The 144179-nt window shown below is 40.2% G+C and overlaps 2 protein-coding genes across 2 annotated transcripts in view; both read right to left on the bottom strand.

The window, feature by feature from the left end:
• ARHGAP15 (Rho GTPase activating protein 15) overlaps positions 1-2999 on the bottom strand; it is a 469173-nt gene extending 466174 nt beyond the window's left edge. The window contains exon 1 of the mRNA XM_030580810.1: positions 2979-2999. The gene's annotated coding sequence lies outside the window, so the exon portion shown is untranslated. The remainder of the gene's footprint in view (positions 1-2978) is intronic.
• A 19838-nt stretch (positions 3000-22837) lies between these two features.
• Positions 22838-105225, bottom strand: KYNU (kynureninase). The gene is given in 15 exon segments (XM_030580628.1): positions 22838-23179; positions 26417-26647; positions 30319-30404; positions 31987-32039; positions 59622-59695; positions 60051-60149; positions 67530-67676; positions 69086-69160; positions 70358-70429; positions 72578-72639; positions 80328-80410; positions 91953-92002; positions 92004-92074; positions 97802-97991; positions 105150-105225. Coding segments are annotated over 15 exon segments (1455 nt in total). The 5' UTR covers positions 105168-105225; the 3' UTR covers positions 22838-23035.
• Between the last annotated feature and the right edge of the window lie 38954 nt (positions 105226-144179).

The raw sequence follows: 144179 nt of genomic DNA on the forward strand, positions 1-144179 counted from the left end.
GAGATGTTCCTGTAGTGGTGGTTTGTGGGGAACCCGGGCCTGCCCTCAACTCAGGGTTCCAGCTCAGGGACCCTAATGGTAGCAACTGTTGGCAGCCGACCTTTCACTGCCAGAATTACTACATTTCCCTGGGCCACTTCCCTACAGCTGTCCTGCTTCTCCCTTCTTCACCCTTACCGATGGTTTGAGGGTGTCTTCATTAAATAACCCTTCAGCCATACTTCCTCTCCTCTGGCTCCCTGGCTCTCCTCTGCCTGACTGAAGTGAGCTCTTTTTATAGTATCAGCAGGGCCTTAATTAGAGTCAGGTGGTCACATTAGCTTAATGGCCTCACTTGACTCTTTGCAGATTAATTAGAGTCAGCTGTTCTTATTAGCCTGGAGCAGTCTCTGCTCTGGTCAGTCAGGGAACAGAAAACTGTTAACACAGTGACCAGTATATCTGCCTCCTACTATTCTGCTGTACCCAACTGGCCTTGGTCTATCACAGTATATACACAACAATTTATTGCTAGCCATAGCATGCTGTCCATGTAAAAAGCTACATTTCCACTGAACAACGCATACTACTTGTGACAGATATGGCAATTTCCTCCACTATCTTTGGGTGATTGTATTGAATTAAGTTCAAATGGCTTTAAAATACACTGTATTATAAATGCAAAATTTATGTATTATGGTGGGATTGTATGCAATTTCTCTAGTGGGGAGATGTGGCCAGTGGGAAGTGTTGTGAGCTTCAAAGGACTATTTTAAACAACATTCCAAATAAGAAGGAACTTTTGGGACAACTCAAGTTAAGTAGGAAATAGCGGGGAGGTGGTGAATGCAAGTTCCCACCTCTGAATTCAACCTTCTGAAGCTGTGCCCTGAGAAGAGAACCATTTTCTGATTGACTAACTATTAAAAAAGTCTCTGAAGATCAAGGACATAAGCTGCATAAAGAAAAAGCTAACCTATGCATGAGGGTGCATGTTCTAAGTTAACAGCTGTTAGGAACTTGTAATCACAGAAAAAATTGTGTTCACCTACTACGGTCCTTGTTGGTACTGTGAGGAGGAGGAGGGGGAATCTTTGGTAGGCTTAGCATGTATATAGGTTCTTTTATGCTTTTAATGTTTTCTCTGTAATGCTTTCATCAGAAGAATAAATGTGCTTGCTTAGAAAGATCTGTGTGGTAACTTATAACTGTGGGCAATTATGACATTTATAGCCTCTGAGGATAAAGCAAAGCTCAGATAGAGACAGGCTTAGGTAGTCTGACTTGCTGGGGAACTCTCACTATAGGCAGGGAGGGAACTGTGCAGCCTAGAATAATCCTGGTCAGGAAGGAGAAAGAGGTGGGCCTCTGCACAAGAGAGGAGCCAGGAGCCTAGAGTGGGTGCCTTTGCTGGACAAAGGAAGGGGAATACAGGTGCAGTTGCCCTGAACTGTGGCATGACTCACAATAGGAAATCATAGTATTCTTAAAATTACATGTGAAGTCCCATTTATATCATACCTTTAGCTTAAAGTGCAAAAAGGTGTGATAAGTGTTTAAAAATAATCTTAATTCTTTAGAAGTTATGTATGGCATAAAATGCCTCTTCTCAACAACAGTTCAATGTGTAGTATAATGAAGACCTAAATTTTGGAGTCACTTACGGTCATAAACATACACTGGACGAGGTGACACTCCTAAGATACCTTGGGCAAAATTAGAGCATCTCTTAGTGCTGATTTCAGTATCAGACAAAAGCTTTGGCTACAACTGTACCTTGAAAAGTGGTCTAGACATTTAGAGTGGAGTTATATGAAAACTTTGTATCTTACTGGATAAGACTCTTTTGTTGGCTCAGTTATACAAGGAAGAGTAAAGAATAAACTTCAACTCTTCCTCCAGTGTATACTTCTCAATCCCAACCTATTTACAAGGTATATTATACTATTCTTACACTCCATATTTCCCCAGCCAAAATAAATCTGATTTTTAAACTTTTTATATACATATATTAGAAATGAGAAAGTCAGTGTTGATGAAATTTGCATAGGCATCAAATAAAATGTTATATTAATCCCAGTTTTTTTGTATTTTGGATTATGTACCTCTTACTTTGGGCTACTGTCAGATATTTAAAGGCCAGTGTCACATCTTTGTGAATTAGGAGACAAAAACACACCAAACATTTTTAAACTTAAACTGTACTAAAAACAAAACCAAACAAAAAGGAAAAACAAATATATGTTGATGCATTATTTAAAGACTATTTGACTTGGTTTATCAGCATGCAAACTTGAAATACACTGCAAACTTTTCTGTGATGTTAGATCTTTTTGTACTAAAAGTGCTAGTGAAGGAGGGGTACAGGAGTGTCCAAAAAATAGGTAACTTCACATCACAGAGTAAAGGACTTTAAAACAAAAAAACAGATTGTTTCACCATACTTTTATATATGCCTCCATAATGAAAGTTGCAGCCAGGTTCAATTAAAAGCCTTCTTCAAAGCACATCTCTCTTCTTACCAGCATTAGCTGGGATGAATTGTGACCAGCTACTCTCCATACAAGTGATCATTGCAGCTAGGTGTTGAGAAAGCTGGGATATATTGCCATTTATATTTGGCATAAAGACAGTATAGAAATTATAGTGCTTCTGGCACTTCAGTCCATGATGTTTCCACCACTATCTCAATGGCTTCATATGGATGCTGAATAACATGAGGGAGAGGGCTGAGCCTTGTAGGACTCCAATGATAAGGACCAGTTGCCACTTGGTTCTTTTTGAGAAGAAAGAGATGATATGTTTCAGGATATTCTTGTTTATTCCTGCAGCCTCTTGAAGGACAGGAATATTAAGTGATGAAAGTATCAAATGCTATAGACAGGCCCAACAAGTATAGATACACTGTGCTGCAAGGCACATAAAGAGTTAATGTAGTTCATACCACACCTGGCTGCAATGCCATCTATTTGTGTCACTATTATTTGAAAAGTATTTACCTATGTTGTAGTCTCTCGGTAGTCCTTGTTCCTGCCCACACCACAACACATGGCATCTGAACTGGTTGGATGCCACCTCCAGAAAAAAGACAAAGAAACAAAAGGGAAAGGAAGAAAGAGTATGTGAAATTTCTCTCTGGAGACAGGGTGGTTTTCTTTCTTCACTTCCAAAAACTGGAGCAGCTCCCAGAAGAGGCTGTGCTGCTCCAGCTGAGCTGAGAAGAGGAGGAGGAGGAGGACAGGTCATCTTGCTAAAGATTGTAATTATACTAAATTACTGGATTCAGCACCAAGTTTGTGAAAAAAAGTAGTTCAGGGTCCTTGAAGCATGTAGTTGGATTAGAAGATGATCCAGGATGTCCATCCCCATTATCTTCTGTGATTTTTTTACTTGATCAGAAAATAAAAGGATATGTCTATACTTTCTTCTTCCCTGGAGAACTACCTTTAGAAATATTACCCTTTATTTGGAGGGTCCATATGAAATAGTTTCATGATTGCTAAGTGGAAACGATTAACACTTCAAATTAAAAATAATATTATCCAAGCTGTTCCCTTGCTGCTGTGTCCCCAAGATTTTTAGTTCCCTCTGCAGTGTGGAAAAAGGCCCCCATAGTGAGAGAAACTAAGATATTGAGACACCAACAAGCAGTTGATAGAATTCAGGGGAGACCTGTTCCCTCCTCGCAAAATGTAGTGAACCTAAGAAAGGAAACTAAAGCCAATATACTAATCTCTGCTAGTCTGAGCTAAAGGGTCTTTTACTTTAGCAAAACAAATATTTGTGCATTACCCCAGCAAAAATGTGGGCACCACTGAGATTAGGGCCTCATTGTGCTAGAGGCTATACATATAATAAGAGATACCATCCCTGCCTCAAAGAGTTACAGTCTAAATAGACAAGACAAAAGAAGGGTTATTATCCCCAGTTTACAAAAGGGGAGGAAGAGATTTAGTGGTTCGTGCAAGATCATACAGAGACCTTGTGGAACTGAGCCAGGATCACCTAACCACAAGAGAAAAGACCTTCTTTCCTCTCAAATTCTAGCCTCACCAGTATTGTACCCTTTGTACACATATAAGTTTGTAAAAACTTCTCCTAGTATATGGTTGTTTTTGCAGCAGACCATAGTGTCACACCTCTAACTACCATGAGCCAGATCCTCGGCTAGAGTAAATGGGCATAGTTCCATTGACTTTAATTCAAAGGCCTGCTAGCACAACTACAAGCCACCCAGTCCCCCAACCAATAGTCCTCCATGCCATCCTACTCTTCACCCTCAGTATGTGCCCTCTCAGAATTCTTCCTTGCTATATTTGCTCTATTTCCTACATCCCCATATCCATGTCAATCTGCATTTATAAATATTTATAAATAATTTTTGAACTTGCCCTGTGTAGCCGTGAAAACAATTCTGCACAAATATTCAGCCAGCCACTTTAAATTAAACTGTTGTTGTAAAGAGCATTTTTCCACTATGGTCAAACATACTGGGAATCATACTCCTTTCAGACATGTCCAACCCCCAACAGGGCAAACTACAGATAACGTAGGTTTTTATTTTTCCCTGGTTGAAGCAATCTGAACAGCTCCTACCTTACAGTGTTTAAGCATGACAGTCCACTAGTTTCTCATCTTCTCCTTGTTTCCTGACCCAGCGGCCTGGCCAAGAAAACATTACTTCTTCCTTTTCCCCATCAGGGCTCCTCCTTCAGCATTCCCCTTGTTTCTTCCTTTATAATCTTTTTTTAATGAGCCCCTAGTTAACCCTTTCCTTGTCAAATTTAGAGTGAAGTATCACAAACCACCACCATGCTGCTGGCATATTCCGAACCTAAAGATGGTGTAAATGGTCATGGGAGGATTACCCCAGTATAAGGGTTTCTTTTAATGTTAAAGAGCCAGGATAGCAGCTCTTAAACCTTCTCTGCTACCAGTATAGGGGGCAGGATAGGGAATATGGCCAGGACTATATACCATGCTGATTTCCTAGAGGCTGTTGCTATAAATTAAAGCATCCTCATTCCCCTGTGCTGTGTGCCCCTCATCCAAAGCGTGGATCTGGGCCCATGTCTAACTTTTAGCAAACTTTCCAGACAAACTATAGTGGGTCACAGGTGGCAAGCACATTTTCAGGGAGAGAAGAGAGAGAAGATGAAAGGTACAGTGCAGAACATGCTGTCTCATGGTTTGGAACTGCAGTCACCATGCTTCAGATCCCCTGTCAATGCCCACAGCCAGGAGTGTTAACATAATGGTCTTTCTCTAGAAATGAAATGTATTAAGCCCTCACAAAATAAATAGGTAACTCCTTTGGCCCTTCCAGATTCAAATCCTTCCTCCCTCATGGTCTCTACACATTTCAGGTCTAGAGGCACCATTTCTATTGGCTTTTCAGATCCCTCAGAGCAAAGGAGCTCTCTGTCAGTCCCACTATGGACCCCAGGACTCTTTGGAGAGAGCTATCCCAAGATTTCTTCCTAGAACTTCAACTCAAAATCCTTCTTTCCTTGGGAAAGGGTCTCCACAACTCATTTTCTTGGGGCTGTGCATGAATTCGGGCAGGCTTCCCCAGCGTACTATCATTTTTATTCTTCCAAAGAAGAACCTCCCTGCAGGTCACCCCCAACTCTAGACATTCCTTCCCTATATCTAGACTGAGCTAAGAGCACCCCTTTATAACTTTAGCCAGAAGTCACATAACTCAGGCACCTGGCCCCCCTTTCCCAATTTGGTCAGGTGATCTTCCTCAGAACTACATGTTCTTAAAGGGGCCATGACTTAGAAGATGGTCTCCACTACCCTTAAAGGAGACAGGCCATCTTTTTTTTTTTTTTTTTTTTTTTTAATAGAGCACTTTGAGTTTGGGAGAAAACTGGGCTTTTAAGTCCCAGCTCTTCAAGGTACTTCAGCAAGTGTATAACCTTATGCACGTGAATATTCATGTTGTTATGCACATGCAGAAGCACCTTGCAATGGTGCTTGTGCGTATGCCAGAAGGCAATGGACAGAATGGAAAGTAATCCTTAAAACCACGCAGTGGCTACTAATGCTCCATAATGTTATGGCTCACTCACTACAAAACAGTACCTCCTATCAGATCTAGCATGTGTGTAAGCCGGTCGTGTCGGGGCTTGTCCCTCTCAGGCGTGGCGGGGAGCCAGGGCGCCTCCTAGCACGCTGCAGTCCGGGTAGGCTTAGCCCCTCCGCAGGTGTTGAGGGGGTACAGGGTCTGCAAACAAGGTAGAGCCCCGGCCCTTTAGCCAGGGTCGGGGCTCTCAAAGTAAATAAGCCCCAGCCCTTGGACAGGGTGGGGCAGTAACAGTTCAGGCTCAGGCCTCTAACAGGGGCTGAGCAAACACAGTATCAGCCCAGGACCTTGGCAGGGCGGGGCAGTAGCAGTTCAAGCTCAGACCTCTAGCAGGGGCTGAGCAAACACAGTATCAGCCTGGGCCCTTGGCTCAGGCGGGGCACCAAACACAAGTCTAGTTAGCTCTGGCCCTCTGGATCAGGACAGAGCAGTGGCAATAGGCGGGAAGAGGGGGAGTCTGCCACCCGGTTATGGGATCCTGGCCGCAACACACTGACATTGGTTCGGGCTCTTCAGGAGCCAAACTAGGGTCGGCTACCCCCAGGCCACTTCCAACCTCCCCCTCTCTGGGTACCTGGTCCTTGCCAACGTCGTCTGGGGGGTCCCAGACCATGGGCTCCTCCGGGTACTGGTTGTGGGGAAGCTCAGGCCACTCCTCGGGGCATCGGGTACACAGCAGGTCAGGCCGACGTTCCTCCGGGTACCGGATCTGAGGCAAGTCCAGCCACCGCTCCTCTGGGTAGTGGGCGCGGGGCAGGTCCGGCCAGTGCTCCTCTGGGTAGTGGGCACGAGGCAGGCTGGGCCTGGCGGGAGCCCGGGCACCAGTGTCTGTCCTCTCCGACAGCCTGCGCCCAACTGAGCTCTGGGGCCGGGCTTTTATACTTCCTGTCCTGCCCCTTGACTTCCGGGGGGCGGGGACAGGCAGTACTGGCTCCGCCCACTGAGGCACCTGCTCTGGCTCGTCCCTCTCAGGCGTGGCGGGGAGCCAGGGCGCCTCCTTACAATATGTATTACATGCTTACTGAAATTTTAAATATGGTATTAAGTTTTTTATATTATATGAATAGTTTAAAAATAGTCAGTGATTTTGTGAGATCAGCTTGATAATAGATCCCTTTATCCTTCCATTCTAAAGATTTTTTTCCCTCTTCTTAATATTCAGGGCAGGGTGCACATAAATCCCCCCTGAATTACTGGGAAAATAAGCCCCTAAATTAATGACTGTTGAACCTCTTCCAATATAAGCATTTGAAAGAAAGATACTTAAGGGAAAAAGAAAATGACTTTTTTCCTGATCTTTTGAAGATTGAATGATTTCCCCCCATTCTACAGAAACAGATTCCAGACTAATTTTTCCTACTAGAGGCTTTAAAGTATAAAACTCATCAAACATCTTGTCCTCTGAGACAATGTCATCTAAGTTCAAAGGATGTATAGTCCTGCACAACTGATGTTACTTCAGAGCTAATGCCGTAGCTTTCATTGAATGTTTGATTTGATGAAATTAAACCAGTTTTTACACATTCTCTAAATATGAAAAAAAAATAGAAGACACAGCTAAATCTCATAGATCTCTGGAAAACATTATATATATAATAAGAATATTCAGCCAAGGGTAAAACATTCTTTTCAATCCATTTATGCCTATCTTTTTTTCAGGATAGATTTATAAGATACTGTTTTTTGCAGTTGCTTTTTAAAGATTCTTATGACTGAAAACAAAAGTCATGCACATTATTCATTTTAATGAATGTTTTTCCACAATAAAATACCAAAAAGAAAATCTCTGCATTAGAATCAGGTTCTGGTATAGTGATGGGTAAACATTAAGGAGTTTGGAGATTTTGTTTGGTCTGGGTTGCTAAAACAAAAGTCATTCGGAAAACCTCAACATAACAGACTCCATTGTCTGAATTTTAGTAATACTGACTGAAGTTAGGCATTTCTCGAAATATTTCCAGACTTTTGAGAATATTTTAGTTTTCTGTCTCAGCTGAAACAAGAAAGTGTAAAAATAGGTGTTATAGATCCATACTTCCTTTATAATTCATTGCTTCTAGCCATGGGCTAGGTGAAATGAGGGACTAACTCCACCTCCACCTTGAGGTGGAATAATAATCCTCGATTAATTGGTTTAAGTTGTAAATTTGAATAAAGAGGTATTTCTTTTTTCCCAGCCTCACCCATTCTCAGTAATTTTTTTCAACCTTCTTGTAGCATGTGATGCTTCAAATTGATAGGACACTATAGCAACAGGAGAAAATTAGATGCTGTAGGAGATTTGAAAGTCTGTCAACTCTGAACCAGCTACTTATGACTTCACCCTATAATATTTGTGTTTAATGATGGAGTGTGAGATTTTCAAAGGTACCTAAGCGCACAAATCCCAAAGATTTTCAGTGGAACTTGCACTCCTAAATCACTTAGGCCCAGATTTCAATGGAAGTTAGCTTTGAGTATCTGGGCTCACTCAATGATCATATTTATACAGTGACTTTCATCTAGAAGATTATGATCACACATACAGGAGGTAACACCATAAATAGTTCTAAATAGTTTCCTTCATCCTTCTAACTCCAAGATGGGTAATCCACTGATTTGGTCTCTTGTCTGCTCACTGGACTCCAAACCATCACCTGCAGCAGTCCTGCAGTGCATGCTTCTTTCCTTAGTCTCACCAAGCCTGAGTCCTAAACTCAGCTGCCTGTCCCCAATCAATAACTCTTGACTGATTCTTTAGAAACTTCCTTGAAGTGGCTCTTCTTGGTCCTTTTCTTATTGGCTCCAGCATTCAAGGTAAGAGACATCCAAGGCTCAGATTGAGCCAATACACATGGCATAGCATGCCAGGACCTCTTTTATGCTGTCCTTGTTCTCCAGAATTAACTCTTTCACTTTTTAAAAAAAGTATCTAGCCCATATAGTTCCGGAGATAAACTCAGGTCACATTTGAGGCTAAGGAATGCAGTGATGTTTGCCTGTGCCTGAGAAGCTCAGAGAATAGTCCTAAGAAGTGAGATCTACTCCATGGTGGTAACTCAAAAGCCCAGCAATACTACTTTCAGTAGCAACATTGTTAACTCACTGCTCATCAAGGCATGTAAGAAAGAAGAGGATCATGTTATGCAGATCTGCACAGCATGCCACAAGATACAGCTTCTTTTTGGCAGCACCAGTGAGTAGGCTTGGGAGAAACCACTACTTCCTCTTTACCTGATCAAGAAGGAACCAAGTCCATGGAGCCACACACAAGGACATTTGATTTTCTCATGGGCAAGGCAAGCTCAAAAAGTCCATCAGGACATATTTGCCTCGCTGGGAAGAAGACACCTGAGGAGCCCAGCACACCTCACAGATGTTTTTGTATTCCAATGAGGGGGAGACGAGCCCAATAATCCTGGAGAGCATGCCTAGCCTTATTTTTAATAAATCTGTGTATGACATCTCCTTTGTGAGGAGCTTATTTTGTGGATGGTGCTTAGAGTACCACTACTCTTCTGTGCTCCAGTCAGACCCTTGGAGTCATCATGCCTTGCCTTTCCTAGGCTGGGTCCTTAAAACCTCTCTCCCTCTCTGTGTGCCAGAGATCTTTCTGCTCACAGAAGATAGCTTCTACATTTCCCAATTCTCACATCAGCCTCACCAGTCCAACCCCAATGCTGCAGCAGCTCAGCCCAGGAAAGAGAGTAGTAACCCTCACAGAGTCAATGTCGATAACACTGGTCTACAATTTTTGAGAAGTCGTCTGCTTCAGAGATAAAATGTGATATTTATTATGTATTTTGATATGCTGAATTCAAATATGACAATTAAAACAACTGATTGGCTACTGTTTCTAAGATATTTAAGTTTTTACATTTTATGTCTATGTATATCGTGTAGATAGTATAGTTTTAATAATAAATTGTAAACCTAGATAAAACTAGACAGCTGCAGCGGAACAGCAGCCAGCAAACAGTGCTGTAAACAGGGGAGTTTCAGAGGGAGTTTACAGGGGGAGGTTGCAGGGGAGACTAAGAGACCTAGACAGAGGAACTGACAGGCTAGTAAAGGGAGTGGGTGGTGGTCTGTCAGTGTTTTGGTGCTTGTTGGGGGTTGTGTTGTGCTGTGTTTCCTGGATTATGAGGTTTTAGATGGAAAGGCTATGACTGATACAGAGGTAGCAGTGAAAGATGCAATGAGGATGACTGGATGTGGAAGGTGCGGCATGTACATGATCCTGGAGGGGGTACCTGAAAAGAGTTTTGTCTGCATGAAGTGCCGCCTGATAGAGCTGATGGAAGAAAAGATCCGAGGACTGGAGATGCAGGTCGAAACTCTGGTTGAGTTTAGAAGGGGGTTCGAGCAGATGATGGAGCACAGAGTCGAGGAGGCTGAAGGGATAAGCTCAGACTTGCAGATGGAAGCAGGACCAAAGAATTCTGAGGAGAGACTGCTGAGTGACGAAAGTGGACGGTGGAAGCATGTGACTAAGAGAACCAGGCAGAGGAAAAGACGGGCCAGTGAAGGGGAAATAGAACTCAGGAACAGGTTTGCAGAGTTGGAAAACGAGGAAGGGGCACAGCAGGTGGTTGCTGAAGGAGAGAGGGCAAGGAAAAACAGAAGAGCTGATAGTCCTACAAGAGGAGGGGAGGAGTCAATGGAGGCAACACCAAATATAAGCCCCAGGAGGACTGTAAGAGTGAATAGGAATCAAGAGGACTTGCAGCCAGTGGGTGCAGGGGATAGACCGGAGAATTACACTGTCACCAGGAGAAGGCAGGTCTACGTGATTGGAGACTCCTTACTGAGAAGAATAGACAGGCCTGTAACTAGAGATGATCAGGAGAACAGAAGGGTGTGCTGTCTGCCAGGTGCTAAGATACAGGATGTGGACCTGAGGCTGAAAAGGATCCTAGCAGGAGCGGGAAAGAATCCGTTGATTGTCCTTCATGTGGGAATGAATGATACGGCTAGATTCTCGCTGGAATGTATCAAAGGAGACTATGCCAGACTGGGGAAGACGCTTAAGGAAATCGAGGCTCAGGTGATCTTCAGTGGGATTCTGCGGGTTCCTAGAGAAGGGCAACAAAGGTGTGACAAGATTATGGCGATCAACAGATGGCTCAGGCAGTGGTGCTATAAGGAGGGCTTTGGGATGTATGGCCATTGGGAAGCATTTATGGACAGAAGACTGTTCTCTCGGGATGGACTTCACCTGAGTAAGGAGGGAAATAGACTTCTAGGATGGAGGCTTGCCCAACCGATTAAGAGAGCTTTAAACTAGGAATTTGGGGGAAGATGGTTGGGAGACGTCCAGGTGATCTCCACGCTGGAATTTAACCTTGAGAGGGAAGAAAACAAAGTAAGAGGGGATACAGCTGGGGACAGAAGAATTGACATAAGGAGGAAGGGTAGTGTAGATATCAGACTAACAGGTGATGCTGGTGGTAGAATGTCTGTGCCTAATAGGGTAAAGAATGTCAGTGAAGCCAAAACGGCAAAAATTAAGATGTCTGTACACTAATGTGAGGAGCCTAGGTAACAAAATGGAGGAACTACAGCTACTGGTGCAGGAAATAAAACCAAATATTATAGGGATAACAGAAACATGGTGGAATAGTAATCATGACTGGAGTACGGGTATTGAAGGCTACGTGCAGTTTAGGAAAGACAGAAATAAAGGCAAAGGTGATGGAGTAGCATTGTACATCAATGAGGAGGTTAACTGTAAAGAAATAAAAAGTGATGGAATGGACAAGACAGAGTCTGTCTGGGCAAAAATCACACTGGGAAAGAAAGCTACTAGAGCCTCCCTTGAGATAGTGTTTGGGGTGTGCTACAGACTGCCGGGATCTGATTTGGATATGGATAGAGACCTCTTCAGTGTTTTTAATGAAGTAAACACTAATGGGAAATGTGTGATCACGGGAGACTTTAACTTCCTAGGTATAGACTGGAGGACAAGTGCTAGCAAGAATAGTAGGGCTCAGATTTTTCTGGATGTGATAGCAGATGGATTTCTTCACCAAGTAGTTGAAGAACCAACAAGAGAGGATGCCATTTTAGATTTGGTTTTGGTGAGTAGTGAGGACCTCATAGAAGAAATGGTTGTAGGGGACAACCTTGGTTCGAGTGATCATGAGCTAATTCAGTTCAAACTAGATGGAAGGATAAACAAAAATAGATCTGGGACTAGGGTTTTTGACTTCTCAAGGGCTAACTTTAAAGAATTAAGGAAATTAGTTAAGGGAAGTGGATTGGACTGAAGAACTTGTGGATCTAAATGCGGAGGAGGCCTGGAATTACTTTAAGTCGCAGTTGCAGAAACTATCGGAAGCCTGCATCCCAAGAAAGGGGAAAAAAAACCATAGGTAGGAGTTGTAGACCAAGCTGGATGAGCAAACATCTCAGAGAGATGATTAAGAAAAAGCAAAAAGCCTACAAGTAGTGGAAGAAGGGTGGGATTAGCAAGGAAAGCTATCTTAGTGAGGTCAGAACATGTAGGGATAATGTGAGAAAGGCTAAAAGCCAAGTAGAGTTGGACCTTGCAAAGGGAATTAAACCAATAGTAAAAGGTTCTATAGCCATATAAATAAGAAGAAAACAAAGAAAGAAGTGGGACTGCTAAACACTGAGGATGGAATAGAGGTTAAGGATAACCTAGGCATGGCCCAATATCTAAATAAGTACTTTGCCTCAGTCTTTAATAAGGCTAATGAGGAGCTTAGGGATAATGGAAGGATGACAAACGGGAATGAGGATATAGAGGGGGATATTACCACATCTGAGGTAGAAGCCAAACTTGAACAGCTTAATGGGACAAAATTGGAGGGCCCAGATAATCTTCATCCAAGAATATTAAAGGAACTGGCGCATGAAATTGCAAGCCCATTAGCAAGAATTTTTAATGAATCGGTAAATTCAGGGGTTGTACCGTACGACTGGAGAATTGCTAACATAGTTCGTATCTTTAAGAAAGGGAAAAAAAGTGATCTGAGTAACTATAGGCCTGTTAGTTTGACATCTGTAGTATGTAAGGACTTGGAAAAAATTTTGAAGGAGAAAGTAGTTAAGGACATGGAGGTCAATTGGGACAAGTTGCAACATGGTTTTACTAAAGGTAGATCGTGCCAAACCAACCTGATCTCCTTCTTTGAGAAGGTGACAGATTATTTAGACAAAGGAAATGCAGTAGATCTAATTTACCTCGATTTCAGTAAGGCATTTGACACTGTTCCACCTGGGGAACTATTAGTTATGTTGGAAAAGATGGGGATCAATATGAAAATTGAAAGGTGGATAAGGAACTGGTTAAAGGGGAGACTCCAATGGGTCATACTGAAGGGTGAACTGTCAGGCTGGAAGGAGGTTACTAGTGGAGTTCCTCAAGGATCAGTTTTGGGACCAATCTTATTGAACCTTTTTATTACTGACCTTGGCACAAAAAGCGGGAATGTGCTAATAAAGTTTGCGGATGACACAAAACTGGGGGGTATTGCTAACACAGAGAAGGACTGGGATATCATACTGGAAGATCTGGATGACCTTGTAAACTGGAGTAATAGTAATAGGATGAAATTTAATAGTGAAAAGTGCAAGGTCATGCACTTAGGGATTAATAATAAGAATTTTAGATATACATTGGGGACACATCAGTTGGAAGCAACAGAGGAGGAGAAGGACCTTGGAGTATTGGTTGATCACAGGATGACTATAAGCCGCCAATGTGATATGGCCGTTAAAAAAGCTAATGCAGTTTTAGGATGCATCAGGCGAGATATTTCCAGCAAAGATAAGGAGGTGTTAGTACCGTTATATAAGGCACTGGTGAGACCTCATCTGGAATACTGTGTGCAGTTCTGGTCTCCCATGTTTAAGAAGGATGAATTCAAACTGGAACAGTTTCAGAGACGGGCTACTAGGATGATCCGAGGAATGGAAAACCTGCCTTATGAAAGAAGACTCAAAGAGCTTGGCTTGTTTAGCCTAGCCAAAAGAAGGCTGAGGGGGGATATGCTTGCTCTTTATAAATATATCAGAGGGATTAATATTAGAGAGGGAGAGGAATTATTTAAGCTTAGTACCAATGTAGACACAAGAACAAATGGGTATAAACTGGACACTAGGAAGTTTAGACTTGAAATTAGATGAAAGTTTCTAACCATTAGAGGAGTGAAGTTCTGGAACAGCTTTCCAAGGGGAGTAGTGGGGGCAAAAGACATATCTGGCTTTAAGACTAAGCTTGATAAGTTTATGGAAGGGATGGTATGATGGGATAGCTTAATTTTGGCAATTGATCTTTGATTATCAGCAGATAAGTATGCCCAGTGGTCTGTGATGGGATGTTAGATGGGATGGGATCTGAGTTACTGCAGAGAATTCTTTCCTGAGTGCTGGCTGGTGGGTCTTGCCCACATGCCCACGGTTTAGCTGATCGCCATATTTGGGGTCGGGAAGGAATTTTCCTCTGGGGCAGATTGGCAGGAGCCCTGGAGGTTTTTCGCCTTCCTCTGCAGCGTGGGGCATGGGTCACTTGCTGGTGGATTCTCTGCAGCTTGAGGTCTTCAAACCACAATTTGAAGACTTCAGTAACTTGGACATAGGTTAGGGGGTTGTTATAGAAGTGGATGGGTAGGGTTCTGTGGCCTGCTTTGTGCAGGAGGTCAGATTAGATGATCATATTGGTCCCTTCTGACCCTAAAGTCTATGAGTCTATGAATCTTTTCATGTGTTTATGGTTGCTTTACATGATAATGTTTCACCTGTCCTGTTTATGTAACACTTTAAAAATCAGCAAAAGGGTTATATAAATAAAATTTATTATGAAACAAAAGGCAAAAACTATTATGTACATAGTTTAGTCCTATTCAGTGTCTACTCGGCGCTTCTTGGCTTGTCTCTTGTATTCATTAAATGGAGCATCTCTTGTCACTGTCCAGCAATAGTCTGCAAGCATTGATGGGCTCCATTTGCCCTGATAGCCTGCCAGGAGATTCCACTGCTGTAGTCTGGAGCCCAACAGCTCTGTCTTACTCTTGGGTAGTTCCAAATCCCTGACAAGGTCATTTAGTTCACCTTGTGTTATGAGGTGTGGTTCAGAGGAGGAGGATGGGAGAAAATGTGGGTCCTGTGACATTGATGGTTCAGGACCAGAAGTTTCATCCTCTTCCTCTTCCTCGTCTGACTCAAGTGAGAATGATTCTGGTGCATCAGGAACCGGCAATCCTTCTCCGTTGGGTACTGGGCGTATAGCTGATGGAATCTTTGGATAATGCACAGTCCGCTTTTTCTTCTTTGACACACCTTTCCCTACTAGAGGCACCATGCAGAAGTAACAATTGCTGGTATGATCTGTCGGCTCTCTCCAAATCATTGGCACTGCAAAAGGCATAGATTTCCTTTTCCTGTTCAACCACTGGCGAAGATTTGTTGCACAAGTCTTGCAGCATATGTGCGGGGCCCCCCTCTTGTCCTGATCTCCAATTTTGCAGCCAAAATAAAGGTGATAGGCTTTCTTAACCATAGTGGTTATATTGCGCTTTTGTGATGCAAAAGTCTCTTCACCACAAACATAGCAGTTCACACAAGTACGAGGCATCTCTGCTCACTTTGGCTAAACAGAAATGTGTCCTTTTGCAAAATCAAACACTGACAAATAAGAGAGAGCAGGACACTGGATGATTTCTAGAGCTGTTATAGGGCAATTTGTTCAGCAGAGTGATGTAAGCTTCGTTATGATTGCATCATCCATGACTTCTAGGAATAACATGACGCAATTCATATCATGTATGACGCAATACCAGCTTCAGATTGCATCATTCATTGTTTTGCCTAAAAAGCAAGTACTGTCCAAACCCAGTCATAGATTTATTCATAGATCCAGTCAAAGATGTATTTTAGTCATTTCTGGTTTAAATTGAGATCCCTTCCCTTTATAACTCACTTATCCTCCGCCATTCCCAAGTCAAGGGTCGTATATACTGACCCAATAGCATATCTTGAAAACTAGAGCCACTCAACAATTTTAAGCATCATTTTCGTTCTCAGTGACCCAAAATTAGTAAAGTTGGACAACATTTATTTCAGAAGCATTTTGGCTGTAGAGCAGTGTAATACTTAGCATGTGTGATGGGTGGCCCTTCACAAACAACTAACTTCTCTCAAGAGACCTGCATTCTGCTTTCTGGGCAGGAAGTATCATTATAGGAAAGTCTAGCAGCATCTCCAGAGAAGTGCTGACATTTCCAAGTCCCCTAGTTGCAAGGGGACTTTGAACTGCTCGAGTAGCCTAAAAATAGACCAGCATTACTGTTGGCATCTGTGACTCCATTTTAAGGCATTTGATTTATTATGTGGAAGATAAAGTAAAATACTACACGGGCATCCTAACAGGTGCATTATCAATTTTTTAGCTGAATGACACTTCCATTCTTATCTTTCTACTTCCTATCTGAGAAACTGTTTGTTTGCAGTAATACTTTGCACTTCCCACAGTGGATTCCATTAAAAATAACTAGACAAGCAAACATTTACTGACCCACAATATTTGACTGTACCACAGTATTCTCTTTACTTAGAAGGTAAATATATCACAGAAATTTTACCTATCAAGGGTGGGGCTTGTTACATTATTTTTTAAAATGGTGTCTCATTAATAGGACCTTTCATGAACATATCCCAGAGTATTTTGCAAACATTAATTGCCAATAAGCCTCAGGATACACATGTACTGCTGTAAGGTGAACCTAGGAGTCCCATCCCATCCTCCCGCTGGAAGCACTAGACAACACTCTCTCCACTGTAAGGGATGTTCTCAGTTCTGTTGGTGCTCCATGTAAGTTTGAAGTCCATACAAGATGTTGCAAATGGTATATGTCTGGGCTTCCTAGATTGGGCCAGGATGAAGGCCCACTAGAGAGTCATTACTGTCAAATTTTGGTGGAATAACCAGCTGGTTTTCTCTGTGTGCTCTTTTTATTTAAGATGTATGTTAACTAGGACATTACTGGGACAGTTTCCACATCTCTTTGTATTTATACTTGGCAATGATATTTTACTTTTATTTATTTTATTTCTGAAGAAGGGTTGTCAGTGTTCCTTGTCCCCACATATATTTTGGAATCCTGTATAAATCTTATCTATATCTTCAAGTCACTTTGAGTAATGATTTGCTATGCCTCTTCTGCACTGATGCTGGCTCATTGCAGAAGGAAGTTTGCTGGATATATGATTTGGTCATATTTTAACATTATGACAAAGTATTGAAAATCTTTCTGTAAAATGCAAGTAAGAGATAAATAATACTCTGATTAAGTTCCCTCAGTGAGCGGCTATAACTTGACTGCGGGGTACAGTGCATATAATGTAATAACTTTTTGGATACATATTTTGAATGCAGGATTTGTTCCTTATTTTCTAAAGCAGTTTCATATTGTTTGATTAATTACTGAACATGGAGATAAAGGGAACTTTGAAATTCATACCTTGGAGTATTAACATGTACTCAGGACTAGATGTAAATGTCAGAGAGAAAAAAGATCTAATGAGCTCTTTATTGGCAAAATACAGTATTACAGCTGCATTGAATTCTAAATGGTTTGTAGCTAGCATGTGACTTCAAATCAAAATAACCATAGAGAAGCTTACTTACTACATGAACTTTCATTCAATGTTGATAACCTCTCCTTTTGGGCACTGTAGAAGACATTTGGTGTGCTAGAAGTTGTAGCAGCTAGTCATTTCACTGAGGTTTAGTAGATTTTAGTAAGGTTAGCAAATTGGCCAGGAAAGAAGCAGTGTAGCCATACAAGTACTTTTCTTGCTGGAAAATTACACCACCATAAGTTTTCATTTTCCCTTATGTCTTCCCTGCTATAATAATGGCTTCAGGATTTAAATCCTTTGCTGTTATTGTGACTTCAAAGCCATAAAACTGCAATTGAATGAAGCAGTTCATCTGTCATTATTCAAATATGAAGCAATTATGATGAAATAAAGATAGAATTCCACTGAGAAATACCTCCAATCAATTTTCACTTATATTTAACTAGAAACATAAAATGATACTTACACAAGTAAGTTAGGTAATAAAAACTAGGAACATAAAAATATGAATTGCTGACTTATAACTTATTCATTTCTGAATGTTAGAAGCCCTGTAAATATATTTCACAAATATTAACAAAAGTCTATGCTTAGCATGGAAAATTATTCCTCGGCTGCTTGGAAAAAGTGACCAACTTCTGTGGGTACTAAGGCCAGACCCACAAAGGGACTTTGGCATTGCAATGCTCAGCACTGACCTTTAGGCACCTAGAAAGTCCCTGTACAATGTATGGGGAGAATTAGGCACCTTGGAACGTGATGCACAGAAGTCAGCACTCCAAGCAGGGAGCCACCACAGTTAGCCAATAGGAGACACTGATGAGAAGGGTGTATCCTAAGCCTCCCCGCTCTTAGGGAGTTTGGCACCTACTTCTGCTTGCAACCCACAACTGGGTGCCCCTCTCTCAGAATCAGGCAGCTTAGGGGCCTAAGTAATTTCTTGCAATAATGCCACGTAACCTAGTAGGGGAGGAGGGGAAGAGAAGTATCTTATAACCTTGAGCTCAGTTTTTATGGTACTCACCTGGAATGTGGAAGATCCCAGGTTAAGTCCCCCACTTTGCCTGATGAGAAAAAGGGATTTGAACGGGGAGCTGCTATCCCTCAGGTGAGTGCCATAGCTACTGGACAGTAGAAACGTTCTCACTCTTTATCTGGCCCAATTAATATTTAATTAAAATGGAACTCCAATAGGAGAGATTGAGAGTTCCTCACATCAGAATATCCCATGGACCAATGGTATTTGGTACAGGCACTGATTTGCACCTCTGATTTTCCCAAGGCAGCTAGAGACAGCTATGAAGCCAGGTTTCAGAGGGACCTGAAGCTGCTGTGGAAGAACAGGGCCTCCAGTGACTACTTCGTTGTTCATGCATGTCTTGGGAGATGAACAACTTCAGGGGACTGAACTCCCTGTTTGTTCTGGAAGGATAACTCTGCCTTCGGTCATCCCCTATCCTTCCAATTACAGTATCTGCACAAAATTCTGCCAAGTAGAACCTGTGCAGTTTCTACTTCCCCAGGGTTTTTCAGCAGTTGTGCATTATCTGAGCCCAAGTAATTAAGGAAATCTACACAAGAGTAAATTGTCCTGTTCAGAGAAGGATGACACACACAACTGACAGACTCCCCTTCTCTTTGATATGAGATTCCCAAATATTGTCACAAATCTCTGTCAGTCCCATGGCATTTTTTTCAACACTACCAGAGTATTTTTAACCTCCTGCATCTTTAGATCCTTACATCTTGTAGTTTAATTTGAAAATGTAATTTCTTCCAACCATCCTAAAATTAAATCTGATCACAATTAAAATCCAGTGGTACTGAATACTGAATTTAAAATCCTAGACATAATTAGCTAGAAGCATTTGGGGGTGTATACAACTAATTACTTTAGCACATAATTATTTCTGATTTTACTTTGACAATCATAACTAAAATCATTTGAAAATGTAGTTTATAACCTTCATTTCTTATACAACAGTTTTTCCACTAGATCTTTTCATTGAATAGTGTGTAAAATACTGACACCTAATGTTAACTTTCAGTATTATTCATTTAATATAACTTTTGTATTGAGTTTGTGGAAAATATTTAAAATTAATTGCTGAACTATAATTTTACTTTGGTAAAATCTTTATAGCCTCTAACATTTTAGACATAAGATGTTTGGAAACATTATGGATAAGCAGACACTGAATATATGTGAGAGAATAGGGGTTGTATCCTCAGGATTCACTAGTGGAAGTAAGAGTATAAGTCAGAAAAGCTGAAGCATCACGTGATATTTGCTGTACCAAACTTCACTCAAATAGAATATACATCTATGTACATAGAATTAGCTAGTTAATGTTTACCCAGATGTTTTTAAGTGCCACAGAAGGGCAAAGTATGTAACATTCATTAACAAATTGTTTTCAGGTCATCGGTTGAGCTCTACAGGGAACAGGAAGAAATTTTCCTTCCTCTCCCTGCATGTAGTCCATGATCCAACAAAATATTTAGGTACATGATTGTTTTTAATCACATAACGAGTCCTATTCAAGTCAATGTGTTAAAAGCGATGCAAATTCTGAAGTACTTTACTAGACTGAGACCACAAACTTGTATCTCCCACTAAACCAAAGGGACCAGTACCTGCTAGTGACTGGTCTTCTAATAGTTATTTAGGACCAGATTGCAACACTCCTACTTATCCCAAGTAGTCTACTTGTTGAGTAGTCCTGCTAAAAATCAGTTGGACAACTTGCTGAATAAGGTTTTGTTCAGCATGAGTGGTGGTGTCAGAATCTGGCCTTTTATTAGTAAGCTTACTAAACATTATGTGGAGGACAAATTGTGGTTACTTCACAGTATTATCAGCAGTGTGGTTGCTTCACAGGTGCTAGCAGAATTTCTCTTATGTTCTATGCCCTATATCACATTCAGTAATTCTTTTCATTCACTACACTATATCTGCAAAGGTACTTTTCTAACTTCATCACATTATATGCACTCAATCTTCTCTCACCTACAGAATGTCATGATTTTATAGTGAAAATACCTGTCCTTTAATCAAAAATGAAAACAAAGCTGTAACCACTGATGCACAGATACCTGAGCTGCAATTCAGTAAAGCTTCTTTACTTAAAAAGAAAGTGTTTTAATGTCTTTATAACTGCTATATCATCATGCTTCCCAGACCATTAAAAATCTTCTATTCCTTATATTGGTATTATATATATTGGTGGTCTTATTTTTGGCAGGCAGTGATAATATCAATAAATGATTTATTTTGTAGGTTTTTTTTGGATGAACTGACCAGAGCTACTGAGCATTACATTCCCTGAAACTGGAGTAACATTAGTCACTGATACCACTACAACTGGTGATTTAACCATCATGTTGCTCTACTCTTGGATGGTTTCAGAGCATGATGCCATAAGGGCAATTGCTGTTCTATTCCCCATAAATCCTGGGGGAAACATAAGAGGCACAGGACCAGAGCTTCAGTTTTTGATCCAGACCTAATACATAAGGCTTTTGGGTATCCCCCTGCCATGCCCCCTTAATATAGGAACATGCCCCACTGGTCTTGTTCACTGATGTATAGAGGTGCATCAGAATAGGTGGGGATGTGGAGGGCATGCCTAGTGCTTTGGGAATCCTACTTTATGGAATGTTTTTTACAATCCAAAGCAGTTTAGTCAAAAGGCCTCCCCCACTCCTCTTTTGGCTTAAAATTCCAATAAAAAGAAGCTCTGAAGTTGCACTAGAAGCTATTTTCAGGAAGTATTGACCAGCATGTGAGATGTGATATTGCCTGCCCTGTTTGGCATACCCTTGAATTACAGATAATCACATATACCAGGGGTCAGCAACCTCTGACATGCAGCTTGCCAGTGTAAGTATCCTGGCAGGCCAGTTTACCTGCTGTGTCAGCAGGTTTGGCCGATCACGGCCCCCACTTGCCACGGTTCGGCACTCCAGGCCAATAGGGGCTGTGGGAAGTGGCGCAAGCCGAGGGATGTGCTGGCCACGGCTTCCCGCCACCCGGCCCACCAGGGGTGCTTACCCTGGCAAGCCGCGTGCCAAAGGTTGCTGACTCCTGACATATACAAAGTTCTTGTCACATGAGAAAATTTTCCCATTAAACTTAAATCAGTTTTTAAACTGATTTGATTGAACTGGGGCAAATCCCTCTGTGGGTGCTCATATTTGAGTTTAACAGTAGGTTACCTTCTTTTTGTCAGACAGTGTGGTGTGACAAGCCATACCTAGTGGTTTGAGCACCGGGCGGTAGATGGATTGCAGGACCAAAGTCAGAAATCAGAGCAGAGGGTCAGAGCCAGGTTACCTGGAATTAGACAATATGGGGCTGGGTCCGGGTCCGGGTCCGGGTCCAGGTCCAGGGATCAGAACAAGCAAGCATAGCAGCTGTCACAGGTAAATACTTTGAATCACCACCAAATTGCTGCTGCTGGGTTTAAGAATGGTCTGCTGACTTTTCCCACCAATCAGGCAGTGTAGCTAATCATGCAGCCTACTATCCAGGCCAGCTGTGCTTGTTAGGTTGCCTGGTTCTGCTGCAGGTCCTGATTCCTGACATCTTTAACTTAAGCCATTTCCTAACTGACTTCAGCTAATCTAGTTAATAAGCCTTGTTTAAACCAAAGTAAGTGTTTAAAATCACAGTTATATAAACCAGTAACTTTCTCATGTAGACAAGCCCTGTCTACATGGGTGCAAATATATTACTGTCTTTGAAGGTCTCTCCCTTCATGCTGCTAAAGTGGTGTAAAGTGGCTGTATTATAATGAGAATTCACCACTTTGGCCTTTTGAGTGAAACAAAAGCTCAAACTGTTTGTACCATTTGAGATTTCTCAAGCATCAACTAATGACTTTACCAAAACAAGCAGATTTTATTTTTAAAATGTACTTATGATTTATTTAAACAGAACTGATGCCAATTAAAACTGCAAAATAGGTTGCAAACTTTTGGTACATTACTGAAGTAATAAGCCTAATATTTCCATTCTTTGTTATGCATCCTACTGTTATAGTATAATGATATTTTATTTTTTTTTATTTATTGAAGTCTTCACTTGTTCCTCTTCTCAAGCTAATGGAATGAAGCTATAAAATGTTTTAGAAAAGCCCCATTAAAATGTATGGATCATAAGAACTTGTGGAGTCAAAGTCAAGAGGAAATATTAGCTTTAATAAAAAGTACAGTCTGATATAAATAACTATTCAATCACCCCCACTCCCTTTTTTTGTTGTTGTTGCAAATTGCAGTGAATATAGCCTAGTCTACGAGAAGGACAGAATTGCTCAGAAGAATAAATGCATCTTAGTCAGAAATAGATTAAAAGATACAGCTGAGCCATCAATAAGATCAGGATGTTGCAGCATTGTTTGCTGTTTGTTTTGCAGATGTAATTGCAGATCCCAGGATTTCAATAAATCTGTGTACATCATGGAAAGAATTGTAGAGAGGAACTGGGGCAACACGAAGAGCATTTGGTTCTCGCATGTCACACTGCAAAACAGAAAAGGAATGTTTAATAAATTAATGTCACTTCAAATGTATTTTGAACAAAAAGCTCACCTCTTCCTTGCCTTCATGCAATAACACTAACTGAAAACCAGCCCACTCTCTCTCCCTAAAGTCTAGCTACTGCAGGTTGCAGGAAGATAGATCATTTTGTTTGCCAGAAGCTGGGAATGAGTGACAGGGGATGGATCATGTGATGATTACCTGTTCTGTTAATTCCCTCTGAGGCACCTGGCACTGGCCACTGTCGGAAGACAGGATACTGGGCCAGATGGACCTTTGCTCTGACCCAGTAGGGCCATTCTTATGTTCTTATGTACATCTTTAAGGTTGAGACAATAAAGATACAATGAATAATGGCATATTAGAAGAACCTAGCTATGGGAGCAAGATTCTGGTTCATGCTGCTACCTCCTTTACACCTCTCTGGTGAAGTAAAGCGCCTCCAGGGAACATCCCCAATGCAGAAACAACATAGGCATCCCTACACACCCTCTCCCTTCTGTGCAGCCCCTGCAATAGCGGGTGTTATGGGGAGTGTCCAGAGCACTCTGAACTCTGGCTATTTTGTGCTGCAGAGCTGATTTATGCCAGGATCTACACTGGCCCCTGAAGCAGTCCAGAATTAGGGAAGCACTCATCTGGCAAAAAGCCATCTTTGCCCCTCACCCATGGGCTACACTTTCTGTGCTGTGAATTCTGAGAGGCACAGTACTGAATATGGCCCAGATTCTTGATAAAAAGTATGCACAAAGTACAATAGTACATTTTATAATGAAGGTACAAAAATGCCACAAGACTTGCTGTGATTTTGACCTTAAATATTTTGCTGAATAGGATAATCTCCTAAAAATGAAATATTACTGTGTCCCATTGACAAGGCAACAACATTATGCCCTATGCCCTCTTAAAAGCAGTAGTTCCTGGAATTCCTTGGCAGCACCAGAACACATAAGTGTATTCTGCCTACAAGTATTGCCCTTTGGAAATTCAAGTTACCAGCAGAAATAGATCTACTATATCATTTGTATGGCATTAGACTATCATCCCGCCAGCACTTCTAACCTCCAAATACAACACATAATACCTTACATTCAGGCTCTGATACCTTCACGTTTTTTTACCTGTACTCATTGGTTACCAGCATGACTGGCTTTCAGTTGCCTTGCTATCTGAACTCTAGAATATTTCTCTAAGGAGATGACTGTTTTTTATCTCTCTTATCGTATGAATTGCTAACAACAAGGTTCTGGCTTTTTGCAAATCATTAAAGGAACTGGCTTTATCTGAGGGCTCCTTACTGAGTATTATACATTTTATAGTGTTTTTGTAGTCAAGTTGGTCCCAGAGAGAGAGAGACAAGGTAGATGAAGTAATATCTTTTATTGAATCAACTTCCGTTGGTAGAAGGGGAAAGCTTTTGAGCTTCACAGAGCGCTTCTTCAGATCTAGAGAAAATAACTTTTAGGTTACTAATAAGTGTCAGTTAGAGGAAGATGATCTTGTGGTTTAAGATATCAGGTTTGGGTTCAAATTTCTGACTCAGCCACAGGCTTATTGAGTGACTTTGGGAAGTGACTTCACCTCAATGTCTCAGGCTTCCCATCTGTAAAATGTTTCTGTTTCTTTCTATTTAGATTACAAGCTCATTGGGGCAGGGATGGTCTACTATGTACATAGGCAGCACCTTCCACAGTGCAGTCTTGATTAGATCTGTGTGAATTATTAATTTTTCAGATTCAGTTCTAGAGAAAAAAAAAAGAACCCCCCCCCAAAAAAAACCTGTTTCAGGGTCAACCCAAACACATTTCAAAAAATATTTCAATGAATTGAAAAATTAGAAAAAAATGGTTTCCATTTTAGGAAACTTGAACTGTTTGATAATATAAGCAAAGGAAATGAAGGGCGAGATTCACAGGGAGACGTAGGTGCCATTCACAAAACAAAGAAGGTGTAGTGATGCTCTCCTTATACTCACTACTTAGGGCACTAATTTGAGAGAGAGACAGGTTTAAATCTTAGCTCTAGGTCAGGGACTTGAAGCCAGGCTTCCTATAGACCAGATGAGGGCCCTAACTACCATGCTACTGGCTATTTTAGGGAGGGCCTCTCTCAATCATTCCTGCTGAAGCTATTCCATTTTGTATAAATAATTAAAGCTGTTCATGGGCACATGACTAGTATCCAGGTGTCCCCCTCTACTCAATGAGCACCCAAGCTATAGTGTCATTTTCCCTTACTGGCACTACTTCTTCCTCCTCTTTCAGTTTTGTGAACGGTGCCTACTACCCCTTGTGAATCTAGCTCCCCAAAAAATCAAAATATTTTGGAAATATCATAATTAACCACTTGGATATTTCTATTTCTTCAACTGAAACAATTTGCCAAAATTAGCACAAATTCATGAAATATTTCAATTGACCTGAATCTGCATTTTTCAGCACCCCCACCCCCCAAAAAAGGATTTCAGCCACAAAATGTCTCCCAGCATTAATGCTATTCTCAGTTAATGATAATAAATCAGAGTCGTATAGAACATAGAGAAAAAGAATGATGGTCTGGACAGCCTACAGTCTAGCAGATGAGCTATAAAATGTGGGTAATAACATCCACTTATAACATTTCTTTCAGAGCTAAAGATGAATTATGAAAATATTTTATTATTCCATTTATTCAGTACATAAAAATCCAAAGGCTTTTCTGAATTAGCCACACCTCTTCAATCAACAGAATTAGTCTGGAATCTCAGGATGTCCTTCTTGTTGAGATTCCTGGCACTTTCCAGATGAGTTGGAAATAGCCTTCCTTTATAGTATGTTAACACTGGAACGTTTCATCTTGAGTGGGAGAAAACAGAGCAGTGGTGTATAAAACCACAGACTGTTTGTTTATGGTGTTTGTGGGGGGTGAGGAAGAGGGGAAATGTGAAGTGAGGGGGAAGTTATCCAAACATTTCTAAACCTGCAAAAAGAGTTTGTTCAAGTTTAGGGTGAAAAAAATCATATTGTTGTAATCTGAATATTGATAAAGCTTCTCTTTTATTATAAATAAGAAATTTATCCTCTGTAGGCCTGATCCAAAGCCTATTGAAATTAACCAGGGTCTTTCTCAGGTCTTATATGAAATTATACAGGAATAATAACAAAAAAGATTAACTCAGTGCAGTAAAGTCATAAAACAACACATGGGAAAATCAGCAGCAGGGAAGACTGATTTACTCACAGCTACTCCTCTTTTTTCCAGTTCTTTAAATACAGATTTGATTGGAACAGAAAAAACTAGTGTGAGCTGGCATCCTCTTTCCTCAGTCTTAGGTGGTGTGATTATTTTTACAAAGGGTTTCTCTGGATTTGCTTTATCCTCACTGTAGTAATGCTTTATCAGATACTCCAAGTAACCTGTTAGCAGAATGGATTTCCTTCTTAGTGCTTTCATTGTAGTTTGACCAAAGACCTAAGAAGAAGTAAATAATTAGAAAGATAATCCATTGCTGCAGCTGAAAACAGAAACAATAAAACAGAAACCTTCCAAAGAGGGATGAGGCCATTTTTGTCCTTTTCAATAATTTTATTTATTTCATGAGCCACACTATTCTGAGGCCTGGATTCTTCTATCTTTAATAATTAAGTATTAGCTTTCTCTGTAAGTAGTGCCACTAGAACCAAGTAGTAACATGCTACCCAGTGTAAATGAGGGTAGCAGAACTGAGCCTTAGAAGGCCATACAAGACTATGGACTTTAAGGGCCAGATGTAAAGGGTCTCCTTATCTGCTGCTGCAATAGTTCTGATCATATTTACCTATGCACATGGGAATCTGAACACAAAAATCAAGTGGCTAGTAGGGCAGGTATCTGGTTTGTGAATAAATATTGTCCATAAAGGATCCGTAGTGCCACTAGAATAAAAAATATGGGTGCTGGACCAGGACTAAGAATGAAAACAGCAGTTTCAAAAATCATGGGTCAGGCCCTGGAACATCTTGATATCGGCTTAAAAACCGTGAGGTTTTTTTTTTTTAAATAATACATTTAGAGTCCATTTTACTTGCCTTCTGGTCTTTGGAGCCTTTAGGATTCATGTTTTTAAGCTTTTCCCCACAACCAGGATGTTTGAAAAAAACCTGTTTCTTTCTTCTTTTCTATCTTTTAAAAAAAGGCTCTTAAAACACCATTTCCTGGAGTCATGTAAGACAAACTCCACATTCCACAAGACTCATGATATAATTCTAATAGATGGTGACACTACTTAACCCTGTTGCCACACTGAGGGAGACAAACAGTATTGCCAAAATCTGTGAGGAATAAAGAGGAAACATGTCACTCTCACTCTCCCCACTGGCAGGGCATATGGGACGGCTAAGTTAAGGAGGACAATTGAAAATATGATCTTAAGACCAAGTTTAAAAACAAAACAAAACACAATATTTTGTTTGTGCATGTTGCAGGGGCAAATGGCAGAATGAACTTCCAAGTACGGATTGTCTGAAAATCAGATAGTTAAATCTAAGGCCAGATTCTAGACCCTACATTTTAATTTATTTCATTGCAGCTGATTGTGGCCTCTAATGATCGCAGACTTAAAAATGAAACCCTGAGGGAGAAATTTCAGAAATGTATTTAAAATCATACTACATTATTATATGAAAATAAAGTGATTACAGGAAGAGATAGCTGAGAGATCCCACTTAATTTACAGCATGCTGTCTGGAGAGTCTGAATAACCACAGGCCATTGACTCCAATACTATCGTGGAGTAACCTGATCTAAAATACAGCTGAAATGACACATCTCCTGTATGCAGTGGTGTGCAAGATGCAGCTGGTCAGGCAGAGGCCTTGCAGGGAAATGCTGCTGCAGTGGAGGTAGATATAGAATGTGGAAGGGGAAGGAATGGATCAGCACCTCTATGGATGGAAAACCTGTAACTAGAACTGCTCCTATGCAGGAGGTATACAAAAGACTTTGCTGGAGCTACTGGGTTTTCAGGATGAGCAGGATTCTTCATCCCTCTCTTAGGTTTCTAGTAGAAAGCCTGGTTACTTAGGTTTTGTTCAAGGAATATTTACCATCTGAGTGGACTTTTTCAAAAAGTTTTTTTTTTAAATGTGGTCATGGAGATCTTCCCACCACACGCACTTTAATCCACAAAAGGGAACAACTAGTGCCATAACAGTCACTTTAAGCATTATTGAGGCTTCAGCACTTGCAGTTTTCATTGTTTTCATTGGAAACACTGCCTTCTGCTTAATGTGTCCCAGTGCAGGATGGCATACAATTTCACAAGCCATCTCTTGCCAGACATGGAAACTATTCTGTTTCCCACTGTCCTAGAGCAATTAGCACTGGGAAATCCTGTCTGTGCCAAAATGGTAATGCAGGCATGAAAAGGGGAGTCAGTGGAATACGATCAGCTATCGCTCTTTGAGACTCCCTGAGGTGGGCTAAATTACATTCACCCACACAAACTGGAGCAGTGACAATCTGGGTCATAGCAGAGCTGCTTTTAGCTTATCTCTAAGGTCACTTAAAGTTTAAAAATATATTGAATGTTTAAGGACTAACAAAATAAATTGTCAAACAGAACAAGAAGTATTTCTGTGACCTTTTGCAGTCCTTCAGTTTAGTATGTAATGCTGGAGAGAAAAGATAGCCTCAGTTGGCAATTTTCTGACTTTAATGTTTTGTTTTGTACATGTCTAAGATACTTTTGTTTTTCATAACAAACAGATGAAAATATAGTGTGAGGAGGCTGGTTTTTTGTTCCAGAATTGGCTTCACCAGTACAACTAGTGCTAATAAAATGATTTTGGAAAATATTTTCAAAAATTATACCCCGTTCAGACTGGACACAGAACATTGCTAACTAAGATTGTTTTAAGTCCGTGTTCTGAAGTTTGAGAGTATTGCAGCATAGAGAAAGCTATACATAACTGCACCTTTCATCCACAAATCATCCCTGAATGATTGAGAATCATTTGTACAGGGATAAATTCACCCATCAGAGAAATGCAGCTGTGTTTGGAGATGAAATGTGGCAATATGCGACTGCACACAGGACATCTAAAGAGGTTCTGAATGTTTTCCTAAATGGGCTGTATTGTGTTCTCAGTGTCTGATCATGGGACCTTCTGTGCATGGATTACTCCCATTCTACCATCACGGAAAAAAATTCCCTTCCCTTGGCTATCAGAGGGGGCACTCTCCTGGTTCAGGAATTAATACAGGAGGATATAGTATGGAGTGTGTGGGCCAGGGAGACGCAAATCATCCTTCCACTGCTCTTATGTACTTCCTAAGTAAACTAACAGCTCCAGGCAGTAATTCTTTTCCACTCGCAAACCCTGTAGTGGTAATCCCTCTTTGAGGATGCTGCCAGGAAATAAAGGAGATGGATTTCCAGAGCCAGTTCAACCACCCGAGATTCATGACACTGGGTGGCCAGGTCCTGTTTCTTTCATATTGAACAAACCTCACCCTCCTGACAAACGAATTAAGAAGAAACTCTGTGCAGAGTTTCCTGCAGCTTTCACAGGTAAACTGCAGTGAGGCACAATCTGCCCATCAGTTACACCAATGTGAATCTGGAGGAACTCCACTGAACACAGCAAAGTAAGGTGAAGTCAGAAGGAGACAGTCTGGAGCTAGGGATGAGTAACTGAGAGCAGAATTTGGCTCTGCACATTAAGGACATTGAAACATTTGAAGTAAAATGTCAAACCAGGCAAGTCCAATGAAGCCTGAAATCAAATAAAATCTTGTATGATTCTGGGTTTTAAGTCCCACCAACAAATTCTCCTAAGATTCATTTTATTCTTTTGGCAAAGGCAGATAAAATGATTCTGTTAAAAATCTCACCTGGAAAAGGTCAGTTTTGCCACAATGATTTTGTACCCATCTGGTTTTATATTCATTGTGAGTTCTTGTATTCAGATCAACCCAAAATGTAAAACAAGTGTGGGGTTGCCAATAGAAAGGTTTGTGAAAAGTCAACCATATCTCTCATAAACACATGTAGTGCTGGTCTAAATTTTACATTTTTAAAGAAAGACAATATTGATGAAAAATCTAAGATTCCATTCTTCAATTTGTAGATTCTTAAAATTCATAGGAATATAACTACCTACCTCTAAACTAGCATGCAGTGCACAGACCAATAAAATTGGAGGATTTGATAAACGAAATCCATTGATTCCAGGACTTAGTTGCAATTCTGGAAAATGAATAACTTCTGTTAGTTTTATTTTTTTATTTGTTTTATTCATTAGGCCAAATCTTGACTTTTCATTCAATTGAACTTTCATTAAGGTCAGTGGGACCTTAGGATTTGGTTCATTATCAGGGAATATGTTTACTCCACTTGAAGCTACTATTCTTCACATTGGAGGTACTCAAATTTTACCAACTGAAGGTTACATCAGCAGCTTTCCAGGAGCCAGAGGACTGCAATTAATTTTCATATAATTGAATATATTAAAATTGCCTTTAGGCCTGATTCCCTTCTCACACTGGTGTAAACTACAAGCATCTCAGCTGAAGTCAGTGTAGTATAAAAGGAGTACAAAACCACAATAATTGAGAGGAGACTCAAGCTTTTTATCCTGAATATGAATAAGTGGCTTGTGGAGACTGCAGATTGCAGTGGTCCATCTTGAGCTAAACAAAGTCCACTTGGATCAAATGGAATATCACATACAAGGGAGATATAGTGTCCATAAACCCTTTTAGGCCACTACAGAACTTGGGGGAGCAATTGACTTCCAGGCCAGATTTCGGTTACCACTGCTTTAGGAAAATTTCATGTGATCTCTCTTATCTTTGCAGTGCAAGCACCAGAGCTCTTTCAATGGAAGGGAGCACTTCTCACTCACTGTGAGAACTTAATAAACTCATATAATTTTTGCCTATCTTCCTCCTGTGAACTGCCCCTACAAAAGCACTTCAAGACCAGCCTTTTGTGAGTAGGAACCCAAAGGAGAGGGAATGGAGAGTGTCTGAGGTGACAGATTTCATTTTTTATGCTTTAGAAGATGACATGTCTGATAATGGCTCTCCAGCAAGACTAGCCCAGTCCCTCTCTAGACTTTTGGCCAGAATCCTTGCAGTATCTCAAAGAGAGGACTGAGGCCAGCAGTGTTGATCCAAAGCCACACTGGAAAGGACTCACATGGTAAAGGCACAAAGCAAGTTTTTAACCCTCCTGCAGGCTGAGGTCTCCTCTAAAATAGGGTTGGAGGAAAGACTGACCTCCAGATGTATTAGTTACTCCTGTGTGTCCATACACAAGGCTAGAACACAGACATTTCACTTCTTTTGTAATAGATCAATGTTTTATTTTATACCTCATTAAGTTCTAGCTTTGAGTAAATGGCTCTTTTCACTTAGGGCCAGATTCTGCCTCCTTTATTCATGTTTCCCATTCATTCCAATGGAACAACTCCCACCATAAAGTACTACTTAATATGAAGAAGGAAATCTAGTAAGGTAAGTCAGTTGCTTTTGAAAATTTTACCCATAGTCCAAGTTTGAATTTTTGAAAGGCCTTTTTAGTGTGTTTGTTTGATCAAACCATCCTGAAGCAAACAACTAGATTGATATGTCAGTGGATCAAATTCATTACATATGTTATTTCATTGCCTTCAGTGAAGCTGCACAACATCAGGGATGAATTTGGCCTTAATAGGTTTAACAACAGTGAGCAAATATAAAGTCTTATCATTTCTATTCAAAATAATAGTGAACAGCAATGCATGCAAGTTCTAAATCATGTGACATATTTAAAGAAGTATACATACTGTTTTCCATGAGAAATCTAGTTTTGAATTCATGACCCCACCAGCCTATTAGCCTAAAACATAACACGAAAAAAAAACTGAAAAAACAACAAAATCATGCACTGATATATTTGAAATCTGACATGAGAGTTACTAAATAGTTTCTGATACACTAATCAAATAGTATCCTAAATACAGTAAGTTATGGGGTTAGCTGACATTAACAACTTATTTATGTGACTTGGCAATTTCTGTTTAATACTGAAAGATGATATTTATTATAGTTTTTAACCAATCAATCTGTTGGGACTCTATTAATGTTCATTTTGTCTAAATTCATCTTACAAACTGAAAAATAAAGCAGAAATATTTCCAGTGTTATGTTCCTAATGGCTAAAAGGACAAACACCAAAGGACATTATAAATCTGACGTAAATCCACAAAAGCAAAGATATGAACAGCAAACAAAAGATAGACAAAGAGGCCTCTGAGTAAAGGTTGCAGTTGTTTCTCGTTCCATTGCCATATTGTGCTGATGTGAATCCCAACTTGGCAATAAGATTTTAGATTATGAAACTGGGTTTATTACTCAATAATATGACCCATTTTTAATGAAATTTAGTCCCATTTAATTCATAACTATATTTTTGAGACAATATTCTGAAGACATTTCAGGGTGGGTTTTTTTTTTCTAAAATAGAAATATTGCAGAAATTTAAATAAAATATGAAAACATAAAATTTGAAGTTTTTCATCAAATATTTTGCACTGACGGAGTATTTACTATGAACCAGCTCATGGCCCAGTTCATGTGGTCATACAAGGATATGAGGGGAGTCAGACAATCCCACCTCACCTCGTGTGTGGTCTCTGTAGACCTGGGGTCTCAGCACAAAGGGTTAAACTGGTGCTGAGTATCCAATACACATCTCTAAGCAACTAGGTGGCTTTGTTTTCTGTGGCTCCATCTTCACCATGCCAGCCAGCACAGTTGAGCTATCATTGTGTTGAAGGCTAGAGTGCGTGTGTAATTTGCTGATATCAAGAGCTAGTAGCAAATTACTTTCCCCTGGAGCAAACAAGGAGGGAAGGAACTGTGCTTCTCTGCACTACTCCTGGAAAGGCCTAGCCACATGTTGCCAATTAAAAAGGCCAAACTGTAAAAGTCCAAGACAGATGGGACTAGATTGGTGAGTCACACTGTATGTAAAGAATTGTTATACAATCTATGTACAGTGCCAAGTAAAATTCTTACTTGTTATTTCTGGATAATATGGGTTTATATTTCTCCCCTATGAATAGATCCATCATTGTCATCTCATTGTATTATATAAAGCAGACATGTGAAATAATATATAGCTAAAGAATAGTCTTACTATTCAAAGTCACATGGAAATCAACAATGAAATCATCCATTCATTTCAATAAATTTTTTGTCAAAAATAATATATTTCAAATAAAACATAATAAAAGCTATTGCCCAAAAAACTCAGATGCTGATGCTTTAAATAATAAAAAATGCATCAACTGTTTTATAGTATTTTACAGTATCTTTCCTCTATAATAGTTTACCATAAAACACAATATTACACAATGATATTATAACAAAATCCCATTGAAATTAATGGTGCAAGTATTCCATTCATTCCAATAGGCTTAACATAGCAAAAAAACAAACATGAAGTATACTACGTAGAATAATAGTGTATAGTAAGGTTAAAAAAATAATAAAGAGCAATTTACTTGTTGAGCCACGCCATGCACTCATTCCTCAGGCAACAGAACCTTAGACACAACAGGAGTACAGTCCAAGTAAAGAATGATGAAGGACTACATTCCTGGACTTCAGGTTTTAGTTCAGGTGAGATTCCAAAAGCTTGGTGTTGTACCTAAACTTATTGACTGTGTGCAACTAGTCTAGAACAGGACCTCTCCTGTGGTTTGTCATGTCTAGAACTTGGAAACTGAAATTTTAGAAATTGACTAAAGTTTGGTGATAGAAATGGATGAAATTTAAAGGTGATGTAATTTTTTTAAAAATCGTTTTGCCTATCCCTACCATTACTAAAACACTGACAAGCTACATTTCTTTTTGCTGTTCTAGAACTCCATGGGCATCATACATGATGGGTGTTTAGATGCAATTCTGGTTATATACCATCATCAATCCAATTTTTCCTATGGATGTCATTTGTTTCATTTGTATCAACAGGATTCAAAGAGGTTTTATATCTATAAACACACACAATCTTTAAAAATTAGTAATTTACAGTTAATAATTTTCTGTGAAAAAAATTGAAATCAGGATTGCCACTGGTATACCACATTTCAACGTGTTATGATGTGAAATAGCGAGGTTTTAAATCCTAAATATAAGGGTTTATAAATGCATAGTAAAAATAATAGGCAGTAAAATTGCACAGTAAGATGAGGTAGTAAAATTTCTTACTAAAGAGTAGCTACTCTGCATGCAAAGTGGATATTCTGAAAGGCATTAGTTATTTCAAACATTCTTGTTTTCAAAATACCAAGGCACCAGCTTATAACTTTCTATTTCAAATCTGAGCCATGATTTTGGCAAAATCTTTTAATATCAAAATGCGTGAAATGACAAAAAACTTGGGTTTTTTATGTTCCTGTACTTAAAGTAATTTGTCCCCAGCCAAGTTGGGGAATTAAATTGTGTCAGGAGAACTAGCTGTTGTAAACCAGGCATGACTTTTTACAAACCGTGATAAAAAAAGCTTTTGACATTAGAGGAGAGACTTGTTCTGGAAACATGCTTTAATAATTTCATTTGGGAACTGACTCTTACTGGATATTTGCCCATATGGTTATTTACACATATAGGTACAACCAGGCTGGAGATTTGTCACATTTTATTAGAACACAATTTGAAATGGCCGTTCCAGCTTTGTATGTGTATTTGTGTTTCTGATATGTGTTGGATTATTAGCGTTCTGACATCCCACAAACAGCTAGAGAACATACAGCTTCTCAAGATTGCCCTGTCAATATGCTTCGGCACTGAGAACCTCTCAGGGTGAGAAGGTATTTCAGTCCATGGATCAAATGGACATAGAGACGAACAGCTGAGCTTGTCAAGAAGCAGTGCTAATTAGGATGGTGTTTTTTGTGAGAAGTACATGTGATCACATAACCGTACTTAGAGCTAAATTTTTTTTTAAGTAAAAATAATTCCATTAAAAAAGGAAAGCACTTTCGCACATTTTGTCTCTAAAATAAAGCAGGAATCCTAATGTTCCTACAAGAAAGAATATTTTGGGGTATTTTTACTGTCTTCTGAGCTATACACATCACTACTTCTTAAATGTTTAATCCGCTGGGTTAATGCACATTGTTACTTGCCCAAGTTCATGACACAAATAAGGCATGTAATTAAAGATCATTAAACATATTTCATTGGTCTTGTTTTACCCGAAAACGTTCTTCCATTTTAGAAATCAAGAGGCATAGACAGGCAGATTTATGGAGGGGAAAAATTATGCCAGATAGGCGCATCAGCCTCTCATTTGTTCCTATTTCTTTTAAGCACATTTACACCAGGGAACAATCCCTTCAGTAAGTATTTTTATTTAGCTCAGTTTTTTCTCACATCTGTGTGTGTTAGACAGAAGCGCTGGGCATTCATAACTTGAGTCTTTTCGTTTGTAGTTGCATTAATGATGCAAGAGTGTGGGATATAATGATCACTGTGTATATGCAGTGAAGACATCAAAGAAGATCCAGTTAAAAAACATAGAAGAAATTAAAAAAAATTCCTTTGACCTTTGCTTCTAAGTAACAGATGATTATGCAACTCATTTATAATTTACAATCTGAAGAAACATGTGGTTCATTTGCCTTCTTTTTTTGGGGGGGGAACCCTCTCAAAACTGTTGAGTAGCGATACAGAAAACAAGCAAACACTGTTAACACAACCAGATTTTCATAATCCAGGACAAAGCCTTCTATGAACCATTCTGTCATCATATTTTGTGAGAAATCATTTTAAATGTCCATGGGAAAGTATGCTAAAAGATATAACAGGAAAATAACAGTGTAGAATTTATGACACTAAATATTAAACTCTCAAACTTCACTATGTATGGAGTATAATGGTCTTCTTTTACAAGTCAGATCACATCCTTGCCCAGAAATGTCTTATGTCTTACTCAGATGATATAGAAATACTATATTATTGGATTATATAGTGTATCTATGCTTGGCTTTTTAATCCTAATATCTGAATGGATTAAGAAAATGAAAAAAAAGGAGGTAGGCAAACCAAATAAGGAGAAAAAGACAAAAGATTTGTCCCTCCCCCTCTACCCTGCCAAACCTTTGCCCATTCTTAAAAGTAAACTTAAGATTTTAAGAATTGAAAACATTGGAACCTGTCTTTCAACATACTGTCTTCTACTAACCAGAAGGGAACACAATCAGTAATGCCGGAAATCTCATGAGAAAGTCTAGTCTATAGAGCTGATCCAGACGTTTCAGGATTCAAAATTCTGATGAAAAAATATGAAATTTTCACAAAAAATATTCCTGTCAATTTTGACAAGCTCAATTGTTCTCATGAGATTTTCAGCCCACTTTTGCTGACCCAAGAGATGTGCGCAGTTTGGAAATGCATCTGAATTTTTAGATTCTTATCTGAAGAAAACAAGAACTCTGAACCTCTTGTGATGCTCCCATCATTAGAAAAAAATCCTTATTTTCTCATATGATTAACAATTGCTAAGAGGAGAGTTACTTACCTGTGACTGGAGGTTCTTCAAGATGCGTGGTCCCTATCTGTATTCCACTGTAAGCGGTTATGCATTCACATCATGCACCTGGAGTCAGAGAATTTGAAAGTAGTGTCCGTTGGTTGGTGAATGTGCCCTAGCTCACCTTGTGTCTCAAACAAAATTGATAAATGATGGCATGGACTGATCACTTCTTCAGTTCCTTTTCCACCACAAACCAGCTAAGATCCAAAGTGGGGGGGAAGGTGTGTAATGGAATAAAGATAGAGACCACATGTCTTGAAGAGTCTCCAGTTACAGTAAGTAACCTTCTCTTCTTCTTCGAGTGATGGTCCCTATTGTATTCAACTGTGGGTGATTGACAAGAAGTACCCAAGTAGGGGGAGGGTGTATGGAGGAAGACAGTAGTATTGATCAGAGAACAGCCATCCCACAGGTGACATCAGCAACTAAGTCCTGTACCAGGGCATAATCCTTACAAATGTGTGGCTGGAGCTCCACGTGGCTGCTTTACAACTATCCTAGGAGGGTACACCCTGAAGAAACACTATGGTAATTGCTTGAGCTCTAGTGGAGTGAGCTCATACCCTGTAGGGGGAGGGACATTCGATTGCTGAGAGAGTAGAATGCAACCAGATATCCATTTGGAAATTCTCTGGGTAGAGATGGTATGCCTTCTGACTCTCCCCACTATAGCAACAGTCTCAAGGACTTCCTGATTGGTTTTGTTCTCTGTGGGTAAAAGGCTAAGGCTTGTTGACCATTGCACAAACATGCGGTTTCAGGAAGAATACAGGTAAGTGAATGGATTGGTTAAGGTAAAATTCCAAAATCGCTTTAGGATAAATTTGGGGTGTAGGTGTGAAGAAACTTTATCTTTGTGGAACACAGCATATGGTGGGTCAGTCATCATTGTTACAAGTTCACTGACCCTCCTCACCAATGTGATGGCTACAAGAAAGGTGACTTTCATGGAGAGGAGCCTTTAGCAAGTAGCTAAACACTCGAAAAGGCGGGCATTGTTAATACTGAAAGAACAAGATATAAGTTCCATTGGGCCACAGTCTTTTGAGGAAGTGGAAAAGTTCTTATCAGGTCTTTCCAGAAATGATTGGTTAGTGGGTGTATGGAAATAGTGTAGCTTCAGCTGGTGGATGGAATGCACTGATTGCCGCTAAGTGGATTTGCAAAGAGCTGAGGGAGAGACTCAGTGTCTCCAAATATAGAATATAGTCTAAGGGTACGTCTACACTATGGGATTACTCTGATTTTACATAAACCAGTTTTGTAAAACAGATTGTATAAAGTCAAGTGCATGCGACCACACTAAGCACATTAATTCAGTAGTGTGCGTCCATGGTCCGAGGCTAGCGTCAATATCCGGAGCTGTGGGTAGCTATTCCATAGCTATCCCATAGTTCCTGCAGTCTCCCCTGCCCCTGGGAATTCTGTGTTGAGATCCCAGTGCCTGATGGGGCAAAAATAATTGTCGCGGGTGGTTCTGGGTAAATGTTGTCAGTCATTCCTCCCTTTGGGAAAGCAACGGCAGACAATCATTTTGCGCCCTTTTTCCCTGGATTGCCCTGGCAGACGCCATAGCATGGCAACCATGGAGCCCGTTCAGCTTTTTTTTTACTGTCACCGTATGTCTACCTGATGCCTCTGACAGAGGCGATACTGCAGCGCTACACAGCAGCATTCACTTGCTTTTGCATGATAGCAGAGACGGTTATCAGTCGTTCTGTACCATCTGCTGCCATTGTAAATTGGCAATGGGAGGACGGTTATCTGTCGTTCTGTACTGTCTGCTGCTATCATGGGTGCCCCTGGCTGAGGTCGGTCGGGGGCGCAAAGGCAAAAATGAGAATGACTCCCCAAGTCAATCCCTCCTTTATGGTATCTAAAAATAGAGTCAGTCCTGCCTAGAATATGGGGCAAGTGTACTAGAGAACCAGTGTATCAGAGAGCACAGCTGCTCCATGTCAGATCCCACAGAAATGACAAGCTGCATGTCATTCACGGGGGTTGCCCCTGCAACAACCCCACCCGTTGCTTCCCTCCTCCCCAACCTTCCTGGGCTACCATGGCAGTGTCCCCCTCATTTGTGTCATGAAGTTATAAAGAATGCAGGAATAAGAAACAGTGACTTGTTAGTGAGATAAAATGAGGGGGAGGCAGCCTCCCGCTGCTATGACAGTCCAGGCAGAACATTAAGCGGTGCGGGGGAGAGAAGCCCAGCATTTCGCTGCTATGATAGTTCAGGCAGTACAGAATCTTTTCTTTACACAGGAAAGGGGGGCGTTGATGGAGCTTAGCCCCCAGTTGCTATGATGAGGACGGTTACCAGCCATTCTGTACCATTTACTGGGAATGACTGGGAATCATTCCTATTTTTACCCAGGTGCCCCTAGCCAGCCTCACCTGAGGCCAGCCAGGAGCACTCACAGGCTGATGACAAGGACGTCTAGCAGTCCTACTGCACCATCTGCCATTGGAGAGGGGAGAGGAGCGGATACTGCTTTTCACTGCTGCAGCATCACTTCTACCAGCAGCATTCAGTAGACATAGGGTGACATTGAAAGAAGTCAAGAAACGATTTCTTTCCCTTTTCTTTCACGTGGGGGGAAGGGAGTAAATTGTCAAGCTATACCCTGAACCATGCTGGACAATGTGTTTGAACCTACAGGCATTGGGAGCTCAGCCAAGAATATAAATATTTTTCTGAGACTGCTGGAGTTCTCAGTACCCCTCCCTCCCTCCATGACTGTCCATTTGATTCTTTGGCTTTCCGCTATGCTTGTCACGCAGCACTTTGTAGCCTGGAGATTTTTTTCAAACGCTTTGGCATTTCGTCTTCTGTAACAGAGCTCTGATAGAACAGATTTGTCTCCCCATACAGCGATCAGATCCAGTATCTCCCGTACGGTCCATGCTGGAGCTCTTTTTGGATTTGGGACTGCATCGCCACCCCTGCTGATCAGAGCTCCATGCTGGCCAAACAGGAAATGAAATTCAAAAGTTCACGGGGCTTTTCCTGTTTACCTAGCCACTGCATCCGAGTTCAGATTGCTGTCCAGAGTGGTCACAGTGGTGCACTGTGAGATACCGCCCGGAGGCCAATACCGTCAATCTGTGGCCACACTAACCCTAATCCGATATGGTAATATCGATTTTAGCGCTACTCCTCTCATTGCGGAGGAGTACAGAAACCGATTTAAAGAGCCCTTTATATTGATATAAAGGGCCTCGTAGTGTGGACGGGTACAGCATTAAATAGGTTTAACACTGCTAAAATCAGTTTAAACGCGTAGTGTAGACCAGGCCTAAGAGAATAGAATATACATCTCTTCTGGTAGAATGGTTTTATCCAGGGGAGGTCCTTGATGGTATTCTAGACCTCCCTGGGGAACCCTGAGGCATGAAGCCAGGACTCTCTTTGCATAACAATGGCAATAGCCATGGGCTATAAAGGTAGTATCAGCCACATTGTCTACAGATTGGAGGGCAGTTCTGGCTATTAACTAACTTTCTTCTATCAGAGTTTGGAAACTAGTATGATCCTGCTGTGGGAGGCCATTGGCAAATTCCTCAAATTAAGTATAGTTTAGGAAATAATATTTAGCCAATAGCACTTGATAATTGGCTATTGTGAACTTAAGACTGGAGGACGAGAAAACCTTCCTCCCCGGTAGATCTAAATGTTTACCCTTCTTGTTTGTGGAAGTAGATCTGGGATGTTATTGCCTGGACCTTTCCAAAGTGACCTGAGCCACCAACAAGTTGGGAGCTGGGTGAGAGAAAAAGAATTCTGAACCTTAAGCCAGAATATACATCTTTCTGTCCCTTTGGGGTAGAAGCATAGGTGGTGGGGGTATGCCACACTCTACTAGCCAGCTCCAGTATGGCATCATTGATGGGGAGGGCAATTCTCGTAGATCCAGAGGTATGGAAGATGTCCAAGAGCCTATGTTGGGAGTCCTGAATCTTCTCTAGTAGAATCTGAAGTTCCCTGCTGACTCTGCAGAGCAGGCCTTCGAGCTGCCTGAAGTCATCTGAAGGTAAAAGGGATGTCAAAGTCACCTCTTCATCCAGTGATGGTGATGGTAGTCTTGCCAGTTCTGATGGAACCAGAGCATAGTACTCCTCCTCCCCTATGGGATCCAGGGGAAAATCTGATGGTTCCCTCAGAGAGAAGAAAGGTGATGTCTCCATGGCAGATCGGATAGATTATGAAGAGGGGTACTCATCCCAGGGTCACCAGTATGACCAGTAGAGAGGTTGATGGGTGGTCACACTGGTCCCCATGGCTGAGTCAGGCGAGGCGGTGGTTGGTCCCAGGCCCATGTGGATCTTCTGGGGAATGGGTAAGGACAGTATGGGAGAAGTGGTTCATCTCAGGGTTCTGACTCTGTCACGGAGAAAAAGGCTGACTTGGGTTAAAGTGGTGGCCCTGCTTGTGCTGTTGGAGAGGTGTAAGTTGTCTATGGGGGGAGGCAATTGGCTCTGTTCTGAAGGCAGGTCTCTTAGAGAAGATATAAGCTTCCTGGAAATGGAAGGTCCCAATTGAAAAGTGTCCTGTGGTGTGGCTATGGATTTGGATCTCCCATGGACTCTTTCTGTCCATGGCAGTTGGTGCCAGCAATGATGATGGTATCTGGCAGCTGTTGGTCTTTGCCATGGATGGAGGGTTCCAGGTCTTGTGAAGAGTTGGGAACAGTTGTACCAATGGAGAATGGGGGGAACCCAATGTTTCTGGGCTTCCTTGTTGTGCTATTGGGTTTTAGGACATACTATGTCCCCATGGGCCGAACTGGTGGATTTGCTTGCAGGCATGTCTGATTTCTTTGAACTGGATTTAGAAAAAGGCTTAGTCCCATGCTTATGTGACTGCTTCCTAACTTCCTGACTATGTCCTGCCATGGGGTCCGTGGGGATGGATTATCTGGCACAGAGTCAAACTTTGCAGTGGGAGGTGCACTCCTTGTTGATTGAGGCTGATGTACAGGGGCAGGTCCTTGGCCTGGATCTGACTGTCTCATTGCATCTCCATGAGATACTTTCACAGACAAAGTGGGGGTATTGCTGGTGAAGGACTGGAAAATACTGCACTGAGTTGTGATGTGAGCTTCTCCCAGTGTTGAGGCAGTGTTGATGGTTGTCACTGAGTGAGAAGGATCACAGGCAGGAAGTACAGAGTTTAAAGCCCAGATTCCTGGGCATAGTCCAGGACTCAAACAGGGTACAGGGCAAAGAGGGGGCCTGTAGCCTAATTTAACTCTAAAGGATACTAAAAGCTACTAGATCTATAAATGTTTTTAAGAACTATTAAAATTTTGAACTATTTACAACTGAATAAATATTGTTTTTCATAATGGCATCAGAGCTGAGGACACAAAAGATTCCGACCGGACCATGTGGCAATGAGAAGGAACTAAAGAGGCAGTTGTCCATCACTCCCTTTATCACGTAGGTTGGAGCATGAGGCGAGCCAGAGTGCATGCACTGACCAACAGCCACAACTTTCAAATTCTACCATGCCAGGTGCATGGATAACTCCCACAGTGGAATACAACAGGGATCATCACCCGAAGAAGGACATGTACGGTATGTGGGAAGGAAACTGAAACACATGGATGCCCAGTTAGGACTCCTAGCATACATTTTCCATTATTTTAAGCTGACTTGCTATGTGATTTATGGCCTGATTTTCAAAGGCAGACATGCTCAGTTGAACAGATAGTCTCATATACCTAATTACAGGCAGCAAAAGAACCAATTATCCTCTCAAACCATGTAAAGCCAGTGAAAGTGAGGGGAAGATCAGGCCCAAACACTTGATATTTGTGCATGTGGTCAGTTAGGAGCTTCCCACAAGTTTTGCAAACTGATTTGGTTTTCATAGTCACAGACTCAACAGACTGAAAAGCTTGAGTTCCAAAAACTCAGTTTCGTCTCAAAATAATTGTCACTGTCAACCCATAGAAACAGCGTTGCTTCTATAGGTTCATTCTAGCACTTCACAAAAATGTCAAGAATTTTAGTGAAACTGTTAATTTTATTTACCGATTTTTTGTGTTTTATGGTTCAGAGGTTGGGAGCCCATGCATGGGACTTGGGACAACTAGATTCCGTTCCCTTCTCTGTCACAGGCTTCCTGTGTAGCCTTGGGCAAGTCATTTAGGCTTGGATGCAAAGAGTAGACATCAAGTACATGTTTCAGGCCACTTAAGTCCCTGTTTCAGCACTGCTGCAATGCTGCAGAAACTTTCGCAAAACTCTCTAGGCACCTAAATTCACTCAGTGACTAAGTTTTTGAAGTAAAGATCTCTAGGCATCTAAGTTTCTGCTCTGGGTATGCACACTGCTGCCTCTCGCCAGGCATTATCTACTGCTGAAGCCACAGTAAATTCACAACCAGGGGAAGAAGGCCTTTAGCCATCTGAGGTACATGCAGGGCCCAATCAGGAAGGCACCTTCTAAGCATGCCTGCTGGATCAAGCCCTGCATGTGAGATCACACAAAACAGATTCCCTGCAGCTATGTTTAGAACTCTATTTGTTTCTATCTGTCCAGCAATTCACTTATTGTAACAAGACATATCGTCTACCCCACCTTGTGACACGGAGACAGAAAGAGTTACACAACTAGCAGGATAATTGACCCAGAATCAACCTTTAGTGACATATTACTAGAGAATGGTTGTGGTTTTTGTGTTTTTACATATATATTGTTAAAGGTTGACAATGTAACTAAATGGTTCTTATATATCGCTATATTCTGTTAATTCAGAGGTCAAAAGAAGATGTCAACAGATGAACTATGAATGTAGTAATATCATCATTCTTATTTCTCTTTGAAGTTTATAGTAAACTACCTGGGAATGTCTGAAGATGGGTAATTACCTTATGCTAATCAGTGTAGCTAATCACCGGTGATGCTTAGGAAATAGGAGATCTACTTCAAAGCTAGGATAATTGCCTATTGTTCACCCAAGGACTGCATGCTGTCAAGAAGCTATGGATGGCCTATAAAGCTCTATGAAAACACTTGGGTCCTGATCCTTGCATCTTAGATCTGCTTAAGCTTCATCAGAGGAATTTTGAGTGGCAAAATAGACGGCTCCAGTTCCATTCTGGATCATACTGATATTGGACATTGGACTATAACCTAATGAACTGATTCTGGAAAGGAATCTTTGTAACTCTAAAGCTCACCATCTCAACTATGAAACAGACCTAAGAACTCTATTCATAACTGTATGTATGATAATCTTTTAACGAATACTCATTCTCTTTTCTTTTTAAACAAATTTTAGTTTAGTTAATAAGAATTGGTTGTAAATGTGTATTTGGGTAAGATTTTAAATATTCATTAATCTGGTGGGTAATGTGCCCAATCCTTTGGGATTGGCAGAATTTTTACATGATAAACAAGATTTTCAGTAATCCTCATCATATTTGATGTGGTTGTCTGGGTGAGAGCTCAAGGCTGGGTTGCTTTAAGGGACCTGTGTTTTGGCTTTTGGGTAACCAGTAAGGTATTGTAGAAACTGTTTTGTTGCTGGCTTAGTGAATCTAAGTATTAGAATACCCCACCCAGTTTTGGGGATTGTCTGCCCTAGTCTTTGCAGTTTGCCCTGATTGAGCAGATCCCACATTTCCCCTCCCCCCCGGTCCCAGTCACACATGTGTCAAATTCATCCATTTCATAGTTCTCCTGTACACTGGATCAGTGCTTAATTATAAGTAGGATGTTTGTGGAGCCTGAAAGCTTTGGAACCACAGGTAATTATTAGTCTTCTATTTCAGTAGTTTTGATCTTTCATATAATCCTGGTATACTTTCTTTTCCCTTTTCCAACTTGCTGCAAATATTTTGTAATTATTAAGTGTATGTGATCCTTAATATTGCTGTACATTATTAATGGATTGCTCTCGTATAACTCAATAAAAATCAAAACCTGCTTATGAAAAGTGTTATTATGAAATAGTGACTTTTCATATTTATATCTCTGAAGCTTTACTTTGTCAAAAGACCAAAACAATAAGATTTATACTATAGGCTAAAAGTGTGACATTCTCTTTTGTTGAATTGTTTGCATTTTCAGCAACATCTGAAATTAGTTAATTTTCTTTTATGTTCTTCATTGTTGGTATGTTCCTATTTTAAAATGTCCAAACTGACTTTCACCCAGATGCAAATTTTAATGGCACAAATCTAAATCTCATAAAAACAGTTTTATGATCCAAGTACTGACACAACCTTAGCTATGCTGCCTTGGTTGATGATATTATAAAATGACCTAGATTTAAGTAATCATCTTCCTTTCTCCAAAAGTAATTGACCAGTTCAGGTTTTACTTGTGTCACAGGTGGAAATTTGAATGTATCATGTTACAAGTAGGGAATAAGACAACTTCACTCCACAGGTGAAAAGCCTAGGTGTTTGGGTCAATCAAGTGTTCGTTGATTTACAGCTGATAAGTAATTTGCAGATAAAGAGTGCATATTTCCTCCTCTTGGATTGATTTTTTTCCTTGTTAGACTTTTAGACTCAGTACAACTGGGAATATTTCAATCTCAGAACATGTCCATCCATATTATCCCTCCAGGTCAAAACAAACGGAGATTGAGTTCACTTTTATAACAGGAAACAAGTTTCTGTGATCAGAGTATGTGAAAGAGAAATGACCATTATGTTGGGAATCCAATCAGAGCTTGGTAATTTCACCCAGAACAGTTTGGGAAACCTCTAAGGCATTCACAATGAGGGAGGATAATTTCATTCAGTGGCCAGACCAAAAAAAAGGTATGATCAAATTGCAAAAAGAGCTGGCGCCTAAATTAAATCCTAAGAAAATATCTTACAGAAAACAACCCCTCCAAGGCTAATGAAGTTGAATTAAAAACTGTTAAATCAGCTCATGAGCAACTATTATCAGAGAGTGCTCATATATCACTTCTACTACCCAAATACAAGATATATGAAAAGGTGGAATACAGCCAGCAGCATGTTAGCACATTTACTAAAAGGAAATCAAATCTTCTGCCTACTAGAAATTAAAAATCAAACAGGGAGCCAATTTACTCATAATAGAGATACTAATAAAGTTCTCAGTGTTTTCTATAAAATCCTGGATAATGCTATATTTTGTAAAGAAATATGGTAAATCTTTCTAGGGTGTTTCAACAAGATTAAATTAATATGAAGCAACAATACTGCCTAAAGATATTTCTGAACTGTGACTTCTGACTTAAAGGAGATTCAAATGGTTTTGAATATTATGATATATTTAGTGAACCATTTCCACACTCCTTAATCCTTTGAATGGATCTTTGAGGGAACAGTATCTAGATGAAATTCTAAATAATTCATATGTCTGACTGAACTATAAAATAAAAATTTAAAGATCCAGGGAGTTATGCTTCCACTAAGTCTTGATTGTTTCTGAAAACAGAAATCACAATATTAATGCAAGCCCTCAATGAGATTGCAACCTTTATTAGACAGAATTTATGAATTATGACCAGATTGGATTTGTCTGCAACAGGAATCAATCCACATTATGGGGGTTTTAGGTCACTAGCTGGAGCTAGTCATATATTGCAAAAGAGGTGTTTAAAAGGTAGTGGGGTTGGATAGGTGTCACAGAGCCTAAATTTATGTTGCAGAGTTTTTATTACCGGTGATGATGCATGAAAAGGAAAGAACACAGGACAGGAACTTAGAAATCATCTTTTTACTTGGAAACTGATCAATACAGAAATCATTGTCATTTTAAAATCCTTCCTCTTATTAGAGTTGAACTTTCATTTTGTGTTATTGTGACTTAAGATACAGAGGTGTTTGTTGTTGTTCTTAAATATGGCCCATAAATGCTCTTATTTTTATTACGGATGAGTAGTCCAAGGAGACTAGAAGTCCCAGCATGCAGTGCCCAACTTTGATTCATGAGACCCAACACAAGTACTTAGAACAAGATAAACTGATCTAATGTGGGTTCCTACGGTTAGGGCCTGACATTTGCAGTAAGTGTAATGACTTAAACATGAGAATGAGTGAGTGTGTTCATGTAAACACAGTAGTGTATTCCTCTATGTGATAGTCTTTGCTCAGGAGTTGCTCGGTAGAGGAGTGTCGCTTAGTGGTCAGGGCTTAGGCCTATGACATGCAGGGGATTGCTGGTAAGGGAGCCAGGCCCTCCCACTCCACTGGGATCTGACCCAAGGCCTGTGTAGAGCTGTCAGTGATCTGACAGCCTGAAGATGCTTAAGGCTACCCCCCTGCAATTGTCCCCAAGTCACCATTTGGGTTTAGAAGGCATGAAGGGTCTCCGCTCACCACAAAGCACCTTCTGGTGGCTGTGTATAGCATGGTAGCTCTTTTCCTCAATCAAGTGGTAAACTGCCTCCTTCTGTGGTATGGCCCGCCATCCTGGGCAAGCTCAGTCCTAGGGCTTTCTCCTGCTGGGGCAGTCCAGACTCCATATAAGAGGGAGAGGACAATGCTTCCCTCTCAGGCTGTCTCTGTAGCAGGTTCTCCCTTCCGTCAGGGAGGGACCTTTGGGAAGTTGTCATGGGGAGAGATTCTGCCTTTCCTTCAGCTCTCCTCTACTGGAGCTGCAGGTCTGTTCTTTTCCCTGGTCTCCCACCACATGAGCTGCTCCCCTGCCTCTTCACCCTTCTCCAGTTGGAGCATTTCCTACAGGTGTAGTGGGGCTGGCTGATCCCAGAGCAATTCCTTAACCCCTTGTTGTCCCAGTGTGGAGTTTGTATTAGCCCATAACACTCTAGTTTTAGAAGTACTGTTACATCCTCTTTGTCCTACAGGATTTGAATAATGTCTCTCGTTTGTGTGTGATATGGAGGAATAGCGTTTTTATTTCAAGTGGATTAAGGCCACTGAATACAAATATTATTTGTAATGTAGTAGTGGCACCAAAAGCCCCAGTCAACATTAAGACTCCATTGCACTGGGCACAGTAAAAAACACTTAAACCTGTATTTTTAATTATACGAAGCAGCAAGCAGTCTTAAAGATCCTAACAAAAGCAACTTTGAAGAAAGGACTCAGAGTTTCGATGAAACTGAACATAAGTGGATGCTTTATGCTGGTAAATTTGCTTTGGGTATTTGTGATGGGTATGGCCAATATGAATTGTATGTGCTATATAAAAAAAGTGATGAGTATGAATTACTACTGAAGGATGAGTTGTACTCTATGATAAATTCCCTTTGTTCTATTCCAGCAACATAGAGGATTTATAGCTTCCTGGAACAGACTTTGTATTACTGCCTTCCTGTCCTTTTTGAATTTCCATTCCACAGCACATTCTGAAATGTTACGGGTGCTAATGAGAGTTGGGTGATTATACGTAAATAGATAATGCACCAGTATTAAATGGCACTCCAGAATATACAACATAGTTCCTGGAGTTTGTAAGACCAATTAAAGCTTCTGCTTGTACACTGCAACTGGCTTCCTTCCTACATCTCTTTATATCAGCCCTATACACAAAGAAAAGTTGGTGCTGGGATCCAGAAAATCCTCAGCCACTGGAAGAGCTCATCTGGAACTGTTCCTACTGGTGTAAATCGAACAGTTCCAAGGCTACTGTAATATAGACAAGAGGCCAAATCACCACTAAGGTTGCGGTGAGAAACAGAAAGCTGGCATATAATAACACCTGCACCCCTCCCCTCTTCCATAGGTCAGGTGAACTGAAATGAAGTGTGTGTATCATCTGTCAATTCAGTCAGGATTAGAGCTGTACAAAGAAAAGTAATTCATTTGGAACAACCTCCCAACATTTCAGAATGTGCTGTGAAATTGACTTCAAAAAGGAATGCAACTGTCGATCCTGGGAGCCCTGGGTTCCCTGGCTCAGAGGCAGGTCATCTGGTGGCCTGCTCTGAAAGCAACAGACCCTGAATGTCCTAGGAGCCTAGGCTGCCTAGGAGCCACAAGCCTGGGAGCCAGCACACCCAGGGCTTCCAGACTTCCAGCTACCTGTTATCATACCTGATGGGCAACTGGGAGGCTGCAAGCCTAGTGGAGCCAGTATCCTATGGGCTTGGGAGTCACGGCGTCCAGGTTCCTGGATCCCCATCAGATTGCCCGACAAGCTGCAGAGGAGCTGGAGTCTGGGAGCTCAGAAGTCAGGGCTTTCAGGCTCTTGGCTTCCTGTCAGCTGCAGGTGGGCTACTAAGCAGCTAGGCAGGTGAGCTGGGAGGAAACCATGCAGCCCATCATTCGAAATGCAACAGTCTCCATGAAACATCTTGATTTTGATGAATTAGCATTGGATAAGAGAGAACTTGTAGAGGATAAGACTCTAAATAAGATGCTCTCACTTACAACACAAGGTTTGGCCTTTTGAAAGGAATAAAGTTGTCAGAGGACAGCATGTTAAAAAAAATCATTAATAAAATCCAAAAAATGATATGGTACATGAGATGACTCCAGCCACACATGGGTAAGCAATACATTTTATCCTTATTTTATAGATAGGAAATCTAAGGCTCAGAGAAGTTGGGTGATTTCTTTAAGAGGCTCACTGGATAAGTGATTTCAGCATGGGACAGAAGGCAAAAGTCCTGGGCTCTAATCCTGATACTGATTTACTTTGTGATCCTCAGCAAGTCAACTTTCCTATTTTTTCCTTTGTAAAATGTAGGTAATAATATATATGGCCTAGATAATAATTGTAAAGTTCTGTATGAAGGTGCAAAGAAACGTCAAGGCTAGCTAGTGGAAGAGGTGGGAACAGAACTCAGGACCATGCTTTTCAAAATTGACACATACATTGGCAGATTTACATGAAATAGGATTATCAAGTTTTCATAGGTGTGATGGGGCCCCTGCCCCACACTGGGCTCTAAGAGATTAATGGAACCCTATAGAGGCTGCACAGGAGGCAGCCAATTAGAGAAGGAGTGAAGGAAGCAGCCAGTCAAGGCCAAGCAGGCCCATATAAAAAAGGAGCTGCAGAACAGAGGAGGGCAGTTCTCTGCCCAGAGTCCAGGGAGGAAGAATTGTGTCCCTGGAGGGCTGAGAGAACTGCCAGCACCCTGGACGGAGCAGTGCCGCTATAAGGGACTGGGGGAGTAAGAGACAGCTCCTGGATGTCCGCTAGGCTTTGCAGGCTGAGGCCCTGAGGCAAAGGCAAAGAGGATGTTGGGGCCATGAGGAAGTGGACAGATGATTTGCTGCAGTTGTCACTAAAGAAAGTGGCTGAACAGTGGACTGCAGGTCCTCTGGATAGGGGAGCACAGTGTGTGTCATGGCCAGAGGTCTGTGTCGCTGAAGAGGATGCCGCGATCCTTGGAAAGACATGGATCCTAGAGCAGGAGTGATGGCAGTTAGCCACCACCAGAGGAGGGTGCCCTGGCAAATGGAGATAATCCCCAGGACAGCCAGCAGAAGGTGCCAGAGTGATGAGTGAACCCAGCTACCATAGGTTCAACTGAAAACTTTCAGCTCCCCAAAAGCTTGTGGAAAACATAATTTTGGGAAATGTGATTGGATGCAATGAAATGGTGAAAAATTGTCTAGGAATGAACTGTTGGGTGACGTGGAAGGAATAAAGGGAATGTGAGTGGCATATTACCATGCACACACACAAATCAATTTCACCTAGCTCTAATGGATAACACTATTGTGACATATTTATGGCTATGTAGGACTAAAAATATACACAGCCTTTTATAAATAGAAAGATATATTCCTTGTCCCAAGGATATTAAAGTCTAACTAAGTCATAGAAATATATGGCTGGATGGGATCTTGAGACATCATCTCATCTAGCTTCTGTGCTGAAGCAGGACTAAATATACCTAGACCATCCCTGATAAGTGTTTGTGTATGCTGTTCTTAAAAACCTCCAATGATGGGGATTTCACAACATCCCTTGGAAATCTATTCCAGTGCTTAACTATCTTCATATCCCTGGACCTGAACAACAACTGATCACTGTCCCCGTTATAACATTCCTTAATGTATTTGAAGACTGTTATCAGGATCTCCCTAGGACTTCTTTTCTCAAGACTAAACATGCCAAGGTTGGTTGGGGCGGGGGTTGTTGTTTTTTTGGGTTTTTTTAAATCTTTCCTCATAGGTCAGCTTTTCTAGACCTTTTTTCAATTTACTTGCTCTCCTCTGGACTCTCTCCAATTACTCCACATCCTTCCTATGAAAGGGGGTGTCCCAAACCAGACACTTTACTCCAGCTAAGGCCTCACCAGTGCCAAGTAGAGCAGGACAATTAGCTCTTGTGTCTTATACATATGACACTCCTGTTGATATACCCCAGAATCTTATTAGGTTTTCTTGCAATTACATCACATGGGTGACTTATATTCAATTTGTGATCCACTATAACTCCTAGACTCTTTTTCAGAAGCACTACTGCCTAGCCAGTTACTCCCCATTCTATAGTTATGCATTTGATTCTTCATTCATAAATGTAGTACTTTGTGCTTTTCTATATTTAATTTCATCTTGTTGATTTCAGACCAGTTCTGCAACTTGTCAAGGTCCTTTTGAATTCTAATCCTGTTCTCTGAAGTGCTTGCAACCTCTCCCAGCTTGGTGTCATCTGCAAGTTTTATAAGCACACTTTCCACAACATTATCTAAGTTATTAATGAAAATATTGAATACCAGACTCAGGACCAACCTATGTGGGATGCCACAAAGGGTGTTGTGAAGGCCAATACTATAACGTAGTTCCAAAAGGAGCTAGATAGATTCATGGAAGATAGCTCCATCAATGGCTATTAGCCAGGATGGGCAGTAATGGTGTCCCTAGCTTCTGTTTGACAGAAGCTGGATTTGGGTGACAGGGCATGGATCACTTGATGATAACCTGTCTGCTCATTTCCTTTGGGGCACCTGCCATTGGCCACTGTCAGAGCACAGGAGACTGGGCTCGATGGACCTTTGGTCTGACCCAGTATGGCCATTCTTATGTTATATGTCTCACCAATATGACATCAAACCATTGATAACTACTTTTGAGTATGGTCTTTCAACCAGTTTTGAACCCACGTTACAGTAATTTCATCTAGACCCACATTTTTCTAGTTTGCTTTTGAGAATGTCATGTGTAATTGTGCCAAAAACCTCAATAAAATCAAGATATGTCATGTCTACACCATCCCCGCATCAACAAGACCAGTAATTCTGATGAAGACAGAAATAATCGGAGGCCCAAAGCTGAAAAGATGAGAATGGGAATAGATGGAATGCATATTAACCAGCCTCTCCTTTGTAACCTAAAACTCCTTCCAAAGCTAAATAATGCTCTTGGATATTTGCCATTCACATGGCGAATCCAAGACCATACCCCTGCATCCCCATCATGGGTCTAGATTGGCCTAATAAATCACTTGTCCCAAGACAATGCAATTAAACCTAATTAGCCAGTGTTTTTATTCCTAAACTGTCTCTTCCCATGGGAGATTTTAGCTTTTGGTTTTTAAATTAGCCTAAGGAGCTAAATTGCTCTCACTGACTTGGCAGGGAAACAGTTTACTTCTGTCATAGTCTAGGATAGTTTATGCACTCAGGAGACACTTCTTGCATTTCATGAACAGCTTACAGCTATATTACCCAACAATTTGCGTCCACTGGTACTAATAACAGATCTTTCTACAAACTGCACCCAGTAGATTTTTTTTTTATCAGTGACCACTAACTTTTGACCTTGATTCACTGAGCACAGCTTCTTGGAAGTCTCCTACAGTGCTCCTTCACGTTCTTCCTTTGGCCTGGTTGTTGTTTATTGGCTTGATTTTCAGAAGGGCTGAGATCAAGAGGCATGAAGGTCAATGAAAATCAAGACATGTGTCTATTGTCCGTATAAACACCTTCACAAAAGCAGCCATAGTTTTTTCCAGCATAGACTAAGCAACATTACTGACCTATTTGAGAACCATGTTTTCTTCCTTAGAATAACTCTATTCCCAAAGATGGGCAGATGTATCTTTACAGCAGCTTCAGCCATTTTGAGCACAGCACTGAGGGCTCTAATCCCAAAATATGGTGATCTGGCATTTCCTCAGGAATAAGATAATGGTAATAAGAAACCCAACAAACTAGACTAAAATGTCATAGAAGCCAAGAACACTTACCAGCTGGAAGGGATGGAAATGCAACAATCAGATGCAAAGCAGACCGCTTATAGGCTTGATTTTCAGAATGCTGAGCATCTGCATGCTGTCAATGGAATTGTGGGTACTCAGGACCTCTGAATCATCAGGCAGCTTAGATGGTATTTGCTTGTCCTTAATCAGCTTAAAGACCCAGTTATCAGGAAGGCATACTGGGATAAGGTTTTTGCAAGAGGACAAACCCAGGCCCTTGAGTTTTTGCTAGGGACCATGCAGTCAAAAAGAAAGGCAATCCTCCAGAAAAGGTTGAATTCTCACCTTTCTAACCACCAAAAAACAAACAGCCAAGATCTTGTTTGAAGATCCTAAGCTTTTCAAGGTGAGAGACTGGTGTGTATGAAATAGCAATGGCCTTCTTGTTTTTCCTTTGATATTTTGTTTCTATAATAAAAATGAGATTTTTTTTATATCAGCTGTTTCCTGTGTGTACTACATTCCTCCAGCACATCATACAAACTATATATTTTTAAACTCAACTTTAGCACAGACTAGCAGCAGGTAAAGGCTTGATAAATCCTTTTGTTTTAAACACTAGACGGTGTATAATATTCCTTTATTCTTCTGCCAAGGCTTATCTACTATTCTCCTGGCTGCTTTGCATACATTTATTTTCTTTTCATCTTATTAAATGGTGCTGTACTTATTATAAGGATTCAGCTAGGAACTTTTTTTCTTTTTCCTCTAATCCAGGACTCAGTCAGTTTGTTTTTCACAGTAGTTGTGCCAGTATAAAACAGGATTAAAGAAACTGCTCAATTATAACTACAAATACTATAATATAAATACTCTTTTTTCCAGAGTGCCTTCCATTCCAATCACTTTGCAGATATTATTTTTTTCCTTATAACAATCCTGTCAGTAAGTTTTGTTGTTCTCATTTTCATAAATTGGGAAACTGAGGCACATACATAACATAAGTTAAGGAGGAGAAATTCACAAATAAGCTAGACATCTGTCATTTGTACCTTTGAACATCCCTCCCTGAGTGATCCACCTGAGGCTACATAGCAACTGTGTAGTATAGCCAGGAATATAACAAAAATTCCTCCTTCATAGCCTTAAACTTACAGAATTAGACCCTCTTTCTTCACCAGAAAAAAAGAAACACTGAATATTTGTTTCAGTACCAAACTTAGGGAATCAAATGCTAATCATACAGGTTCAGTCCTGACACCCAGTCCTTGCTCTAACTGAGACCACGCCTCTTTATTATAAAATGTCAAAGTATGCCTATGTGGGAAAACCATCTTAGTCTAAGCTGATTCAATCTGTTTACATTCTAAAAGGTGGAACAGATACTGAAAGGCTAAATTCAGCCCTGGTGTTAAAAGTGATCTCAACTCTTGTCAAAGCCAACAAACTAGCGACCATTGACATCAAAAGTCAATTTCCACAAAGGAAGAAAGGAAGATAAGCTAGAAAAATGCCATCTAACATTTCAGGTAAAGATGCTTAATTATGCTGAACAGGAACACCCTGACTTCTTGGCTCTAGAGTCAGTCTGTGTCTTATGCTCTCCTGTTGGAGATGTTCTGATCTGGCCCATCAAGTATTTAATTAATTATACAGAGAGGGAGAGATACTGACTGTAGATCCCAGTGGTTAGAGTACTCATATGGGAAATTTAGTGACTGTTTAACTATATATGCAAAGTGGAACAGTTCCAAAAGGGGAGATTGAAAGAGACCTATCCCAGAATAGCCAGTAACCTGATGGTCAGGGCACCCAGCTGGGATGTGGAAGATCTTCAGTCCACTTCCTGGTCTACAGTAGGCAGAGAGGGACTTGGATGTGGGTCTCCCATCTCCCAGGATAGTGGCCTGATCATCAGGCTATTAGCTATTCCTGTATGGGTTGGTCTGTCTCTCCTTTTTAACAAAACTTTGAAAAATCAGTTTCACCTGATGTGGAAGAGAAAAAAATGTTGAAATTTCAAAAAGTTTGTGGGATGACAAAACCATTTCTCATCCTGTGCCCTGGGTTTCCTTGGCCTCTAATTTATACTTGCTAATTACAGGCAAGAGGTCCTTTGGCATACACCTCGGATCTTCATCTTTGAAAGATGGCCAGAATGTACATTTTACATTATAAGGCAATAAAATATTTTGATAAATATAATTGCCTAGTCAATAGCTTGAATATGAAGGATGAGAAAAGTTAAAGAAATCAATATGGTTAGTTAAAGTGGTTTACATAATATTGGCCATGGGTTAAAAACAACCTGTCAAATCATTTAAATGACACAGATAAACTGGATTGGAATTTAATTACCTACTTCAGGGGTGGCTGAAAGATAAATAAATGAAAAGATATTCGGGGCTTGTGTGTTTGAATGAACTTGTTTGGCCACTGGGTGTCATCCTTGATTCAAATGACGATTAAAGACTTTTTAGATACAGCATAAAATCTGCAACTTCAATAGCAGTTAAATTCCACTCTATTTGATTGTATAGCATACAGCAAATTGTTCTGCATTTAAATCAGCTATAAAGTTGAACACTTTGACATAGACAAATTCTCTTTTGTCTCACTGCTTTATTTGGAAAGCTGAAATGGCTGGGTGATGTAGGAGGGGGAAAAGAATGTAACTAGGACATATAAACAACAAACAATTTGATCTTCAAGTCTCAGTATACACCTTGGCTATTAAGGTCCCAACAAAAAATTACATCTGAAGGCTAAGGATCATATTCTATTCTTAATTTTTTCACTATCCTGTTGTTCTACATTTCTAAAATTTGTCTGGATTTAGGCCTCTGATCCTTAATTCTGATTCTAGCCTGTTATAGAGATAAAGATAGGGCCTCGCCTCCAAGTCCAGATCAAGATCTTGATCTGAACTTCAAAGTTCTGTGGTGCTTAGACCCAGAGTTTGGCTTCAGCGCCATCTCCAATGTATATAGCAGAAATCTCTTAACTGCATCACAGGTTGGAAAGGTCTGTAACACATAGATATATTTGTACTTTAAAATGTTCATTTACCTCCGCATAGTACAGGACTTAATGACTACATATGGGGAAACTGGTTCAGTAACAAATTCTAATCTTAGCCCATTCTACAAAGTCAAGCTGGTGCATTTACCAAAGTTTTAAAAGCTGAGGAAAAGGATCCAATCCCCTAAGTGTCTTTTTCATACACACCCCGAAATGTAAATCACAACTCCCACTTTGTCTCTAGAAGGCTCATCACAAAGTCCCTTTCCTCTCTTGTGTTCCCAACATCTCGCCCCGATCAGGGCCGGCTCCAACTTTTTTGCCGCCCCAAGTGGCGAAGCGGGGAGGGGGAGGAGGAGATAAAGCCGTGATTGGCGGCACTTCAGCAGCAGCTGTATTGTGCCGCTTCATTCTTCAGCAGCAATTCAGCGGTGGATCCTTCACTTCGAGAGGGACTCAGGGACCTGCCGCTGAATTGCCACGGAAGACCCAGATGGGCTGCCCCTTTCCATTGGCCGCCCCAAGCACCTGCTTCCTTTGCTGGTGCCAGGAGCCAGCCCTGCCCCCAGTGAGATCCTGACCCCTTTCTTCTCTCACCCACCTTAAACAGGCTTGCAGATCCTTGTAGGATCCAGCAGGCCTGGCCACATTAGCTCCAGAGTGCATTGTGTGTATCTGACTGGGCAGAGCCTAAGAGTGCTCTTGAACACAACAGCAATAAGAGATGGCTATTCTGTATGTTTTGTTGGGAAAACTCCACAAGGACCATAAAAAGGTGACCAGGCCTAGAGCGATGGAAAAGTGCAGAGATGGGCTAGATAGTTTGTATGTCTTTTTTTAGACCTGAAAGCCTACTAGGAGGTTAAGGAGCAGGGAACAGAAGGTGCATCTTTTGGAGCAGATGATTTAATCTTTTGAGTGAAGGAGAAGGAACTTATACAGAGAGGACAAAGAGCAAGTAGTTCAAGGAAAATAGTAATGAGGAAGAAAGAAAGATTGGAGACCAAAAATGGGGGAGAAGTACTTGGTGGAACAGTTCAGAAGAGCATCCAGTCTTGTTGGTGTTTGCCTCAAGCAAATAAAACCTGTGATGATCAGCTTATAAATGGCTGTACGCCCTACAGTGAGTTCTGTTGTAAGGCGTTGCGATGATTCCAAGAACCAAGCAGCATTATTGTGTTATCTATTAGAAGTCTAGACAATCTAGGAGCTGCACATAATGTAATGCAACTGGTTACAATAATATTATTTCTCTTTGAAACTAGATTTATTTAGTTTTCCTTGTCTCAGCTAAAATAAAAAAGTACCAGCAATTTCTCCAGGTGTTACATCAGAAAAGAAGTGTTTACACTTGTTGATGTATTTAAAAAAATCACAATCTGACTATTTTTAAAATATACGACAGCATCTATGTAACATTTTTAACAAGTACTTCTTTGTATGCAGCCAAACTCTGTTCAGAGACTATAGCTTTATATGAATTATAAAGTCTTTGAGAAAACAGATTTTCATGTAATGCTTCCTAGCTATAAAAGTAGATATTATAATAAAAACATGCCACTATTAGAGAACTATTAGTCAGAGCTAAAACAGTCTTTGATTTTGTTCACCAACCACAGACTAAGTTGCGTTTTTTGTTTTGTTTTTCTGTTTGGGTTTCTTTCTTTTTTTTTTTTTTTTAAGTCTAACTTTAAAAGGGAGACTGAAAAGGGTGAGATCTTTTATTGGACCAACTTCTGTTGGGGGAAAGGACAAGCTTTTGAGCTTAGACAAAGCTCTTCTTCAGGTCCAAGAAAGGTATTCAGTGTTTAAATTTTAAAAGAAAATGTGATGTATTCTCTTTACATTAAACTGTCTTTTAGACACAATTAGGGTTACTTATTTTTAATGTTATAACCGTTTCCTCTTATTAGATTTATTGGACTCTGATTTCAGGTTTACATGCAGAGGACCTATTTAGGATGTGTACATGTATGTATTAATGGAGTTTAAAACTATTATAATTTACTACAATTCTCAGTCACCAGTTTAGCATAAAATGAGGTTAATTAACTGTTGCCTGAACTTGTATTAGCCAGTATTGAGAGTATAGCTGAAAAGAGAAATTGCCAGTTAAAAAAAACCTTCAGTCAACAAAAACTAGAAATCACAATCCATTTTAGGGCAAGCGTGAGCACTTACTTTCTGTAATGTAATCTGAAATATCCCTGCATATACACTTTTAATTTCAACACCCTTTATACACTACTATTTATAATTTAGGGTAAAACAGAAGAGTTAAGCAATTCCATATGAGAGATGCAAGAAAACAAATCCACATGGATTTTTCTTGGTTTCGCGTTATGGGTTGGATGTTTGTTTTTAAACAGGCTTCTGATCCTGCAATGAACTCTAAGCAGATAGAACCCCACACTTCACTGATTTCAGTGGGGCTCCATACAGACATCAGGAGCTGTACATGTGGAGCTCATTGTAGCATTGTGACCTAAGCCCATGACCTTGGTAAACCACTTGCTGACCCAGATAACCCTTCTTCACATGAATAATCTCATTCAAGTTTGCAGAGTTATACCCATGCTGGTCCCAGGATATTAGACAGATGGTGGGTTAGGTCATATCTTTTATTGGACCAATTTCTGTTGGTGAAAGAGACAAGCTTTTGAGCTTACACAGAGCTGCAGAAGAGCTCTGGGTAAGATTGAAAGCTTGTCTCTTTCACTAAGAGACATGGATCCAATAACAGTTACTACCTCAGCCACCCAGTCTCTCTAATCCCATTCATGTCAGTGGGATTACTTCTGAAAGTACATATTGGCTTGACTAGGCATTTAAACCCAGCCTATGTTGGCTTAAAAACTCTAAGGTTTGAAACTTGGATGCTACTTGGTTGATTTGCCCGCATAAAACTGATTCATTCTAACCACAAACTGAAAGCAAAAGTCAAGGGGTGAAAACCAAATGGATTGAAATACAAAAAAAAAAAAAATCTCATGAACCTTTGTGAAGCAAAACTGCCAAGATGTACACAGCTCTATTCCTATCCCCTCTGAGGGGGAAAAAAAAGCAACTTTTAGTTTTTTTTTTTTCAGATGTGGTCACATTCATCCATTTTCTTTTTTGGGAAGGAGAAAAGGCAAAATTATTAGATGTTGCATACTGTTCTAGCTTCAACTATAAGTACCTACTTATACAAGACAAGGTCCAAAATAGGAACTGTACAATTGAATTCCCTCAAGTTTGGGAATGAGGATTGTTGATAAATATCCCTAATTCTGACCCCTCCCTAAGTGCTCTCTGTTTCAAATGAATCTTAAGAGAACAGCTCCTTTAACCAGGAGACACCAGTCCAAAATAGGGTGAACAGCCAGCAAATGTGAAAAATCGGGAGAGAGGTGGGGGGTAATAGGTGCCTATATAAGAAAGTCTCAAATATTGGGACTCTCTCTATAAAATCAGGACATCTGGTCACCCTAGTCCAAAACTGTGGGAATTCTCACAAGAATAAACTATACTTGTGATTTCCTACCCTCAAGATATTGAGCTCAGAAGACTTTCAGTATTTGAGGCCAAAATCTCAGAAGAGAATCTTATGAAGTTCTAATATTGTTGAACGAGAACTCCAGCCCTCGCTGGACCTGGAAGCTGACCCTCTAAAACCTTATCCTCAGTCAGACAGTGGAATAAATCAGCAGTGTCACAAAGGCAATAGTGTATTTTGACAGAGAAAGAGAGAAGTGTTTTCCCATTTAAACTGTACAACACCCCTGTAGGCTTTCTTCGACATGTAGAAATACTTACGCTGGTTTTATAGTCTGGGAATGTTTCTCATGAATGTAGGCACCAGCCAGGCCCCCAGCTCCAGAATTTAAATACTGTAAAGAATATATTAATACGTATACATTTTGCTCTCACTATTTCTCACATGCAGCATTCCCTCATCCTCCCTCCATAAAGCCAGGATGATTATACAATTTCAATAAGGCTTTTAGCTGAAGCTCTTTGGCCTCATCTATTGTATTAAAGTGGTGAGCTTGTTGAAAATATATATTGTTAAATATTTAATTTCATCAGATTTGTCTTAAAAACCACCATACCCAAGATATGTGCATTTACACCTTAGACAAAGCTTCTGTTTGAGTTTTGGTCCAAGGGGCCTGACTGTCTTTTCCCATTGTTCACTGATACATAATTATTAAAAACATTCTCAAATGCTAGAGCAACTCTCACCTTGTAGGAACACCAACAGGCAAAATCTACGCCCCAGTCATGTAAATGCAGTTCTATATTACCAGCAGCATGAGCCAGGTCAAAGCCAACATAGCAACCCTAAAGGAAAGAGAGGACTTTAATAGACTCCCTAAAAGGATAATCACCATAAAAGTGACTCTGCAAAAAGATAAATTTATAGTTGTGCACATCTGCTCCCCATATCATAGCATCATCAACTCATATCTGTTTGTTTTGGTGATAGACACAAGTTGTGTACAATATGTGTGTGTGTGTATCCATCCTCAAATGAATAATTTTATGGGCTTCTATTCAAGGATGCAATTTTAGACCCACAAATTTGATCTACTGTAACACTGTGATGGTACGTGAAAAAATATTAATAACAAATAAAAAATTTTATTTAAGAGACATGTTTTGACAAGCTGCAGCGACAAGGATACATTTTTTATACACACAGTAAGGGTCTGATTTTCAGAGCTGCTAAATGTTTGAAGCTCCCATTGCCTTTGCAATTTTGGGAACTTAGCATTTATAGAAATCTATCCCTTAGAATTTTGTAACAGGTGACGCAGCATCATATACAGTACCACGCATTTTAAATTTTATTGTACTTGTCCTTACAATATACTAACACACCCACTCCTCCCTCTACTTCCTGTAAAGGTTCTAGAATGGCCATATCTAGGGAACTGAAAGTTTGGAATAAGGAAGGAGCCTGAAACAAAACGTTGTTTTATACACAAAACCACCACTAGATGGCAGCGTTTTTAAATTAAAAGAGTTATCTAAAACTTGTACTATCATGCTACCCAATTAAAGTGAAGAAAAAGTAATAGCATATTTTGTGCATGGACTACAAGTTAATACTATTTTACATTTTCCTCTAAAGACACAGACTTTTTACAAGTGGCATGGTAGGAATGAGAGAGAGAGCATGGACTTTAATACATCTAAGCCTGTAATAAAACAAAGGATTTTTTAAAACTCTCTTTTCCTGTCTCTTGTACAAAAGGCATCTCAGCTAAATTATTAAAAGAATACTTTCGTGAACTTAATCCCTTCTTAAAAAACTGTTTAGCTAACTGAATGAAACAGCATATACAAAAGTGTGACACGCTAATTCTAATGAAGCTGCTAATGGATTTGTGTAGCTGTAAAATTCTCTCAAAATGATGGGATGAACTGCCAGCACCTCATCACTTACTCAATATAAATATTAATGATGGGGGAACTGAAATAGGGACAGAGTTCAGGTTTGGTTTGATAAGCATTCTAGCCTTCACACAGCAAGAACTTGTCTACACAGGAACATTCAGGATATTTAAGATGAGTCAACTACAGAAGTGAAGTTAATGTGCATTAAACACCTCCATGAATGCTCTCATTCTGAAGTTATGCAGCCTTCACTTTTACTTCTAAATGAGAGTCCACAGAGGGTTTATTGCACATTAACTTTGCAGCTTTTGTTGATTCATTTTAAATTTTCTGAGTGTAGACATGCCCTGAACTATAGCTCATCTGAAGATCTTTCACTAGATTCTCATTGGTTCCAGTCAAAATCAGGATTATTGGGCATAGCCATGCCCAAAGAACATGCCAGCTTTCTACAAAAGCAACTTTAAAAGCAAAAAGAAGAGAACAAAGAAAGCCTGTAGTTTAAAATGTCCGCCATATCTTTGTTGTTGTAGATGTGTTGGTCCCAGGATATTCAAGATACAAGGTGAGTGAAGTAATATCTTTTATTGGACCAACTTCTTTTGATGAAAGAGACAAGCTTTTGAATTACATAGAGCTCTTCTTTAGGTACTTCATATTGTAAAGAATAAGTTCAGTGAGGTAGCACACGACTCCTTACAAGGATGGATCGTCTTGTGGTTAAGGCACCAGAGTGGTACCTTGAAGATCTGAATTCAGTGACAACGGATTTCCTGTATGACCTTGGGCAAGTTTCATTTCCCTTTACCTCAAGCTGCCATTTCTGAACTGAGGATGATCATGCTTCCCTACTTGATGTGTGGCACAGTTATGTGAACAGTAAGACTCTCTCTATAGCAATTTTAAATGGCAATTAAATCAAACTGAAAGAGCTCTCACTGCACCAACTGTGCAGGGAGGGGAGCTGTGTGGAAATGTTGCTTACAGAGACCATGTGGAGCTCTCCATCTGCTTTTGGCAGAGAAGAGGGATATGTGGTCCCCACTGCATCCTCATCTTTATTTCAACTTCTGAAAGGCATTGTTGGAAAGTGTCTGGGTAGTTGCTGGTAACTGGCAGGTAGCAGCTCAGCATGGTCAATGATATTTGGAGAGAAAGAATTGACAGCTTCACTCAAGCACAGCTGGGATAGTTTAGAAAGGAAGTCAGGAAGAGAAATGAAGATGAAGCATTTTAAAGCATTTCCTACTGGGACTAGAGAGATTAAAAATAGTGTACACGGTGTACACAGAGGGCTAGAGGCACAGTATTTTTATTACATAATTTATTATACAAAAGTGAACTTGGAAGTTAAAGTTTCCTAGAAGTTGCCCATTTCTTAAGTGGTTCAGGAAATTAGAGAGTTAGCCCCTAAAAGCAAAGATGAAAAAAAGGAAAGTAATGCTATACCTGCCACTGCCTACACCCTGCTGAGGAGACCTTGGCACAATATGTAGTCATTTTCATTTATCCGAGAGACCGAAGATGGAAAAATAGCTTGAGGTGATTTTTCAAGCTTAATTTAGTTCATTTAATATTTAATGTCTTAATGAAGCTGTCTGTGTTCAGAGTTTTCACTCTGGGAGGAATCTTAGTTTAAGCAGAGAATTTAGAAAATTAATTTCAAAAAATTCAAAAGGAAATCAGTAATTTAATTCATAAATAATTGACCTCAGTGTTCTTAAAACACTTTTTCAGACCTTTCTGAACTTGCATCTGAAATCTCTGTTTAAGCAGTTTTAGGGCAATCATTGTGGTGTACCATTTAAACTCCATCTTTAAAAGATTTTTAAAGACTTTCTGTGAAGAACATTTCCCTCTGCTACATTATTTGACAACAATACTTAGTGGGTTGTTTTACAAATTATATTTATTTCCTTTCTCTCTTATCACACTTTAAATTTTCATTCTACATTTCCTTCCCTCTTTTCTCTTCTGTTCTCCCTACTTTACTTTCTGTTCATGAGATGTGCTGGTGTATTAGTCATCAGGGCAGTGAGTCTTGCATTCTGATCTGAACAAGAGATGATTACAGCTCATTCCAGTCTATTTTGGCATCCCAAAGATTACAACTTCCTTTTGTAAAGTTTTGCAACTGGCCCTTAAGAGTTTAATTCTAGCCACTAACAGTTTCATCATCTCCAAAAGGGGCAGAAAGATGTGGGTAAGAAGTTGAATGGGTAGCCATGGAAAGTACAGAGCATTAGTGTGATGTGATACTGCAAGTCTTCCTTGCCTAAATGTCACTAACTGCTGAAATGGAGGGCTGATGATGCCTTCAGGGGATGGGGATAGGGATGAGGATGAGGTCAGCTCAGGATAGTTTTTCTAGTTATCACTGTCAGTTACATCAAGAGCTTATATGATAAAGCAATATTGGCAAATTAATCATGTATTTTAACCATCTTATATAAGAAAAATGGATTGTTGCTTTTTATAAAAAGAATAAAAATACCTAATTTAGCTCTTCAGTTAATCTCGCCCTCTTTTGTATACACTTCTTCCTACCCCTGCTGATCAAATGTGCATGCCATCTTCTCCTCTTCCCTGCCACTTAGGCCTTGTCTACACAAGGTTTAAGAGCAGTACATTTCAGATTAATTTACACTGATTTCTAATTGAATTCAACTAAACCAAAATAGGGCTGATTTAAATCAAAATAAGAGTGTTCACACAGGGATTTGCACTAGTTAAACTAAATTGGTTTAAAGTCACACCCTTAGGTAAAATGGTGCAACTTTCCTGAGTAGACAAGGTCTTGGTTCCCTTTTCTCCTGGAAATTTTTCTCTCCTTTGTGGCTCTGGTCTAGGGGGATAGCTCATGTACCCTTCTCTCATGTAACAGTGGCCCCTAATATACACAGCTAGTCTGAATCCCCTCGGTTTCCAGTTGCTTTTAAAGGTTTCTCAAATCTTCTTTGTAAGGAGAAGCCTGGAAACTTGTGGAAGCAGCTTCAAACCAGTTCTGTCAATACCCATGTCACCTATGAACTCTCCACAGACCACACACTAGAAATTGCTGAAGTAAATGTCTTCAATATTTCGGGTGCCTGAGAATAGAAGAGTTTGTTGACTTTGTTGACTGAAGTAGAAGAGTTTGTTGACTTTGTATAAATGTATAGTATTTAGACATTGCAGAAGGCAGTACCTAAAAGGGTCTTTGAATGACTAAAATTTCTTGTCATGCTTTTAAGGTCTCCCTGACCAGCAACACATGAATAGTGCTTGGAACTGCACCTTTGTGTTGCATGAGTTTTCAGTAAATTTAGGATCCTGAATCCACCCTCCCCAGGTCCTGAACATTACTGCATCAAAGGGGTTAAAGCGCTTGACTTTCAATGGAAGTTGGCTCCTCAAGGGAAGGAGGTGCTCAACTGATACATGTCTCATTCCACCTTTATTTGGAATCATCAAAGCTTTGTAGATTTGAAGACAGAAGAGACTGTATTTGGCTTCCAATTCTTGATGCTAATGGGATGGATGATTGCAGGAAATTCACTGTCCTCTAAAGTATTTCTATCGCATAGATGTAATAAAACGTGTGACTTAGATATACATACACATAAATCCACCAATAAGCTGTAATGGGGACATTGTGGTCTGTACACCTTACTGTACACACACCTCTAGCTCCTAAAGTAATATACTAACATATAATATACTACTTAAATTGCCTTTCCTCAAAGAATATCAGGATTTTCTGAAAAACCAAGGGTGAAATTCTGACCTTATGAAGGGACAGGATTTCGTCCTAACGCTTATAAATACCCCAATGAGCTAGGTACATTTGTCATAACTGTTCTACTCAGATCTGAACCTTAGAGTTCAGAACATGAGAAGTTAGCATGAAACCTCTCAACTTAATTACCAGCTCGGATCTGATATCGCTGCCACCAGCCAGCATTCCAGTGTCTGGCTCACTCTGGTCTCCCCAAACCCTTCCCTGGGGAACCCCCAAGACTCAGATGCCCTGAGTCTCACCACAAAGGGAAATAACCCACTTCCCTTCTCCCTCTTTACCTCCTCCCAGATTTCCCCGCCCTGGGTACTTTCGGAGATTCCCTGCTTCAAGTCCTTGAAACACAAGTACCAAGAGATCAATTTCTCTCTCCCCTCACCCAGAGGGTATGCAAAGTCAGGCTTAGTAAATCTAACACAAAGAGATTTTCCCCCTCCCTTCGTTTCTTAGCCTTAACCAGTGAAAAACACTTAAACAGGTCTTAAAAAGAAAGCTTTATATAAAAAAAAATATATATAAATATATATATATATAATGGTCTCTGTATCAAGGTGACAATATACAGGGTCAATTGCTTAAAAGAAAAAATGAATAAACAGCCTTATTCAAAAAGAATACAATTTAACACATTCCAGCAATTACACACATGTAAATACAAAAAAACAATATAAACCTACTGTCTTACTATCCTTGTACTTACAACTTGGAAACAGAAGATTAGAAAGCCTGGAGATAGAAAGATCATTCTCAGAGCCGAGAGGGTCATCGAACCAAGACAAAGAACAAAGAACTCACATCCAAAACTTACCTCCACCCAGATTTGAAAAAGTTTTGTTTCCTGATTGGTCCTCTGGTCAGGTGTTTGGTTCCCTGTGTTAACCCTTTACCGGTAAAAGAATATTAACCCTTAGCTATCTGTTTATGACAACATTGCTGTTCCATTAAGAGATGGGCAACATGGACATGACTTGCCAAGGTCATAGAGCACCCATAATGCTCTCAAGAACTTTTCTCATTCTGATTTGAGGACTATAGTTTTTCCTGTGTCTAAGACCCATTACAGGCAGAGTCACCTTCATCTTGCTTTGCCTATTCTACAGAGTTTACTTTTTCTCTAGTCACCACCAGTAGTTGCCTCAGATAACACTGAGATACCAATCCCAGAAAAGCTTAAACATAGTACAGAATGTATGACTAATTTTCCTAATATTGAAAACATACAACATGCGTACCTAAACACATAGGGCCTGATGCGCTTAACTCCAGCTTTCCAGTGAGTGAATGCTTTCATTGCCCCCAGTATAACCTTCTTTTATGAATTGATACAGTACACTAGCATTTGTCTACATCCTCTTTCTATCAGACTATCCTTCCCTTTAATCAAAAGATAGTGTTTTGAAGCTTGATTCATTAGAGTTAGCAAGGGACTAGGTGATCCTCAAGGAAGATGGTTTAAAAACATAATTACTAGATCTATGTGGCTCTAAAATGTGCAGACCTAAATTCACCCAAGCCAGTGCAATGCCAGCTTTAAGCCTGGCAAGGGGCAGATGCAGTTACCATTGCCTGTCCTCCCTTGCAGTTTCTGGCACAAGGGAAAGCAGCTTTATGTTGCATTTAGAAAAATTAGATTGAGCACCCACTGAACAATGTTTGCATCCCATGGTCTCTTTAGCTAATTTGTGGAGCTGCATTTGTGCCCAAGGGGCTCAGCAGAGGAGAAACAGAATGTATAACAACAAATGGAAGCCCTGATATGATCAGGACTGAAGCCTCAAAAGGGTTAACTGTTCAGATACAGCTACACTGCAGGTTTGTAGGAATCCAGTAACATACAGTATTTTAATTCCTTGAGTATCTTAGGTCAGATAAGATATATCCAATAAAAAATGTGCCTCCTGATAAGTCTGCTGATGTCTTGTGAATAAGAAAACTTAATTAAGACTCTACCTTCCCCTGCATTCTGGAGGCAATCAAGACAGTTAAAAGAATTCACAGTAAGTCTCTAGTGCACTGGCTGCAAGTTTCCAAGTCTGAATCATTGTATTGAAAACCAGTCATTTCATGAAGGTGATATACTCAGTATCCTGCCTGTCTCCTGTTAACTAATCAGCTGAGTCAGAAGCTGTCAGCTCCACAAGGAACTCACCTTGCCCGACTGACTGGAGGCAAAATGCTGTGATAGCAGTTGCCAGTGAGTGGGTGAAAAGAAAGAGAACATAGCTAAATTCTGTTTAAATATAGCAGTCTAATGCACAGTTTTGTAGGTTTTGAAGAGCTTGGGATGATCATTTCCTTCCCCATTTAGAACTCTTAAGAGCCCTGCAGAATTTAATAAAGAATAATAGCCTTTATGTAGATTTTTTTAACTCACCCAATAAGATTTCTAGGGGAAATGCAAGAATATGATTATGCGTTTCTATAAATCTTCAGAGTGATTTAAATAGACCCCCTATATGTCACATACCTGTCCAGTTCATTGGGTGGGGGAGGGTGGATTATTTTAAACCGATTTTAGAGAAGTAGTCCTGAAACAATTCTACCTTTTCTTGGCCAGCCTTTGTTATTCTGGGGATGTCAAACAGCTGTCCTGTGTAGTACTGCACTCCGCTCAGCAAAATTACAGCAACAGAGTCCCCTTCCTTCTCAATTATGTCAAGGATATCTTCAATTCTCAAGGTCTCCTCCCCCTAAAATAAAGTTAAAGCAGATGTTTTACATCTACCCTGGCAGTAATGAAACTGTCATTTCTTATTTCGCAATCTATATTTTACTATGTGCTGTGCTGCGTGCATTGGGAGATCAAAAGCGTATCCTAGCACAGCAATGATCTACAAATACAGGAAATAGCCTTTGAGTAGGTTACTTCAAAAAATTAAAAATTAGCAACTTATTTTCTAAGTGGTAGATTCCTAAAAACATTTGTTTTGCTTTCCAACGTGCTTCACTCCTCTCAATATTTCAGACAGTTTTAATTTACAATATAAAAAGATCTTGGTGCAAACAGAATACATCATGATTTTTATATGGCATTTAAAAATAGTGACACCCAAAAGTCTTAAAAGCTGCCTATCAGGTCTCACCCTTATTTTTCAGTACACTTCGTTTCCCACAGGAAGCTATTCTAAATCTGCCATATTTATATTTAAAAAAATGGTACATCTGACATAATCAGAAGTACCAAAAAAATCCCAAATCTGAAGTCATTAAATATAAAGAAATTTCAACAGAAAAATCTAATTTTTATCCTATGTAGTAAGATTTTCCATCTCCTTCCCCCCACATTTCTTCCCACAAAGTAGCACATAAAAAACCCACTGTCTAGGGATCACCTTGGCAGTGAAAACTCAGAATGAAATTAAATTTGCTACTGCAAAGAGCTTGGGTAAAATTTGCTAAATTGGAAGTAACTGCTATTATCTTAACAATCTTTGAACACCTATCAAGGATTCAGGAGTAGGCTCTCTCTCCTCATGAGATTACTCAGATTTTAGAATCCAATGTTCAACATCCATATTATAGTTAGGTGGCAAAGTTCTTAATGCTGAGAAGAGATGGTAATGCAATCTCTCTAAATAATCTGAATTAAATATTTCTTGAAAAAGACTCTTTCCTTAGGTTGTGATAATAAAGATACAGTATGTTGTCTTTATGGCAATTTTTTAAGACAGAAAACTATAGGGAAGCTACATGCTGATGCTTCTGAATTTTGCATTCTTTTAGGAACCTATTATGTTATGGCAATCAGAAAATGTACTATAAAATAACTGTTTTGAAAGATTATTTTCTTCCTAAGAGATAAATCCAGCAATTTAAGTCAGACAACACAGATAATATTGATACTTAAAGTCAGAAATGTATGGAAATCAACAGAATAGACAATTAGTGGCCATTGATAAGTTTATCTGAAAATTCTAGGCACATGAATAGAAATAGAAGAGATGCATGTACATAACAAATGACAACAGATGCTAAAGAATTTGGGGGACAACACCTCCATTCTTGTACTAACTACACATGTATAGCCAATGCTAACTAAGCATATATAGCCAGTTTTAACAAGAATAGAAGAGTTCTGACATTTATATCTCTCACAAACCTTGCGTGGCTGTATCATGAGCATGCATTTCTCCACATCAAGTCCGTGAAGCTGAAGCTGAGACTCAACAGCATACTGAAAAAGAATTAACGTAGCACAATTTAGCAAAACAGAGATTTTAAAAGAAATGGCTGAGATTTTTAGATCAAATCTACACACATCTTTCATTAAATTAGTGGATGAAATCCTGGCCCCATTAAATTCAATGGGCCAAAATTCCTATTGACTTCAGTGAGCCAAGGCTCTTTGGAGTAGGGACTGTCTTTTGTTCTGTGCCTGAACAGCATTTAACCCACACAATCGGGTCGTAGTCCATGACTTGGGCTCATAGGCACAACTATTAATAATCCCACCAAATGTCTATATCTCCAAGACAGCTTTGAATACCTCAGCCAATGGTTTTATCACTAAAGATACTGTATTGATAATATTTGGGGGGGTAATGTCAAATATAGTCAAACAGAAATACTGTGATATTGACAGTTAATCGTAGTACAGTGGTCTGAGGTGAGGGCAGTTGTAAAGCTTATTATTGGGGTGTCAAAGGAACATAAATAGAGGGCACAGAGTGTGCACAAATGAAGTTATAGTGAACAAAGGCAAATGTAACTGTTGAGTTTTGTAGCCTAGAATAAAGGCAATCTGAACTTCATGCATCCGTGTAGCTATCTTTGTTACAAATAATCCTATGAGTGATATTTGGAGTAATTTTAATGTGCCTTAAAGATAAAATTTCTTATCAATTTCCAAGAGTTTACTGAATTGATGAGTAAGTAGCACTGGGCCACAAACTCAAAGAGTAATTTGCTGTAAACTGTGACACATAAACTATTGTTTCCTATTTCATAGCACACAAATTATGTTTGAATTAGTAATTTAAAATGCTAAAAAACAAGTATTTCCATCTCTGTCTGGGGAAATACAAGTGTTAATGTTGTGAGTTTTCTATTGATTTGGTTTCCATAAAGTAAAACAACAACATGAATTAATAAAACAGCTACAACTTCAGTTGATTTAGGCCAGCAGTTTGTTCAATGTCTTTAAAAAGACTAATAAATCAATGTACCCATTCAATCTTTTCATCTTGTAGCATTTTTATTTGAGCAAAAGGAATAAAACTACAATCTGTAAAACATGCTGAGCTCAAAAGCATCTGATAGTTTTTATTTTTATTGTAATGGTACTTGGATAAGATTAGCTAATAAATATTCAAATCAGGCTACTGATACTCTTTCCAAAATATGATTAATAATAGAAATATGAATTTCTTACATGGTCGGAGGGAAAGGCTTTGGCTTCTAGAAGAATTTTATAACGACTTGGAGTAGGGCTAAAAAAAGATAACTGTTAAAAAAAATGATATGTTGAAACATTTATCTAAGCCAAGACTAAAGAATTGTTCCTCATGTGTAATTTAAGAAAAATACAAACAATTTGCATTTTTGTAGAGCATGTCAAAATAATCCCAGAGCACTTGAAAATATTTAGTCTTTACAATACTCTTTGATGTAGAAAACTTTTATAACATTGTATCCATTTTACAGATTTGTAAATATGGCCACGGAGAGTTTAAGGGTGAAATCCCTATCTTTTTTAAGATAATGGCAAGATTCTCACTGACTTCAGTGAGGCCAGAATTACACCCCACATGATTTGGCCAAGGTCATACAAGCAAATCACTGGCAGAGACAGAACTAAAACACAGGAATCCTGATTTTCCATTCCCCTGCTTGAATCACCAAGATCCAGATTATTCTCTTCTATAGAAAAGCCTGCAGAGGGAGTGCAGAGCTTTCCGCAAAGTTCCCATATCATCCTCTGGTGATGGGGGTGGTGTTTGCTGCCATCATATTGTGATGAAGGTTGTAGGGTCTACCTCCAAACCTAGACAATCAGTAGAAACCTAGGCCATTCATGCAGAGATTGTCTGTGCACCAGCTCTGGATCACTGCATCACCTGCATCTCCCTAACAGAGAGATTTCCAAGGTGATGCACCACAAAATGTATAATACAGACCCAAGCTGAATGTCATTTACCTACCTATGCTCTGTTTGTAGCCAAACCCACTAACTATAGCCCATCCACTTTCTACCCCCTCACATAATGTGGGATCCACACTGACAGAAAAAGTGGGAGCTCTGGGATTGTGCACAGAACTTGGGGGAACTGTGAAGTGATCTGACCCTAATGAAGCCAGCTTAATAATTCCATACTGAACAGTGAAAAGATTATTTACCTGGTGTTATATTTAGGGCCCTACCAAATTCACAGCCATGAACAATGAGTCACCAACCATGAAATTTGGTCTCCCTCCATGAAATTTGGTCTTTTGTCTGCTTTAACTCTATACTATACACATTTCAGAGGGAGACCAGAGTTTCTCAAATTGGGGGTCCTAATTCAAAAGGGAGCTGCAGGAGGGTCGCCCTTACTTCTGTGCTGCCTTCAGAGCTGAGTGGCCGGAGAGCAGCAGTTGCTGGCCAGGTGCCCAGCTATGAAGGCAACACCCTGCCAGCAGCAGCGCAGAAGTAAGCATGGCAATACCATACCAGGCCAACCTTACTTCTGCACTGCTGCATTCAGAGCTGGGTGGTCAGAGAGTGGTGGCTGCTTAATGGGGGCCCAGCACTGTATGCAGCACTGCAGAAGTAAGGGTGGCAACACTATACCATGTCATCCTTAATTCTGCACTGCTGCTGGCAGTAACTCTGCCTTCAGAGCTGGGCTCGTGGCCAGCAGCCACTACTCTCCACCTGCCCATTTCTGAAGGCAGCATTGCCCACAGCTGCAGTGCAGAAGTAACGGTACCTGTATCGAACCCCCTTACAATATCATTGCAACCCTCTCCCCCACAACTCCTTTTCGAGTCAGGATTCCAACGATTACACCATGAAAATTCAGATTTAAATATCTGAAATAATGAAATTTACTATCTTTAAAATCCTATGACTGTGAAGTTGACCAAAATGGACTGTGAATTTGGTAGGGCTTTAGTTATATTTATATATTATAGTCCTTCACAAGCTGAGCCCATATACGATGTATTTTCATTAAATTGCAGAGAAATTATTAACACCTCCATTTCTCCCCAAAAAATAAATAATAGGTATTTGCACATGTATGTCCTGTACAAGAGTCTTGAATGCTCTTTAGTCATTGTTTTATAGTGTACATGAGAAAAGATCAGACTTGTCCTTAAAATGTTTGTGAAAAAAGCTTTTCTGCCTAGCTTCTGTGCTTTGTGTTTCCTATGGGCTGAGCAAGGTACTGTATATGCCAATACATAGGTCAGAGCACTCAGCAAGACCCTCAAGTCTTGTGAAAAAGGCATCGAGATCATTGTCCAGTGCTTTCTTGTAGGAACCTCCACGAAATATTTTAATTAACATAAATGAAGACTTAAAATCTTTTCAAATTCAAGATATATGGACTAAAGTTAATTTGACAATATCAAATTTAGTAAATATTGGAGGAAAAAAGAATGAATTTACCATCTGGAGATGCAGATTAACAGTCAGGCCATTCATTAAGGCTACTTCTTCCTTTCGAGCACCTGAAAAGTAATAACACAGAATTTTCTCTCTTTTCACTCTGTGTAAAGTTTGGTAAAAAGATGTAAAAAGCAAAGGCATGGTTTTTGGTCAATGTTTCTCAAAAGACTAGAAGGAGTGTTTGATGTGTCATCCTACTGAAATAAAAAGTTCTCCTGTCTGACTCACTGGATCAGTTGACAAAAAATATGTGTTTTTCAGGTTTGATATAGCCATTAAGAGATAATGAAACAGCTTCATTTCCCAGCAAACCACCAGCTGATTTATTGTTATCATTAATACCTTAGCCAAATTCAACAACAGTGTATGTTTGCCATAAGTACATCTCTAAACAAATATCTCTAAACAAAAATATATTTAAGGAAAATCATCTATTTTTTAAGTAGTTAGTATATAATGCCAAGCTAAAATGCATCCTTAAATAAAAAAACAAGATTTTTGCAAAATATAATTATTATCCACAGTCAAGCTTTTGAATTCAGCTTTTAGTGCATAGCTTTGAGATAACTATATAGATATATGGAGGCTAATAGGAACCTCAGGCACAACTAACAGATTTTTCCAATATTGTTCTAACTGCTTATTTATGAACCAATTCTCAAACTCCTATCAGCTGCTGTGGAGGGTTTAGGCAGGATGAGGGGCTATATGTTATACAGGGCAGAGCTTAAACATGAAAAATTACCAGTTCCTGGCTTTGGTTTCATGTCTTTTTGTTGCAAAGAATTACAGCTATCTGTAAACCCTAGAGATGAATTAACACTTTGCCAAGTCCCTTTTGCTGGAAGATGGGCTTGTCTGGGTTCCCTGATAATCTCTACAGCTGCGGAGTAGGTTTAAGGAGAAGCCATACAAGAACAAGAGAGAACTAATGCTTGAAGGGGAGAGTGAACACACACACAAAGAGGAGAAGCAGATAAGAAGGACCCTGCACCATGATTCTGCCATCCATTGGGCTCCAGAGAACTGTTCTGTTGGGATTGTCACTGCTCTGGTATAGGAAAATTATAGTACTTGTGAATGGGCCTGAAGTAGAATGGTTTATGGCCAGTGGGTTTGGAAACGACATGAATTTATTGCCCCAAAACCTCTGTATTTATTTGCCTTATTTGCTACTACTGGATGAACGGCAAAGCACTATGCTGTCTAGGATGATTTACTGTTTTGTCATTAATCCGTCATAATTATTACAGTAGTGCCGAAGGACCAATCAAGAGTGGGAACCCATTGTGCTAGCCAGGGTACAAGTACAGTATTAGATGATCCCTGCCCTGAAGAGCTTATAATGTAAATAGGTCTTCAGTTGCTCCTTTTGTGTGTCATTCAAGCTGCCATTGTTCAAGAGAGAGGAAACTGTGACAAGATTCTAAAGAGTCAGGAGATCTCCTGAAGAATTCCTCACATGGACTTTCCAGACTCGGTGGGCAACGGTTTGAAGCCCTATGAAGTTTGTTGGCAATGAGCACATCAAACCTGGTCATCTATAGGTATGAAACTACTCCACCCCCCCGCCAACTTACACTTCTTGACTACCCTTTCTTTCTCTTGGCAGCAGGCTCCTGCAGCTGCCAAGCTGCTACATGGCTGTTCAATTGCAGCTGCAGAAGGGAGTTAGTGCAGCTCTGAGATGCATTAATTGCATCCTTAATTTCTATATAGAAACATGGGGGCTGAAAAAGGGGTGGCACCATGAAGTGATGGGTCCACTGCCCCTACCTCCCCATCTCCATAAGCACACAGAGCCCCTTTTAACTAGGGCTACAGCGGAGCTAAAACTATCTTTTCTCTGCCTGTGCCTTGTTGCACTGTTCAGTGCATGAACAAAAATGGTTGACTGCATGCCAACATCCCAAATTAAATGTGACACACTATTTATCACATAAGTCTTGGTCTCTTGTAATTTATTTATTTAAAATTTAAAGCTTTCTTTTATTGAATTTCATGGCCACAAAAAACAAGCCTCATCCAAGCTATTGGAATCCTTTTTAACCTGCATTGTAGTTAAGAAACAACCCTTGTATGATCCAATTAACCTATTTTTATACTCAAAGATTCAGCATTCAAGAGACAAAACTATATTTGCCATTGCTATCTCCTATCTTTGTATCATATCACTGAGGTAGAATAACCCCCTATATATTCTACTTGATAAATCTTTTTTTAATGAAAGGAAGCAGTGTTTGTAATACACCATCCTTGCTACAACACTGGAAATAATTCTGATTGTGTTAGGCAACCATTGCCAGTTCCCCCCCCCCCGCCTCCGTGACTGCAACAGGCATAGGTGATGGAACCAAGGGTGTAGGGGTGCTGCTATACCTCCTGGCTTGTTGTGGTTTCCATTATATGCAGGGTTTACAGTTTGGTTCAATGGCTCTCAGCACCCCTACTGTAAAAATCATTCCAGCACCCCTGGCAAACGGAGTCTGGTTCTCACCAGAATAAGTAAAAAACACTTTGTGCAATGATTGGAAAAGGCTAAATGCCCCAATCCTGAAAACAGTTTATCACTCAGAGTCACTACCAATCTGCTCAGTGCTCAGTCTTTTCTCAACAGAGACCTGCCTGAGCACATTGTACAACAACAGCAATACAGTTAGTCTGATTTCATCAGAAGATGATCCTGCCAAGATTGTAATGTTTTTATAAAGTATAGTAGGAAAAGCCAAGATTACAGTTTCCCTGTTCCGCCATTTGGCTTAAGAAAAGAAAAGAGCTTTGACATCTAGTGACCTCGACTCTGCATTTCACAATATATTTACCATTGTAACTTTCATTTTAAAAGAATATGTGTGCACATTTAATAAGCAAAGTGTTATAGAGCTATAAACCTTTAAATGGACAAAAGAAAATCTTTACAGTCTTTAGTCCATTCCTGAATAAATCCCACTAGACAACATATACTTACTGCTTCTCAGAATAAGCTATGACAATTCTTCCTCCCCTATAACATGGTAAATATTCACTACCAAAAGGTGTTAAAATTCTGTTTATGTCTTCACATTAAACCTACTAAAGGAAAAAGTCAGAATTCAGCCTTCCTCTTTCCTTGACACACATTGATATACTTAGCATTGCATGTTGCTGGGGAGAAAGCTTAACTGTAAATACCACATTGGAGGAGAACATTTTAATACAGTGTTGTTCATATTTATTTGCTTTGCTTTTTCATTGTTACGTAAGAAAAAAAAGAGCCTGAAATAATCAGTCCATATTATGGAGACATTACCAGTCTAGATAGTTGACGATTCATCCATTATTTGAGGGAGTTCTTATTATCTTAATTTGATCCTTTTCAAAGAAATAATCATTTAGATTCTGCAAATTAGTTCTGAGGAAATTTCCCACAAATAAAATCATGCTGGGCTGATTATCTTAATGCCAAATTCCAACTCAGACCACATTTTTACAGCTCAGTTATATAACCTTGGGGGAAAAAGAGAGAACAAGGGTACATAATGAACCTTAACTGCCATAGAGTTCAACAGGGCTACAGAATCCTGCCCACTGAAGAACTGAAAACACAACAAATGCAGGTTAATCGTGTGTTGACCTTTATTCATGGTTCACGCTGCTTAAAATGGATAAAGGTGTAACAACTTAAAAACTTTCAGACTCTGGTGAAAGACTGGAAGAAATGTTTAGAAGATATATTATCTCTAAAAGAAAAGGGGTGAGCAGGGAGATTGGCGACAGCAGAAATAAGATGGAAGCTACACAAAGATTTAAATTTCCTACTCAACAATTCTCTTCAAACTGTGCATATTTTCTTTCGTTAAACTAGTATTTTAAAATATATTGGTTTTATGGTGAAATTCAGAATGCAGAAGTCTGACAGATCTGCAACACAGAACACATCACTCCAATTCCCTACTTTCTGCCTGGCACTTAACATTTGCAGCTAGATTCATCCCTGCATCAGTGCTAGCACACGGTCTGAGCAGAGGATGCATGTACCTCTCCTATTGTGTGCTGTTGGGAGACAAGGTACAGGCTGGTGCACTGAGACCACAACCCAACATGTGGGCTAATACTGTCTCGTTGTTTCTTTATACTCCTGTTGAACTGTCGGTATCCATTTGTTGTCTCTTGTCTTATACTTAGATTGTAAACTCTTTGGGGCAGGGACTTTTGTTTGGTGTTTGTACAGTGCCTAATATAGTGGGGGTCTATGACTAGGGCTCTTAGGTGCTACTGTAATACAAGCAACAAACAAAGGCTGGGGCAGCATCACTGTAACTTGCACCTCCTGCAGCCATGACTCATACAGAGCTTGTGGCAGTGGAAAAATCAGAGTGCAGGTCTGCCTTGACTATGTGTGCTCCCACTTCAGTCTACCTCTGGAGCGCCTCCTATGCCAGAGCTTATGTGGAGGCAGTGCAGAAGTTGCAAAGCATCTCTGCCCTGGGTAGCTGAGGGCGGTTCTATGTAGGGGGCTGTATTGTCATCTTGTAAGTGGCACAAAATGGTCACAGCATTCAGATGTGCAGTTCATGTGCTGTTCAAGGTTTCAGTCTTGACTTTCAAAGCTCTGAATGGAATCGGTGCTAGCTACCTGACATTACATTTCTCTCCTTGAACGTGACCTCCCATAACAGCTACATAGCACCAGAATAGTAAATGTTGACCAGCGGGAAGAAACTTGTGACTGTGGGAGACAGATCAATCACAGTGTCTTTATTCAGACCATTATTTTTAGTGTCTAGCAAAATTAAAAATTTAAAATTTAAAAATTAAAAATGGGTTAATCTTTTGAATGTGTTGCATAGGTTTCCTTTGAGGATGAAGACCGAAAGGATAGATAGAATAGGATATTGAGAGATCATTTTGTGATAAGTATTCATCCATGTTTGATATGGTTTTTTTGTCTTATTTTTATGAGCCAGTTCATTCCAGAGCGTAGTGCTTGCTTGATTGACTCCAAAGGATGCCCCATATAATCAATTTATCAAGACTACATTTAACTGTAGTTGAATTACCTTTGATCTCCAAGCAACTGAACTTTTGCTCCAGAACCTGATACCAAACTAACATGAAGAATTTGAAGAATTGTTTTGCTGACTCCACCTCAAAGAATTATTTCACAACAATGACCACATTACCACAACTACCGTGTCTGTACCAACAGTCATCAGAAAAAAGAATAACCTCATTGGATACCCCACAGTGGATGAAACCATACACTTTATCATTATATTGATTGCTTCAGGAAAAAAAAAAGACTGAAATCCTTAAATATCACATCCACCACAATCTCTCCACTGCCAAGAGGGCAGTTATGCAGTCCTTGAAATTCAACTATTATATCAGCAAACAAAGGGGATGTCATCATAGTTCTCAATTGTGATAACTACATTGAGGACTCCAACCAAAAGCTCTGACATCGTCCACTATAGAGAACTCAAAGACGATCCTCACATACAATTCACCCAGAAATTTTAACAATATCACCAAATCCTTCCCCAAACAACTCCAGAAGAAACTGTACAACCTTATCCCCCACAAACCCACCCCAGGGACCTTCAACATGTTTCCCCAAGATGTACAGACAAGCGAACCCAGGCAGAGCCATCATATCTGGCCAGAGCACTCTCACTTAAGAAATATCAGGATGTATAAAAACCATCCTCAACTCACTCTCCACACAGATGGCCTGGTACCTCCAGGATTCAACTGACATTCTCCAGAAACTCTACAATATTAACAACCTCCCTCAGAACACAATCCTTGCTATCATGGATGTCACCTCCCTATATACCAATATTCCTCACAATGATAGCATTTCTGCCTGCTTCAAATATCTACAAGACAACTCAGATATTCATCCCAAACACATCACCAAATTCCTCCAAACCCAACCCCTCCAAACACACAGACACACACACACAGACCCCTTGTCACCTATCACCGCACACTGGAACCCATACAGGGTACTATTAAACAGTTACAACCCATACTCGATGGGGACCACATTCTGAAATAAATCTTTCCTGAACCCCCTCATCTGGCCTTCAAACAATGCTTCAACCTCTCCAAGCTCATTGTCAGAAGCAAGCTCCTCACAAACCACACTGACCAACTCAAAGTGGCACCAGACCCTGCCATGACAGATGCAAAACCTGCAGCTATGGTGATCAATATCCCTCAGAACACACCTTTCAAGATCCATGAGCCCTACATATGCCTATCACAACACGCGGTGTACTTCATCAAGTGAAACAAATGCCCCCAAACAATAACTATCATTATACTCTTGAATGAACTCACACACAAAAATGATAAAAGACAAAAACACCATATCAGCCATATCATTGAATACTTTTCACAAAATGATCAGTCCATATCTGACTTCTCAGTCCTTGAACTCAAAGGAAACCTGCACAACACTTTCAAAAAGTGAGCCTGGGAGCTTAGATTTCTAACTTCGTTAGACACTAAAAATCATGGTGTTAACAAAGACACTAGATTTATGGTTTATTACAACAATCGGTAACTCACTAACCCCACTTTCTTTTTTGTCCTATGACTGCAAAGGTTTTAAAGGGACAATTCACCATGAGTGGTCTCTGAGAACGTGTGTTAACTACTTATGCTAAAAAATCTTTTCCACTTCATATTTAGCTATGACATTGAGTAACTTTGACAGACCTGAAGAAGAGCTCCGTGTAACTTGAAAGCCTGTCTTTCATCAGCAGAAAGTTGACACAATAAAAGATATTACCTCATTCACCTTGTCTTTTTAGTATCCAGGCACCAATATGGCTACCACCACATTAACGGTAGAGTAACCAGGTGTACTCATTTTTCAGCCTGGCAGATTCTTTAGAGGGGTGCAATGAGGGGATTGGTGCTCACAAGAGATGCCAGTCAAATCTTCTCTTTTTTGGCAGCTGGTTCTGCCCCCATGCTGATGAGATAAACTCTTAACATGGGGCAGGGTTTCATGCTAGATCACAGAGTCGTAGACTGTAAGGCCAGAAGGGACCATCATGATCATCTAGTCTGAACTCCTGCACATCGCTCCCACTGAACCTTACCAACCCACTCCTGAAATAGACCCATAAGATGAGTTACTGAAGTCTTCAAATCCTGATTTAAAAGACTTAAATTTACAGAGAATCCACCATTTACTCTAGTTTAAACCATCAAGTGACCCATGACCCATGCTGCAAAGGTAGGTGAAAAAAAATCAAGAGTCTCTGCCAATTGACCCTGGGGGGAAAATTCCTTGCCAATCCCAAATATGGCAATCAGTTGGACACTGAGCACATAGGCAAGACAAGGGGGAAAAGCAGGAAACATCTAGACAACAATCATTTGCTTTAAAACCAAAGGAATTATCATTGTTTCACTCTGACTCTCCCTTTAAAAGAGAAATGAAGTGTTGTTCACTGCCCTTTAAGGGCTTTGGCTTCATCTATAAGAGCAAGTGGTTTATGATGATCCCAGAAGCCTTCACTGCAATTAATTTTATGATATACACAGGGTCATATATTATCATCCTCATCCATCTCCTAAACCACATATAGACCTTAAAATAAGTGGAACTCCATGTACTGAGCAGTCAGGAAGACTTCTGTGAAACAAAGTGCTGAGAATTAAGTTTCGGATGTAAAGTTTCTGGGTTCTCCACCACAAGACAACATATTACGCTTATTTAAAAACAGTTCTCTTTCTGGCTCACACATACCCACAATATCAGCCATAAGCTCCACGATGCACTCGTCTCCTAAAGCCCATGGGTGTTTACCACTGAAATGACCATGAACACCTCTGAAAAGGAAGAGAAACAAATGATGAAAATGTATTCTGTTCCCTTTGGCACATTGCTAACAACACTAACTCATTCCAACTCACTATGGGGCTTGTATAATCTGAACACAGTACACTTATTAAACCACATGAGCTCGTAACAAATAGAGTCACCAACAATGAATTTACTGACATCTAAGAGGGGTTTGAAAGACTGGAAAACATCTAATTCATAATTTTAACCAATAAACAAACAAATAAACCCCAAAATGTATATCTTGTTTAGAAAACCACAAAGGGCTAGATTACACCTTTGTCATAAGCACTGTATAAATGGGCAGCACATAATTGCACAGTCTCAGGAGCAGACTGGGTACAAGATGGGAACTTGGTGGGGCTTGCTGTGTGTGTGTGTGGAGAAGAGAAGTAATCCGTACCAGCCATACCTGGCATAGTTGTGCTGGCTGGTGCATTGGAGCAGGCACTTCCCATCCCTGCCCACCAACTCCACACACATGTGAGGGAAGGGGACTACTGACTCTGCAATGCTGCTTTCCTACCTGCACTGCTAACAACAATTCTGGTAGCCAGCGCAGAAGAGTAAGGGATGCTTTATGGCTGCATAGCATAAGCCACAATCTAGCCCAAAAGCAGCATTTACATCGAAGGGGGGCTACGTAGGGTGGAGGAGGAAGAACAGGAGGGTTTCCTTGCTGTTAGGTAACAGCAATCCTTGTCAGAGATGATTTACAGCCTCCTTGAATAGAAAAAGCTTTGCCCACTTGAATTCACCATATTGCACAAAATGACATGTATGTGTATGCTGTATATTCAGGGGTGAACCTGCTCCGGACATTTCCTTTCTTCCCTCTAAAAAAATATTGAGAGCCATAGAACCCCAGATGCAAATGTCCATTGAATTTGAGAGGTGTCTGGTATTTCTAAATTGTATTTTGAAAATGATTCCTCTTTTTATGGGGACCAAACCAAATACCTGTAGTATTTGGAATGTACATCTGAATCTGAACTAAATTGTTTGAAGTCATCTCTGCTACACTGCAAAAAGATAACTTTGTAAGGTAACCAATGTACTTATAAATCTATACATGCAAAATTGCAAATGTTTAATTACAAAATAAATCAATATATGAAAAAATAATCTTGGTGTTAATTTAGGGGAATGTTATTCCTGGATTCCTCTCTCATACACCGTACAATTTTCCTGCTTACAAAACACCAGAAGGCATGTGTGGAATCTGAAATACCAGATTGCAGGTGGCCGAACTGAAAAAGAGTAAAGCTGCTCCAGAAGAGGAACTGGGCCAGTGAGGAAATGTTTGGAGAACAAGAAGAACCAAAAGGTGTGACAAAAGTAAAAAAGAACCATGGTCTACATAAACCTTTGGAATTGCTGCAGGCTTATGAGGTTCCCCCAAACTCGGGTGACCCTTCTGGGATATGAATGTATCACCAAACACGTTGTATGAACTAGTCACCAACCTCAGAAAGGCTCATACCCTTTCCCACCTTCTTTAGAATGTTTTCCCCAAGCAATTCCAAACCCTCCTCCAATCAGTTTTTGTCCTGCAGCACTGCTCTTCCACACATATGTGGACTTTTTATAATCCTATGGTTTCTGACTGACATGAGCCACATTTACATTTTAGCAATTACTAATTCAGAGCAAAGAACAATTTCTGAACAAAACAAAGCTATGTGTTACCCATCTCAGCCCCACTTTGCTCAGGAAGAGCAAACCCTTGCACTGGCCCCTATGTAGATGCACAATGGAGCAGAGATGAGCGAAGACACCGCAGCTCAGTCTGGCTCTAAGATATTAAATGAGAAAAAATCTAACACTGAGACCAGAGGATATCACTTCCCCCCTAATGCAGATACGATCTTTATGAGCTGGGCTGAAGCATCTTTTCCCATCCTTAAAATTAAATTCTAAAGAAATAATTTTAATAGAAAATGGGCATGATTCTTGTAGGCAAGTAATATTTCCAATATGATAGATGAGGAAACTGAGGCAGAGTTTCTCAGTGACCAGTGGTTTTGGGGCAGAAGAAGTCAGGCTCAGAGCCAGGAGGATTAATACGAAAGAGTTTCTAGGCTGGGCTCAGTCCGTAAAACAATTTACCTCTGTCTCTGTACAGAGGATAACAGGTAGACAGCCATCACTAACTTCCTTTCAAAACTAATCTTTACGATAGGATAGCAACCAACCAAGTTTTGGCAATACAGATTGTTGATGGGAAAACAGGAGGATTTTCCATGGGCTGAATTATCTCCCTGTCCTCACTGGATTTGCAGTTCTGAAAAGGGCACACCAGACATGGCTGAGTGGAAAGTGACAACAATCTATGGGATTTTCTTCTTTCTTTAGCTTTCTCCCATCTACAGACATTAATGTCCTCCTAAGGTGAAATTACTGGTGAAAGGTCTCTTCACCAGCATGTTCTGTAACACAATTCCAGAACTAATTTCCAGTTTACTCGGAAAACTGATATGAACCTTGGACACTTTTATATTTTATTTTGTTAAAAAAAATGAAAATAAAAGCAAAATGGAGAATGGGAGAAGCAGTATTAATTATTATTATTCATATTATTATGGAACAGCTTTCAGCCTGTCTCTTTCCTGATGGCCAACATAAATGCTAAGAGACAAAAATTATTACAGCTAAAATGGTACTTAAAGGCATATTCTTGGCTCCTTTTTTATTTTAATCACATAGAACTCTGTAGCCTTTGCTGATGGCACAATACATTCTATTACACTTAGGTTGTAAAATTCTATGCTCTGCCTCAGAGAATTTATCTTTCTGCATATTATGCCACCCCATTCCCAAGTCTGGTAGACACTGGGGATAATAATCTTAAGGAATTAGCAACAACTGCAGTTCTCATGGCATTCTGCTCATTGGACATTGGACAGATAGCCTATTGTCTCATTTTGTTTCCGCTCTACCCTTAGATAGTTACAGAGATTTAAGTGGAGGTACCCAAATAAATGAACACATGCCTGGTTCATCAAAGCACATGAGAAAAGCTGATACAGAACCTTTGTGTAGACTACAGAATTTCTCACTAAGAAAATTAATATTTATGCAGTTGCTTGTCTGTTTGCAATTTGACATGACATCAAAATGCCATTTTCCCTTTAAGATCTTTAGGGGCTGTCCCCCCAGCTGATTTAAAGTTCACTAGGGACATAATCAATCTCCAACTTCAAGGGTCTTCTGGTCTCATCCAAGCTTGTACAAGAGGGGCAGGAAGGGAGGGAGAGAGAGAGAGAGAATCCTTTCCTGTCCCAATTATCTACAAACAAAAGGAAGGATCTTCCTTTGCCAGTGTTTTATGAGCCAATACAGATATTTAAATTTTGATTACAGTTTCAACTATAGAAAGAAAGGAAGAAATGCATGGAGATGAGAGTTATATGGAAGAGTAGGATAACAGCAAAACCAAGAGAAACAAAGCAACAGGACATTTAAAGCTCTAACAAAGGAGTTCTCAAACTTCATTGCACTGTGACCAACTAATCTTCATCTAACCAACTGTTCCCTCTAATTTTTCCCACCATGTGTGGAATGACTTGCTATGTGCCCCAATATGAAGATGATGTGTGACACATCACCTTCATATGGGGCACATAACAAAATTTATGTGGTGGGGGTGGGGCCGCAGGGTTCAGAGTGTGAGACGGGGCTCAGGGCTGGGGTGCAGGGTCCACCTCCTCCACCATCTGGACCCACGTTGCTCCTGGACTGCAGCATCCTTTTCAGGACATGGCCCCTCTGGCTGTGCCCCAGCCTGTTGTCTCCCACCTCTCGGGGAACAGGCAGTCCTCAGTACTTCCACTTGCCTCAGTGGCCAACTGCAGTCTCTAGTCTAGCCCCTGGCTTCAGGGGCAAACTGCAGTCTGGATTTAGGCCATTCTCCTCATTGGCAAGTAGGGGTAAATGTGGGGGAACCCAGGCCCACTCGCTACCCTGAGTCGTGGCCCAGGAACCCAATAGCTAGCAGCCACTTTCTGCCCCTCCTCCTATTCCTGCTGCCCACTTTCCCTGGGCCACTTCCCCCATAGCCCTAGTACCTTCCATGCCCTTGCTTCAGGGCCTCAGCCTAGCCTAGCCTAGCCTGGTCTGGCCTGGCCTGGCCATGCCATGCCTCCAATCCTCCTCCACAGACAGTCTTTACCCCTGAGCAGCTCTTTATATATAGGCTGCTCCAGCAAGCCTTCTCTTGATTGGCTCTCCCAGTGAGCCCTTTTCTGATTGGCTGAGTTCTGCACAACCTCTCTCTGGCTGCCTTAACCCATCTCCTGTCTGAGTAGGGCAGCCACCCCACCACAACAAGCTTTCTCTGGCAGCTGGTGTTCATAGAATTGTATCATCTAATCCTGATACAAGTATCAACACATGATGTTAGAAAATGCTGGTGGCCTATAGCACATCTACACTAGCACTTCCATTGTTACCTACCAACCACACTGTAAACCTAGCACTGTAACTAATGAAAACTGCCAAAACTTGTTTACCGCATTCTTATTCCTTCGTACCTCCATCCACACAAGCCGGAACTTGGTGTATGATTATTTGTGATGTATGAACCAAGAGAGAAGGCTGGTTGAGTGCCAATGGCCAAAGTACTGCACTGATTCTGATATTATCAGAAAGCTTCCTCAACTGTGTGTAAGGCAAGGAAGAGATTCTTTGCCTTCAGTAAAGCATCTGCTAATTCTCTATCAGCTAATTTTTCTGGGGATATTGACAATTTGGTTAATCCTGCCTGTCTTAGCTTGGGGGTGATTCAAGAATCTTCCATTGTCAGGATGTTACTAGTTTGCATAGAAAAATTGCTGATTTGGGCTGAATTGTCAGCATTGGAAGCAGGACAGTATTGTGGTGGAACAAATACTCTATTTGAGTTCCAGACAGAGTGTTCTGAAGTGCTGCAATATGATGGTAGAACTCTGCGTGACAAACTGTGTTCCAAATCAGGGTTCGGCAACCTTTCAGAAGTAGTGTGCTGAGTCTTCATTTATTCACTTATTCAATAATTTAAGATTTCGAGTGCCAGTAAACATTTTAACGTTTTTAGAAGGTCTCTTTCTATAAGTCTATAACATATAACTAAACTATTGTTGAATGTAAAGTAAATAAGGTTTTTAAAATGTTTAAGAAGCTTCATTTAAAATTAAATTAAAATGCAGAGCCCCCCAGACCGGTGACCAGGACCTGGGCAGCATCACTGCCACAGAAAATCAGTTCACGTGTCCCCTTCAGCACGTGTGCCATAAGTTGCCTACCCCTGTTCTAGACCCATGCCTTATCCGTCTGATGAAGGGTGGGGATGAGGGGCCAAGGTGGGGGGGAGGTACTACAGCAAGTAGTAATGGGGACTGCCAGTGCTTCCCTTAAGCCTGCTGCTCTTAGAGACATTTCTTAAGCACAGGTCATAGCAAACCACCACTTAACACTGACAATCTAAAAATTGCGCTGTGTTGGTAGCGGCAGATTTCCAATTAGACACAGTAGACCCGTGCCTAGGCCTCTGGCATTCTAGGGGTGCCTAAAAGTTAAAATTTGGTTTAAAAAGTTTCATTTTTTACAGAAAACACAAAGGTCAGATGTAGGTGGCAGGTCGGGGTGGGGGGAACGCTGAAGATGCTGTGCCTATAGGCATGGAAGAGAGAACTATAAGGTTTATTTTCCCATCTTTAGAAAGTGGATGCTGCAAGAAGAGTTAAATTTAGGGAGGGTGGAGTATGTTTCATCACCTCTGCTGTGCTGTGTGGTGTAATTAGTTACCACCATATTTGAGAGGATTGCTGTTAGTTCCCTGTTTTCGTATTTGCTTGATTATTTTTCAGTGACTGATTAGGATGCCTAGAGGATAAGATGGGCACCTTTTAGTTGTTTGTATAAATCAAAATAAATAATAAAGGATTCAAGAAAAGGACAGGAAAATTAAGGGGGTGCAGGTGAGTGGGGGCAAAGGACCAAGGGGAAGAAAAGGAGACAGGGACCAGTGAAAAGGAGAAAGGAACAGAACAAGACTTGGAGCAAGTTGGAAAGTGCCAACATAGGGGGGTAGAGAGAACCAAGGCAAGAGAGGAGAAGTTTCTAGTCTCTCCCCAGACCCTAATCTGTTTAGCTGTTTAATCACATACAGCTCAAGATATTTGCTATTCTGCTTCCGATTGCCGCTACTGGGCAGTATTCCTTTGCTATCTTGCTTACCTGAAAAACAACCAAAGCAGTACAATGAGAGAGCACTGGTTTGAATGGACGAGCTTTGAAATTTACTGAAAGGAGATCCAAGATACTAACACACTAATAGAAAAGGTGAAGTACTGCTTTACAAGACAGCCAGGATCCCTGAGAGTACTGCTTGTGTAAAATATTATTTACTTGCTTTCATAAGGATACATCTCATTTGCATAATGATATTTATTTGATTTCTTTTACTTATTTGTATTACCTCACTTACCCCTCACTGCAAAATCTTAGATTGCCAACACATAGGTCATTAAACAGCCATCAGTTGTAACAAACCCTCACATACTATTTACCTGTCCTGACATTTACCTAGTTGTGCTTGTTAACCTAAAGGTAAAAGGCACCATAAACCATTTTGAATGGCTTCAACAATCTACTGTCTCTTTTTATTGTTTTTTTTCCCCTTTTGCATGCTGACTTCTCCAAGCATAATCTTCTCTGTATTGTGTATTCTCTGTAATCTGTATTGACCCTATTTTGACATTCTCAGTTGCCTTAGGTGTCTCTATAGCTAACACGGTGATATAGTTTTTTAACTTTCTGCTATTTAGTGAATAAGGTGTTTTGGGCCAAACTGTATTTTTCACAAGAAGCCTTTGTAGATTTGTTCCCTCTGTTCAGAGGGTTTGAAATCATGTTTACCCAGAATTTTTTGTTTTTGTTTTGAAGGCATTTTTGATATTATGGAACCTCATCTGCATCGCCTTTCCTTTTGGATTTTTACATTCATTGAACGGTAAAAAAATCCTTCATTGTCACAAAGACAAACAGAAGAATGGAGAGCAAACCAACAAAAATGGAGCTGAAATATGCTCTCTCTGCATCATTTTACAGAGAAGAGTCCTATCTGACTTTAACCTTTTGAAAGAAGCCAGCCATTTCCATGATAAAGTACGATAATCATACAGAAATAGACAGGGTTGCAATTTTTTAAAATGAATACAGAAACTGCAGAGCTGTGCTGAATTAATAGCCAAGAGGAAAGAATGTTTCACAAAGTTCAAATTCATTCAGAACAACTCCTTCTTCCCCTATAAGAATGTACCTAGCTATTGTAAGTTTTAAGCCATTTTTATTAACTGCAACTTTGATCTTTTAAGGAGTAAAACAAGCAAGTGCAAACATTTCCACATTTACAGTGTAATGTATATTATTATGCTTCTGTAGCAGCCAATTGCCTATGGTAGAAAATGTATCCAGTTAGTAAAACCTACTTTCCCCAGTCAGCCTCCCCACCTTTCCTCTGACCACTCACCAGGAACTCACATCTGTTCTAGCCATATCCTTGTGATGTGCATCAGGTGTACCCAGAGTTCTGTGGCACTTTACCACTATCTGGCTTCAGCATGAAGCATTCTTTTCTGTGCCTGGAGTAGCTCAGCTTCCTGAAATCAACAGCCTCTGGCCACACAAGCTCTGCCATCCAGGTCTCTGCAGACTTCACTTTTTCTGTGCGGGCTAGTGATAGGCACACACCAACCCCCGAGTGCTCGGAGTGCTCGTTGCAGTGTCCAGTCTTTAAGCACTGGACACCCGCAGAAACTACCAAGTAAGCTGTCCCCAAAGGAACAGTACATACACCAGCTTGTTAGAGTCAACAGAAGTTCAACTCTAATATAACATTACTGCACTGATACATTTATAGTGAAAACAACCAGAAGTTGTTATATATGATATAAGAGATAGTGAATGAGGACAATAGAAACAGAAACTATTACGTAAAAAGGAAACATAAAAAGCAAATCTGGGTCTACACTTCTCTATGGTTACCTTTCCTATTTAATAAAGGAGATTTTCCCCCCTAGATTCAGTCTTTTGCAGAGCTGGCTGATTTTCAGTCAAACTAGGATACAAGCATTCATGCCTCAGGGAATGGGAAAAAATGGTGTCTTTTTGCCTTTGTCTTATACACCCAAAGTTTTTTATTTTGTCCTCGGAGTCAGGATGCGCCCCTCCTCCCTTAGGGTTTATTTTCTAGTGTCTTGTTTCCTGTTGGACTTCCCACACTCCTCTTGAGTCTTATGTAAATGGGTCTTTCATTGTTTTGGCCTATAATCTGTGTTCCCTCTAAGGTGCATGCTTACACGGCTGCCCAAGAGGACATCAAGGGCCACGTACCTAATTAGTGGAGCCACACAGGCGTGCAGCCACAGGTGTACTTTGACCCTGAAGGCGACATGTAAGAAGGTGAGGTGGGAGAATACAGGGTGGGTGGGGGCAGTTGGGCGAGGTGGGAGGTGGAGAGCTTGGGATGTGCAGGGCTGTAGTGGCCAGTGAGAGATGCCTGTACCCCAGCCCCAGTGCCAGCCCCAGCACTGCAGCGGCCGGGGCCTGCCCCAGGGCTGTGGTGGGGAGAGAGAACTTCTCCCCATTCTGGGGCGGCTGCGGAGAGAGCTGCCCGTCTCTCTCAGCTCCAGGGTGTCTGCGGGGAGAGATGCTTATCTACGCCAGCTGGGGCTGCTGTGGGAAGACAGGGCTGGGGGGAGTCCTCTCTCCCTGCAGCAGCCCCAGGGCTGAGAGTGTCTCTTCAAATCCCCTTGCTGCAAGGTTTGTGAGGTCCTCGTAGAGATTGGTGTAGGTGCCAGAATCATCCCTCTGTATGACCACAGCTCCCACTAGTGTCATTTTTCCACCACAGTGGTGTTCAGTTTGATACCTTTTCTCTCTTGGGCTGCCTCAGCTTCATCATGGTTATAACTTTTAAAAATTATATCTAGGTTTTTTTGTTTCTACTGGTGGTGCACATCCGCATGTTACCTCAAAATTGGCATTGCACATAACAAAATTCATTCTGCACACGGATGGGAAAAATTAGAGGGAACATTGCCTATAATGCTTAATCTACATGGCTGACAGAGAGACAGGTGAATCAAAGTCCTTTGTCAGATCCAAAACCTGTTTGTCATCTCTACCTTGGATGCAGATTTTAAGACATGTTTTCAGTACATATACACAACTCCTTAAATATCATCTGTACATACATTATGAGAACCAGTATGACACATTTGTATTAGATACCTCCCCCTTAACCCTCTTTGGATAAATATCATGAAGGCAATGTATTCAGCGTAGTGAGTCTGCCAAGCCTGTTAGGAGTTTCTGTTATGGAACAGTGAACCTTTTAGCAGTTGGCACTCCGGAGCTCTTAAGGTCAATATACTCTACCCAGTAAAACTCCTTTTTTCTTCTTTTCCCAAATAACTCACTCATCTGGTTATTCTCTTTCTTCTAATCTCCGCTCTCTCATTATTATTTATCCCTTTCCTCTCTCCCCTGTTGCAGTTGCCCAGGTATATGTTGGACACCTCAGAAAACAGGCTAAGATTCCATGCTCCAGAAAGCATACTATCTAAATTTAACTTGACAATCCCTTAGGGAAGAGGAGAGGGAGGAAAAGAGTGACAATAAGGTAACATGAGAATTCAACAGTTCAATTTCTTCTCTTTCTTTAGTTTCATATCTTTTCTCCCCGCATATTTCAGAAGTAAGTTTTTAGGTGGGATTGAATGTGCCACCTAATTTTGGGGTGGCAGTGAAAGAAGATACAGAAATTACAGTAGGTTGAAAAATAGAGGCCCCACTCCCCTATGGAAATGTTTGATTTTTCACTGGGAAAAAAAATTGCTGAAGTTTCTCCATTTTTGAATTTTCCAGTGGAAATAAAATAACACTTTTTCACAGAAACTATATGCTTTCCTTGAAAATATTCATTTAGCTGAAAGCCCTGTGTAAAAAAAGGATAAATTTTTTTGACTAGCTGTAATATGAAAATTTGTATGAAGAAACACTAGAAGATTGCAGTAGTTGAAGCAGCAGATAATAAAGGTATGGAGAAGGGATTTGGCTGCTAAGATGGAAAGGAAGGGACAGACTTCAAGATATCTTTAGAATTCTTCTCCTCTGTCTTTTGTCTCTCTCGTATTCCGTTCCTCTAACTTCTTCCTCATTCTGTCTCTTCTCTTCAATTTTAAAGTGAACCCGGTCCCATTAGTGGGGCCATTTATGGTGAGAATTTTCCAGGTGATCCTACATCAGATCCACATTGGAAGCACTTGCACTACTTTCTACAGCTCTTTGCACTTTTCCCATAGTGCATGCAGTGTGGTTTAGTAGAGCTGTAATGTGCAGAGAGCCCATCTTGATTATCACTCCAAAAGTTTTTTTTTTCTCCTGATGATGATAAGCTCATCTTAATTAATTAGCCTCTTAGAGCTGGTATGGCAACTTCTACCTTTTTATGTTCTCTGTATGTATATATATCTTCTTACTATATGTTCAATTCTATGCATCTGATGAAGTGGGCTCTAGCCCATGAAAGCTTATGTTCAAATAAATTTGTTAGTCTCTAAGGTGCCACAAGTATTTCCTGTTCTTTCTGCTGATAGTAGTGCTGCTACTAGCTGTGGCAGAAGGACGTCCCCTTTTAGTCACTTGATAAAGCTGTTGTTATCTTTAAACCTCATTGTTCTCAGTACAGCTGCACAAATCTGAGCCCAGCAGCCACTGCCTTACTATTATTTATTATTCAATTGCAAGTTTAATAGTTTCTAATAAATTCCCCTTTTAAGCAGCACATGGAGATGTTTGTGAAGTCCGCAGTGCTGTAATTTCTCCAGCTTTTCTTATGCCAGGTCCATTCTGTGGTGCTAGTTCTAATCCATGTTCAGCTGCTTGCTCAGACTCTGCTATGGACAGAAAGTTTTTTCCTCCCATACAGAACAAATTTTCAGGCATGGTATTGGAACAGCTGGGGAACAGCCAACACTGGCAGCCATACTGCCTGTGCTGAGGGCCATCTAAGTGGGAGTTTGCCTATTTTAAGGATTGCTGGGATGAATGATGAGCAATGAGGAATACTAATAAGAACATCATGGGAACTGACATTGTACCATGTATATTGGCAAGTAGCAGTAATTATATGAGCATGTATGCTCTCTATGTAAGCACAACTAAATCATGAATGGAGCAAGTTAAAGTCTGTAGTCTGAAGATGTTCCAGGTGAGCCAATTGGGAGCCTCCCTCTGTCTTAACCAATGAAACCTAAGCTAAAATTATCTCTTCTGGAAGTTTCTCTTTGCCTGTTTTCCAGCTCACCTTTTAAAGATTTAAGTTTTGCTAGGAAGACACTGAATATGTTTTACCCTTGTCTTGGGAATGATTTGAACATAATAGTCTCCTAATAAAAAGTTTTCAGGTTAGTTCTCCAGCTAAAATAAAAGGTTGCCCCCTGAAGCAATGATGGTTAATGTTTTACATATTCTTTAATTACACACCTTCTAGCCCACATATCCAACTCTTCATCCAGGTAAGCTTTCACTTTTTTTTGGCTGAAGTCCGAGAGAATTCCCAGCAAAGTATATGCAGCTTTCATTTTCATTCACTAAAGTTGAGTCAGCTGGGAGGGGAAAAAATAAAACAGCTCAGTTATAACTGTACCATTATTCAGACAGTTGTATCATCCCCTTCCACCCCAAAGAGCACCAATTTCCTGATCAATGGAAAGATCAAATAAATGTATTAAAATACATTCTAGAAACAAACATTGAGGTTACATTTCTTTGTGCAGTGATTTGATTATAGGGCTATAGAAAAATAGATTAAATGACTAGAAAATCTCTCTTGTTTGGTTTTGCAATACTTCATTGAACTGAACCAATAGTACATTTGTCAGAAGTAAAGACAACTTTGGTAACTTCTTAATTAAATCTTAAAAGTCTTTTTAAAAGCATAAATCAGGCAGCAATTTTAATTTAATCTGTTTTACAGATGTTCTGTGCCTGTTTTTCCACGCACATTCTTTTTAACATGAACGATAGAGTGGTGTAAATATTATTCACACTTGTAAATTGGTTCTATTAACTGTTCCTTTGTTATCCAGAAAGACAATAATAGTCTCACTGAGACTAGAGAAAAGAATCTTATTCAGAATTTAGAGCTGTAAATCTCATTAGTAAGCCTTAAATTCCAATCAAGCATTAAAACAGGTAATGAATTAAAAGCGAAACTGCTCCTCTGTACTGCAGTCCTCTCTTCAGACATAAATGCCCACTGGCTACTGATGCAGAAAGCTGGCCCTACCTCCTTCCCACATTGTTCTACCTTTACATCTGTTATCCTGTGGATTCTCTTTTTTCGGTTATCAACTGCAGATAGGGCTTGGACCTGGGCCTGGGCCTGGGCCTGGGCCTTTTTTCTCTTACAAAATGCTGATCATTTCCCTTTCCCTGACATCTTTAATGCCACATTGCACTGTAGCGGCTGTCCAAATTATGCTTATTTTTCAGCACCATATTAATTATTCCACGGCTTCTCTGACTAGCATATTGTAAAACCATGACATTGCACCAGTGACTACTATTCCCCTTTCATTCATAGAGTTCTTCATTTTATTAGCTTACGCTACTACTTAGCTCTCTATGTAGCTGTTCTGCGCCTCCTTTTCTTCACATCATTGGCCCTCAAATTATTTCTGGAGGGGCTTTAAGGGACAGGCATGGGTCTGTATTGCAGTGCTCCAAAATACTGAAGGAATGTTGCTAAGCACTGGAGCATAGTAGTAACAAAAAGATAACTGCAGTTAAAACATGTGCCCTTATAAAGGCTGAATATATAACAATATGTACACTGTAAAAAGAAATAGATACGATTTATATTCAAATTAATTAGATATGATATAGTAACTGTTTTCCACACTTACTTGAATGATTCCAACAGATAAGATTTAATAACATATATCCTTTTGCACACAGAAGTATAACATTGCTCTACATATAATTTAGAAATGTGTTTCTAATGATTTACGGTCACCTTTAATCCAAGACCAAAAGCAAGTGGTCTTTCAGTGATGATTAGTCTAAATGAAGGGGAAATATATAATTTTATCATTAGCCAAGAAGGAACTACTGGCTATGCTGGTACATTATATAGTTCTATGTCTTGTTGTAGAATGCTGTACATGGTCAAAGAAGAGATTAGGAGGTTTACCGTTAACTTTCAACATTTTCTTTAAGAAATTATAGTTCAGCAGTTTCAAGCTGAGGGCATCCCAACAAAGCAAGTATAATGGAGACTATGCAAAGAAGTGCTTAGAAGCCTGAATATTTATCCATCTCTTCCGCTGTCATCTCACTCCATTTGTTCTACTGAACCCTCATCCATATGCTTGCCAAACTCTCAGAACAACGTGACATAGACTTAGTCTGTTGGCAGGTTTTCATTTGATTTATATAGTGTAAACAGTTATTACAATTTACATTATGATAAAGCTAAACTATCATTATATATTTGACACTTTTTAGAGTACATAATATTACACCTGTCTCCCATGGATATTCTCTTCTCCCTCTTTCAAGACTATGTTAAAACCTCATTGTAATGTTTTATGTAAATATATAAGGAATACTTGATGGCTAATATCTGTAATGACATTTATCTTCAGGAGCGAGTTATCTAGGATCCGCTCATGTGTGAAGATAAATGTCATGAAAGATCAGTCATTATAGTATATCTATATAATGTAAATATTTTTTTACCCCTGCTGTTCTTCAGGACAGGAGCTGTATTTCATGACAGTTTTTAAAAAAAGATAGAAGACTCAGGATGTGTGAGAACAATGGGTTCTGAACACTGTTAAAACTTTACTGCCTTGTACATTGATGTGCTACCAGTGAAACATATAACAGACTTGGGGCCTAGATACCATGGTGAATGGAGTTGGGGGTGGGGTGGGGAGGAAGAAACAATAATATTACAGGTGTGTTAAAGTAGAGAAAACAGAATATAGAAATCTCCTTATAGTTGTGTGTATAGAAAGAGATACTTTCTTGGACTCCAAGTTGCTGAAATATTAAGCTGATAGGTGCCCTAGAGATACTTGGGACAGAGACAATGAGAGAGAGAGAGATCCATACCCATTTGCCTCTTTCCTATGCATCATGGGGAAATAAAGAAAGAAATACGGTAATCAGCCCAAAATAGGAGCAGAGAAGAAAGCAGGTATTCAGAAGAACCCCCCAAATGTGCATGTGCCAGAAACCCCTCTGTGCAAACTCCTTTTCAGAGCAGATGGACCACAGACAACCATGCACCATACTGTTAGAGTAAAATATCCATGATGTGGGCTCAATCCTACTTCCACTGAAGTCAGTGACAAAGTTCCTATTGACTTCAATGACAGGAAGGATCAGTTCCCACCTGCACATATAGAGAACTAGACTGGACATCCGTCCATGGTCTGTGACTCATCAGAGGGGTCACAGAGTGCAGCTTTGCTAGGGAATCTAATGACAGTATGGAAACAAGCAAATCATGTTACCAGTATTTAGAAGGAGCAGGAAGGAGTAGGAAAGCAGAGATACTTCCACACATTTGTCCAGAGATTCATGGAATTCCCTCTGTCTTCTACTACGGATCTCTACCTAACAAACAGTTCAGGGACTGGCCTTTACCCTATATTCCCCTGTGTTTTCTGATGTGCCACCTGTACCTGCACTTGCAGAGGAACATGCAGTAGATTATTTGGTAGCAGTTTTGTGGGCAACTATTTCTTTCTATGTGTTGTTACACTGAAGGTAAACAGAATTCTTTATTTATTTCATAATGGACACATTTTGCAGAAAGAAGCTAGTTATAGATCTACTAGGTATCAGCTTTGAAATTTTCTTGAATTATTTATTAAATGTCTCCTGGTAGCTTGTAACAGCAGGAAGGAACAAGTTTGCTACATAGATTTACCATGCAAGGAAACAGCGTGTTCTCCTTGACACCTCTAGAATTATACTGATTTGAACCGGTGTGTACTTTGTGCTTAGCCTTGCTCATGAGAAATCTGAAACAGATTTGGTTTCCTAAACCAAAACTTAGATGATAGTAGGTGTGCTGCAAAGGTGATTATTTCAGTCTCTCTTTATAGAATTTCAATACCAACATATCCTTTCAGACAGCACTCCGCTACCAAGCAAGGCATTGGTATCGGCTGCATAGGGGTGGAGGGTCTGTGTTGACAGTCACTACTAACTGAAGGATCCTTTGTGGACAACAGTGGTTGGAGGTGGGAAAAAAGAGATAAATTAACTGAATTATTAATTAACCTAGTAGCATCAAGTGTCCTTAGTGAAACAAGAAACTTGCTCACCAGCCCTTGCAACTGAATATAATGTGCTAGTTTAGACCAGCCAAGATATTTTATACTAATCCTCTCATTAGAAACCATATTGTAAACATTCACCATTTAAAACATTCACTATTTAAAAAAAAAACAACAACCTTCCAACATGTGCCCTATGGATAACAGCATTTACAATATTCCTCATTTGAAAGTTTTTGTTACAAAACTACTATTACTGCATCCACAAATAATAATATTCACTTATTCTTGTGCCTGTATCCAGATGCTAGATCCATGGTGCACATATGAACAGAATGAATAATAATAAATAATCACAAAACTCATATATCTTTCTTACACCCTTCTCTGAGCTTCCCAGTACATTCTGTCCACTCTTGTTTAGATTATAAACTGTTCAAGGCAGGGACTGTCTATGTTTTGACTTGTGCACCGCTCAGCCTATTACTGGCACTTAACAAAAAACAGGTAATAGCCTCCAATTATTCATCTATCAATATGAAGCAATTGGATATGTCCAGATTATCATTACTAACTTTTGTAATGTGAATAGGAAGTCTCCTGTAAGAGAGATTCATTTCTGTAACGATGGTTCTACTGTAATCACTTCGGGAAAGTTCGGATGATGTAGGGATTTTTTTTTCTGAACTGTGTTTTAAAATAAGAGCCATATTTCAATAACATTATTCATCCTGAATAGTAATTTACTATTATAGCAGTTCAATGATTTACATGGGATTATTTGTGGTTACTGTCATGAGTAAAAGTATCATCATTGCCCTACATACATTGGTCAAGATGATACACACATTATTAAAATTCTACCAGTGTTTTTGTTTGCCCTTTAGCTATAAGTTTGTCACTCATTTCTGCTGTGCTGGTCCCAGGCCTGACATTCAAATGCTAGACATGTCTGTCTGTAATTCAGAGTCCCTTCATAGCAGTGAGAAAATAATGCAAAAAAATTAAAGTTATTTTATCTTCAATTATTCACTTGAATTTAAGCATTAGCATCCTTTTTTTTTTAGCATCACACCTTTGCCTCCTATGAATATCTATTGATGTGTTTGCTGGCAGGATTGATTGATGAAACAGGGAATATTAATTGAATATTGTAAAAACATTGATAAAAAGAGACTTTTCAGTATATAATTATGGATTTTCACACAGGAAACCTGATTCTAACACTTACATTCATCCAATCATTGGAACAAAAATACGTTGTGACTTTATCCAATGAAAACAGTTTAAATTTGTAGTGCTCCCAACTAGTTGTTTACAAGCAATCTACAGATCAAAAAGTTATTCATAGACATTTGAATAACATAGACAATAGACACTATTCATAGAATAGTGATTCATTTCAAATGACTATATTTGGGAAAGTCTTGCTCTATTTGCTGACAATTCATGAACAGAACAAGAGGAGCAATTGTTCAAATAAATGGTTTATACTGAATTACTTGCCCACATCAATCTTTTTTCCTAAGAGATAGCCCTGTATATTTCCCTTAGGATCCCGTATTAATTTCCTCTTGAGTCCTAACAATATTATATACTCTAACATAACATATATACTGTCTCTGCCATTACCACGCAATAATTGTAACAAAATACATAACACTAAACTATGTTGTACTGAAGACACAGTCGCTCAGAGCTGTAAGTTCTTAGAGACACTGCAGTTTCAATCCATTAGATAAAAATTCTTTTACCTATAATTTTCAATCAGTTACTATATTGTTCAAAGAAGCGGACTGACAGCATAAGCATTATGTAAGTACTGTATTTTCACATTTAATTCAGGATGGGAATGAGAGCATTAAGTATTCTGTGCCAGAATAAACTGATGGATTGATTTAGCAACACTGAAGTCGTACTGTGCTCAGATATGTCTGCAATTGCTCCATTATCTTATAGGTGACAATAATTTCCAAAGATTTATGAAAAAACATATGCAGAAGATGCACAACTCCCCAATATAAGTATAATTCTCACTTGGCGGTAAATCCTTGACTTTTGGAATATGGAAACATTCACGGAGGTGTTTCAGCTCATCTTCTTCATCTAAGTGCAAAGCAAGTTTCTGATCTGCTGGACTGCATCCTAGCTGTGCGGCAATTTGTTCTAAAATGGTCACTGGGAACCCATGAGAAGATGAATCCATTTTCAAGTCATTTAATTTCACCTTAAAATGAAAAACATCACAGTTTAAATTCTACAGGATACATATTCTCTAGGAGCTGACAAGAGCCCACTAATGCAACTTCAATTTACACCAAAGATTTATTTGATTCCAAGCTTTTATAAAGTGAAATATTTGAATGGGATGGCAAACTACAATTGATCAATTCAAGCATTTACAAGACAACATATTGCTGTAGCCCCAAAGGCATCTTTCCCCCAGATACAGTGCTGTTTCCTCTTTAAATTATATCAACAGCTTTCTAAGTTCTACTACTGCACTGACACCAGTAACAAGTTCTATAGTGTCCTTCACATTTGCAGAACTCAGAGCCAGGGGCAGCATTATTATTTTATTGTTTCTGCAATCTGTGTCTGAAAGAGAGCAGGTGTGTAGCTACATGTGAAGTTGTTTTCCAGTCTGTGCAATCTTCAAACTCTTTCAGCTTTTTCACTTACTGAAATAAATAAATAAATAATGAAAGGGAGAGAAAGAAAAAAGAAACACTGATGGCACACAAAGGCATGATTGGAAGTGTGTTTTCTAGAACAGGATTTGAAATAATATTTCATTCTTACTAGACCACATACCAGTTTATGTTTAACATTATACTTTCTCTGCTGTGAGAAAGAGAGGGGAAAACACAGGCCAAGCAGTTAACATGACAGGCCATATTTTCCAGAGTATGCAAACCACAAATGCAACATCTGTAATCCCACTAGTATTCACATGAAAAACAGAGACACCCATAGGTTAAGTGTTTGGAGCATAAAAAAGTACCCTTAATACATTTTTGATACATTTTCACAGGCTTATTTGAAAATTTAGCCTAACATCTTTTTTGTCAAAGAATATTTTATTGTCCAGGTCTTACTGAGCCCCTACTATGTTCTGCAGCCCAAGGAGCACTTGGAAAAACTGACTTAATCAGCTATTTGGGGATTGGCCCAGTTTAAAGAAAGCTCCACGCTGCTAGAATGCATTCTATGTCATTCCCTTTAACAGCCCCAAAGGAAAGGCTGCTATAGATTACACACTAGACCAGATCAGCTCTAAGAATTAGGGAAAGAAAACTGGTTTAATGCCACTTTTCCCCACCCCCTCCAGCTGTACCAAGCAGAACTCTGGTGCAATTGAGAACGGGGCCTATATTCTTCCACTCTTCTTACCGACATATACCTCTGGTAAAAATTATTTCACTATAGAGTAATATGGCCAAATAACCTCCTGCAAATTCCTCGTTTTATTGATCTAGCTTCATTGTTCCATGAAACTACAAATTCTACAGTGATAGAGAGAGACAGAAACTCAGCCAGACACAAAATCAGTACAGATAAGATCTTATAGTCACAGTGCACCATGTAGATGCTAGAGGTGGGATCCATGAAAGCACCCAAATGCCTAATACTGGGGTTTAATAATAATAAGTCCCAGTTTTGGTTTCACTGTGATCCATAAAACTGCTGCTGAATACTGTAGGCACCTAAACTCACTTGGTGCCTAAGTTTTTAGGGTAAAAATTCCTTAGGCACCTGTGTTTCTACTCTGGGCATACACTTTATTGCCTTACTTTAGGTGTCACGATGCCTAAGAACCAGAACATTTCACAAGCTGGGTAAGATAGGTTTTTGGCCATCTAGGCTGTTTGTGGGGCCCAATCTGGTAGCTGTGCTAAGAGGCTGCCTACTGGCTCAGGTCCCATTCAAAATCTGGCTAGAGAATAAGGTAGTAATATAACTGCTAGTCTAGTAGCTAGGGCACTTGCCTGGGATGTGGGAGGCAGAGGCTCTATCCCTGATTCTCTGCTCAGGTGGAGGGCAGGGGGAAGGATTTGAACAGGGGTCTCCCTCCTCTCAGAAGAGGTGGTTCCTCAATTTCTCCTGTTGAAGCTGTTCCACTGTGGATAAATAATGAAAGTGTTTGGAGCAGGGGGACTGGACCCAGGATTTCCCATCTTCCAAGCAGATGCCCTAAGTACTGGGCAACAGAATCATCCTCACACTATCTGGCCCAGAGACTGTCCTATTGTGGATACATACTTAAATAGGTTAGAAAGAGCATGATAACATGGACAGCAGTTTCTACATAGTTTAAGGCTGGTGCACATGGGAGACTAGTTTTATGTACTGGTCTTGTTTGAATTACATAGAATTCAATTACTTATTGTCTCTACACACACACACACACACACACACACACACACACACACACACACACACACACACAGAGGCTCACTCACTCTCTCAACCAGCAGACACACAGTTCATCTGATAAAAAGAGAGAAAAGAAACAAAAAAAGAAAAAGTTGATATTTAACTTTGAAATTCTCACATCTTATAGTTTCTCAAACCTTCAGGGTGGTTATTTGAAGCAGCTGGAAAAACAGTTGGTGATGTTTTGTTTCTAGTGACTCAGCTTAGCTGATTAGCATAAATGGACCCAAAGGCTAGTGGAATAGGAAGTTATGTATGCTTGACTGTATGCTTGACTGTGACAAGTCTAAATGTTGCTGGTATGACCAAGCTCCTTACCCTTCAATGGTCAGCTGTTGAAGGGAAACTTTGGCCTTCTGTCAAGTACTGTGACACTGCAGGGCCAAGACTAAAGATTCCACCTTTGATAACACCTCTTATGGGTTATAATTAGATCTAGGCAAAAAATCCTAGACCAATAATTTATTTGCCAACAATTGCAGATTTGGTTGACTCAGAAGTATCCATGAATCAGATATAAAGTCAGCAAATAGTGTGGGCTGGGAGAGGAGGGTAAGATTCGCATACTGGCCAGAAAGGGTGGTTGGGGTGCTGGTGCCCAGTTTATAGCCTTTAGCCCAGTGGATAGGGCCCTCACCTAAGGCTGTGGAGACCCAGCTTAGAATCCCTACTCTGAAGCAGAGATTTCAACCTAGTTCTCCTTCCTCCCAGATAAGCATCCCAGCTGCTAAGATGCTGGCTACTCTGGGGTAAGTCACTCTCCATCTCTCTTGTTGAAGCTGTTCCACTTTGTATAAAATACTTGAATGTTCACTGGCCTTGAGAAAGAACATAAGATTGAATCTGTAGGCTGCTAGATGTGACTTTCACCTGGGAGAGGGGAGACCCAAGTTCAAGCATCTACTCCCATGAATATTTTTGTGCACAGCGTTAAACAGCTTTGACAGCAAATGTTGAGAGACCCTGCTCCTCACAGCCTTGTGGTAAGGGTGCTTACCTGGGATGTGAAAATTTGAATCCCCACTCCAGCACAGGAGAATTGAATGAGGGTCTCCCACACCACAGGTGAGATCCCTAACCAGAGGGCTTTATCACATTACCACCACCACCTTTTCCCTTTCCTTCCTGTCCCACCTTTTGTGCCCTTTCAAAAACAAAAGACCCCCCCAAAAAATGGTTTACTGCAAACGTGTTGTTCTATCCAGAACTAACTATTTTTGATTGGCCAAAGGTTTTTCAGTTCAACCTCAATTTTTTTTATAATTATTATTATTATTTTGGAAATGCCAGTGAACCAAAAAAGAAAGAAAATCAGTTATTTGCCCAGCTCTAATTATAACCAGGTTTTGCCTCCCCCAATAACTCTTCCTGGAGTCCTTCAGAGGATCAGAACAGGGTTCAACCTCTGGAGCCACTTGACATTGACCAGTTAAATTTGATTTAGTAACCTTTATAAAAATGATGATTTTTCCCCAAATTTACTAAAGCTCCTAAGAGTCCAGAAAACCCAGCTAGCCTAGTTGATAATGTTGGGCATCACTGGCATTGACAACTCTGCTCTTCTCCAAAAATACCACATGCCAGAGGTGACTTCTATGTTCCAGATTTTGAATTCCAAAAATTGTTGCATCAACCATTAGTTCAGAATCTATGTTCCAGTAACTTTCACTTAAAATGCAGAAGAAAGTCTCAGACAGCACTGAGTCCCATAGGGAAGCCCTAGGAGGCAGCTGTAACTTAGGCAGTCTGGGGCCTAAATTACACCAGGGGCCTTCTCTCTAGGCCTAAGGTGATTTAAAGTCACCTTACACCCCACCTACCTCTTTTCTTCTAGGCTGAGAGGTCTGTTCTGCCCCTCTCAGAGGCACAATACAGAATCTTACCCTTAGACATTTTTTAATAAGGCCTATATATGCTCAATAATTATCACCCTGAATTAATGACCACGGTACTCCAGATGACCTTTGCCTAAAAAGCAAATATTATTACTCCCAACCCCCATTTGAGGCATGATCCAAAGCCCACAGAAATAAAAGTGGGTCCTTCTATTAAGTCCAGTAGAGTTTGGATAAGGTCCTTGGTTCCCTGTCATTGCTGCATTTTGCTATACCTGATCAATGACTTCTATTTATTAAGATTCTTATTTATATCAAGTTTTGACAGCAAATTAAAAAAAACCCCACAAATATCTAGAAGCTATGAATGAATAACTGTTTGGAGGTATGTGATGTGACATAAACATTATGAAATAAGATAAAACTACCAAAATAAAATCAATCAAAATCCTATTGAGGAATGAAATCCCAGAAACCCAGTTCTGAGACCAGAATGACTAAACATTTTTGTCTTTGGAATAGGAGTTAGGCTTGCTGGATGCTAAACCATGAAAGCCTGTGCAGCCTTTATGACCGGCATAATTGAGCATCCTAATTGCTGCTGACAAAGCCATGCAATTATTTCATACACTTCCTAACATTAATTTGTTATATCCTATATGCCCAGAAAATAACATTTCTTTTGTAAACACTGTTTTACCCAATTATTGACAGCTAACTGAAAAAAATATGTTCTGTATTCCTCTCCAGTTGAAATTCAGAGACTTATTAATGCAAATCTCACCATGATGAATTCACTTCAGAATTTTGTCAAAATGGGGCAAGTTTTCACTAACTGAAACAAAAATGGTCAGAACACGGCTCATTTTGTTTTAAATTTAGTTGAGATGATGTGATTTCCTCCTCTGCTTTTTCCCCTTTAACTTTCTGATGCCTATTTGGCTTTCTAGAGACAGCATTTCTTCTCTATAACTGAAAAGAAGTGATATGGAACTAGGATTACTGCCTGGTTGGTATTTGACTGACCTGGTCAGCTTTTTTATGGATTTGCCAGTGGACAGAACAATAATTTAATCTGCTGGGTTTTTTTTAAGAGAATCTAAAGATTTGCAATATTCTCACAATACACAGGGATATCTAATATTAAAAGTTTCTGTGTCCATTTAAAGATGCTGCAGTGTTCACACTTCCACAGGTTAAGCAATAATAGATCAAAACTGTTGAAAATACAGCAGTTGTCTGCCCACCAACACACACATGCACCATGCATGTGTGAGAGAGTGTTTCAGTCACGCCAGAGTGAGGAGACATGCAAGGTATATTAAATCATGGAAGATCAGGGCAACAATGCAAGTGATCCTACTACACCCCTGAAAAAAACAGCTCACATCAGAAACTGTCCATTCAGTGACAACAGGCTAAAATGAAACAGCCTGCAAAGACTGGCTGGCAAAATTTGCTGCTGAAACAAAACCCCTTTTGTTATAAATGATGTCATCAATCTTATCTTTACATGTTATCCCTCTGGATATTATAAGTGGGCTGTTGTGAGGGGGGAGGTGTGCAGAGTTGCTTTGTGGTTGGGGTTACAGCAGGCTTGTCTTCTGCATTTTTTTTTTTTTTTTGCATTTCAAAGGTGATAACCCTAAGTGGGACTCAGTTTCTTTCAATGTTTCTACCTGTATTTTCCAAAGTATCTTCTGTTTCTCTTCTTTCTCCCCTTTGGACTCTGCTGTCTGTTTCCCCACACCTCTTACCATTTCCTCTTTTTACTGCTACCCTTGCCCATGCTTCTGTATCTGGCCCTAGTTCTTTTGTTCTCTTTCTTCTCTTACTTCATATCATTCTCCTCCTTGTATGTTACCCCTCCCCACCCACACACACACAGAGATTTGATGAAAAAGACTCACTAGTGGCTATTGGCAGTCTCCTATTTTCGAATAGAACAGATGCAGCCAAAATTAAGCAAGCTGAAAAACAGTCATTATACAGTCTTTCAGCACAAATATCAGTTTTATCCTTACACTTCCCATTTTAAAGCTATAAAACAAACACAAATGCCACTAACAGCCGTGTGGATATTTATCTTTTGCCCTTTATACATAGTTTACTAACTGAAAAAAAAATCTCGAAGGAAATAAACCATCCTATCAAACTTACAGGGAAAGGACATTTAGGTTTAATTATAAGCACTATAATTTGATTATTTTTAGATCAATTTTATACTATTTTATAGTTCTATTCTCTGCCTATACAATTGTATCATCATATCTTCTTTATTCAACTGTCCCCCAATATTTTCCTAAAGTGTTGAGAGCTGATTACTCATGGTACTTTCTGCCCAACATGGCGCTGCCACAAGGCATAACATGAATCTTTACTTAAAGCTGAATCACCCTAACCTTTTAACAGAGGTTATCAAATGAAGAACATTTGTTCTACTTTCTGCCCTCCAATAGCAGTTCACCAGGTAGCCAAAGGTACTTTAGTCCATAGAACTTTGACATTTTCCAGGCTGCTGGTCAAATAAATGTTTAAGAGAGTCATATGCATATCCCGTAGTCTCAAGAGTTAAAAGCCACCAGCTGAATGCACCAATAGTCCTTTCCCACCTGTAGTAATGCTACTGAACTACAGAACTGCAGCCTTTAAAAAAAAACAGTTAAGTGCAAGGGTCTGATATTGCAGCTCTTGGGCAAGTTAGAAATTCTTATTCATATGAGTACAGTTTGCAAGATCAGTCCCTAAAAATGCAAGCCAAACAATTTGGTTTCTAAATTTACATCATCCTAACAGGGTTTTCAAAATACTGCATTAAATTCAAGTAAGTTATAGAAGTATAAGTAACAGAAAAATTCTAAATATAATATTCACAGCATGACTGCTACAATATAAAGAGAAACATTCAGGAAACATATAATTATATAATTAAATAAGTTACACAGTACAATGTCACATCTGCACCAACAGAATGTGACAGACTGGAATTACAATAAGCTCAGTTACTTAAAGTAACTTAGACACATTTTGACCTTAACATCAAAAACTGACATAGTGTTAAAAGTAATTTCACACAAAGCTCATCTTTCTATTACATAGTAAAACCACATTACCCTGCAGCTAGCAGCCATTTCAGACAAAGAATAAGGAAGTTCTTAAACACTCAAACAAACAGCTTTTTCCACAGACCTGTTTTTTCTAGGTAAAGACTGAACAGCACTATCTCTGAACACGTGACCATCTGCTGCACGTGACCATCTGCAGTTAACCAGAAGTCAGATACATGAAACTTATGCCTCTCACGGCAGCAAAATTAAATGCAACACTAATTAAAAAAAAAACAAAACAATAAGCAATTTAACTTTCTCTCATGTAGAGATACATTAATAGATCCTTATTAGCAGATGAGGGTGTGTTTACATTTGGTGCTGGGAACAGAGTGTGGCCACAGGCAGGACCGGCTCTAGGCACCAGCAAACCAAGCACGTGCTTGGGCAGCACAATTCCAGGGGCGGGACTTGCTTCGGCAGTTGCGCTCTCGGAAGTTTTTTTGTTTTGTTTTTTTGTTTGTTTTTTGCTGTGGCAGTTGTGCTCTCAGAGAGTTTTTTTTTTTGCTTGGGGTGGCAAAAACCTAGAGCCGGCCCTGGCCCCAGCCACAGCTAAAAATAGAATGTAGCTTCAGTGGTGCAAGTGGCTAGTGACCTTGAGGTAAATGTCTATTAGCTTGGGCCTTTGCTGTCACTCTAGCTATCTTGGCTACGTGCTGTTTTTAGCATACTAGCTAGGTCACAGCTAATGTGAGTATATCTCCTTCATCTAGGATTTATGTCCCCAGCTCTGAATGCAGACATATTAAACCAAATTCTCTTGCCAGACCTGAGGAGAAGGGAATAGATATTTGACTAGACGTGAGACTCAGTTTTGCAACCCTTGCTCACACTGAGTAGCACTTATTCATGTGAGTAGTGCCACTGAAATAATTATTTTAACTAGCTGTTAGAAAGGGGATAGAAGTTAGAAAGTGCAGCAGGACAAGTCAAATTAAAAAAAAAACGAACTGGGAGGTGGGTGAGTGAAAAAGATGAATAAATATAGGTAGCGTACAGCCAAGAGTCAGCAGCATTAGTAAGGATTGCGGCAAATGGATGAGCAGTAGGAAGTTCAATTTACATAATATGGATATCTAGTAGTGCATATATTTGAATTTCTGTGTTTGTCAAAATTCAGTCACTTTGCGATAGACAAAAATGAAAAGTATTAGCAATTGTCTGTCTATTCAGCCTCTGACGTGTGAGCTAGAAGGGGCCCTAGGTTGGCCCTATGTGAATTAAGACATATGTACCATCATCCATCTCACTCATGATCTGCGTCTTGGTTCTCTGTGTGGTGTTTAGCAATCACTCAGAGACAAGCTGCTGGACAGAGATATGCTTCATTCAGTGTCTCAGCTTCAATTTCCTCTGTGTTAAATATCTTAAAAGGTACAGTCCCCACAACTTCCTTTCCCAGCCAAATTTAACAACCATGAACAATCAACAATTATATAAATACAGAACTTCTAATATTTATAGCCACCCTACTAATTACATTTACTAATGGTATTTTATGAACTACCTTGTACTGTCTCCCTATATCTCCCTTGAGATATCAATACAATGTTGTCAGGAGGCAGTAAGTCAATTTGATCTGATGGTTCCATGTCCTAGAACTCATCTGTCTTAAGCTGTTGTGGTTGGTCCCTTTCTGAGAACTATTCAGGCAAAAGTGAAGGCTCAGTGCTACTTATTCTCCCTCCTTTTTGGAAGCTGGAGAAGGTGGTACCTGTTACTCTTCAGTATGCATCTATGTGGGGCAACAGTGTTATAAGACCACAGCAAAGAATCCTGTGGCACCTTATAGACTAACAGACGTTTTGGAGCATGAGCTTTCGTGGGTGAATAATGTTGGAAACTGATGTCTGAAGAACTTGGATTTTCAAAAGTATAAATACCAGACAAAACCAAAAATAAACTCCAATCTGATTGGGGTCCCGATAGCAGTAACCATCTGAAGAAAATGAGACAGTTTGCATTTGTGATGGAAATCAATGGCACAAACATCAGTGGTGTTTCAAGAAGTTGCCCTGTGGTCTTATATCAGAGGGGTAGCCGTGTTAGTCTGGATCTGTAAAAGCAGCAAAGAATCCTGTGGCACCTTATAGACTAACAGACGTTTTGGAGCATGAGCTTTTGTGGGTGAATACCCACTTCCTCAGATGCATGTAGTGGAAATTTCCAGGGGCAGGTATATATATGCTAGCAAGCAAGCTAGAGATAACGAGGTCAGTTCAATCAGGGAGGATGAGGCCCTGTTCTAGCAGCTGAGGTGTGAAAACCAAGAGAGGAGAAACTGGTTCTGTAGTTGGCAAGCCATTCACAGTCTTTGTTCAATCCTGAGCTGATGGTGTCAAATTTGCAGATGAACTGAAGCTCAGCAGTTTCTCTTTGAAGTCTGGTCCTGAAGTTTTTTTGCTGCAGGATGGCCGCCTTAAGGTCTGCTATAGTGTGGCCAGGGAGGTTGAAGGAGAGAAACTGCTGAGCTTCAGTTCATCTGCAAATTTCCACTACATGCATCTGAGGAAGTGGGTATTCACCCACAAAAGCTCATGCTCCAAAACGTCTGTTAGTCTATAAGGTGCCACAGGATTCTTTGCTGCTTTTACAGATCCAGACTAACACGGCTACCCCTCTGATATAAGACCACAGGGCAACTTCTTGAAACACCACTGATGTTTGTGCCATTGATTTCCATCACAAATGCAAACTGTCTCATTTTCTTCAGATGGTTACTGCTATCGGGACCCCAATCAGATTGGAGTTTATTTTTGGTTTTGTCTGGTATTTATACTTTTGAAAATCCAAGTTCTTCAGACATCAGTTTCCAACATTACAGGCACTCTTGTGCTGTTTTCTGTTAAATAAAGCAGCAGGAGACAACCTACACATTACTGGTGCCATCATGTAATTTAAAAGTGCTAAATGTGAATCAATGTCTGATACTTAGCCTTTTGCAGTAAATGGTTTATTATTTTGACAGTTTTTCACTAACCTGTTGGATTGGGGATAAGGAGGTCTAGAGATTACATATATAAACCTAAACTTCACTGCCAAGTGCTAGAAGTTATACCCACTAAACGGTGACCCATTGTCATACATTGCTATGTCATGACTAGCTAAAATAGATTTGATATGCAGAATCACCTGTTCAGCTGTACTATCTTCTAGAAAAGATGTATCAGAGAAGAAAGAATAATAGTCTAGAATATGTACATATTATTTTCTAGTCTACATAAACAAATAAGTTACTCTAATATTCCAGGGGACCCATTTTTCCTGTGCCACCGACGTGGGCTCTTCTGTTTGATTTGGCCTGTGTTTTGGGGACAAACCTTGACAGTTTTCTCAATGTCATTGTTCATTTGAGGCTACCATACAATGTCTCTAGCCTTTCTCTTATATTTTTCAAATCCCTAAATGACCCTCATGTATCTTTTAACATATTTTTCTCTAACACCTTAGAGAACATCATCCTGGTGTCTTTAAACAGAATCCCATCTAATACTAGAGGCTCCCTCCTGAATTGGTAGGAGGGGCTGGAACTTGACAATCCTAATCAATTGAAATTAGGGGAAAAAAATCATTTTCAGTTTCAGCCAGAATGAAAGTAAGTTTTCAGCAAATGGAAAATTTGAGAACATTTTCAGTTAGGTTGAAGCAAAACATTTGGGTTGGGTCAAAACAAAAAAATTTATGTTGATTTTGAGCATTGATGAAAGCAGAGGAGAACTAGATTGACAATATGTGGAGTGGAGTGAGGCAAAAGAGGAGGTAGCAGCTTTCCTATATCCTTTAGTCCAGTGGTTAGGTTACTTTCCTTCGATGTGCTAGGAGAACCATGGTCAATTCCTCCCTCTGCCTGAGATGGAGAAAGAATTTGACCTTGCATCTCCTACATTACAGGAGAGTGTCTTAGGCTGTGGGATAGTCTGGTGTGGGCCTCTCTCTATCGCTTCTGTTGAAGCTGTTCCACTTTTTTTGTAAATGAGTAGAGACTTGAGTCTTCTACATCCAAGGCAATAGAGTCATTCTGACTCTCTTTCCCTGCCCAGTTATTATCCATTGTCATTCATACTAGCCATGTATAGTCATTTGGTCAGAGAAACATCTACGTTGTTAGAGCACAGTCCACCTTCCATAAGCTTCATTTTGGATTGGGTGATTTTCATTGCTTGGCAAATTCTAAATGCTTTGTAAAGGGCTTCCAGTAATCTCTCTCTCAGATGTGGGGCCCAGATTCCAATCACAATCTGGTTTCTCATTAGGGACTCAGTTCCTCATAATTGCAAGAGTGAGACTGAAGAAGCAAAGTCTCCAATAATTTCACCTTCCTTTTGTGCCTTCTGATTAAAAACATAACTTTCACAGGTTTCATTTTTATACGGAGGGCAATATTCAAATTTCTGTACTACCATTTCATAGTTAGACTTCTGTGCCTGAGTTAACTCAAAACTAGTAATTAGTGTTTCAGAACAAGCCAGTATAAAAATAATGCTACCTCCTGACTGTCTTCCTTTCTACTGGCACTCATTGCTGGCAGACAGAGAATGAATTACTGTTTGAACTCCCACCAGTTGCCTTCCACATTTCTGGAGAGCATCAGCTCTGGTGCAGATTTTAACTTCTCTGTTCTTCCACTCAGGCTATTTTCTTAATTTCTCTTTCATCCTGGTACCTTTGGGCATTCAGTAATCAGAGACAAAAATGCTTGACAAATCTGCTTCATTCAATGTCTCAGTTCCAACAGTCTCTGAATTACATAATATTAACTTCTTAAAGTTACAGTTCTCCACACTCCACATATCCAGGAAAACCCTTGTTTAAAGCTTGTCTAGTTCTTGTTAACGTGAGACCAGGCTCACACTCCAAACGGTGGGAGGGAGGTCTTGTTGTTTGGGAAGAGATCACCTCTGTCAGTGCTGAGAAGTCCATCCATCCATTAATATGAACAGGAGGAGGCTGGGCTCAGGCCACTGAAAGCCAAGCATTAGGAAGCCAATGCAATGTCATCTCCTCATATTTAGACTCTAAACTGTTTGGGACAGATGAAGTCTTTTCATTATGTGTGCCCTGCACCTAGATCAATGCGAACCATGTTTCCTTATAGGTGCCTCCAGGTCATACTGCAATACAGCCAACCAACTAACTTCAGTGGGACCAACCCACCACATTGCCACTGGGGTCTGTCGGTGTTACAAGTGAGGGCTCATCTAGGATTTCAACTGGGAAGTCTCTGAAGCTCGGAATGCGCTTCCTCAGCTCGGGGAAGTATATAACCCACACACCTTCTGGGTGTGGTGTTCTGGCCCATTGAGTGACACTGAGACCAGTTAAAGAGAGAGAGAGATAAAAATGAGTCTGCTACACATCCTTAGCTCAGAGGCTATTGGCTTTTAGCTCATGCAGTAGAGGCTCAGGCACTAAGCTCCAGAGGTCCCAGGTTCAATCCCACCCACCAGTGACCAGGGTCTGTCAGCATTACAAATACAAGGCTGCTGGAACAATTTGTATAGTGGGGATGCTGAAAGGCATTGAACCAAAGGGTTAAACCCCATATATGATGCAAGACACTTCAAGTCAGGGGTGCTTCCCCACCTCTAGTACCAGCACCTATGAGTGAATGGGGAATGGGCAAATAAGGGGGAGGGAATGAGTGGATCCAAGACTCTTCTCTCCCAGTCCCTTTCTTTCTCTCCCCAGACAACATGTTCACCAGTGCAGTTAATCTGTCTTGCAAGGGGAAATAATCTTCTCCTCTGCAGCAGTGTAGATCAATATCGGCTTGCTGCCCCCTTTAGAACTAGGAAGAGAACTAGAAGAGGCATGATGGAGAGTCACAATTCTCTTCGAAGTAGCTCTTCAGGCAGTATAGCTATGCCCTGCCACTTACTTTATCTAGTTCAAAATGGTATTTCCACACCAGGATGTGGAAGTCAAACTGTGGTTACATTTACACTTGGGGCTAGGACAGTGATTCCTGGCTTACTTAGACATACTTATGCCAGCTCTCATCCAGCTGGTGTGCTAAAACTAGTGATGTAGTGGGGTAGCACAAGGAGCAGCGGCATGGGCTAGCTTGTGAGTACAAAACCACACCTGGGAATATAGTTGGAGCAGATAGCTCCTGCCTCTGCTTGCCACTGCCCATACTACCATAGCTACGCTACTACTTTCAGCATACTAGCTTGATGAGAGCATGGGCTGGGACTCACAACTCAGTTCCAAGTGCCTGATTAGCGCCTCAGCTGCTGCTATGATATGTATTTAGTGGATTAGGTTTACTAGTGAAATGGGTGAGTAAAAGAAAGCTCACTGGACTTCCAAATGCCTGGGTTGTTCCCTTGCTATACAGTACTACAAATATCCACTCAAATGTAAAAATGTGAAAAGTCCCCTATTCCTCTGCAACAAATCAAGATAATGAATGGTACTTTCCAGTAGCCAACTCCTCATTGTTGCAGAGGGAATAGTTGTATAATTCTGTTGAATATAGTTGCTTTAAGCAGACCAAAAGGGTAGCAGAAGGCAGCCCTTTCATGATGCCCTGGGGTACTCAGAGACTGCATCTATTCTAGCATTGGTCTATCACTGTTGAAGCTCCATTTAGGTTATCAAAACTGGGAGCACTAGTATAGACTGGGCTCAGGCATTTTTGTTTAAATCTCCTTGTTTGGAGTAGTTCTAGGTGACACAGAGGTAGAACACCTGAACACTTTTTTTTATTATCATTCCACTGTCGGTACCACCAATGCTAAGGCATGGTGAGAGATTCTCCCAACTACTGATGTATACAAGGTTATAGGTTCTCAGTTTCTTATTTCTACTTATTTTTTCTAACACTCTGTACTTGAAAAATGGACCTTGAACCATTCATATTAGCTTAAAAAGCTGATAAGAGAGGAGAGGACAGTTGTACGTCACATGATGGGTGGAGGAACTCACTTGTAGCTGAGGGGGTGTGCCTGAAAGATTAAATGAAAAGAAAAGGAAAAAGAGTGTCAAACAAGCAAGAAGATTCTGGAAGCTCAGTTTGGCCAGCAAAAAGGCAGTGAGTTTCAGAGGAGCTACTTCAATGCTGTTGTATAAATTTAGAAGGAAAGATCAGATCTACAGAGAGAAGGCAGGAGAAACCATTGTGTATATGTGGGGGGGGGTGTTGAAAAATGGTCAGGCTAAATTGAATGAAGCTCTGACAATTTCACAAGCTTACTCAGTGCCCAAATTAGAATCTGACAGAAGCAGGAGGAGCTATTACCCATAATATGACATGAATGTGCAGCCTATTACTGCAAAAGGTAAAACATAACCCTATACTTGAGGATATTCAAGGGCCAGGCTTCTGGATTAAGCGTGACCAGTAGCCATGAGCTGCTAGGGATTTTAATGTGCCTGGAACTCTGGAGGAGGGGAGGTCTCAAAGGAATTTTGGAAGGGAATAAACTCAGTGGAGAAAGAGAGAAGATTTTACACTATAATTTGCCAGGCAGTTGCTGCCATTAGGCTTGAGGTGTTGAAGTTCGCTGTGCCTTGGGGTGACATCTGTGGATGATTTGGTCAATTAATCTTTATGTGAGATGTCTGAGCTGAATGTTGTGAAAAATGTTTAGTCTAACCAAGCAAAAACAACAGAATCAAGTTCTGTCTTGCATAGAAATAAAGCACTGTCTGCACAGCTTTCCCATTCCTCTTTGAGCAGATAAACCACATCAGTTCTGCTGCCCAAAGGCCTTCAGCAGCCTCCTAGAAAGAATCAAGACTTGGTCTTTATTACAGCTAAATGGTGTTCTGTTATTCTGTCATTTATACACATGTGCACTGTAGAGTCCTCCAGCAATAAGTGTGATTGGTCATAGTAGTAATAGGGCAAAATATGCCACTTTCATTAACTACATGTCCTGGCACACAGTATCAGAAGCAGCCACATTATTGGATACATTTCTTTTTCTTATGTATTTGAACAGGAATTTTTAAAATTATTTATTTTCTAGGTAGGATTGGGAGAAAAATGTTGTATACATTCTATTATATCTATTTTTTATTCTCTCTCCTCAGTCAAATGAAAAAACAAACAAAACAAAACTTCTGTCTCTTTCTTCAGAAGGTCAGATTTCCAGTAATTTAGCCTGTTTTTCTCCTTTCAGAATAAATATATCCAGGCAGCCAGGCTTCTAAACAAAGTAGAAACAATTAAACCAAAGTTGGGCAAAATGGCACAGAAAAAATAAAAGTCATCCCCTTTAATGAAATTGGACAGAAAAATCCAGGAAGAATGAAACTAAATGCAAACAAATATATTTAGATATGTTAGTTTAAAAAAAATCTATATTTTGTGCAAATACAATTTCATGCATTCTTTAACATTTTAGTTATGTAGAAAGTTTGATGGGACAGTTAAAAAAATATGTCTGAGCTTCAGAATCCAATAAAACATTGAATTCTGTCAAAGTGCTAAAGTAAGGTAATTTATTTAATGCCTTATAACTAAAACACTTGCTAAATTCTCTTCAAATTTTGTAGAAAATTTCTCTTTAGCCTGAAAAATATCAGGATAAAATGACTTTTCAAGTAGTAGGAATCCTTCAGTCTCAAGAGACCATGGATATGGTCCCCTGAGAGGTAAATTTACTCAGTTTTTTTTATGGCAGCTGTGGCTGAAGAGACCCACTCAAGAGAGACAATCCCTGCCGCATCTGTCACATTTAAAGGAGGTGTTTTCACCCTTTGGGCTCTGCCTTCCACCAGCTCTTTTCTCCTCTGCTAAACTGGATTGCTTCCTTTTGTAATGCTGGAGACCTTTGTTAAGCTCTTGTTTCCAAAAGCTGCAATCCTGAGTCTTGTCCACTTCCATGTCCATTTCTTTCAAGGATGTGTACAAGCAAGACCTCAAACACAATTTTGGGCATACTTTGGGTCTTTTTCCAGATGCCAATACACTGGAGAGGATGTCTTTTGGGATGTGCCCATCATTCATTCATCATACATGTCCAAACCAGTGGCAGTGTCTCTGTTTGAGGGGAGTTTGCATGCTGGATATACTGGCCTGCTTGAGCACCTCACTGTTGGTTACTCTGTGCCTCAAGGACAGTGTTTCTCAGATGGGGGTCTGTGAGGGTATTCCACGTGGTCTGCGGGCTCCACTGATCAACTCCTCCCCATCCCTCCCAGTGCATCTTGCACACTGAGGAGCAGATGTTCAGCGGCGTGCAGAAAGTGCTGGGGAGGGAGGTGGAGGATCAGGGATGGGGCATGCTTGGGGGAGGGAGTAGAAAGAAGTGGGAAAGAGGAGGGGCAGAGGTGAGTGGGGGCGGAAAGAGGTGGGGCAAGGGGTGGACTGGGAGCAGGGCCTGGAGCTGAGTGAGGGCCATGGGTGTCTGCAAAAAAATTTAAATCAAAATAGGGGTCCTCAGATTGCTAAAGTTTTGGAACCACTGCTCTAGTAGATTACAAAGATTCATTGAAGGCAACATATATGAAAGCTGTTGAACCTGTTTTGATGATTAAGAGTATAAGGTCCATGCCTCACTCTTGTACAAAAGTGAGCTGATAACATACCCAATTACACAAAGTTGTGCGTGTTCTGTCAGCTTGTTGTTTTGCCATATCCGTGACATTCTATATCTTGAGGGAACACTCTGTAACCTCCTTATTCCTCATTGTATATAAATTGTGATATTGCATATAAAACGTGCCATGTGAGATATCAAGCGAAAGAACAATGTATTTCAGCAGATCATAACCTATCTAAATATGTATGTCATTAGTGCATATGAAGTTATGAGATTGTGTTGTATGGTTGTCGCTAAAACATGCTGTAAGTTGGGGAATTGGTCAGATAGTAGCTCCACAGCAACAACAGCAAGGAAAGTAACCAACGCCCGAGCAGATGTCAAACAACCATCAATAGCCATTGTCCAGCAAGAGGAGCTACAATGCAATGACTCACAAAGCCATACCAAGGGAATTGCTCAACTTTACTTGGTGACTCAGCAATGCCCACCAGACATATCTGGACTTGTATTTTCCAAGCACATGGACTAAGTGTATAAAACAAAACATAGTGGCCCTATGCTTCACCTTTTTTCCTTCCCCCACCTATGCTGCAAGCAACAAGGAGACTCAAAAGACTGAAGACTCCAACAGAGGAGACTGGTCCGTGTTTCAAGGGTGAAGCCTGTTTATTATGAACAGCAATACCTAGTGGGATCAGAAAACTGCTTAATCTAGATGTTGTCTAATAGGGTTGAGAGTTTAGATTGCATGCTTATATTTTGCCTGACTTTTTGCCAATTACTTATCACTTAAAATCTTTTTGTAGTCAATGAACTTGTATTATTGTTCATCTTTACCAGTGAGTTTGCTTGAAGTGGTTGGTAAATCTGCTCAGTTTCACAAAGGTTGGTATATGTCCACTTTCCATTGATGAAGCGGTGAACCAATAAATACATTTGCCCTGCTTGTCTTGAGCAATGCAAGATGGTATATTCCTGAGGTACAAAGCTGGGAGGATTTGGCTGATGCCTTTCTCTGTGTGATTCATGAGTGGCTCCAGGAGCATTCATGCAATCTAGCTGGGTACGGGGCTCCACGTGCGGTTGTGCTGAGTGATAACGCCTGGAGGAGTTTACTGCTTGTCACTAGCAAAGCATTGTGAGACAGAGCCCAGGTTGGAGAGTTAAGGGGGCACAGTGGTCCCACAGTCCCAGCGTGTAACCCGGGGATCCCCTCACAGTGCTCCTGAATATTGTTGTGGTGACTTTTCTGGTGAGGATGTTGAGTTCTGTTTTGAGTGAAAGGTTGACTGCAATAGTGGACCCCAGGTATGTGAATTCCTTCACCACTTCAAGTTCATAGCTGTTGATCTTGATGGAGGGTGCTTCCTCATCTCCTTGGCACATTATGTTTGTCTTTTTAGGCTTATGATAAGCCCAAAGTCTTGGCAGGCTTTGGCAAAACTGTCTATGAGGTTTTGGAGGTGGGCTCTGTGTGGGTTGTCACTGCTGCACCATCAGCGAAAAGGAAGTGTTGGATAAGGGCCTGCTGAGTCTTGGTTTTAACCCCAGAGTACAGTGGGGTTAAAACAGAGCTTATGATGGAACCTGGTTGCAACTTATGAGGCTACTGTCAGTCAATAAAGGATTTTATTTATAAAAATGCATAAAATTTTAAAATGTATTAAATATAATTTTGAAAAAAACTTTTATGCTTTACAACAAAATATTCCAGACAAAGGCAAAGCAAACCCTCAATTAATCATGAGTGACTAGTGAAAGCAAAATATATGAAAAATTCAATGGACTGGTATGTGTTTAACTACTCCCATAGCCACCAATAGCCACCCTTTAATGTATTTAGGGGCCCACTAAGGTAATTAGGAGTCTTTACATTAGCTTCAATAGACTTTGTATAAGGCCCTAAATTCCATATAGATCATCCAGTTTTTACTTAAATACATTTACGCCACTATAATTTCAGGTTCATTGCATCTTTTCACTATCTCTAACACAGAAATAAATATTACATATTTTGAACATATATTCCTTAATTAACTTGTCCCCTACCTTTAGCCTGCCTGAAACTCAGACAGATAAAACATAACTCTACAGTAACCCTTAGGTAATAGACACATACCTCAGTTACGTCACATCTTACTTATATCTCAAAAAGAAAAACTTATTTTATTAAAACTAAAAATGAACTTTGTTTCCATGTGCAAAGTTCAGATCATTTTCAAGGGAAATTAATGAATGTTGCTAATAGCTGGATCCAAGGAGGCATTAGGAAGAGACAATCATGAGGAAAGGCAATATATAACCTTTAGATGGAACAATTAGAGATCAGTTGTTAGTCACAGAACAGCATTCTGAAACTGCTTCTTCATTAATCAAAAATGATTCCAAATTAGAATGTTTAATTATTTGCAGAGAAAGGTTTTGAATATTGTCTCAAAAAAAAGCGCGAATAGATTCATGAAAAAATTTCTAACTCCCATTGATCATTTCAGATGGAAAATAGTTTTAAAGCTGTAGTTAAAAACAAATCCCAGCCCAGAAACATGTAAAACCAGCTGGATTTCAAGGCAAAAAACCACTAGTAAGCTATTTCAGCAGTCCCAAAGCTAAAAAGGCTTTTTCAACCAATTTCATCTGATGTCCTAGCGTAGGGGAGGCAAGGGGTCATGGCCCCCATCACTTTTTACCAGCAAGTGAAGATGAGGGGGGAAATGGGGCAGAGAGGAGCAATCTGTGGGTGGGGATGCTCAGAGAGATAGGCAGCATGAGAGGCAGAGGCAGAGTTGAGGGGGCAGGGCTAAGGTTTGGGTATTGGTGGCTCTCCCACTTTGAGAGCTTCTGTTGCCCTGTCCTAGTGACCTACACACTTGATATCCCAATTTTTTATTGCAGTCCAAAAAAATATTTTTAAAGTAACTATACAACAAGCCTAATCCAACACCCATTCAAATCCATGGAAAGTATCTCATTGACCTCAACAGGCTTTGAATGAGGTTCAGTGTTTGTCCATTAGGCATTGCTATGGCGAAGAGAATTTGCTTTCTGTTTACCAGGGACAGTTGAGAGAAACAGTGATGAACAATGTTTTGAGCGAAAAGAAAAATCAGATGAGTGTAGCCACTATCAAAGCCACACTCCTAATTTACTATGGGTAAATTTACTAATTTACTGGTACCTCTAGTACCAGAAACAAATGCATGTCACTGTTAAGTCAAAAGCTGGCAATAGTAACACCAGTGCATATTTTATAAAGCAAACTTTATCTTTTGTATAAGTATTTCACACCCTTAAAAAGGTAGCCACAAGAGTAATTGCATTTTCTTTTGAAAATAGTCACCTTACCCAAAATAAAATTGAAAAAAGTTCACTAGTGCAAAGATTGGCAATCAAAAGAGAGGCTTTCTGCAGTTAGATCCCCAGGCTAAACACAGATAAGGCTTAAGCCTAAAGCTTCCTTAAGCCTAAAGTCCATAGAGTGACAAACACATTGTCTAAAGTAGCTTTCCTGTTACTGATTATATTATGTCTCAGAGAATCAGGTGATTGCTCTTTATTAGCTTGGTTAATTCCCTATCAGCCATTTAGTACTGGCCAGTCGATTTGTAGCTGTTAGAAGTAAAGTATTTGTTTTGTTTCAAATACAGCAAATATGATTACTCAAAATCACAAACAACAACAAATCCTTCAAACACTTGTGCTGAACTTTACTACTCTTATTAGTGCAGCAGAATGGGAAGAGTAGGAGAGAGAGGAAAGACATGGGTAACAGTAGGTTCCCAGTCACTCGTTTGACATTTCCATTAAAACTCTAGCTTGTATTTTGTTTTCTCTTTGGGCAGCTTTCTCACTCCTTCGCTTGTTCAAGACTTCATGGAAGAAGAGTTTTTAGGAGAGATTTAACTGAAGGGAGGAATACGGTGCAGCAAACAGGCATACAGTGATATACCAAATTTCTTCAGGTCCTCAGTAGCCCACCAGAGGGACTCAGATGCTTTAGCTATTAGGCTTCATAGGCACAAGACCTGACGAGCCCAATAGTCATCCAGATACATGGCTACAGTAAAGGGATATTTTACTAGTGGTCTCAGGAAAGGTTGTAAACTACCCCAGACAGAGTGGCTAATCCAAGTTACAACTTAGCCATTCCTAGCTTGGCCTCTGGGGGCAGTCCAGAGGGTAGGGTTCCTCCAGCCTACTTTTTGGGGTACCTTCTCCAGTCCATTCCTTGATTAAATGCAAGTAACTAACTTGCAGGTTTCCTGGCAAGGATCAGTCTGTGGTGTGTGTGTGTGTTGGGGTGCTCTCTGTGTTGTCCCCCTGCTGCTGCAGCAGTGTTTCCTGCACAGTTACTGGTAGGAGGCTGCTCCAACCAAAACAGCAGCAGACTGCCAAGCCCCCCACAGTCTGACCCTGTATAGCTTTCCTGTACAACAGCAGTAGCCCTTTCTCTCGAGTCCAATAATCTCTGGTCAGAGCACATGTCCCCCTTCCCAGATTGGTCCCCAGTAGATAGGACACTTTGTCTGCAATAGCCTTCTACTTGTTTCTATCCCTTTAAAAGCTTGTGCTAGCCATTGGCTCTTGGTCCCTGACAGTTTCCTTCAGATTCAAGCCCTGTTCTGCTTCTTGCCATAAATTCTGCACAGACTTGTATCCAGCTGTAATGTCTTCCTGTTACAGCCTGCTGTTCTTGCAGCTCTTCAGCTTCTGCTCCCTTCATTGGCGTCCTACTTTGCACACAGCTCCTCAGCTTCTGAAGCCTGCTTTCCCCACTCTGCTCCCTCCCAACTTAGCGTGTGGCCAACGCCCATGATGCTCCCAGCTCAGCATCCAGCTTTCATGTTCTGCTGTCAGCTCACCAGGTCACCTCTCCAGCTCATGCTGCTCCAGCCACTGTGTCCACAGGGAGAGAAATCATTTTTGGGTAAGACAATGTTTCTGCAGATTCACTACACAGGTTTGGGGATTGTTTTCCAAGTATATGGTGGAGCATGGAAGCATAGGAAACAATCTGTTGTTGCCCAGTATTCCCTTTGTACTTGTTATAGGGCATATATAAAAAGCTTTTGCTGGTGGAAAGCACTGATAAAGATCCTTTCCTCCAAGCAGAGGGGCGCATCAGGAAATTCTACAGTGGGCAGAGGGCATTGAGGAAATGAAGCCATGGCATCCCTAGTTCCTGATGATTCCCTGAGGCTATAATCTTCATAGGGGATGTGGGAGCAGAGACATGAATTAAGGCAACCCTTATGGGAAGCACAAGCCATTTCCCATTGGTCCCTGTGCAGGCCCTGGTGCTGTTTCAGGGATAAGTTTCCCCAGAGACATTTGTGAGAAGGAGATTTAAAGAGTACCAGGACTGGCATCATTGGCAGAGCAAAGAAGGTGAGTTGAATACAAAAGGAGTTTAAGCCTAAAATGTAGGAAGGAGCTGTATGAAAGAGTCTTGAAGGCAAGGCCAAGAAGAAGTTAAACACAAGAACAGCCGTACTGGTCAGATAATGTTCCATCTAGCCCAGTATCCTGTCTTCCATCAGTGGCCAGTCTCAGGTGCTTCAGAGGGAATGAACAGAACAGATAATCATCAAGTGATCCATCCCTTGTTTTCCATTCCTAGCTTCTGGCAAACAGAAGGTAGGGACACCATCCCTGCCCATCCTGGCTAATAGCCATTGATGGACCTATCCTCCATGAATTTATCTAGCTCTTTTTTGAACCCTGTTTGAGCATTTTGTACTAGGTCAGCCTTTCTTGGCTATATTGGCAGCACATAGCAGGGTTTTTAACCTCCGGCATGCCAAGATGCTGGTTGGGCCCATGAATCCCATCAGTCTTGTAACAGTTTCTTCATTCTTTTAGAATGGCATTTCTGAACATTATTTCAGCTTTCACATGTGGCACTCTGCCAAACATGGAGTAAAATGATGGATAGCTAGTCATGCTGTGAAGAGATTATTGTAGTTAAGGTCAACTCTTGAATCATCTCAGTCCATTTTTCTTATGCTTGAGGGAAAAAGCCCTTTTCATATATTCGATAGTTTGGTTAAACCTTTCAATTCTCTCCCCATGGGGAAGTGAAGTGCTGCTTAGAATTATTTAAATGCTCAGTTGATAACATCGTATAGAAATGTTGCCATGAGAACTGGCCCCTTAATCTGGTTGTGTTTTGGAGAGGTGATAGCTAGTATTTCGAACAATGGCTTATAAATAGTGTTGTGGTTTCCACTGACTTCAGTGTGAGTTGGATTAGACCCTTTGAGATACAGCTGGAAGATTTTTACCATAATATCAAAATGCCATGTTTTGATTTACCCTACTGTTTAACAGGCATACAATTTAGCTGTTAATTTCAAGAAAAACATTCATTGGCATGGAAATTGCTTAGTAGCTCTTAGAAAATGCTGGTAGTATTTTACATAAGAATTCTGTGCTAAAACCAGATTTGCTGTAGCACTAAGGGCTTTTCTGAGGCATCATTAAATGAAGGAAATGAATTTTACAACCCAGAAAAGTAAAATGTATTTTTAAAAGTTTTGGAAAGAATTAAATATGAAAGCTCTATTACATTTTGTATTTGATTATAAACATAAAAACATCAAATATACAGATCAATTCATGGTCTCTCTCGCTCATTTTTAATTTGTAGCAAATCAATGTAATCTGTATTATACTCCATTGTCTTGATGCAGAACAAGGAATTATTTTTAGTGATGTAACTTATCACATCAAGCTGTTAGAATGTAGAATGCAAAAACAATCCTGGATATATTAATGAATCATTAAGACTGTGCTGCTGCACTTTGGACCAAACTGTATTAACTCTGGCACCTCCATTCTTTCCTTCCCATAGAGTCACACAATAGAGAGGTGTGTTCAGCAAACACCTGTTACTCATGTGCCATAACTACCTTTGTCTCTTACAGGATCTTCTTGGCCTGGCACCACTCAAGAGCTCCATTCTGCAAGACATTGAGTATTATGATCCTGACCCAACAAAGCATTTAAGCACTTCAACGGGACTACTCATATGCTTAAAGTTAAGCTTAACTGCTTTCCTGATTTGGGATTTTGTTAACAAGCATGCACAGTTGCATCAACTCCTCCTTTGGTAAATCCAAAGATTCTATATTGGCATTTCTCTCCAGTTATTCATTAGGAAGTGAAGCATGGAACAGAAAGAGAGACCAGTCACTAAACCTCAGAGAATCGCAGAAGGCCAGAACTATGTATGTGGAGGCCTCATGCCTCAACACCAGATCAGGTCCCTGACAGCCCTTCCACTCCCTGGCAGCACGGATCCAGAGGATCTGGATTACCAGGGATTCTCCCTGACCCTGGAGATCCCCTTAAAAGAGAATCCATGCAGTACACTCTGTGGAAGAAATAATGTTTGTTAACTTTTTCAGTTACTCCCTGCTGCTCTGATTCACAAATTGGCAAAAGAGTTTCTGAGAGATCCAGAGGAGGGAAAAGAAGGTGGAGAGCTTTTATCTCTCCTCCTCCAGCCATGCATTGAATAAAGAGGACTGGCCATGCATTTGGCACACCCATTACAGTCATTGGTCATTCTGTGCATGGAGCTCTTACAACACTGAACCCATAAGCAAATGACTCCTAGGTAAATCTTAAATAATCTTTTTAAAAAATAGCTCTAGGTCATTCCCCAGAGTGTCCAATACAGGAGAATAAAAACAAAAACAAACAAACAAAACCCCCGCATACTTGCACAAAGCATGGAAATTGTGGTTCCCAAGACAAATAGTTTAATACTAAAAAAATGCATAATTTTATAAAATTATGCATATTTCACATGTTAAATTAGCAAAAAGGCATTTTAAAAAATTACACTTGTAGTCCATTAGCTCAGTTTATCATTTCATTTTGTTGTCTATTGTTATGGTTAATTCATATATTATTTCATGGGTAATCAGTACGTGATGAACAGAGTTGAGTTGCAGATATAGGTATAGCTACAAGTAGAATAGGCTCATAGGAATACAAGATTGACAACTATTTAGGAGTATGAGTGTATATTAGGTATACAAGTAAAGTAAGGTTGTAATACAAGGTCTACAGGCTAATATGCCGGTAAGATTGCAGCTTAAGTTACACTGGGCCTCAGGCTTAAGGATGCTTGACATAAGTAGGTGACCCAGGAATAACCCTGTACCAGTAAAGTTACAAGATTACTGTGAAGAATGTGCAAATAGGTGATGTTTCAGGAAAAATACATTGCAATATACTGGTCAAGACTGCAAGACACCTCATTGTAGCACCAAGGAAGTTTCTGCTCTTAAAGCAGGTTGCATGGAAACATGTTTATGTAAATATGAATAGGATGCTAATGAGAATAAACAGAACTAAGAGGACAATTTATGAGAAGCAGGGCACCACAAAATGTATGGGGTGAGAAAGTACATATAAGGAAAAGGAGTTGGAGCCCTCATGCATATGCATAATGTGTTAGGCATGGTCATAACTGGATAAAAAAGGTTTCCCGTTATGGATAACGTGGAAAGACCCCAAGAGGGAAGACTCCTGTATCAATGACCACCTGTTGAGAGATTCACCAAACTCTACATTATCTTCGAGTGTTTGAGTATGGATATGGCACTGGCTATTACGTGGGCTCTCTCAGGTTGTGCATCCATGTATGTGTGTAACTTACAATACAAGAATTTTTTTTTTTTTTACTGCCTCCTGTTTTTGTGGTCAGTGTATTCTTTATAGGCTCCTAAAAGTCTCCCAATCTAAGAAAATTGTGAAGTGTAACTTTCATCCTGTTTATCTGAAAACTGTAGTAGCACAGGAGATGACCTCACTCCCAAGGGCCAGGATACTTTAAAACAGGACTATCATTTCAATTTTAAAAAGAGGCTACACACTCTTCCCTTCCACTGCCAGAGGATGCATGTGCTTAACAGAGATCTCTTTAGACTGCACAGTGAGAAGATGCAAACACCCTGCATGAGATCCAAAATGTTTTCTCCTGCCAACCATCACTGAGGACTGAAGATGGGGCTTATTTGAAACTCGCTCACTATGGTGAACAACAGGGGCCACTGGTACAGTGGAGTATTAAAATGCCTTCACCTTTCCCCCTGCATTTCTTTTGCAACTCTTCTGGGCCTTTTGGTCAAAGTAGTGAGATCAAATCACTATCCTGCCCACACCATTTTATGGAAGCACATATCATCTGTATTACATAAGGTCCTTGCATTCTTTCCTCTTCCCTTTAGATTCCATTACCACACATACCACCATAAGATTCTATATAACTTGTAATCAGACAAACTGATTGTATGGAAAAGTGCACAAACTTCTCAGCTGAGAGCATACATTCTGCATTTCTCTCAAATATAAGTTTTTACAACTTACTTATAAATTCCTGAAAATCTTGGTTTTTAATGGAAATGTGATACAGCTTTAAATATGACATCTCTGGATGGCATACATAGTGCTAGGAAATTCAGTGTCTCCCTATGGCAAACATATGACGAGAAGATGAAATGCTAGTTTCTGTTACAACTTAGCTGTTGGGTCTGAGATCAATATACCTCTGACAGAGTTAATTCAGTCAGACAGTATTTATTGCAACTCAGAAATATAATTATAACCTACAAATACTACCATTAAATTGTTCTGAGGTAATGCCACTACATACATGGTTGTTTAACACAATTTTCTTTGTATAAGTAGACCATTCTTTCATTGGGAATGCTAACTTTTGCTTCCATCATTTCTTTTATTAATGAAACAGCAGCCTTAATGTATCATTCAATTTCACACCAATAGCTATCCTTTTCCATGGCAACTTAAACTAATTAATAGTGAAGTCACTAGAAAAAAATACCCACATGCACATCATTATAAAAGCAATATTTTTAAATAGTATTTTTTGTGGGAATAAAAAAAAATATGTTTTATGCATGTAGTTAACTATAAAATTAGTCGTCAAAATAATCTTGAACTGAAAATTAGCAACACGATAGTCAGCAAGAAAATTGTCGTGCATAACTTTTTCTTCAACTTTTAAATTCCCTGAGAGGATTTTATTGGAAGTGGTACTTAACCTTTATATGTCAAGATCTTGGAATGTCTAGGTCCACACTTATACAGCCAGGCCAATTATCTTCAATTAAGCAGTAAAAACATAAAGCTCTGTCAGTGCCAGTACTAATTCTCTAGCTGCATACTATATGTACAGACGCACTCTAAGAGTTAAGCCTGAATCATCTTCCAGTAACATTTTAATGAAACACACCTTTATGCAAGTTCACCATTAAATATATTTCATTTGGAGAAGGTTTAACAGCAGCCTTAAAGGATAAAACAGCTTGGGTTGACATAGAAGGCATGTTGCCCTATCGCCTTCAAGGGGTGTCTTAACTATACACTTTGGATATTTCTTCTGGACAGTGACCAAAGACAATATTAAATGCGGTGCATAGATTTATTGGTTTACATAAAACATATTGGAGCAGTTCATTTTTAAAAGTGTATGGTAAAAGATTATCACTGACTCTGTAAGAACAATGGTAATAGATCTCTCATATACTGATCACAGTTACACAGCCATTTTGTTATTTGGTGTTGAAAGGAGGGCAAAATAAATAAAATTATATATTATATGTAGTCATGTTTTAGAGAGAAAAAATGCAGCAAGAAACTTTCAGTACCTTTTCCTCATAAGTAACAGATAATTGAATTGTTCTTACTAGCTAAAAGGTATTGATTATAAAAAGGTATAAAATACACATCTGTACAAATTATTTTGACATTATCACCACTGCGAAAAGCAGTGCTAAGCCAAATGGGTAGGAGAGTGAAAGAAAAAAAAAGTATCTAAGGACCAGTGGGTGAGTTGAGTTTTCTTTGCATCCCCATGAACTTTTGAACTCCCATATGCATCCCACTTTTTTTCCCCTTAATCAAAGAGATACCAACACATTTAAACAGATATATTACCTTTGATTATTAAGTTATTTCTGTAAAGGCACTGTGACAAGCAGTACAGACCTTTTTAGGACCCAAAAGCAATGATGATGTCATATCTCCAACCCAAAAACCTCACTGTGGTTTTTTTTTTTTTTTTTTTTTTTTGGAGGGGGAGGAATAGACTGAAAAAAACATGGAAAGGGTTTAAAAATCCATAAAGGTTTTATGAAATGAAAAACAAAATGTATTAGTATGCATTAGATTCACTTTGTAAGCATATTTATTTCTCAAACATAAAAAGGCACATTGTCCAAAATAATAAGATTTCAATTCCATATGTGAATCACAAGAACATGATAATCGAGTCCCTAGTCTACTAACTTGTTAGGCCTATCACCTTTTACATGTGCCCTTAGCTACCTAGAGGTTTTCTCTGTGTGTATGCATGCATAAAAACCAACATAATTGCTTTTCAGATCCCAGCCTGTTACGAAGTTGCAACCAGAACAATCCAGATGTGCTAAAAACATGCTCAATCAATGCTGTAGTGGCTAGACCAGAATACAGTTATTTTAAAATGACCAGTCTTATGATTTCAACTGTCCTTTCTGCCTTGATGCTATTCGTAGAGTCTTCCACCATTTTGATGTAAAGAACTTTTGAGACAGACTCTTGTGCAAGAGAAACAGGAGAGGAGATGGGGTCTATGTCTAAAATTGATTACACTCTCCTTATTCCTGTATCTCAGCTTAACTTGCTGCTAAAGCACAGACTACAGGTGTGTATTTCCAAGACTTTTAAAAATATATTATGCAGTGTTAAACCTCAAAGCTATGGTATGCAAAACTCTGAATGAAGGGCTAAGGCTATGTCTAGCGCCATTGTAAGGTAAGCAGTGTAGCAGCTCTGTTTTGCCAGGAGAGAGCTCTCTCGGTGACAAGATAAAAGCACCCTCAATGAGGGGCAGTAGCTTCATTGCCGGGAGAGCATCTCCTGCCAATGAAGCACTGTCCATATTGGCACTTTTTTTTGTTAAAACTTTTGTCATTGGGGTGGGGGGAGGAAGGGAGTATTTTCCCCTACCCCTGAGCAACAAAAGTTAATGATGAAAGTGCAGTGGACACCTGGCCTTATTAACAGCTTGCACACAGGCATACATGTAACCCTTCTGCCCCTCTGAGTTGGCAGCAACAAGGGCCGGGTTCAGTATCCAGGGGTTCCGTTTCAGTAACACAATGCATAACCGGCTCGAGCCCCCACCCAGTGACCTGGGACACTCACATACCACACTCTCCTGGGCGCCTCTAGGAGGCAATACTTCCCCTCTCGCAAGCACGGAGTCTGAGTGTAGCAAAATCTTTTTAATAAAGGGAGGAATCAATGCGGCATCCCATTGGAGAAACACCACAAACCGGGTTATAACACAAACCATAAACAAAAACCCACCTCCAAGTACGTTTGGCACTGTCCTTTTTCCCCTTAGGGTTTTAAGTTCAATCACCCCAAAGTCCAACAACCCAAAAGTCTCTGGTCAGTGCCACCCCAGAGTTCGAGAGTTTATCTGTAGAGGTCCCTCCCCCCAGCCTGGATAGAAAGGGGCACCTTACGTGGTCCGGGGCCAACTGCCCTGCCTCTCCGTGGGTTCTGCTTCTGCCTTCTCCACGAACTGCTCCGCTTTACCAGCTGCTCCACTCTGCTCCTCCAGTCGTCCTCAGGAGCTGCTCTGCTCCATGAGCTGCTCTGCAAACTGCTCGGCTTTGCTCTGCTCGCTCTGTGGGCCGCTCCACCTGTCCCACAGCTACTCCGCTCTGCCAGCCGCTCTGCTGCCACCAGCTGTCCCGTGATCCGCTCCAGCCGTCCACGCAACTGCTCCACTCCACCAGCTGCTCTGTTCCACAGTATAGCTTCAGGCTCCCCCACTAGTTAGCACAGTACTCAGTGCTCTCAGCTCAGTTGTTTCAGCTCTTTAGTGATTTCAACTCTTAGTGATCTCAGCTCTTAGTGGGGGAGCCCCAGTGCTAGTGCACCATTAGCTTAAAGTGAATTCAGCTCAGTAACCTATATTTAGATTCTTGAGGGAATAAAAATCAACTCTGACATTCCACAGTGGAGAGAGGAGGGGGTGGAACTGGTGCTTCTGGCTCCACAAGGAGACTGCACCACCAGGCACAGATACCTGTCCCCAGCCTTTCTCAATTCACTGGGTTTTGGAACCCATGTCCCTTGTCTAGCAAGTACTACCCAACTGAGGGTGAGTCATTTGTCACCAAGCAGTCCCACAGCTCAGCAGTCTGGGACAGGGTAGGCGTGCCTATGTAAATACACTCTCTGAAATTCTTTCCACCAGATGTCAGGGTAGAGCTTATCCTGACTCTGCTTACATACAATTTTATATTAAGTCTACACTACCATTTTTGTTGTTATAACTTATGTCACTCCAGGGTGTGAATAAACCATGTCACTGAGCACCATAAGTTACACCAACCTAAGTACCAGTATGGACAGCACTATGTCAGCAGGAAAGCTTCTTCCACTGACATAATTAATCCACCCCCAACAAGCATCAGTAGCTAAGTCGACGGTAAAGAACTCTTCCATTGGATTAGAGCAGCTACATTAGAGAGCTTACAGCAGTGCAGCCGCACCTGTAAACTCTCTAAAGTAGCCATAGCCTTAGTGAGCAAATATTTACTACATCCACAGACATATTAAAAAGTATTCCTCATAGTATTTGAAAATCTCCTTAAAACTATTAGACTGTAAATCCACTGGTGATCCTTACAGAGATTTCCCCATCTTGCTGTTATCAACTATATTTCAGTGCAAGGTTTCCACAGTGTACGCACGCACACACCACTTTTATACTTTGGTACACATATACAGACACATTCCCTTCCTGTCTTTATCGCATGGCCTAAAAATTGTGTTATCTGGATTCTCCAGAGCCTGCGCCAAATACTTCAGAATCTCTTCAGCAAAACAGCAGCCCAAAGAGCCTTACATCTAACAGAACTTCCAGTCTCTGAGCCAACAGTCAACTGTCTCCTCAGTTTCTAGCAAGATGGGGAATCTGGTAGCCATTGTTCAAAGTGGTACAGATATTGGGATCAGGGCTGGCTCCAGGCCCCAGCGCGCCAAGTGTGTGCTTGGGGTGGCATGCAGCGGGGGATGCTCTGCCGGTTGCCAGGAGGGCAGCAGGTGGCTCCGCTGGACCTCCTGCAGGCTTCCGTGTGGAGGGTCCGCCAGTCCCGCGGCTCTGGTGGAGCATCCGCAGGCACGCCTGTGGGAGGTCCACCGGAGCCGAGGGACCGGCGAGCGGCAGAGTGCCCCCCGCGGCATGCCGCCGTGCTTGGGGCGGCGAAATGGCTAGATCTGGCCCTGATTGGGATGCAACCTTCCAAGGAAACACATCTCTTGGTTCTGCATTAATCAACTGCTAAGTCCACAGGTTTATCTCCAAGTCCCATATTTATGAGTTTTTTTCTCTCAGGAGCTCCAATTGGCTCAGTTCTCAGATAGTGAGTGTATAGATCCTGCAAGGCTGCTTGCCCTTAATGGAAACTTTCTGTACATCTTCAAAAGAGTCACAAAGCATGTCTAATAACTACCACACTCATCCTTTAGACATCTCTGGGTCATTTTAAATTGCCCTGTCTGCTTTCTGCCTGAGTCCAGACACTCTGAGGAGTCAGCTAAAATCTATATCTCTTCCCTATTGCTTCTCTCCCTTCCTCTGAGCTTAGAAAAAAACTGTAGTTATCAAATGCTGCTGCAACATAAGCACGTAGGTTACAAAAGCACAAATCTGCAGTAGAAAAATAGATCTTAAATTTTAAATGATTGAAAACAAGGAAAGAACTCAGAATTATGTTCCCACAACCACATTTTAGCCTTTTATCCATCTTCTTGGTTCAGTTTTGCCTGTTATATTTAGGCTCAGTCACGTTGGCTAAAGAATGAAAAGGCTTCATAGCTTCTGTGAATTGTTTTTTTTTGAGGGGGGGAGAGGTCAGTTTTTTCCTTGTTTGGTTCTAGCTAATTAGATCAAACCAGATTTCTAATGAAACTGTAGCATCAGTCTGTAATCTGTCAACTCCCTCTAAAACCTCCTTCAATTGCTTTTGCAAATTTAGTGCCTCTCTGTTGAATCCTTTGTTGTGTTAAGTGCATGCTATGTTTTGATCAAAGCTTTCTTGTTCACTGTACAAGTTTCAACAACCTATGGTAGGCTGATGCAAATTTAGAGACAAAAATCTTTCTTAGAGTTCCAGCAACTGTCCTAAATTGGGAAGCTGAGTCATCAGGCCTCATTTTTCAACCAACCATGAAGTTGACAGTGATTGTGGAAGAATATTTGAACTTCTATAATGAGATTTAGAGCTTTTTTTAGATGTTGCTATGTATTAATATATATTTAAATAGCTAGACTATGATGAGCTTCAGATCAGAGCATATGATCCATGAATTTGGCCAGAGATTAATTTACCCTTATTGGTATATTATTTGAATATGAGAGCATAGCCACTCTGTTACAGCATCTTTTATTTGTCCGTCAGAAGCTAGGAATGGGCTACAGGGGATGGATCACTTGATGATTACCTGTTCTGTTCATTCCCTCTGTAGCACCTGGAATTGATCACTGTCAGAAGACAGGATACTAGGCTATATGAACCAGAGAAGAGCAACAAAAATGATTAAAGCTCTAGAAAACATGACCTATGAGGGAAGATTGAAAAAAAATGGGTTTATTTAGTCTGGTAAAGAGAAGACTGAGAGGGGACGTAACAGTTTTCAAGTACATAAAAGGTTGTTACAAGGAGGAAGGAGAAAAATTGTTCTTCTTAACCTCCGAGGAGGATAGGACAAGAAGCAATAGGCTTAAATTGCAGCAAGGGAGGTTTAGGTTGGACATTAGGGAAAACTTTGTAACTGTCAGGGTGGTTAAGTGCTGAAATAAATTGCCTGAGGAGGCTGTGGAATCTCCATCATTGGTGATTTTTAAGAGCAGTTTAGACAAACACCTGTAAGGAATGGTTTAGATAATACTTAGTCCTGCCATGAGTGCAGAGGATTGGACTAGATGACCTCTTGAGGTCTCTTCCAGATCTATGATTGGTCTGACCCAGTATGGCTGTTCTTACCTTGTTTTTATGTTCTTAATGACTATTTATTTGTTAATAGTGTTTTACAGCCTGAGGCTCTTTGGTGCTGTGGCAATGACCACCATGGTAACATTTCTAAATGAATAAAAACACTTCCAGATATACAACTTCTTGAGGACTTGTGTCAAAGATCAAAGTCACAACACCCATCAGTCATCACTCTGGCTGTATTTACACTGCCTATCTGCCCCTAACAACCCTACATGTCCCACCATTACTATAACTGCTTCAGCTGTACTAGTGGCAACAGTTATCGGTATGCTAGTCTAGATGAATGCTGATGGCCACATGTATTTTTACCGCCATCTAGATCTATTTGGGTAGAGAGTTAGACAAGTGGTGAAAAAAGCTGCTGGAGACCATGGAAGCTTTGTCTAACCAGCTGACCCAATAGAACTGTAGATCCAAGTAACACTGCAGGCCAATATCTAATTACCTTTCCCAGCAAGTCTGCATACAGGCTGAATAAAAAATGAAAAATGGCACTTGTGTGATTCTGCAGCATTCTTTCAGTGAGATGTTATTACCACACTGAGATCTCAGTGGCTCAGTCTAAATTAGGAAAACAGTCATGTTCAAAAATGTCAAACATGACCTAATTTCCTTGTCTAGACAGAGCCACAGAAAAGATGATAAATTCATTGAAGGGCTGTTCCACACACGTTTGCAAGAGTGTATGACTGTGTCAGAGTGTAAAAATATTTTTATGGTCAGTGGTATCAAGCACCTCTGATCTTATAAAAAAAATCAGCACAACGTCCATCATTGGGAAGCTGTATATAATTATCTATTTAAGTCATCAAAACATTACCAAGCACTCATGCTTGGCCAGAAGCTAGTCTGTTCAACAGACACCTAGGGGATAAGACCTTTTCAATACCCAAACTCTAGTACTCAGAAATGTGGAGACATAGTGATCATAGCATACAAAGGGTGCTGCTAGCAGGGCCAGCTCTACTGTTTTTGCTGCCCCAAGCAGTGTGCTGAATTGCCACTGCTGATGGCAGGAGCAGTCTGTGTGCTGTTAAGGCGGCACACGTGTTTCCATGGCGGTGGCAATTCGGCAGCAGCTTCTGTCTTCAACCGGAAGACAGAAGCTGCATTGCTGTGGACAGCTGAACATAGAAGCTGCCACCGCCAAATTGCCACCCACATAAACGTGCTTGCTGTCCTAATGGCACATGGACTACCCCCGCGGTGGCAATTCAGCATGTTGCTTGGGGCCAAAAAAAAACACAACAGATGGACTGCTGACCCTTGCAGATTGCCGCCCCAAGCACCTGCTTGGAATGCTGGTGCCTGGAGCTGGCCCTGGCTGCTAGTGATCACTATATTGACATGTCCAACACTTTCAGTTATAAAAGATACTTCTTTTTAGAAGCCTTAACACCTCCATTGGTTGCAGCTGGCTTTTGAAATTTGGCAAGGAGAAAGCCCAATGGCTAGAGAAAAATTCCCTTTGTCCCCTGAAATTCTATTCCTATTGTTTAGCTGAATTGTTAACAAATAATATTTATCTATTACACTTTGGGAAACTTTTGGCAGCATTACCACACACAACATATGACCTCTACAGCCCATCTCTCCCTCTAGGTACACCCCATTGGCCAGGAGCTCCCCTCAACTTGCACAGCTCGGGGGAGGGGAAGAAAGTTGAGTTGTGCTCTATCAGTAATTCATCTGGACCTAGCACATGGCCCCAACACCCATCCCTTTGGGGGCAGCACATAGGGTAGAAGCCCCATACCACCTTGATTGGGAGAAAAGAGAGAGCTGGGCCAGGGTTCCCTGGGACCTAGCACATAGTGTTAGTGATTCATCCACTAGCCTTCACTTGCTGCTAGTAGTCCTCTAACTCAAGTGGTAGAAATCTGGGTTGCAATGCTTAAGATTTAAGTACTCACACACTGTTGAAGAGGCCTAAAGTTGGGGTTATACAATTTTATGTAATAGAATTTTCTTTTCTTTAAAGGAAATTAGGAAGTTACACAAAAAAATAAATCAAAAACTATTTAGGTTGCAAATTCAAACACTCCAAAGTTAGATAATGCCAGTATTAAGATTGTCCATGCAATCTTGATTGAGACCCTTTTTGCCTATACAATATGAGCCTGTCTTTAATCACATGATCACAATTTTTTTTAACAAAAGATCCCTGCGTTTTATTCAGTGCACAGAATGGATATACAAATTAAGGATGAATGGGCAACCTTAGAAGTGGAATTTTCCAATTATGGAGTTCTTGACTTTGCAACATACATAATTCTTTTTTTAAAATGTAGTTGTTTTGCATTTTATATATAGTACTTACATTTTGCCGCTAGTCATTCACCCAGAAGCACTTACAAAATACAGTAGTATTTCTGCTTGTCTTACTCAAGTGAGAAGTTTTTTCTGAAGTCAGTTATGTGAATTTGGCCCATTGACTTCTCCAGGAAGTTTCCTAGTTAAGAACTGCATAATTTGGCCCTAAAACTGGGAAAAGACCACTAACTCTTTGAGTCAGGTCTATTATATGCAGTGCAGGTTAGTGAGTTATAGGAAAGATCATAAAATACAGCAAAAGCTAAGACAGTCACTTTGGGGTTTAGGTTGTAATTAGTCAGGTAATATCCTATGACAGTGCACGCAGACCTGACTCCAGAACCGAATATTTTGTTTTGATTTTCCTGGGTGTGGGGCGGAGGGAAGAGAAAATCAGCAAAATCTGTTTTTTTTCCATGGAAAAATATATACTCTGCATTTTCCATAGGAAAAAAAAAGATAACAAAAATTTGCAAACACCTGTAATTTCAAGAGTTTATTAAACAAGGAGATTAAAAGAATCACTGTGATCATCACAGGTTTGAATGGGAAAGAAATATAATTAGTGCTAACAGCCTTACCGAGATAGTTTATAGATCAAAGTTAACTCATTCATACAAAAGAAAGAATGTTTTGTTGCAGACTCTTGCTGCCTATGAATGTATCAAGACTTTTCTGCCTGAAAGAACTGATCTAACCATTTAAGGCAGATTTTTTTTCCCTCTTTGTGACACAAATGTAATTAAGTGGTACAACAAACACTATAGGCAAATACACATCAAATAGTATACATGCCAGGTCAGGAAAGGATAGGACATATTGTGGAGGCAAGACAAGTGCATACTATTATCAGCTACAGTAGAGTTGTGTGTGTTTGTACAATGGATCCCAGTCCTGCATTAATAATGATCTCAGTGTGAGCAAATGTCAAGTTTTGAGGCTGAAACTGAACTGAATTCTAGCCTGTTAAAAGAATATATAGATTGTAGGAGATCATCTAAAAGGCATCCTTATCTCATGTTTCTCAACTGCGAGAAGCAAGGATTTGGAAGTGGGTGTTCACCATTATTATTCAAATCCTCACCGACTCACTATCCAGAATTTCTATAATGGAAGCTCTGTTCTGATCCTTAATCGATATAACCTAGTTTGATTTTGCATTAAGTGAAAAAAATCCCTCAAGGAACAGGCTTTTCACGCACATTCAATTGAAAAGAAAATACATTTTTAATCATAAATAGTCCCTCATTTTTAGCTGCTGAGTAACTCCTTTTTACTAAATACTAAAGTTTTCCCTTTTTGCATATGACTGACTCTACGTAGCATCTTTGATGGTCTGCATGAAAGACTTTAAAATTGAGTAATATTTATTTTTAGATAGAGCGGTGGGCTTTTTTCTGGCGAGTTTGTATAGATCTCATTAACAAAATTAGGAAGGACCTCAAGAAGACTTATTATACAAAGTATCCTACTTCAGAGTAACTGGGCTAAATGTTTCACTCTCACCAACATAAATCAAGCATAACCCATTTGAAGTCAGTGGGCTAAAAGCAATGTAAGTGAAAAGATAATCAGGAGTATAGTTAAGTGTGAGTTTAACCATGAAGTCTTTGCTAGACTCTAAGGCACTGTAAGTTCCCTAGTGTAGCCACTCTAAGCTGATGGGAGAGAGCTCTGCTGTCCACTTAATTAATCCACCCCCAATAAGTGGTGGTATCTATACCAGTGGGAGAAGCTCTCGTGCTGTCCACACCGGCATTTTGGTAGGTGTAACTTATGTCACTCAGGGGATGAGGAGGGGACTTATTCACACCCCTGAGCGACATAAGTGATAGTGTAGACATAGCCTAAGGTTTGATTGTGGTGTAGCCTAACTGAGTGAAGAGCAGAATCTCTCTCTCTGTTTACCTAAATTTGGGCTTTTGTAAAATGTTGCCTTTTGTGATGTCCCCAGAATATATACACAGTACGCTAATTAGGGCTTGTCTACAAGTGGAAAAATGTGATCTACAGGGGTGCGAATTCAAATGCACACTAATGCATTGCACATTAATTGGCCCAGATAGACCTTTGTGCACTAAAATTTTCCTTGTGTGCTTTAACATAGTATGGTTTCAAACAGTACTACATTGAAGGGCATCAACAAGTCTAAGAGCCAATGAATGTGCAACTCATTAGCGAGCCTTAGAAATCACACCATCCCCAACAGAGTGCATTAATCCACCATGGAGACAATCTTTACTTTAAGGAACTGGATCCTCCTTCAGAGTCCCTTGAATTCAAGCCCTGATCCATAGAGACAGTGTACTATTTTATACATATCATATATAGAAATTATATCAGTGTGATAAATTTGTTACATGGCTCTTTAGTGTCAGGCATTTTTTGACCATGCCACCTGCCCCATGTTCTCTAATCCATCTCTCTGGGATTTAGACTAACATTCTAAACCCCTGGGCAGTTTCAAGTCATTCATATTTGTGTTTCTTGTTAAATCAGCCTCCCCAGTAATAATTCTTCTTTCTCCCCCAAAATTACCTTTTCTTTGACTGTGCAGAGAACTCACAGGAAGCCTCAACTAGGTGTCAATGGATTTAAGCACAATGGTCCTGAAGATATGCTTGAATTGGACAAGTTATTGGGCTCCATGCCTGGATAACTGGGTGAAGCTCTGTGGCCCATATTATACATGTGGTAAGATTAGATGATCTAAAGGTCCCTTCTGGTCTTCAAAATCTCTGAATATACATGCTTAAATACTTTCCTTAATTGGACCAATGTGATTAGATAGAAATTAGAAGCCCCAATTTAGCAATGATCTCCATGTAGTGGACCCTCTGTGGCTGCCTGGAGCCCTACTAAAAAGTCAATGGGCCACTCAGGACAGGGATCCACATTCACAGAATTCATTGCAGGACTGGGGGTTTTAGTTCTCAGTCTCCCCATCCTTTATAAAAAACTTAATCCTCTCTCAAAGAAAGATAATCACGGCACTTAGAGTCCAATGTCTTTTTTCCCAGAGCTTCATATTTGCATATATCCATACTTTGGTTTATTAAAAAAAATTAATGATCCAGTAGACAGCAAGAACAATTGCAATAGGCTTCATTATACAAGTATTTCTATTTTGAAAAGCTACTAACAGAAAAGCAATAATAGGTGTTCAAATCTTCTTAATTCCTAGTTTCAGGAATCACTCAAGCAAGTAAACTCAAAACGGCTGCAGTAGGTTGCCAAAATTACCACTTTTAATGACACAAATTATACTAGAGTGATGTTTAATGAAAGTTACAATTCCCAGCTTGTATAAGCAAAACTTAAAACACTTGCCTAAATTATGTCACTGACCTCCCTAGTTTAATACCCTGCTAATCTTTGAAAATTGGAAACAAATGCTTCAATTAAGAGACAATTAATTGAACAACAAACAGATGGCCAGACAGAGCTTTCTGCTACAAATGAATCAAACCTGAGCAAGGGAACACTTGACCTTTACTACTTGAAATAAAGAAAACTTTTTTTTAACAAAGTTATTCTTGTGTCATGCCATATGGTGTTATGGTTTGAAAAGTGAAAAATAAAATTAAATCAGTATTTTGGTCTACAGAAGAGGAAGTAAGTGTTGGTAAAACAGGAGGCAGCGTGGAAGGATTAAAATTGAACTAGGACTAACAGACAAACAAAGCCACCATTGTTGCTAAGATACTGGAGGGTCAAATAAAATTACATATTATATATCCAGGTATGTATCTAATCACTTTGCACTGGGGCTAAAAACAAGTCCCACTGAATTCAGTGGAGCCAGGATTTCCCCCAGCATGGTTAGGAGAGACTGCACATAGATACTCAGTTGGGTAAGGAATATTTTAATGCAAATTGCTCCTTCCTCAGTTCACTGCTTTTTTTTAAAAAAAAAGATTTTAACACCCCAGGAACATACTGCAGAAATTTGAATGGAAATATTGTATAGGGTTTGGGAAGGGAATAAAACCCCCACTTAGAGCTATTGTCAAAAGGGGAACTTAGGCACTTAACTGCCCTTTTAGGTACCTATGCCTAACATTTAGGCACCAGTGGTATTAAAAAAAAACAAAAAACAACAACACTGCTAGTTGCAGCCTAGCCCTATAGGTGCCTACCTAGAGTCCCTGGATACCAGAGTTCCCCAGACATCTATGTTTCTTCTACTATGCAAGCTGCTCAGTGCTTAATTTGCTCCTAAATCCTGCAGGATTCACAAACCAGGCATTCCCCTGCAATCTTACCTGTGGGACCCAATCCAGTAGGCGTGCTCAGAGGCCTGCCTTAGAAAATGCCTACTGGCTTGGGCCCCTCAGAAAACAACAGTGGTGTTACTACCACATCCTTTGACATGTAGCCCAGTGATCAGAGCACTCACCTGGGATGTGGAGACCAACTTTCAAATCCCTTCTCTGTCTGAACACAAGTCTTCAAACCACTGGACTGGCATAACTATAGGATCAGGCTCTCTCAATCTCTCCTGTTAAGTATTTTATACAAAATAGAACAGCTCTAGGTGGTAACTGGAGCAGGGAGTAGAACCTGAGTCACCCCGGTATATGCATTATCAAGCTATAGTCATTCTCTCTCTGGACCTTTCTTGGGGAAGAGCCAACTTGGCTTGGGTGCCTGACTCCAGGAGAGGGTTCATGGCTTTGAATCTTGAGGAGAAATAGATGCCTGTCTTCAGCCCAGAGTTAGATGCTTAACTCCTTTGTGCACCAAGGCTTAGACCATACTCCTCTTGTAGACTCGGACTTTAAGGCCAGAAAGGATCATCAGGATCATCTAGTCTGACCTCCTGCACATTGCAGACCATAGAACCTCACTCACCCACTCCAGTAACAGACCCCTAACCTCTGGCTGAGTTACTGAGTCCTCAAATCATGATTTAAAGACTTCAAGTTACAGAGAATCCACTGTGTACTCTAGTTCAAACCAGAAAGTGACCCAGGCCCCATGCTGCAGAAGAAAGTGAAAAAAACTGAGGGTCTCTGCTGTGAGTCTGACCTGAGGGAAAATTCCTTCTGAAATCCAAATTTGGTGATCAGTTAGACCCTGAGTACGTTGGCAAGAGCCACCAGACAGACACCCGGGAAAGAATTCATTGTAGTAACTCAGAGCCCTCATCATCTAGTGTTCCATCTTTGGCCATTGAAGATATTTGTTATTAGCAGTTGCAGCTGGGCCTCAAGCCACTGTAGGAAACATCATCTTACCATCCCTTCCAAAAACTTATTGAGTTCAGTCTTGAAGCCAGTTAGGTATTTTCCTCCTATTGCTTCCCTTGGGAGGCTGTTCCAGAACTTCATCCAATTTCAAGCCTTAACTTGTTGGTGGCCGGTTTATACCCATTTGCTACAACACCTAAGTCCCCCTGGTGAATTGAGCCAACAGCCTTAGCAAAAATATTATGATTGGTGGAAAATAATATATTTTTATTAACAAAAAAGTAAGTCTTTCCTCTTATTTAAACTAGGAATGCTTGATAAAAAAAAATTGCATTTCCCCCGATCGATGGTGAAATTTTATGGGAAAAAATGTGTTAACTAAATTTAGATCTGGCCCAAATAGCAAAACTACATGATTCATTACTATAATTTAGAAATTAGAGGAGGAAAACAGCTTTAAAGTCACTTTGTCCATCTCTCTGCCACTGAATGAATCTTCTCCATGTTACATTCTCTAGTATTTTGTCCTGTCCTTTATAAAATCAGTCTCACAGATTTCAGTGGGTCCTGGAATAGTTTCATAATTATGAGGATTCCCTCACATCACCTGGCAGACCGTTCCACAGATTAACAGTATCACAGCTCTACCAAATAAGAGATTTTACCTGATATTCATATTGGTTTTTTGCTTTGCTATATTTGAATCTATTACTCTGAGGGCTTTTCTACAGGATGGGTTAATGTGCACTGCAAGTGTGTGATTTCTAAAGCACGCTAACATGATGTGCATTAATCAGTCCATGTAGACACTCCTGAGGCACACTAAAGGTTCTCTACTGCACTTACACAAAGGAATCTTTAGTCACACTGAGAACCACCTAATCCAAAAGCTGAAATGGAGAGATTTCACCACTGATCAAATACTTTTAATACCCTTCTTTCACATGTCAAGCTACAGTAACAATTTGCTCTTAAAAATTAAGGTATTGTATTAAAAATCCTTTACATATACAGTATAAGACCAGATCACTGATGCACCTAGTCTGCTAGTAGAGTTATTCTGATGATTCTCCCCCACAAGTTCACCTAGTTATTTGTACACATGTGCAAATCCAGTGCCAGCAGATTATGTTCTATGCTGGAAAAGGCTTCTTCTGTATATTTAAGATTCAGAAGAAAGCTTTTTTGCATGGCTCAGGTGAGAGATATGTGCGCACTCCAATCACAAGCCAACTTTCCCAAAGAGTGGCTGCTGAAGTGACAGCTGCAAGGATGGGTTTAGGGGAAGAGGAAAGCAGAATCTCTCTTCAGAAAACAGAGAGGGGGAAGAACATAAGTCATTAGAACTGGAAATAATAGGATAGGACAGAAAAAGGAATAAAGGAGAGGTTTAAAGGAGGCAGAGATACAGTGTAAGCAGAGTTCAGATAAACAGTACTTAAAAGCATAGGTGACAACTCTGTGGGTTCTCCAGTACTGGAGAACCCACAGAAAAAAAATTAGTGAGTGCTTAGCACCCACCAGCAGCCAGCTCCTGCCTCTCCCTGCCAGCCCTCCCACCCACCGGCATCCCAGCTGATCAACTCCTCCCCCTCCCTCCCAGCACCTCCCAGTTGTTCTGCTGCATGCAGGAGAGGGAGGAACTGGAACGGGACTTGCTCAGGGGAGGGGGCAGAACTGGGCAAGAAGAGGTGAGATGGGAGCAGGTAGAGGCAGGGTCGGGGCTTGGGAAAAGGGGTGGAGTGGGGGCAGACCTGGGCTTGAGCATCCCTGGGGCAAGGAGGAAGCTGGCTCCTGTGCTTAAAAATTAAAACTAGAATTTTAAGAAGGGATGAGTACAGAAGACCATTAGGGATCAAGACTGAAGAACAACCTCTTAAGATAAATAATAAACTAAAAATGACCAGATTTCAGTAAATAGTGTAGCAGCTCAATATTCAAGGTAAAGAAGAGAGTCCCCAGGAATAGCAACAGATCAGGAAACCATTTCCAATACCAAAACAAATAAGAATTTTTCTGAATGAGTGGGATCTCTTTTCCCTTCCAGTTTTCTTCTGGCCAGGTATAGGGATAGAGATTTGTGAAATATTTATTTACAATTTATTATCACGTGAAATATTTTTTGGCTAGAGAGTGAAAGAGGAGGAAAGATTGTTTTTCCTTACTTCTACAGTCAGTTTATACCTGAACCATAATATTTTATTATCCTTGTCATTATCCTAGCCTTGTTAGATTTCATGGTTACAAATATTGTTATTGTTCATTAAATTATTCCCTTGTAAAAATCCAGCCAGCAGTATCTGACTTGGCTTCCTGCATCAGTGAATTTCACAACTTGACACTACCCTGCATTAAAGAAGTATTGGATCTTAGTTCATCCTTTAGTTTCACTGAATGATCCTTGAAAGAACTGTTCAGTTTTCAGTATGCTCACATTCATTTGGAAAAACTCTAGCGAGCTCCATTCAGCTATCTTACACAGTCCTGTGTCTGTGCTATACAGAGTTGGTTGTATAATGAAAAAGAAAAACCTGATTCATAAACATTATCACATAGTAAAGTGTGAATTTGCTTTGCTGTGATTCATGGGGTCATAGGCGCCGACTCCATGGGTGCTCCGGGGCTGGAGCACCCATGGGGAAAAATTGGTGGGTGCTTAGCACTGATCAGGAGCCCCTGCCCCGCCCCAACTCACCTCCGCCTCTGTAGTTCTTTGTTTAATAAATAAGTTGCCATATTTTGCCCTACTCCGTTGCTTGTAAGAGTTGATAAGTGTTGCAGATGTGGGAATCTAAAGGATACCTTTTGGGTAAAGCCCTGTGTTACGATGCTGCCCGTAGGAGCCAGCTGAGGTCACTCAGTCAAGGTGAACTGCAGACAAATCCCAAACGCTGCTGGTTATTCCAATACTTAGATTTACCAACCAGCACAAAACAGCTTCTATAGTACCTCACTGGTTACTGAGAAGTCCAAACAATGCAGTTCCCTTGAAGTACCCAGCCTCAGGCTTCCATCCAGACACACACATGTCAGATATGATGATGATTACTGAAAATCTTATCTCATCATACAAAAGAAAAGGTTCTTCCAATCCAAAAGGATCAGCCACATACCCAAGTCCAATTACAACTTAGATCTTACCCAGAACACACGCTATAGCCAATTCTTATTAACTAAGCTAAAATTTATTAAAAAAGAAAATAGAGAGAGTGTTGATTAAAAGATCAATATACATACAAGCTTGAATTTAATCCTTGAGATTCAGATACATAGTGGAGGTGAGCTTGTAGTTGCCAAAAGTCTTTTTAGAAATAGTCCATAGGTTATAGTCCAATTTCCATATTCAGGGTGGCTCCAGTCAATGACTGGGGATCTCAAGCCTTGTGGCTTAAGGTTTCCCTCTCTTAAAACCCAAAGCAGATCTTAGATGAAGTAGGACCGTGTCCCAGGGTTCTTATACATTTCCAGCAGCCTTTCGGCCTGAGAAAACAATAGGCTTAACTTTTTCTTCCAAACATCCTGGCAATTATCACAGGGTAATTTATCCATTAACAGTTCAGATACAGGTTACCACAACCTTCAAAGAGACACATAGACAATATTACTATTTCACTCAAGTATCTTCCTAAATGTTAATATTCCTTTTTTGATCTTTGAATTAAAACTATAGCAATAGACAAGACTTGTTTGCTTACATTATAAGGCCTGAGCAAACATCTACCCTTCTACCTCTAACAATGCAGACTTGCATTTCAAAGCTCTATTCATTTACATATCTTCATTCATTTCATATCTTACATACATTTACATATCTTCCTAACCAGTCCTTAAGGTTCACTCATGGGTCAGGTCAGTTGGTGAGTTATTAACTCTTTCTGGCCCTGTCACCTTTCAATGAGATATTATATTATACTCATAAAGTCACACCCTGGCATATGGCCCCTTCCTACCTCCCCTGAGAATTGCTGACCAGGGAGATTTGTGGCAAAAAATTGTTGCAAAAAAATTTATTTTCAAGGTAAAATGCCTGTGTAATATGTGTAATGCTGTGCACAATAGAGAGGGTGGGTTTACTAACAAAATGAGTGTTTTTATTACTTAATAAGTATTTTTTGGATATTGTAATGGATGTAGGCATGTACATACTAACAAACAGAAAGAATGTGCTGTAACTAATTCAGTGTTTACTGGACAATAGGGTCCAGGGGAACAAGTATCGCAGTAAAGAAGCCTGTACTCATATCCACCTCTGGGTCAACCTGCTCTTTCTTCTAACAGTTTCCGCTCCCCGTTCCTTAGAGGCCTGGGATCCCCTACAACCCATATCTCTCTGCTGCTTTCCAGTCCAGGCCTGAGGGTTGCCACCTCTCAGATACACAAAATCCTGGGACATCCAGGAAGACCAAGTCTATAACCCTGGACAACTGCCAATGTGTACTGAGCTCCTGTACAGATTTCCCGGAGGGCTACCTCAGAAAGGGACATTCCTAAGACAATCTAGACAGGTATTAGGCCTGACTACACAGACCCTTGGCTGCTTCCCTGGACCACTTCCTACCTTAACCTGCCATTTCCTACCTCAACAGTGACTCTTGCCAAAGGCCATGGCTACACTGGCGCTTTACAGCGCTGCAACTTTCGCGCTCAGGGGTGTGAAAAAACACCCCCCTGAGCGCTGCAAGATACAGCGCTGTAAAGCCTCAGTGTAATCAGTGCTGCAGCGCTGGGAGCGCGGCTCCCAGCGCTGCAATCTACACCCGTAAGGGATGTGGTTTACGTGCAGCGCTGGGAGAGCTCTCTCCCAGCGCTGGCGCTCCGACCACACTCACACTTCAAAGCGTTGCCGCGGCAGCACTTTGAAATGTCAAGTGTAGCCATACCCTTAGCCTCTTCACAGTCTCCCAGTGTATCAGCTCTGCTTTCTCTAAGCCTCTTGCAGCAACTCACTGCAGAGCTCCTTAGCACTTTCTTCTAGTCAGCTAGAAAGGAGATTTTTCCTCCCCTCCCAGAGCAGTCCCTGACTCACCAGGAGTTTTCCTGCTCCTCACAGGCCTCTGCTCAGAATCCTGGGCAAACTCTCTTCCTGCCATTCATTCCCAACTGCACTGGGCTTCTTGTAGAATCATCATTCTTCAGTGATTCTGTCTACCACCAGCAGTCCCACTTGGATCCCTGACTCCAGCCAGGCTACTCTCAATGAGCAAGAACTAGAGATCTTCTCTCTTTTCCTAGTCAGGGCCTAACTGAGCCAGGTTCAGCACTTCTAACTTCTCTCTTCAGGCCTAACACTTATTGCAGGTGTAGTGGGGGTAAATGAGCCTTCAGGTTGTCTATAACCCTTTCAGGCCCAGCGTGGGTTTGGTATATCCCATCACAGCAATTATTTGGATGTATGTTAGGTGCTCACAAATATCTACATATAATGAAAGCTTCACAGTTTCCTATTTAGGAAGGATTGTGTGGGCCAATGGGAAGGAAAATTGCACTATTTAAAATAGCATTACTTGACTGTTTCTGAGTCTTTGACAACTCAGAAGTAAATGATCTAGATTCTTATGGATCAATGTTCTAACACAAAAAGCACATAATGAGGTAACAGTTGATGTCTGCTACAGAGCATCAAATCTCATTAGAGAACAGGTTGACCAGAACCTATCTATAATGTGTGGGGTAAAAACGATGTTATCAGTTAACTGTGGGACTTCAATCTGAGTGACATAGGCTGGAAGTCTTGGCCTGCCAATATTACATCATCCTCATAATTTCTAAAAAGTATAGAATACAATTTTAAGAATAAAACCCCAAACAAATATATATACTTGGTGCTTTTTCAGGGCCAGTTTCATAAAGCTAAAAACAATTATGAGCCAAATAACCTGGAAAAAATAATTATAACCAAAAATGTGAATGATAATTGGGAATTATTTAAGATCATTTTACAAG

This window comes from Gopherus evgoodei, chromosome 11 (assembly GCF_007399415.2).
Source record: "Gopherus evgoodei ecotype Sinaloan lineage chromosome 11, rGopEvg1_v1.p, whole genome shotgun sequence".
NCBI lineage: Eukaryota > Metazoa > Chordata > Testudines > Testudinidae > Gopherus > Gopherus evgoodei.